At 37.6% G+C, this 144,179-nt stretch overlaps 7 protein-coding genes and 1 non-coding gene across 8 annotated transcripts; 4 read left to right on the top strand and 4 right to left on the bottom strand.

The window, feature by feature from the left end:
• Nucleotides 1–62,881: 62,881 nt before the first annotated feature.
• LOC105437053 (annexin A5-like) lies at nucleotides 62,882–88,338 on the top strand. The gene is made up of 3 exons (XM_030982949.1): nucleotides 62,882–62,901; nucleotides 63,513–63,625; nucleotides 85,912–88,338. Exons 2-3 carry the CDS (start codon nucleotides 63,521–63,523, stop codon nucleotides 86,068–86,070), a joined length of 264 nt encoding a protein of 87 aa, XP_030838809.1. The 5' UTR covers nucleotides 62,882–62,901; nucleotides 63,513–63,520; the 3' UTR covers nucleotides 86,071–88,338.
• A 2,116-nt stretch (nucleotides 88,339–90,454) lies between these two features.
• On the bottom strand, nucleotides 90,455–93,052 carry LOC115923192 (toll-like receptor 13). Its single transcript, XM_030983536.1, has 2 exons — nucleotides 92,012–93,052; nucleotides 90,455–90,973 (listed from the first exon to the last, which is right to left on the bottom strand). Exons 1-2 carry the CDS (start codon nucleotides 92,951–92,953, stop codon nucleotides 90,455–90,457), a joined length of 1,461 nt encoding a protein of 486 aa, XP_030839396.1. The 5' UTR covers nucleotides 92,954–93,052.
• A 3,570-nt stretch (nucleotides 93,053–96,622) lies between these two features.
• LOC115923191 (annexin A5-like) lies at nucleotides 96,623–107,384 on the top strand. The gene is made up of 11 exons (XM_030983535.1): nucleotides 96,623–96,719; nucleotides 97,138–97,232; nucleotides 98,960–99,073; nucleotides 99,554–99,613; nucleotides 100,564–100,597; nucleotides 101,757–101,836; nucleotides 103,024–103,092; nucleotides 103,721–103,822; nucleotides 104,952–105,030; nucleotides 105,632–105,744; nucleotides 107,195–107,384. Exons 1-11 carry the CDS (start codon nucleotides 96,623–96,625, stop codon nucleotides 107,351–107,353), a joined length of 1,002 nt encoding a protein of 333 aa, XP_030839395.1. The 3' UTR covers nucleotides 107,354–107,384.
• Nucleotides 107,385–111,634: 4,250 nt separating this feature from the next.
• Nucleotides 111,635–113,622, bottom strand: LOC115923190 (toll-like receptor 4). Its single transcript, XM_030983534.1, has one exon. The coding sequence runs from the start codon at nucleotides 113,087–113,089 to the stop codon at nucleotides 111,635–111,637; it is 1,455 nt and encodes a 484-aa protein (XP_030839394.1). The 5' UTR covers nucleotides 113,090–113,622.
• A 4,190-nt stretch (nucleotides 113,623–117,812) lies between these two features.
• Nucleotides 117,813–120,143, top strand: LOC100890834. Its single transcript, XR_004063848.1, has 3 exons — nucleotides 117,813–117,899; nucleotides 118,466–118,578; nucleotides 120,112–120,143. It is a non-coding gene; the product is annotated as an uncharacterized LOC100890834 (transcript).
• A 4,600-nt stretch (nucleotides 120,144–124,743) lies between these two features.
• Nucleotides 124,744–126,009, bottom strand: LOC115923189 (toll-like receptor 4). The gene has a single exon (XM_030983533.1). It carries the CDS (start codon nucleotides 126,007–126,009, stop codon nucleotides 124,744–124,746), a length of 1,266 nt encoding a protein of 421 aa, XP_030839393.1.
• Nucleotides 126,010–126,313: 304 nt separating this feature from the next.
• On the bottom strand, nucleotides 126,314–127,482 carry LOC115923188 (immunoglobulin superfamily containing leucine-rich repeat protein 2-like). Its single transcript, XM_030983531.1, has 2 exons — nucleotides 127,024–127,482; nucleotides 126,314–126,373 (listed from the first exon to the last, which is right to left on the bottom strand). Exons 1-2 carry the CDS (start codon nucleotides 127,480–127,482, stop codon nucleotides 126,314–126,316), a joined length of 519 nt encoding a protein of 172 aa, XP_030839391.1.
• Nucleotides 127,483–129,161: 1,679 nt separating this feature from the next.
• Nucleotides 129,162–130,677, top strand: LOC115923315 (annexin A8-like protein 1). The gene is made up of 2 exons (XM_030983762.1): nucleotides 129,162–129,268; nucleotides 130,507–130,677. Exons 1-2 carry the CDS (start codon nucleotides 129,164–129,166, stop codon nucleotides 130,660–130,662), a joined length of 261 nt encoding a protein of 86 aa, XP_030839622.1. The 5' UTR covers nucleotides 129,162–129,163; the 3' UTR covers nucleotides 130,663–130,677.
• The last annotated feature ends 13,502 nt before the right edge of the window (nucleotides 130,678–144,179 follow it).

The following is a 144,179-nucleotide window of genomic DNA, read 5'->3' as shown; positions in this document are numbered from 1 at the left end:
CACTATTAAATCCGAGAGTTGTTTGTATTTACTTACACAGTAAACAAAGTAATAAATAATTTGTCCTTAGCTTACCCAAGGATTTTGTACTGGTTACCCTTACATCCAGTGTCTTAGCCCTTGCGTATTTAACACGTTTTCACGAAACCATGATTTTTTTTAAAAGTACACCGTCATCTGAACTAGCGTTGTTTAGAGCTCTTCATCACGCACAAAGTAAGATACGGTCACAATGGTTCGTACGAACGATGCGTTCATACGAATTCCAAAGTTCGTAGAGATTCATAGATGGGGCATAGTTTCTTACGTCCTTCTTACGGAGTTCGTACGAACGCCGTTAAATTTTTCGTTTGTTTGTGTGGTAAGAATGCCTTGAGTTTTTTTAACGTCAGAATTACGACTATCGTACGAGTTTTTGTTCTCACAAGATGGTCGCACGTGTAACTTACGGCATTCTCAAGTCATTCGTAAGAACATCTTACGATGTGTGTATATATTTCGTCGGGTTGTAAAAAAAGCGCTGCATAAATTGCATGAATTGTGTACGTACACCTTATGCCTTGGTCACAAATACCCTTACGGGCTGCTACGAACGCCGTACGAACGATTTTCAGACCATTTCGTAAGATCTTCTTAAGGCGGCCGTACGAAACAAGCGCTTGTAGACCGTTCGTAGACCGTTCGTAAAAACGCAGATTGGTCGATGGTCTGGTTCAAGATTTTTTTTAACATCGTACGAAACCCTCTCTTCGTAAGGCGGCAGTACGAACGCCGTAATTACATCGTAAGAACCACGCAAGATCTTCGTACATTTCGTAGGGTCGAGGGACAATTTTAGAAGCTTTAAATTATTACGATGACCGTAAGAACGCCTCAAGTTGTTCATAGAGGGCTCTTACGGCGTTCGTAAGAACGCCTTACGAGCGGAGATTCTTGTGGTCTTCGTACGAATGACTCCTGACGTTCTTAAGATGCTCGTAAGGTGTACGTACACAATTTATGCAAATTTTGAGTTTTAACGGTTATAAAGCCTCGCTCTATTCATAGTGTTCGTTGAGGGTGCATCTCCTGTCGAAGAAATATGGGACCAAAGGGGAAGTCTGTTAGAGGAAAGAGATGAGGAGGAAGGAGAAACGGGAGGAGAGCGGCAACAGCAATATCAAGCAGAGGCGCCGGAAGTGGGGGCATTCGCCCCCCCCCCCCTCCCACCCCTATACAAAAAAGCAGTAAAGGAGTATAGATGGTTTGTATTTTTCAACTAAACTTAATTAAATTAAATTAAATTAAATTATATTCCATTCAAAGAAAAGGAAAGTTAATAGGGATTAAATTTCGTATACATTCCGCTTGCTCCTACATTTTATCAACGGATGTTTTTATAATATATGCGATTTGCGCATATCGTGGAAATATTGTAAGAGGATGGGAAAGTGTTTTTTGTTTAAATATTATAGTGGTGAGAAGACATGAGCCCCTGAACACTGGCGTACTAATGGGCGGGGGGTATTTCTAATTCGATACCAGTGATTAACAAACGTTGCTGAAATGACATGATTTTCCGGTATTTTTTCTCAATATTTTGGTAAATCATATCTTTTTATGCGTTTATTTGAAAATTACTAATTCCCAAATTAACAGCTGGGTATAAAAATATGATTATTTAGAAGCCTTCATGTTAGGGCCTGCAGAACGGCGGGGCTCGGGGCTCGACCCCCCCCCCCTCACTTTTTTAAAAAAAAAAGGAAAGGAAAGAAAGAGAGAGAACAAAATGTGTGATCTACCAATGTCACAAATGACATATCAAAATATGCTCATCTGACCGTAATAAGATGCCGGAAACCTTTGAGCTTCCAGGGGCTCTGCCCCCTGGACCCCACCAAGGGCCCTAAGACAGCCCCCTGGATGCTCATCTGACCGTAATTGAATACCTAAATCCTTTGAGCTTCCAGGGGCTCTGCCCCCTGGACCCCACCAAGGACCCTAAGGTGAGCCCCCTGGATGATCATCTGACCGTAATTGAATACCTATAACCCCTGAGCTTTCGTGGGCTCTGCTCCGTGGAATCCCCGACAATTAGTGACCTGCCACAAATAAATCTAAATATGCTTATCTGACCGCAGTTTAATACCTAAAAACCATGACCTTCCGGGGGCTTAGTCCCTTGACCCCCGCCGGTGCAAAGCCCCCGGACCCCACGCCAATTTACGCTACGCTCGCTACACTCTAATGCTAGGAGTCCACTGGGCCGGCGCCAGTTTGCGCCAGTTTGCGCCAATGCAATTTGCTGTGGCGCCTAGTGTCGCCAATAAGGTGCCTAGTGGCGTGTAGTGGCTCAAACTGCCTCCCAACTGGCTCGTGGTGGCCCGTAATGCTAGGAGTCCACTGGGCCGGCGCCAGTTGGTGCCAGTTCGCGCCAAAGATTATGTGATTGGCGCGTAGTGGCTCGCTGTGGCGCCGAATTAATGTCCGCTCGGCATGTGTCGCCAAGTGGAATAAACTGGGTGCCATATGGCGTGCGCCAAATGCCACCGGCTTGCTCCAAAATGTTGCGCCAGTTCGCGCCAGTTTGCGCCATTACACGGCTATTTGATTCCAAAATTCACCCTGTTGGCGCCATTCGCGCCAATAGACGGCTACTTTGCGCCACTTGGTGATTAGTTTGTGCCAAAGGTCGCCAAATTGGTTTGAACTTGCCGCCGCTTGGCGCTACTTGCCGACTAAATAAATACCGGCCATTGGCTACCTGGTTCAGACCCTCCTCAGCTGCTGTATGAACAACATCTCTACTAAATATTTACAATTTTGATATGTCTGAGGCTTTTGATAATGTTTGAGTGATGATGCTGCTCCATCAGAAGATGATGAGAGATTCTGAGGTGGCCACTGCCTATCAACTTATGCTGGCCAATCCTGAAGAAGAAGAGCCTCCTAAGAAGAAAAGGAAGCACAACTGGTGGTTTAGACCCATGCTCCACCCAGTTGAGGGCCGAACGTGGACAGTACCACACTTTGATGGAAGAGCTGAGTGAGAATGACAGGAGGAAGTTCAAGAACTACACCAGGGTGCCCCCAGAGATGTTTGATGACCTGTTGGTCAGGCTTACACCCTACTTGCAGAGAAAGGACACCCACATCAGGGAGGCCATTCCCCTGGTCTCAGGTTGTCCGTCTTCCTGCGCCATCTCGCCAATGGGGCCACCTATGCCGAGCTGTCTTTCAACTTCCGAATGGGCAAGGAAACCATCCAGAAGTTTGTCCCTGATGTAGCCAGAGCGGTAGTGGATGAGTATGCTGCAGAAGTCATCTCCCTCCCCACAACCAATGAAGGCTGGCTTGAGGTTGCAGGTGATTTTGAAGCCAGATGGAATCTTCCTCACTGTCTTGGAGGCTATGATGGAAAGCACATCCGTCTCCAGAAGCCCAACAAATCAGGCAGCCTTTACTTCAACTACAAGCAGTTCTTCTCGGTTGTCCTGATGGCTCTGGTAGATTCAAAGTACCAGTTCCTGTGGATCGATGTGGGTGGGGTTGGCCATCAGTCTGATGCCCAGATCTACAACAACAGTGAACTGAAGGAGTGCATTGAAGCTGGCACTTTAGGCATCCCAGATCCAGCTCCTCTTCCCCATGATGATGAAGAGCACCCTATGCCGTACTTCTTCGTGGGAGACTATGCCTTCGCCATGAGGACGTACATGATGAAGCCTTATGGCCGTCGTAACATGGACCAACAGCAGAAGATCTTCAACTACAGGCTGTCCAGGGCAAGGCGTGTGGTTGAAAATGCCTTTGGTATTCTGGCTCTGCGGTTCCAGTGCTTCCTTGGCCAGATGAGACAGGAACCAGACACAGTCCGCTTGCTCATTGAAGCTGCCGTCATGCTGCACAACCTCATCAGGAAGCACTATCAGGCATGGGACGTCCTAGAGCTTGGAGAACTGCCGCCATCACTGTGAGAAAGTCCTGCGATGCCGCCCTGCTGTTATAGGCGGCAAGTGGCGCCGAATGGCGGGCAATCAGGTGGCATTTGGCGCGAAGTAGTCACCAATCGGGTGCCGTTTGGCTCGCGTAGTGGCGCAAACAAGGTGCCCCTTGGCGCCAAGTGGCGCCATGTGGCGCGAAATCTCATTGGCGCAACTTGGCGCGCGCCATTACATTCCAGTGGATTCCAATAGGCGGATTGTTTGCGCCAAAGGGCGATATGTTCGCGCCATTTGGTGCCACTTGGCGGACACTTGGCGCTGATTGCTCGATGCAAGTGGCGCGACGAAAATTTCAAACATTTTGAAATTTTCTTGCCGCCACATTCAAATTTGGTGCCGTTACGGGCCACCACGAGCCAGTTGGGAGGCAGTTTGAGCCACTACACGCCACTAGGCACCTTATTGGCGACACTAGACGCCACAGTAAATTGCATTGGCGCAAACTGGCGCCAACTGGCGCGGCCCAGTGGACTCCTAGCATAATGGCGCCAAATTTGAATGTGGCGGCAAGAAAATTTCAAAATGTTTAACATTTTCGTCGCGCCACTTGCATCGAGCAATCAGCGCCAAGTGTCCGCCAAGTGGCACCAAATGGCGCGAACATATCGCCCTTTGGCGCAAACAATCCGCCTATTGGAATCCACTGGAATGTAATGGCGCGCGCTAAGTTGCGCCAATGAGATCTCGCGCCAAGTGGCACCATGTTTGCGCCACTACGCGCCAAAGCGCGCCAAATGTGCAGTGGCGCGAGCCAAACGGCACCCGATTGGTGACTACTTCGCGCCAAATGCCACCTGGTTGCCCGCCAGGAATTTACAAATAGTACCCCCCAAAAAGAACAAAAGGAACAAAAGGTGAAAGGTAAAAAAAGAATGAAACGCCGATAATACCAAACAACAACAACAACAAGGACTTTCTCACACAACTTTCAAGATTCGACTCGACAACACCTCCACGCACTTTTTCCTTCACAATTTCTACAAGATTCCACACAATTTTCAACGGAGATGCCCCCCAAAGGCAAGAAAGGCAGTAGCAAGGGAAGAAGGACAAGCCTGAGCAGTCCAAGAAGAAGGAACTCCAGCCCAAAAAGCACAAGCTGAGCTCCAGGGCGAGACCCCCTGCAAGCGAAGATGACGACGAGGGCCTGAATGATGAAGACCTTCGCGTGATGGCGCTGGCTCAAGCTGGTAGAGGCTCCGCTCCAAGACCTGCCACCCCTGTCCAAGATGCTGCTCCAGACCTTCCACCCCAAGCCCAAGAGCAAGACCCGCCCTCCCCAGCTTCACCTACACCCCCTTCCAGTCACCATGCCAGTGAGGCTGAAGAGGAGGTTGCACAAGCAAGTCCTGGTAAGTAATCATTTAGGTCCAGATTATCTACTGCTTCCTATAGTAACTTTATGGACTTTTGTGGACTGTAATTGTATTGTGTTAGCACTGTACAGTGTTGACACTTGTTATGTCAAAAAACTTAGTGGGAGCATAAATGGTGTCTCTTTTTGATTGGTGCATCTTGGATGAGGGGTTTGTTTAAAAAAAGTACTATTTAGAGTGGTTTTGGTAATACGTTATTACTTATTTCTTACAGCAGTGCCATATAATTTATATTTATTTTAGATATGGATATTTGTTGTCTATTTATAGCTGGACATTCCTCTCCCGAGGAGGAAGAGGAAGAACCCACCAACAGGAGGAAGAGGAAGGGGGGCGGTTCCGGAGCGAGGCGGAAGACCGTGAAGCTCAATGATGCTCAGGAGGAAGAGGCCAAAGAGTACTTGCTGGGGTGCCCGGGCCTCTACAACAAGCGGGATGCCATGTGGGCCCAACCTGACAAGAAAGATGAGGCCTGGAAGAGGTTGGCCAACCAACTGGGGATGGACGTCAAAGACGTCCACACTTGGTACAAAACGCTGCGCAAGGACCTGGGCAAGCTTCGCAAGAACTATCGGAAGTCGGGGCAGGCGGGCTGGAGCTTCCACAGTCTGCAGAGGTGGGACCGGTGGGAGTTCCTGATGCCGTTTGTTCATGAAGTGAACATCCGCTCGACCCCATCTGTAAGTATTTAATGTTATGTCCAAACTGTTATAACCCTGGCTGACAAAATTATTGATGTCATTTCCATTATGAGAACAAATAATAGCCAATATATCAAAAGTAAAGTTATATATCCCAAGTACAACATTGAATAAAATCATGTAAAATTGGATTGAACATGCGACCGATCATACTCTTCACACTTTAAAATAACTCTTTGTAAATAAACCTAAAACCGTTTAGTTTATTAGAATTTATTTGACAATTGTCAAGATAGAACATGCAATTTGACATCTAGAAATTTCTGAAAATATTTCCTCATAATAATTGGCAAATGAATCACAATATTTTCAACATACAACCTCTTAAAGTATTACTTAATATGCTTTGTCATTTACCATTGCAGCTTCAAGCACCACTGGCCGCAGCCCGCACAGCAACAGCCGCCACTGCTGAGAGCGACCTCGAGGAGGATGCTGAGGATGAAGATGGGGACCACCACAGCCCACCTCCTGCTGATGCTGGCCGTCCAGCCCCTGCTGCTGCTGCTGGATGTGCTCCCCCGCCAGCTGGGCCTCCGCCACCTGGTCCTGCTGCACCTGCTCTTGCTCCCCCTGCGCAGAGACCCACTCCGTGCCATCATCGAAAATAGCAGGGAGCAGACCAGGGACATCCTACACTACCTGGCAGGCCAGGGTCAAGCCCATGTTGAGCCCCAGGTGCAGCAGCGCATAGACTTTGGCAGGTACGTCACCTCCTCCCTCAGGATAATGCCAGATGAAATTTATCACCAAGCCTCTGGTGCCATCAATGACATTGTGCAGGCTGCTCTGAGGGACGTGGACCAGAGGCGTGGTCAGCAGCAGCAGCAAGCCCCTCTGCAAGCTCCCCAGTTAACCCCCCAGCAAGCACCCCACTTCCAGCCACAGCAGCAGCAGCCACAACATCAGACCGCACCCCAGTTCCAGCAGCAACAGTCAAGGCAGCATTTCGCTCAACCTGGGCCTTCTTCTAGACAGCCTCCTCTCTATGCCCAGGTTGATGCATCTGGCCAGATGTGGCAACCCAACCCCTGGCAGTGGCAGGCCAATCCTCCAACAAATTCAGTGTGGGGGGAGCCAGTCATGTGGCTACATGAGGGAGTACACAGCCCAGCAACTCACCGCCAGTGCACCCTCCAGAACCGGCACCACACAGGCAGAACCGTCCAGTGAGGACTCAGAACAGGAGTAGCAGTGTTTTTATTGACAGTTATGGAGCATTGTGTTTCTCACTATTTTTGACACTTAAGGAGCATTGTGTTTCTTACTATGATTGACACGTATTCAATGGCCTGATAAAAACCCGATTTAAATCGGTTTCCCGATTTTTTTTATTATTTCCGATTTTTTCCCGATCTTCCTGATTATAAAAAAAAAAAAAAAAATCCACATTGTTTTAATTTTTTTTTTATTTTTTTTTTATTTTATTTTTTTTACCAGATTTAATTTTCCTTCCCTATTTTATCCTGATTCTCCCGATTCCCCCCTAATTTTCTCTATTCTTTCCTATTTTGCCCTATTTTTTCCCAATTTTCTTATTCGAAAGGGGGGAATGTTGTAAGATGCCATTTTCCCCCGCGAATCCTTTTCTTTTTTTTTTACTCAAGGGGGTCGTGGTTGAGGGGGAAAACAAAAAACTTTTTTTTTTAGTGCTCACTATCACCATTGATTCATGGAGCTTTAATGTGTTCATGAATGTGATTGGACAGTTGGGTGACTGTTTTTTGTAAGTGTGTGATGTATGCATATTTTTATTATGTCATTAAAATACCATAACAAATGTCATTTGTGATTTATTGTTGTCTTGTTACAAAGGTGTTGTGAATAATATATTGTTCTGGGCCAATTGGTAGAATAACTTAAATGTTTAACTCTTATCCTGCCACAGGTCTAATCCCCCCACCCAGTGCCAGATTTATAACAAGGTAATCGGATTAACGCGATGGTACTAACAATAGCGCGTGCAAAACACTAGGCACAGTCTAATGGGCATGAACAATAACTGCTATTACCAATGCATGCTAGCATGCAAGAAGCAGAGTAACAATAGCGTTCATGCAGCCTCATGGCAGGCTATGAGTTAACAGTGAAATAATAAATACTGCCAAATATTAATGCATGTATTTTTTTTCTTAAATTACTATTTACTTTTGCTATTTAATAATTTATTAAACAGCAAAAGTACTTAGCAGTTTAGGAAATAAATTACAATTAGGAATATTTGGTAGACATTTTCTTATTTAACTGCTAAACATTAATAAATTTTGCATTCTACAAATAACATTTCAGTACTACACCTTTATCATTTATAGGACATATTAACACAAAGAAATAGTTGTCATGAGTGTTGGGCTTTATTACAATGTAATAAAGTTGAGGTTTTCATAACACAATTCAATATGACAAATGTTTTCATACAACAATACAATATGACAAAGAGCACTTTGTTAACCAATGCATCACACCAGTCCATAGTGAAAAACAATATCACAATCAATGTTTTATAAAACAGTCTTTACTCCTGTGCAAAAGTACTACAAATCTTGTCTAGACCATCTTATCCTGCCATGCAACCGCTCCCGCACTGTTGAAGTAATACTTGAGCGTATCCCTCTGTAGTTTAGCAATCTCAGTGTCCCTGTTTCCCCTGATGGGCCTGTTCAAATCCTCAGTGATGGCGGCAGTTCTCCAAGCTCCAGGGATGAGGTTGTGCTGGGCATCCTCCTGGTCCAACATGCGAACGTCCAGTGCCTGATAGCGCTTCCTGATGAGGTTGCGCAGCATGACGGCAGCTTCAACAAGCAGGCGGACTGTGTCTGGTTCCTGTCTCATCTGGCCAAGGAAGCACTGGAACCGCAGAGCCAGAATACCAAATGCATTTTCAACCACACGCCTTGCCCTGGACAGCCTGTAGTTGAAGATCTTCTGCTGTTGGTCCATGTTACGACGGCCATAGGGCTTCATCATGTACGTCCTCAAGGCGAAGGCATCGTCTCCCACGAAGAATTACGGCATAGGGTGCTCTTCATCATCATGGGGAAGAGGAGCTGGCTCTGGGATGCCTAAAGTGCCAGCTTCAATGCACTCCTTCAGTTCACTGTTGTTGTAGATCTGGGCATCAGACTGATGGCCAACCCCACCCACATCGATCCACAGGAACTGGTACTTTGAATCTACCAGAGCCATCAGGACAACCGAGAAGAACTGCTTGTAGTTGAAGTAAAGGCTGCCTGATTTGTTGGGCTTCTGGAGACGGATGTGCTTTCCATCATAGGCTCCCAGACAGTGAGGAAGATTCCATCTGGCTTCAAAATCACCTGCAACCTCAAGCCAGCCTTCATTGGTTGTGGGGAGGGACATGACTTCTGCAGCATACTCATCCACTATCGCTCTGGCTACATCAGGGACAAACTTCTGGATGGTTTCCTTGCCCACTCGGAAGTTGTAAGACAGCTCGGCATAGGTGGCCCCAGTGGCGAGATGGCGCAGGAAGACGGACAACTTGAGACCAGGGGGAATGGCCTTCCTGAAGTGGGTGTCCGTCTTCTGCAAGTGGGGTGTAAGCCTGACCAACAGGTCATCAAACATCTCTGGGGACACCCTGGTGTAGTTCTTGAACTTCCTCCTGTCATTCTCCCTCAGCTCTTCCATCAAAGTGTGGTACTGTCCACGTTCGGCCCTCAACTGTGGGTGGAGCATGGGTCTAAACCACCAGTTGTGCTTCCTTTTCTTCTTAGGAGGCTCTTCTTCTTCAGGATTGGCCAGCATAAGTTGATAGGCAGTGGCCACCTCAGCATCTCTCATCATCTTATGATGGAGCAGCATCATCACTCCAACATTATCAAAAGCCTCAGACATATTTTTAGTAGAGATGTTGTTCATACAGCAGCTGAGGAGGGTCTGAACCAGGTAGCCGATGGCCGGTATTTATACCAAGCGGCGGCAAGTTCAAACCAATTTGGCGACCTTTGGCACTAACTAATCACCAAGTGGCGCAAAGTAGCCGTCTATTGGCGCGAATGGCGCCAACAGGGTGAATTTTGGAATCAAATGGCCGTGTAATGGCGCGAACTGGCGCAAACTGGCGCAACATTTTGGAGCAAGCCGGGTGGCATTTGGCGTACGCCATATGGCACCCAGTTTATTCCACTTGGCGACACATGCCGAGCGGACATTAATTCGGCGCCACAGCGAGCCACTACGCGCCAATCACATAATATTTGGCGCAAACTGGCACCAACTGGCGCCGGCCCAGTGGACTCCTAGCATAACCTGATCGTTAATACTTCACTTTGAAAAATGTTCTGGGGGCCTGCATGTAACATGTAAGCCTAGGAGTGGTGGTAATGCAAATTTTCCTTCTGCCCCCCCCCCTCCTCCAAACGATTTTGCTCATTACGCCACTGCCCCTGGAAGGTGAGCCCCTGGATTTTTTGCCACCCCAATCCCAAACTGCTTTTGGCGCGCCTGATATCAAGAAATGATGGCCATATCGGAAGCGACCGGGAGGAGATGGTGGAAGATGACGGGGATAAAGATGAGGTAACGGGGAAACTGAGAAAGAAGAAGTAGTACGTCCTATGACTTTGATGCCACCACAGAGCAAAAACTTGCTGACTTCTTCGGTTAACATGACTGCTTTTATAATAAAGGAAGTAACAGATATTCTAACAGCAAGTTCAAGCAACACCTTATGGAATTGCAGGTGCAGTTGTAGTCTTCTTGGCAATACTGTCATCGTGTAATATCAAACTTTCAACAGTCATAGAATTGTCGACAGTATACGGCAGCGCTTTTTTTGGAACCCGACCAAATAGGAAAAAAAAAATTAAGCTCTTCTTACGAATGACTTGTGAATGCCGTGAGTTAAACGTACGACCACCTTACGAGAACAAAAATTCGTAAGATTGGCGTACGTCTGACGTAAGAAGAACACAAGGCGTTCTTACGAAAACGTACGAACTCTGGGGCCATTGTATAACCGAAAATCACTTCGTTTCTCAAGAAGGTCTTGAGTTGTTCTTGCGAATTAAACGGCGTTCGTAAGAACTCCGTAAGAATATATGCCCCATCTTCGAATCTCTACGAACTCTGAAATTTGTAGGAACAGGGAGATTCGTACGAACGAATCGTTCGTACGAACATTTGTGACCGTAGCATTACAAGCACCTTGCGAACGCCAGGAGTCGTACGAACGAAGGCCGTACGAATCTTCATTCGAAAGGCGTTCTTACGAACGCCGTAAGAGCCCTCTATGAACAACTTAAGGCGTTCTTATGATCATCAGAAGAATTTGAGGCTTCAAGAAATTGTCTCTCGACCCTACAAAATGTACGCGATCTTGCTTAGTTCTTACGATGTTCTTATGAAGTTCGTACGTCCACCTTACGAATATATTCTTTAGTACGAAGTTGAAAAATCTTTGACAAGACCATCGACCAGTCTGCGAACTTACGAACGGTCTACGAACGCTGTTTTCGTACGGTCTCCTTAAGAAGATCTTACGAAATGGTCTAAAAAAATGTTCGCATGGCGTTCGTAACCGTTCCTAGCCGTTCGTAATGATATTTGTGACCGAGGCATTAATTGCATAAATTCGACGAAATTTACGAAGAGCTTGCGTGGTTCTTGCGATGTTATTACGACGTTCGTACGGCCGCCTAACGAAAAAAAGGGTTTCGTCCATCGACCAGTCTGTGATCTTACGAACGGTCCACGAACGGTCTACGAACGGACTACGAAAGCTGGTTTCGTATGGCCTTCTTAAGAAGATCTTACGAAATGGTCCGACGAAAATCGTTCGTACGGTGTTCGTAGTAGTTAGTAATAGTATTTGTGACCGAGGCTTAATACACGCGTGTAGAGCTATGCCCAGTTAATAAATTTCCTTTTACTGCCCAGCCCTTAACAGCAAATTTCTATACTACACTTTTGACCAATCAGATGCCTAGAATCTTCATATGCCGGGGTTTATAAAATGAATTATATACCTCACTTAAGAAATCCAGCCATCTGATTGGTCGAAATTGCAGTCATGGTTTTAGCCATTCGCGTAAATAAATGAAATATGCCACGTCCATGTGATAGTTCGAGGGTAAAATTCAAGTTACCAGGAATAGTTGAGTCTTGCTTAAAAACTGGTTTAAGCGATCGCGGAAACCCGCGGATACCATACATTGTGTGTGCGAAGAATTGGTCGCTAGACATCAATAACACCAAAAGGGTAGGTCCTACGTTTTATTATTAGCCGTAGATCTAAGTATGGCTTGCGATAACGGTGATACAGGTATTGAAGATTGTATAATGCAAGCGTTTGAATTCATGTGGTGGATGAAAAGTTGAATTCTACGCCGTTTTGTGCATCATTGCAGCGCTGAATTTGGTGTGTTTGTCGCTAACAAACTTGATTACCATGATTGGTAAGTCGCACATGTATTCTATGGCCCTTTTCGGTATATACAAGTATTAATGACTGCTTTAAATTTTGAAACATAGTTGTTTTTTCAAAGCAGTCATTAATACTATACTATTTTATTTTGAGTTATTACCGCCCCTCGCCCCTCGGTTAAAATTAATGTATACAGTTACCAATGCCGTCACACGTGACTCCCGCATCTTGACGATGCTCACAGTTGTGAGATAGGTAACCGTTGTGTTGACAGAAGGCGATGTTTGACTCAGATCCCGTGCAATTCACATTATCCAGGATTATTTCCCCTGTCCCTTCGCCAAAGGTTGCGTTGGTAGAATAAGCAGAAGCGCGTGGATATCCCAATGTGTGACAAACGACGTGGGCGTCATCTAAATCCCAGTCATCGCCACACACTGTACCCCATGCACCTTGATAGATAACCTGAACTCTCCCTTCAAAGGATCCTCTTCCACCAAACAAAGTCGTCCGTAGAGGTTCTGTTAATATTAAACAATAGTCATTGACATTATTATGTGCATCAACTGATTATCTCTTTTAAATACCCCATTTGCACCAGACCGAAAAAAGGGACCAAACTAGAAATTGCAAAGCCTCCAATGGCCAAGAATCGATCGGTTTGATGTCGGTTTGGTATTGGTTCGGCGGTGTGACTGTATATTATCCATTAGAGTCACTTCCCAGCTTAACGTCGTAGGTCACTTACGCATTATCAGATTAATACGTCAACGGCAGTATATACTCGGAATAAATAAGAATGATATACATTCAAAGTTCATTGCATTGTGCATGAGTTGTCATGTAATTCGCTAAAAGGTATAAACCGGTTCTGGTAATGCGATTGCATCGTGAAAGAAACGTGTGGAATCGATCAGAAAAGGTTGATCATCTAGTATAATTTGTATTGGTGTGTACTGCAAGGTTCTGGAATCATCAAAATGATAGGAAATTTGGCCCAGTCTTTTTATAGTTACAAGCACTGTACACAGAAAAATGTCTATGGGACTACGCGATATCTATCCAGTTCGGATAGATATAATAATTTACCAAATATATCAATAGTAGGCGGTTTCCCAGCAAAATTTGTATCATCAATGTATTAGTAAAAACCTATTCTTTCACATGATTGGTAATAAGAGTTTCCATTTCATTTGTGTAAAGGGGAACTAGAGGGACAACTAAAATTGTGACCTTTGACATGCCATAGGTTTTGCATCGGATGCATTTTGTCCAATTTGAACAACGATTTTGGATGGGCAATTTTTATAAATGGGCAATGACGTCAAACATTTGCTAATTGACTGTTGATTGGCTAGTAACAACATGGTTTATGTATTAGATCATTCATCAAACATTTGTTTTCATTTCCTCAATCCCCTACGACATGTCCACAAGAGTCTGAAAAATGTTGGTTGTATGACCTGTGCAACTTTTAAGCTATTCAAACACAACGATGAAGTTAATCTTAGTGAAGCAGAACATTTTCAAAGGAACATCGACATCGAAGTAAGGTCATATGATACCGAGAAAAGTTAATAAAGATCCATTTTCTGTGTGAAGATCTCTGTAATGATTGTGATTTCTTTCGTCGTGGCAGTCAGTGGGCTCTATGCCTTGTCACTACGAAATTCCCCTTTTCAATCCCCTTTTATTTTGTCTGACCAAATGATATCAACTGATTGAATAAACTCTAAATTAAACCGTCGACGTTAATATGTATATCTAGAAACGATAAGAAGTTTACCTTAGATTATTATAAACAGCATGTATCCCCTGATTGTACCTTAAACTTTGATATGTATATGTACATTCGCAAAGCAGAGTTTAAGGTTTATAATAGAACCATGTTGGTAACTTGAACTTTGCTATATATAATTATGTACATTTTGATTAAATAGATACGATTGAATGATTAAGGAAAAACATTGTGGATTGGCCAGTGGCATAAACCTTCTAATGAGCAATTATGTCTTGGGTGTTTAGTCATAGTGATGCAGGTACAGATCTAGACTAGCTCTACCCCCCCCCCCTCCCGCAAAAAGGGTCTCTTCCTAGCTTCCCAATCCTACCCTCCCCCCCCCCCCCCACCCAAACCTGATTGTGTTTTTATGGTACCGTGTGTCTTGTTTGAAATATTTAGAGCAAGAAAACATATTTAGAAAAATTATGTATTCTTGCATTTTTATATTACTTTTTTCAGGACTTGCGACCCCTTGTTTTTTCTTTGTAGTTGTTGAGAATTCTAGATCCAATCCTACATATCACATATGTATTTCTTTTGAACTGTAAAGGACATACAAATACATATAAATTGATAAATTGTGCATGTATTTGATCTTAGCATGAACCTTCTAGCTTGTGGTTGTCTTTTAATAGTAGATTCTATGTTACCAAGAAACAGTTAATGACCACAGAAGTGCAACAGAGAGCACCATGACCTGATCACCAGATGTTACTGTGAAGATCTTATCAGGTACAGAACACTCGAGTTGAACTCTTGCAAGGTACCTATGATTTATAAACAATGTTATAAATAACAAACATCAACCTCTACATGGACTGCCTGTTATTGTATGGAGCAAATGTACAATAACAAAATCATTTTAATAAAAAGGATTTTAAAAGTTACTTGTAACATTTTTGGATATGAACATGAACTTACACTAGACACTTTAAAACGGGACCTATCACATAAACATAGGTCTATATTTTTAAATGAAACTAAAACGTAAAACATGAAAGGTTGGAGGTACTTTTTTTTTTTAAATTCTAATGTAGTGGAGTTAGTTTTAATCTTTCTTTCTTCTCTCTATTTTTTTAATCGCAGGTTGTCTCAGATGGTTTGTTTACCAGGTTTCATTCCGGTTATATATCGAGGATCGTAAAATTATTATTTATTTGTTGTAATGAGAAATATATTAGGGATGCTTAGCTGGATATTGAATTGAAGGGGAAAATAAAATGATGAAGGAGTCATGATAACGACAGTATCAATAATATTGCTAATAACTAAAATTATAATAATATTGAGAAGAATAATGATGATAATAGTAATAGTAACATCAACAACAACAATAGTTTCATAAATAGAAACAAATACTCATAAAACTCACAGTATACCTGTGCTTAAAGCAGTAAAGTAGCATGATGACGACAGTTGATATAATCACCTGGATTTTATTCCAAAATTCTTATTTCTTGCAAAATCTTAAACCTGAAAATTTGTTTCCAAGAGACAGCAGCCACCAAACTCCCCATTACATTGCCCTAATTTTGCTGATGTAATGTTATGTTATGTTGCATTTGATTAATGAGTTCATGAATGTTAATATAATTATTTGATACTGCTCAATTTTTTCTCTTTTCATTTTCTTATTTTGTGAAAGACATATGATGATGATGGTGATTATGATGATGCAGGCATAATATGTTTTACTCTGTAATGGCATATGAAAATTCCATGAAGACGAGGGGAGAATGATTAATCATTTGGGCACTAAAAATATAAAAATTGCACAAGTGGGCAAAATGATCTGATAATCATTGACTTAAAAGAAAGAAAGAAAATAATTAAAACAAGAAACAAACAAATAAGAGGCCCAAATGAGATTATGGTAGACGGTAAAATGTGGTCGTTATAGTCGCCGAGGACACACTACAATACAATTCTTCATGTCATTTTACCATGGTAAAAGTGAAGTTTCTAGCCGCTATGTTTTCTAATTTAAAGTTTTGTTTACCATAGTTTCAGTTCAGTTTCAGTTTCAGTTTATTTTCATATTTCACATGTTGTTTAATACATCCTTACATTTATGAGTACATTTTGTACTCATTTTATGATGCGTTTATACAAACAAAAAAGAATAATACATAAGACTAAGTTGAATAAAGGAAGAAATATGATGGAGCCTAAAGAGAAAGCAATGCTATGGGTTAGGATTAGAGTGTAGTCCCATATACATCTTTATTTGTACATTGGATGTTCCTTTTTACCAAGCCTGGGCCACATGTCTTATCATTTTGATGACTCCAGAACCTTATAGTACACACCAATATTTGTATGCTACATGATCAACTCTTTGTGATCGATTCCACACTGTTTCTTTCACAATGCAATCGCATGACCATAACTCAACTTTATCTTTAATGGTACATTGAAATTTGAAGCATTTAATGTATGTTTAAACATGTCAATGTCAATCATGTTGGTATCCGAGTATCTCATCAGTGCCGCCTCAAATACACAAAAGTCTATTATGATTCGCGTACAATAGTCAATGTGCCTCATTATTTAAATGAAAACCACTATTTGGAGAACTATTTATTTAGCTGGCTGTACTGGTATCATTTTTCAATATGAGTAAAACTGTCTATATAAAAACAAAGATGTAATGGATTGTGCATCAGGACCCCTGTTTATCAACTAGATAACGTAATGATATAGTTTGTTCGGTTTGACGTCATTCTCGGGTTAGTCTCATTTACGTCACCTAGCATTTAAACATAATGTATGGCAAAGTTTTCTAACCCATAAATCTCGGGAGGATAAAAAAAACAGTCCAGTTGAAACAGAAAACGATTACTATAAAACAAAAGTATGTTTTTTTATTTCTCTCAATAGCTATTCATTTTTCTTGTACATATTTCACTTGCTAACCGTAGTTATTGCTAATTTCGGTTCTGACTTATTTTTAAACATAACGTGTCTTTTTCCGCCCCGCCCTCCTTGATTAATTAAAATGTTTTTGACTTAAACAAAAAGTAAAAGGCTTCATCGTCTAAAACAAAAACAAGCAAAACACGTGATTCTTGAAAGAAAACATGTAAGGTAGAAGGAAACCAAAGGACTGTACTTTACACGGTGATCTGGTATCCTGGGTTTGATGGTACAAGTCATGAATAAATTACTAACGGTGTACATACACACTTAACAAGGCAAGCCGTACCATTGCTCTGTAATTCCCCATAAGAATTGTAAAATTAATAAGCTTTGTAGTTTGTGCCGGATTTTACAAACCCAAAGTAGTTGTAACTCACCAACAGCATATGCGGATGCCATCACGTGCATAAACAGAAGCAAACCAATCATTCTGAATTCATCTGGTTTCGTCATCTTGTTAGGATTAATTGAAGCCAATCCCGACATACCAGATACTCGAGTGTCTAGAATTATGTGCCGGCTATTTCCTTGTTGTTGTGATTATTCCATAAGTTGACGCGCGATTGATTAGCAATCATGCTTTGAAGCAATAAATGCATACGGGCATTTCGTCTTTTTATGGGAGATGAGCTATATAGGGGCGGAGGTGTTTATTTCGTCTGAATGCCCATGCGTAGTTGTGTGAACGACAAAAGAAAATCGAATCGCCTTGTGAAGGGATTGGGAAGGCAAACAGGAGGCAAAGTTACGCACAAATTTTGAGCCTCAAATTTCACAAAATTCCTATTTCGCATCATTTACATGAGATGATTTTTCACGAATAAGACGCATAGAAAAGTCTTTTAAAAAGACTTCTGGATGAGTCTTATTTGTGTATAGATACTAGTTATTTTGCGGGACTGGGCAAGCTCCTTCGCTTCTGTCGAGTCTACATCTACACAAAATTCAATCTAATGACAACAATGGCCCTGCAGCAGAGCTCTGCCTTGCAAAAGCTTAAGAGCACATTTTTTATTTTTTTGTCCCGAAAATTTGAAAGATTTGGCCGACCAATATTTCGTTCAGTTGAGAGGTGGGGGGGGGGGGGGTAAGGTCACCTTTGTTGTCACCCTTTAGCACAAATTGTTTTGTTTTTAATTTTTTTAATTAGAGGTTTTTTTCATCCTCCAAAACCTACATAATTATTCTCAACATTTGAGGGAGGGGGGGGGGGGGGGTTCGACCTCCCCCCCTAGTCTAGACCCTTTTAATGATTTTTTTTTATTCGCCGATTATAAGCGTTAAGCCGAGTGATGGCGGGATCACGCCGCACAGTGGGCCAGGGAGGAACCAAAGTGCGCCAAAACTCATGTTTGGGGATTTATTTTTTATAAATCCAGAGGAAATGTTTGGATTTCCAGGGATTTTCGTTTAAATTTTATTACCAACATTTTCTCTGATGTCTAAGCTTTAAGTTGATACCAGATTTGGCTGCCCGATTCTGCCCGTTATTATGTTAGAGCCGTTTTCCTTGCAACATTGCCCCGAAAAATGTGTTTATTTTGGTCCGCGGTGTCAGAACAAGTGTCACGCGCCCCCTCGCGCCGTGATTTATGACCACGAATCCTTCATGATTCAGCCGCGGACCCCCAAAACCCACATTTTTCGGGGCAATGTGGCAAGGGAAATCGGCTCTAACATAACAACGGGCAAGATCGGGCAGCCAAATTTGGTATCAACTTAAAGCTTAGACATCAGAAAAAATGGTGGTATTAAAATTTAAGCGGTACACCGCGGAGATCTAAACATTTCTTCTGGATTTATAAAAAACATGGATAATTAGTCCATTTTTCAGTGAATTACCCTATAATATATCATGAAGATTGTGTTTCCATTAATTTTAACCCATTCATTCAACGAAATGAACTATCAGGAATATGTGAGAGCAATTTCATATCAATAACTTAAAAACTTCATGTTGAATTGAAAGATTTATAAAATAAGTCACTTTTGCACTAAAACTGTGAATATGTAGGATTTTGCTGTTTGAAGTAGTAAATTTATACCCTTATTGTGCATACCAGAATTAAATATTTCACTGAGGTATTCCTCTATGTATTACCTTTCAACTGGGCAAGAAAAAAATTGGAAAATAAAAATCACCCAAACTTAGTTTTGGCGCACTTTGGTTCCTCCCTGGCCCACTGTGCGCCGTCTCTAAGGATCGCGCCATCACTCGGCTTAACGCTTATAGTCGGCGAATAAAATTTAAACAATTTAGGGTTAAGAACTAGACTCCCCCTCCCCTCCCCTCCCCCCCCCCCCTCCCCGCGTACGCGCCTGGTGGTCGGTGCTATGCAACTTATCGAAGCGATAGCAAGCTAAAGCGGGCGGCAACCAATGACTGCAACCTAAAGCAAACAGTGTACAAGCTAGACTCTCAGCGCAGCGAGCGGCAATCGCAACGGCTCTTGCTGCTGCGAGTGGTAAGCGAACAACAGCGCAACAATACACGCAATCATGCGAATGACAACGAGCTAAAGCGAGGTAAATCGTGCAGGCAACGAGGCATAATGCCTCAGTCACACCTTTGCGTATGATGCTGCGTATTGCTGCGCTGTACGGGGTATATCAATACGCAGCCGTTCCCAGCAATACGCGGCAAATTTCGGTAGCAGTCACACTATTGCGTATCTAGCTCGTAGGTAGCTCGTATGCCGCTCGTACTAAGACTGCCTACGGTTGCCTATGACCACGCTATAGCTCGCTGTTGCTCATAGCAGTACGATTCAATACGCAGTTTGCTCGCCACGTTGCGTATGTAACTGGTTCTTTGCTCGTTTGCTGCTCGCTAGCCGCTCGCACCAGTACGTCTCGTTGCGTCTCACTGCGTGTTCGCTCGATTTAGCTCGTCTGTTGTTCATATTGCAGCGTGCCAGCTCGCTCTACAGCGTACCAGCTCGCTTGGGCTGCGACGGCGTATAAATAAAAGTCATTTGCGGGCTTCTGACGAGTCTACATCTACAAGAAAAATCAATCTAATGAAAAAAAATGGCCAAGCAGCAGAGCTCTGCCTTGCAAAAGCTTAAGCTGGTTCAGCTGGAAGAAGCAGAGGCGAAAGATGTTTATTTATTAACGTTATGAAGCGCAGCGACGGTGGTTGGTGCTAGGCAACTAATCGCAGTGAGAGAGAGAGCTAAAGCGAACGGCGTACGAGCTAGACTCGCAGCGTAGCGAGCGGCAATCGGCAACGGTTCTTGCTGCTGCGAGTGGTAGGCGAGCAATAGCGCAACAAAACGCGCAATCATGCGAACGACAACGAGCTCTGGCGAGGTAAGTCGTGCAGGGAACGCAGCTATAGGCAGTGACTCGCGCTCCAAAAAAAGGAGGTGCGTATGGTTGCGTATACTTGCGTTAAGCCACTCGCTGTTGCTCGCATTCACTGGTTGCCACTCGTATCCGCTCGTAGGTGATTTGACCTTGCGTTTGCTTGCGATAGTTTAGACAATTTTAAAACTAGCGAGTGGCAAACGCAGGCCTTTGCGCTAGTCTGCGTATTGAGTACGCAGTGAGCACGTTTCGTTGCGCTTTATTGGGTATGACTGCCTATGTCTGCGTTCGGGCAATACGCAGCAATACGCAAGCCCAATACGCAAAGGTGTGAACACGCGCTCCAAAAAAGGAGGTGCGTATGGTTGCGTTATTTGACATTGCGTTTACTTGCGATAGTTTAGACAAATTTTAAACTAGCAAGTGACCAACGCAGGCCTTTGCGCTATATCCCGGTATCATCAACGCCGATGCTGCACCTACCCCAGCCCAGAGGGGCTGGAGTCATCCCATTTACCAAGTTTACACGGTATTATAGCTGTTACGTATTATGAAAAGAGTCACAGTTTTAACTGTATACCAAGTTAATATTCCCTAATCCACCTTATGAATAGCTTACATTAGTAAACCGCGTACTCTCATAATATCAAAGGCGCTACAAGCTCTGGACAAGGAGCCAATACAGAAGGTGGCCACTTTAGACAGGTAGATAGATGCCCACTAAGACTACACATGTTCAGTACTTAGAAATCTTGGTTGTATTGGATAAAAGTAGGTGAGTATTTAATATACATGTACATTTGATTGCACAGTGGTTTTAGCTCATTCCTGTTTGTAATGCTTTGAACTATTCCAATGGTATTGTAGATTATATACCTATATAACTTAAGAAATCCAGCCATCTGATTGGTAGAAATTGCAGTCGTGATTTTAGCCATTCCCGTAAATAAACGAAAAATGCCAAACCTATGTTATAGTCCTATAGTAAATCAGTAAAATCCCGGCAAAATTCCAGTTACCGTTAAAATAATAAAATCTTGCTGAAATACCCATTGGTTCACGTGTTAAAATGTGCTCAGAGCGAGCGCGGATACCATACAGTGTGTGTGTGTGTGTGTGTGCGAATCGGTCGCTTAATTTTTTAGATTTTGTTATAAGACGACCGGCGATGTCGATCGAACTACTAAATCCGGCCTAGATTCTACTTATAGTTTCTAAACAAGGCACAAATGGCTGAAGAAACTCTTCCTAGATTTCGACTTCTTGATGATGATCAATTGCAGAATTTGTAGAATTTGTAGAATTTGTAGAATTGTATTGACTCTTTGACCCACTCTTGGGGTATGAGAGTACAAACAAACATAAAAGTATAAATAACAGTGCATGACTTATGAATACAATTCACATACATTATACATAGATAATGACACAAAGATAAAAATGATAATAGGTATATAGTGTATGAAAGTACAAACATGAACAATGAACCAACTAGTAAACACAAATTATATATACATGTACATGTACATGTACAATGAATGTAGATAGTGACAAACTGACAATAATAAAAGGATAAGTATAATGCAGTCTATTTACAAGCTAAATAGTAAACAATGTAGGCTGTTTCACTATCCTACCGCTACGAGTACGTGTAGGTTCAGCTCTAATTGTACTTCTTGAAATGCTTGAACTATCTTCTTTCTCTGCTTTTGATTAAATTTCAACATAAGAAGGCGGGTAAATCTCGCTAAATTCTCCAACTGAGAAGTGCTTCTAGTATTAAAAAGTTCTGCCATGTGCATAGCACTTGGGAGCTTAGACTTACAAAACTTTTTTGATAAATATAAACATCTCTCTCTTTGAAAAAACAGACAAACAAAAATATAGTGAAATTCATCTCCTAAATCAGTGGACAGGCAGAGTGTGCACTGCATATCACAATGTGGTGTGTTCGCATCAAACCGACCTTTGTTTACAGGTAATTTATGTGATCTACACCGAAACTTACAGAGAGTAAAAGCATCAGTTTTATTTAGGGTGAGTAAATAGCTTTCAAATATATGGTTGCCTTTAAATATCCTATAATTTGTGCAAATGCGATTTGACCATACTGCATCTCTCCATTCCTGACCAAAAATATCATTTAGTCTCAGTTTTAGCAAAGAATTAATATTTAAGCCAAATCCGCTATTTTGGCCTAGCCAAATATTGGAAAGACCAGCTTGATTAAATGTATCTTCAATAAATTTTAACCATGAGGAAGTAAATTCCAAATGTTCATCTTTATGAATGGCAGAAATGAATTTTAAAAGGACATATGAATATTTGCTATCTTTACCTCTCACAATTCTTGACCAAAAACTAACCATTCTACCCTTCACATGATTCAAAATCAAACCTCGTCCAGTTTCTCCATAAACCATACAGTCTAGAGTATATGAACCTACAGATAATAACGTTCTGAGGAATTTCCTATGGAAAACTTCAATCTGCTTTATATCTTCATGTCCCCAGACTTCACTACCATACAATAATATCAAATAAATGACATTGAATATCAACTGACAACTGCAATTTCTTCGCTTTAGTCAACATACTGTATAACGCTTTTCTAGCCTGCACTATCTGCTTTGCCATTGCCTTTTTGAAAGTACCATTATAATTAAACTGTACTCCGAGATAAGCAAAATCATATACCACATCTATTTTTGCATGACCATACGTAAAATTTGGTATCTTCCTAACATTCCCTCTGGAAAAAATCATTATTTTAGTTTTACTTGCATTGACTGTTAGGTGCCATGTATTACAATATCCTTGTACTGCATTCAGCGCTACTTGTAATTCGTCAGGGCTTTCTGCCAAAATGATCGTGTCATCAGCGTACAATAAACAAGACAACTTTGAAAAAAGCTCTAATTCGTCACCCTGTAAGGTATTTTGTATTTCTTCATTTAACATTTTCAAGCCAGGATAAATTTTGGCAATATGCTCTTAAAAGTCATTTAAATAAACAGCAAACAGCAAAGGCCACAGGTTTTCTACTTGCCTAACTCCTACGTTACACGAGAAAAATTCAGACATTGCGCCGTTGACAGAAATACAGGACTTCGCACATTTGTACAAGCTTTTAACAACATTTAGTACTTTGCCATTTACACCTATTTTTAACAATTTAAACCACAAAAACTTGCTATCAATTAAATCAAACGCTTTTTTATAATCTATAAAAGCACAATATAAGCGTTTCCTTTTCTGTAGGTAAAAAATGATAATAGTCTTCAAAACAAACACATGATCAATGGTTGAATATGTTGAACGAAACCCAGCTTGTTCCTCACCTAACGTACGATTACTATCAAGAAAGCTAGAAATTCTTTTATTCAAGTCTGAGGTAAACAGTTTACCAAGGCAACTTAACAAGGTAATTCCACGATAATTATCTGGATTTGTGTTTTCACCTTAATTCTTAAAAATTGGGATAATCACTCCTATACACCATTCAGAGGGAACGATTCAACTATCTAAAACAATATTGAACAAATCAACAATAACCCTACGCATTTCTAAGGGACAACTTTTCAAAAATTCATTTCTGATCAAATCTTTACCGCAAGCTTTGGCATTTTTCAATTTATTAACCATTAATTCAACCTCTTCTAATGTGATAGGTTCATTCAAACCATCATTTTGTATCGTCACATTATCAGCATCCAAAGGCATCTTTTCCTCTAAATTATCCTCTGATTTACATACATTTCCTAGAGATTTAAAATGCTGTACAAGATCACCCAAAGAAACATTGACTGCACTTTTAGTTCGACGACCATTACTGTTTAATAAATCCCAAAAGGCTCTAGGGTTTCCTTGTTTTTTCAAGGACCGTAAAGAGGCACTTAAGTCTTTACCATACTTCCTCCTTTTGTACCTTAGCAATTTGTTATATTTCTTACTTGCCAAAAGAAAGTCACTTTGTAAAACATTAATATTTGTTACTTGAACATCTAATCTTCTACCTAGCTGAATTTTCCTGCTTAGCCTATTCCTTAAATTTAGATACTCTTTACGGGCAGCTTCACAATCGGCATCAAACCATAATTGTGATGCCGAATTCACATTATGTTGTTCTTTATGACTCCTTGCTGTCTTTGACTGTTTCCACTTACACACACCAATATCTTGTGCAGCCTTACATTTCCTGACTTACATTTCCATGAATATTTTCCATAATTCCTGACAATTGTAAGGTTAATCTGTGCAGCCTATAAGAGTATTCATTTGCATTTTCACGATCCCACTTAAAAGACAAGTACCTGGGCTTAGACGAGTCACAAATGGTATTAACATCATGAATTTCTTGGTTGTGTGTATGATTTGATTGCAAAGTCATAACAATAGGACAATGAACGTCCGATAAACACTTATCAAATAAGTCAACCTGGAAGTTTTGTATGTTATAAAACAATTCATGAGAAACAATAGCATAATCAATTGTGCTACAACCCCCATTCTTATTGAAATATGTGAAATTTCCAATACCATTATCATCACCGAGCCGTCCATTGACGATATCAAGACCTAAAGTTTTACATATGTCAATTACATGACTACCATTGTTATTTACCTTAACATCCATATTTTTACGCCTGATGGGCATATATGACTTATCCATACATGTACTAGGTGACAGACTGGAATCATAACAAAAGTTCAAACCAAGTAGGTCAGATACAGCATTATCATCAATATCTAAATAATCAGCAAGTAACCCTGTGCGAGCATTGAAATCCCAAACTAAACAAAATGGAACATTAAATTTACTTTTAATGTTAATAATATCCTGTACCAAACAATCAAAGACCTCATAGTTGTGATAAATTGAGCCTTCGCAGGGTAGATATACTGCACCCAATATAAACTCAAAACCTAAGATTTCTCTTTGAATCTTGACCCAAATAATTGAAGGGGAAATGGTATCACATAACCTTTCTGAATACGCAAATATATGTTTTTTCATTAATATACACATGCCATGAAACCCTCCTAATCTCTGTTCACTTCTTCTAGACAAACAGTAACACTCAAAATCATGTAAAAAGGAGTTAGACAGATCAATAGAATCAGTTAACGTTTCCGAGAGACAAATAATATCATAAGTTTTCAAATACACATCAATTATACCAGCATTTAGCTTACTGGTCAAACCATTAACATTTAATGCTACAACAGAAAGCAAGATAGGGCTATGTACAGAAACAGCTGTGGTAAGACATGCCAAAAGGGGGTCTTCGTTTCCCTAGCCAGAGACATCAATGAATAGACCTGAGCTTTTGAGCTTCTCCTCCCCCCATCCTAACTGTTTGAACAGGTCTTCCGGAGAGGAAAGTACATATTTCTTCTGCGGATCCTTCTTTAGAGTGCAGAAGATCTTGCAGTCTACTGTCTACACTTTCTCAGTTTCTTTATCTCGTTTAACGACATGAAGGAGCTTGGCGCGTGATGGTGCCAAATGCTCACCCAGCATAACGTCCTTGTATTCGGTATCCCGCAGCTGTCTCTTCTTCCACAATAAAGCGGTGCGGGTATCCCTTCTAACAAAGCGGGCTACGATTGGGCGGGGCTTTGATAGTTGTGGCCTGCCGACACGGTGGCTAGTGCTGATGTCGGCCTCGCTGAGAGTAACACCAGCCTTCGCTGATATTTCCATCACCACTGCAATCGTTGATTCAACATCTTTTTCAGGCACCCCTCGAAAAACTATGTTATCCCGTCTGGAATATTGTTCAACATCGTCGAGCCTGTTGTCGTGAAGCTGTAAAACAGCTTGGGTTTTTTCCTTCGATATGTGGGTGGTGGTTGCAATCTGTGTTGACAAAGAGTGGATCATAGGCAGGACGGCAGCCACAACAGCCTTCACGATATCGCCGACCAGCTCCTTGCTAGAATCACGAGTAGCAGCGGCAGTACCCCTTCCACGTGGACGATCAGGAATAAGTGCCATTGCACTAGCTACCACATCTTTGATCTTGGAGGTGATATCAACATCATCTTCCACGGGGAGAGCCTGAAACTTGTTTGCTACCTTTGCCATTGCTCTAAACAATCTTTCAATGTTCTTTCAATAATATCAAGTCAACTAACTCACCTAACACAAAAGCGGGTATGTGGGGCAGTATAAACAGGACATGTGTTCCAAGTGTGCTCGTGCTAAAGTTCACATTAAAATAGAAATAGAAACACAGCATACATGGGTGGCAGATTCATCCAAAACAGAGCCCAGGCGACACATTGAAGTGTGACTATATGTAATATTCAGCAATGGGTGTGAAAGCTTTCCGCTTCACATATCGCACGCTCTGATGCACAAATAAATATCTCTCACTGCTTCATATATTTTGTGACTTGATTAATTCTGCTGACAGCAAGAACACCAAGGGTATGTGAAATTCTCCATAAAAATATTCGAAGATTAGATCTAGATCTAGGCTACCTGCACGTTATTAACACAGACCTCGATAGCGTAAACAAACTTCCTAATTCGGAGCTGGACAACCATATTGCTCCGTTTAGTTTCATTTCACGACGCCCCCTATCGTCGGAGTCAGCAGCCTAACACGATAGCCTATGGACGTTTTTTGTTTTAATCGTTAAAAATTCATTTTTTGTTTAAACGAAAAGCACATCCCGACTTTTGAAAGGTTCACCCACCGTTATTTTTCAAAATAGGTTGCAAGCTCGCCATTGCCTATAATACACATGTGAAACAAGTCGAACTTTGGACTCAGTCTGCCAAGCGATTGTAAGATTATAGGTCAAGCACACGAAGGATAAGAAGCATGAATTATCAATTATCACTTCTGCTATATTCATTATGTCCATTTCATCCAACCCCCCCCCCCCCCCCCACCGTAATTTTTCCATTTAGTAAAAGCAAACATTTAGCCGAGGTAAGTAAAAACATGAATATTCATGACACACCATGGACTATTCGGTTATTAACAGAGGGGTGCAATCGGTCATCACTTCAAACTCCCTTAATTGCCACCAAGTATTTCATATCATTATATAGTTTGGTATGTTTCTTTTACTCACTCATGAATTATTAAATATCAATGATGGTTTAAAAATATGTAAACAAAAATTTAGTTGATATTTATTAACAAAGTAATTTATATTTAGCAAAGCAATCTCACATACAAAATTACTATCAAGTGTCGTCTGCTACGCCGATTGTCGCCTGCTTCGTTTAAGCAGGAAGCTGTAATGAATGGAGATACCGTCTCGAAAGAATTTTCCGAGGGAAAATATTCAAGATTAACTTGGCTTAACAAAAAGAAATGTAACCCTCTCCAGCCATCATTTCCATCAACAGCTGTCCATATCAATGCACAGTCCCCCTCTGGCATTCCAAATATTACAAAATGTTACGCAACGCCTTCTGCTTCCCAAAGTTCTCTATTCACTCTTTTGCAAAAATATGCAAGCATCGAGCTTTGAAGCCTTGCGTGGCACCGCAAAAATTAGGTCATGTTCAGTGAAGATGTATTTGGATATAAAATATGAAATACAGAATTCACAACATATGACCAATGCAATTTTCTATTAGTTATCAAATGCTTTTTCCGTTCTCGGATAGCTCTATTGAAGACATAGCCATTTCAACCAGCGAAATCGACCAAGGAAATCGTGAGTTAGAGCGAATGAGAGGTTTTCATCATCATGATTTTCTCATCTAATTGTTGACATTTTCCGAAAAATTCCGAAATTTGTACATAGCTAGGAAGGTAGTCCAAAGGTTTATCTCCCTAAAGAACATAATGAAATTGTGTTATATGTTTGCGCATTTGTTGATTGAGGGCTAGAAGTTGTCAAGTTATCACCACTATTCACCCCAAGTACGGACCGGCAAAGCAAAAGCCGCCGTACTCGCTGGGCTGGGCTGTGGGTGGAAAGGGAGGACTAAGTGCTACTAGGAATCTGTACGGTTTCGGAGGGGGATTAAGGGGATTACGGTAGGGGAAACAAAAGACACGCGGTGCCACGGATGGTTTCAAAGGGGCCTCTTGGACGGGATCTCCATTCATTACAGCTTCCTGGTTTAAGGCACATATTTATCGTTTGGACTGTAAGGTATACCAGGGAGATTTGTTTTTTTCCTGCGGTTCAACGTATAGCAGGAAAATGTTGTATATGCGGATCCTTTTAATGATTACGTAATGGAAGTGGCGAGACGCCACGATTCCGTATAGTTTGAATAACTTAGGCAGGTGAAAGTTATTGTATTGAGAAGGAAAGGAATGTTCACACCCGACGGCGCGGTGGCCTGTACTTATAGCGAAGAAGAAGAAGAATGTATAATTCGCGCCATTGCGCGCGAACACATCACACCAAATGGCATACACCCAGTACCCTGCAACACAGTGGAACATTCTAAGAAATTTAAAATTTATCTTCAAAATAGACCTCTTGAATCATCTGAGACGTAACTTTTCCTATTCTGATGACTTCAATGAATTTCAAAATAACAATGGCTGCGTTTCCATCCAAAAATAAAAATAGTTTGCAATTAGAAATAGTCCATTTCTCGATAATTTCACAAAATATATTTGCCGCCGCATTCAATATGACGTCATTGACACCTGATTGGCTAGTTTGGTAGTGACGTCGAACGAGCTATGTTTGTGCTGCAGTGATCCAGCGAGCGAAAATGTGACAATCGGAGGAATATGGTAGATCTAGGCCTAGACCTACTCCAAAAGTTTTACGCTGGTGCTATAGACGGTTCTTTATACACGAAGAAATCAATGTTAACTATTACATTTGGACTTCAGCGTCATTTCCTCAATTCTAACAATTTCGACATCATAAATTAAGCATGAAGATTTTTCCAATTCGACGAGAGTTTTTAAGTGTTTTTCAGCAATACTTAAACCAGAAGGAAAGGGAGTTCTGACTCGCAAACCAGCTTTCTCAGCAGAAGACATGGACAAAATCCAAGGTTTGCTTGATTTGGATGATCCAGTAGGTCTTCAGGACAAGGTATTTATTGATGTTATGACACTCATCAGCTTTGAAATTTGTGAGGAATGAGGGGGAAAATGCTACATAGATCTAGACTAGTCTAACTCTCAAAGATACACCCACAACAAAAAAACGTGCAGATAAACTAGAGAAAAGCCAAGGTGGTATCATGTCTTTTTATCAGTATATAAAAGTATTAATGACTGCTTTGATATTCGAGACATAGATGTTTTGTATACGCTCTCGGGGAGGTTACAATGATTTTATCGTGCTATCATATAGCTCCGTTTAGTCTCATTTGACAACGCCCCCTATCGTCAGAGTCAGCAGCCTAACATGTTAGCCTATGGACTTTCACCACAAAAAAAAAATCGTTAAAAATGCATTTTTTGTTTAAACGAAAAGTACATCCACCCCGACGTACGTTATTTAAGAGCTCTTTCATTTGGAACCCTCATGTCTCATTGAATTTTGAAAGTTCACCCACCGTAATTTCATCAAAATAGGTCGCAAGCTCGCCATTACCTCTATAATCATGTACAACAAGTCGAACTTTGGACTAAATTTACCACGCGATAAGTCAAGCACACGAAGAACAAGAAGCATGAATTATCATAGATCAGTTCTGATTTGTTCATTATGTCCATTTCATCCAACCCCCCACCGTAATTTGTACATTTAGTAGAGGCAAGCATTTTGCCGAGGTAAGCAAAAACATGAATATTCATGAACGGTCAGACAATACAGCCTGTTAGTACGTAACGTATAGTGGATGGGAATGGGCGATGATCCGTACAGGAGGTAGAGGTCAGTGGTTTGTGCTGGCAATGTTTCAGCGAGCGAAAATGAGACAACCGGAGCAATATGGTCTCTCAAAGCAGTCATTATTACTATAGTATTGAACGTAGGAATATATAGTAGGATGCAGCATTCCTACATTTATGAAAAGATATGAACACAAGCTACATAGAACAGGAGCTCTTTAACGTACACTTAAAGGGATAGCTCAGTTCTGTTGCAGAGGGCGCTACACAAAATAATTTGTTGTGAGATAATGAAAAACTGAGTGTCAAATTTGAAATAACATACAATTTAAATGACAAAAAAAAATTTGTTTGATCAAAATCGGTTCAGAGAGGGCTAAAAATATCCATAAATATAACGATTTATATTATTTGTGTACCACCACAAATATTCGATAATTCAAAAAGCCGTTGAAAAAACGAAATAGCGCCTTTAACGTTGTATTACAGAAAATGCCGCTGTTGGATTTTTGTGGGGGGCTTTGCCGTGTTGGTTATATCACGCAAAACCAACCGGCCCATGTATTGTGAACATTAATTAATTAATTAATTAATTAACGGTCACCGTATTTTTTGTTGTAAGTGGAGCTGAATTGGTATGATCGTATTGGGTAAATTTTACACATCTTGGGGTCTAAAATTACCTTCATAGCAATTTTAGGTCCCCAAAAGGCACTATAAATGTCATAGATAGGAATAAGAGCAATAAGCATGCACTTTGAAAGCATTTGCGGTCTGAAAACAGAACTCAACTATCTTTTTAAAGGGCATTCATTGAGATTTGGTCCTGGGCATTAACGTGATTTCTAGGATATACCTATGAGTCCATGACATCCAACATCACACATTCACTCATACAGCAACAAAAGAAAATGAAAGAAATCTGTCTAGCTTCACCACCTTTTCGATGTTTAATGACTTAATTATAGTGATTACACAAAATCAAAAAACAACAGACAAAATATAGAACATATGCAAGTGAAGATTACCATATTCATGATTATTCATATTATAATATTCATGAGAGTCGTTACATTTAAAATAGTGAGATGAAGTTTTCTAGTATTATGTTGTAGGGTACAATCGCTGCAGGGACTTCAAATCTAATATTTGTGAGGGTTTACCTTATCCACTGATGGTCAGATAGTTACATTTATGTTCTAGAAACAAAGTGATATTCTTGGCATTATTATGTTATGTAACAACATACTCCACTATCATTGTAAAATATCGTTATTAAACTTCCAATACTTAAAAATATAATTTTTTTTTGGTGCAAAAACAGGAAAAACAAATTACGTGTTCTTATTGACAAACTGATACACATGTAGCATAATCCTTTGATTTTATCAAAAATATGAACTATTACTCCTGATAAGTGACACAATGAAAAAGTACGTGCAAGTGAAGATTACCATATTCATGAATATTCATAGTATCATATTCATGAGAGTCATTACATTTGAAATAGTGAGATGAAGTTTTCTAGTGTTATATTGTATAGTATAATGGGTGAGGGGATTTAAAATCAAATTTTTGTGAGAGTTTACCTTATGTAAATGGTCAGATATTAAGAATAACAGTTGAAAAACAAAGTGGAACCGGTTGCATTAATACATTATGGTAACAACATATTTCACTATAATTGTAAAATATCGTACCTAAAACTTTACTCTTTTTTTTGCACAAACAGAAAATAAATTACGTGAAATTACTGGCAAGCTCATACAATTGCAGCATAATGAAACACAATGAAAAAGTAACCATGATAACGTTCAATCATGTTGGATGCTGTAATGAGTTTTGTCACGTTTAGCGTTCGTACCGCGGTTCATTTGTAAACTTAATGGCAAAACTGCACGTTTCGATATGATTTGTTATTAGGATTAAAATTAATAAAGAGATGTTTTTTACATTACAATGAAACTTCCCAGGGTTTTCGATACCATAAAAGGGTAACTTATTCCTATCGTATTTGTATTAAGATCTGAGTTCTTGTTAAAATGGGTTGAAGTTATTACCACTTTCCGTAACTGGTAATGCCGATCACCCTATAATGAACGTATTCTGGGAGCAGTTTAATTACCTTCCGTACCCTTTGATATCCCATAAAAATGATCAGATTACGCGTTGCGACACATTATAATGTTTGCACATTAATTTAAATCGGTGATAAACATGGCTATTTAAATTGGCTTAGGTTGATTTTTGCTCGCGAAAGTTCTTTGAGATCGTGTATTCCTTAAAATTTACCATTATCATAGTAATTCATCCATACGAAATGTATTGCTATAAATATCACACCGATCTTTATAATTGTACTATCAATGAAATCATTATTTCAATGATTACAACTTTAATAGATATCTATGTTATCCCGTCTTTTCAAGTATTTTAGATAAAGACAATATATTTCGTTACTTCAGGAGGTGAAGGGGACGCATCGTAAACTGTCATTGTAATAATAATAATAATATTCAGCTTTCATATAGCGCGAATCACAATTAAGTCTCTAAGCGCTTCCAAACTTGGATATTATTACCCCGGCTTTAGCTGTGCTGCCATTATAGCGCTCTAGCATTTCAAGGAATAAATTCCTACCAGGTACCCATTTACTTCACCTGGGTGGAGTGTGGCAAAGAATATACATAATTTTTCAGATTTTCTTTTGTTTGTTTACTTCTTGTTGCTTTTTTATTTTATGTTTTTTAAATTTGTATTGTTCATTCAATTCACAAAAAATAATAACAGAATGATAATATATACATAATTTGTCATAATACTACAAAATATTTAAGTAACATGTACATTACTTTAGCATGAATGAAATATACGATTACAAAATCTCACATTACCATTTTTACATCTCCATATCAAACTATTACAAATGCATAACAAAGCATACATACGCTTAGTTCCTAATTATTACAGAAATATAATATAATCATATACAGTTGGAAGTTATCACTCATTTATAACAATATAATATGGGGCCTGTCACCACGAAATGAGTCCAGTGTCGCAAAAATTTTATTCCTGTTTTTAAGTATTATATGAATCTACATTAAGTAAGCTTTAAATTAAGGGGTCACACATTAAAATTGATAAATTATATCCAGAAATATGAACAAAAACCTAATTGGACTTTATAACAATGGGATTACCCAGTTTTGAGATAATTAGGTGTAAAGTTAATGATGCGTAACATATTATAGTCTGGTCAACAACAACATAGCAACAACACACTTCCCATCATTCGATTTCAATGAAACTTTTAACAAACAAAGAAATAATAAGTAGATTTTAGAAAAATCTTAAATGTGGTAGGTGGGTCAAATTTCAGTACATACACACTATACATCGCTATTACTACGATTGAGCTAATGCTACACTGGACTCATTTCGTGGTGACTGGCCCCATATGTTGTGCAATGAATGAATAATATTTCAAAAAAGAGCCTCCCCCACATACACACGCACACACACGCACACGCACAAACACACACACGCACACACACAATTTTTTCTTCATACACACACACACAAACGCACAAGCACTTAACCACACGCACACACACGCGCACATACACATTTACAGACACACATACAACGTTACCTATCCACCTTCCCCCTACATTCCAAAAACTTTCCAAACTCCACAATCCCCCTCCCTTTCCGAACCCATCCACATCTACACAGTCGTTGGAATTACAGTTTCTTCCATGTCCCACTGACCAAATTATATAACATGTTTGAGTCTGAAATAGAAATATTTGCAATGTTATCGATACAAAAATGATAAAGCAAAAATAGTAATCAGATATATTGTTATAGGGTAGGAAAAGATAGTGAGATAGACGGGTGAAAACTAATGCTGTTGTTAGAACTCGCCGTACGTCTTTTTGCACTTATCTAAAGATGCACCAACATTAAGTTACATATAGCATATTTCAATAAGGAAACTGTTAAATTCGAAGATGAAACTCGAAATTCATCAATGGATAACACCTTTTGAGATTCATAACTTCAAGAAAACTTTTCAATGGTAATCAACTTTTGGCCTACACAATGGCAAACTTTCCCTATTACAGACAGATGGCAAGGAGGGTAGGATGGGGTGTCCAAAGTTCGTTTACATTTTAATCAAACGAATATTATATTCGATCCATAATTTCTCATATTATACACACAATTATTAAGATCAATTAGTGCGAATGAATGTCCAAATATTAGTCTACACATAGGTGGAATTACAAAATGTTTTGTCTAAAGAATTCCCGCGATTCCGCGATCTCAAAATTAGATATCGGATATAAATGCGCTACAACTACAGAGAAGATCATAAAAATAACGAGACCATAATTTTTCAAAACATGTGATCCATCAAAGGTAATGTAATTGCATAAATTACAAGTCGATATATCCAAAAAATCAGTTTGTATCACTTTTTACTAACAATTTTGATGACATTGTCTGTCAAAAGGAACATTTCAAGAACCTTGTCTGTAACTCTTTTTTTCCGGAAAGAACGCAAAAGACCAATTGATTTGCCGATCTTTTGTTCATAATTTCATACTTTCACACCAAATTTCATTTCTACGTAATTTTACGTTCTCTTTCCATTGGTGATATCATAATTTCGAAATCTTACCGATTTTTTGAGATATGGAACTGTCCGCGAATAAAGATCATCCGCGATCTATGGTCACATCACCATACGTATGTACAATCCAAGGGAAGGTTGACTTTTGGAAAAGATGAGAAAAAAGTTGCAAGCTCTCTCGTTTATTAACGTCATTCTGGAAGAATATCACAGTTAAAAATGTTATCCGAGAAGGGTTGCTCTTCACATACCCTCACATTCGAAATATCACCAAAAAACAGCTGAAGAGTTTGGACAATTTAACCTGCCATGCCACATCTTTTTGTAGTCCAATACACACACTTCTGTGTTCATGGTATTCATTGCTAGAGACTTTCAGCAGAACTGTTCGATTTTATTATCAATTGCATGATTTCAAAACATCATAGTATACACCACTTCTGTGGGCTACCTTGTTCAATAATGTTCAACCTTTCATAATCATGCTAATTGCGTCCGGACAGTTTACTTCACACTAAAGACTTAGGACCAAAACTCAAGCTTCTTCTTAAACGGGTATAACATTGTTCATTTGCCGGTTTGATCTCATGCTCTTCTGGACCTTTGCCCAGAAGACCTCTTGACCTTCTTCATCCTCTGTCCACAGCAGATAAGGCTTGTTCCGACTCAGCAAGAGCCTAACAAGGTACGGTAGATGGTCATCATCGATGTCTTCAAGGAAAATCAGAATGACCTTCTCCAACTTGGTGTCATTCATGTGCTCCACTGCCATACGGAGCTTGGTCATGTACCAGACATCATCCACAGACTGGTTGCTAAGCAACAATATTGTCTTGTGGCTGTTTTCGATGACGTCATAGATGGCGTTCAAGTAGAACGATCCTGGGTGAAGATCTGCATCGCCAAATATGACGCGCTCCAGATGAGGCATCCTCTGCTCCAAAAAAGGTTTCATGCAGTCATCTACCCACCATTCATCGTCTTCATGGAACATGAGGTTGAGTTGGAATTCATAGTCCTCCGGATTTCGATCTTCAGTGATCTCATGGTAACCAACGATGGCCAACTTGAGGAGATACAACTTATAGTTTATCCACCAACGGTTGAGATACACGAGTATACCGAGGGTTAAAACTAAAATCGGCGCAAAACATGCAGAAACGATGATCATGGTATTGATCCCACAATATTCATCCGGATGGAACGACCAAATTATTTGATTGACCAACACCTTTAAGGAACTGCTAGAGCAACGGATTTGATTTTCTGGAGCAAGATTTATTTTGTCTTCAACCTCGTTCAACCATTGTCTGAACCAGGCGAGTTGGCAATCGCAGGTTAAGGGATTGTATGCGATATTGAATATAATCAAACTTGACGGCATGAAAGTGTTGGAGGCTACGGTCGAAATGTGATTGTTTTGTAAGTACAACTGCTCAAGTTCATTTGTGCCTAAAAACAGCCCTTGCTGGATGAATTTAATTAAATTATTCTGCAGATGCAACACCTGTAAATTGTGCAAACCTTGAAAAGCGTCCTTGGGAATACTGGTTAAGTGATTGTCTTGCAGACTAAGCTGACGCAGGGTCGTTAAGTTTGCAAATGTTCCTGAGGCAACTTGTTGTATACAACAACTTGTTAAGTCTAGCTCAATAAGATTTCTAAGCGGGGTAAATATGCCAGGAAGAGCGTGCGTGGTATTTAAAGAGTTGTGCCGTAGTTTAAGAATCCGCAAGGAGACCAAGCCTGAGAACAACGATGTCCCTGTCTTTATATCAACTAAATCCTCAGCTTTGAGATTTGATCCCGACATGTTGAGAACCCTCAGCGCAGATGTGTTCGTAAACTGGTCACTTGATACAATTTTCAACTGGCTATATGACATGTCCAGATTAAGTAGATGTTGCATGTTTCTAAACGAACCTTTCATGGTAAATTGTTTCAAATTCGACATGTCGAGGAATTCTAAGGAACTCACTGAAATGAGGGCGTCCTCTGACATCCGAAAACGATTGGCATTGCCAGAAAAATTAAGCGCTTTCAAATTTGACAACCCAGTGAAGGTTTCATGATAAAGAGAACCGAGATTGTTTTTTGTAAGAACAAGAGTCTGAAGATTAGTTACCTCCCATGGTCTGGACGTGATGATACGGATGCTACCTTGAAATATCACCAGGCTACGGAGAAACAATGATCCGTCAAACCATTGGGGATCCAATGTCACGAGGGTATTACCTGACAAATCAATTTTCTTGAGGTTTGAGGCGCAAGCGAACGAGGCGCGGGGAAGTGACTTTATTCTATTCCAAGACAAAACAAGGTCTACCAGTGCATGTAAGCCACAAAATGAATCATTATTGATGCTAGATAGACGATTCCCTTGAAGGTTCAGAAATTGCAGTTTTTCAAAACCACGCAGAGCATACCCTGGAATGTCAATTAAGATGTTAGAATTTAAATAAAGTTCTTTAATCAGTGGCACATTTCCTTTTTGTACCAACGTTATGTTCACTGGATGAATGTACTTAATGCCTGAAGAATCAATCAGAAGTCGCTCGATTTCAACATGGCCCATGAAATACCCGACGTCGAAAGTAGCTAAGCTGATATTGTTCATGTTCAGAGTACCTAATTTGGGCAAATGTTGAAACGCCTTAGGTTGAAGAAACGTCACATTGTTATTATTTACATTGAACTTATCGACAGAGCAATTTCTTCAAGGTAAAAAGTCATCCTGATTTATAGTTGTAACTTTGTTAGAGGATAAATCTACTACCGCCATATTCCGCCATTCATACAAGTTTCCACACATTTGAGTACTCACCAATGTGCTTGAGATGTTACTGATCTTGTTGTGCGATAGATTTATTATATATATAAATGAGCATTCTTCTGAAGATAATAGATAGGTAGAAAAGTAATCAGGTTATGATTTAGTTCCAAGACCATCAATTGTTGTAGAGGTTCGAACGTTCCCCTATCAATGAAAGCAATGATGTTATGATCAGCATTCAATCTTTCAAGTTGGTTGTAATTCATAAAAGACCTGTTTCCAAGTTCGGTTAATTGGTTATGATGGATGGATAAGATGCGCAGGTCATGCGGGAGGTCTTGGGGAATCGAGGTAAGATTGAGATGAGCGCACCTAGCGTTGAGACGAGGATTGACTGGGCATGTATAGTTTGGCTGTTGTGAACTGATTGGCATGTCCATTCTAACCTTATGCACGATACCTCCCCAAAATATTACTATCAAGATAAAGAGTGTTCGCGTCATGGAATCCATCGTGAGATTAGCCATTATGATTGTTCTCAACAAGAACACTGAGCTTTTTCTTAAAATCCAATTAGCAATAACACTGATTTCCCAAGCTTGTTTCCTGGAATATAAGGTACTGCTGGTGCTAGCTTTGGCAACAGTTCCAGCTTTCGTGTTCATAAAGCAAACTGTGTTTGTATTAAGAATGAACACCTTTGTTGGCTGAAAGGCTGCATATATGATTTCAGGCAAAATGGGCATAATATTTTTGCTTCCAATAAACGACGCAGTTTCTTAAGTACCGTCTGAGGGCTCCTTATGTTTTGTTAGATTTATGTACTAGACTATTTCCTGCATGAGCTTCCCGTAAGGCGAGGCGTCAAAAATATCGTTACCAGCAGGCTGCCGCCTCCCGTATTGGCGCATCGAGGCTGCAATTACGGCCGAAGCCTGGCTGGGGCAATTATTTTTCACTTATAAGCCCAGCCGGCTTGCGCCAGCCTGGGATCCGAGGCTTTGTTTCCATTCGAAAGGCGGCAGCCGGCGCATGCTTTTGAATGCCATTTCCTACCGCCAGCGGTAGCCGGCTGAGCTAATTTAAAAAATGCAGCCAGGACGCACAAGTGCAGTTAGCTGCCGCTGGCTGGTATATTTATTTTTGACGCCTCGCCTAAGTTGATACTTGTAAGTTAACACACTCCATGATTTGGTAAGAGCACTTTATCTCATTCAGACCAGGAAATAACTTGAATCTTCTCTCTCTCTCTCTCTCTCTCCCTTCCCTCCCCTTCTTGCCCCTCCGTCCACCCCTCTCTCTCTCTCTCTCTCTCTTTATTTCTCTATTTCTCTCTCTCTTGCATTCATTATTATTTCTCTCTTTCTTGTTCTATTTATCCCTTCAATTCTGTTCTACTTTATATCTTCTTCTTTATATTTTGTGTAAGTATGTTTAATAATCGACTGAAATTGGACAAATGGTGCGAGTGGTGGAGATTATGAAAAAATATAATCTACCAGATTTTGGACTAGGTGTGCGCACGCATGTGCCTGTGTGCGTGTGATGATGTGTGCGTTCTGACATATTTAGATACTGATCACCTCTTGATTTCGTCACAATCTTCAATCTTTATTCTTTATTTCTGTAAGTTCTTTGTCTTCAGATTTGTTATTTTAAGAAATAAGATCCAATCACCATCAATTTGCATTCTGACATATTTATGTACTGATCACCTCTTGATTACGTCAGAATCTTCATTCTTTGTTCTTTATTTATTGTTTCTTTCTTTCTGTACGTTTTTTGTCTTGAGATTTTTTATTAAAAAAAAAAGATCCAATCACCATCAATTTCCCTTGGTCAGAAATAGAAAACTTATAATAATAAATAATAAATATTGTTATTATTGTTTTTATTTTTATGATGGAACATATTTATAAAGCGCAGATCACAAATATGTTTCATAATATAATTAAGCGCTGTAAGGGAGAAAAGGAAAATAAGTCATCATATAACATTGGAAATTGTTTCTGACGGGATACTGACAGTGAAAGTATTGGCGCCGGAACAAGTGTAGTTCAACCGATCGAACTACTTATTTAAAGATTTAGAAATTATTATATGGATAACTGATTGCTTTGTTTGCAGCAATTTCAGGCCAACAATCTGAGTTTAGAGAAAGTTGTGCAGGACAGCAAAATGGATGATCGTCAAAAAGCTGCCTTCACGGTTATTTGTGAGTTCTAAATTTAGTCGTCGTCTTCTTCTTCTGCTTCTTCTTCTTTTTTTTCTTCTTCTTCTTCTTCTTCTTCTTCTTCTTCTTCTTCTTCTTATTTTCTTTCTCCTTCCTCACCTTCTAATTTTGTTAGCCTCCTCCTTTAACTGCTTTCGTACCGTTTTCGACTCGTCTAAATGAAGTTTTCCCCTTCCGCGCGAAGCGCGGAATTTTTGGCGTTTCATCACAATATAGAGAAAGGAAGACGATTCCTCGTACCGTTTTCGAATCTTATTAAGCCCTATTCATCTGAATTCAGTTTCTCCCTCTCGCGCGAAGCGCAAAAGCTTTGACGTTTCCTCAAATTATTAGAGAAAGAAGACGATTCGTCGTACCGTTTTCGACTCTTAATATTAAAGCCCTATTCATCTGAATTCAGTTTCCCCCTCTCGCGAAGCGCGAAAGCTTTGACGTTTACTCATATTATTAGAGAAAGAACACGATTCGTTGTAACGTTTTCGACTTTAAATAAGCCCTATTAATTTTGTCTGAATTCAGTTTCCCCCCTCTCGCGCGAAGCGCGGAAGCTCTGACGTTTCCTTAAATTATTAGAGAAAGAAGACGATTTGTCGTACCGTTTTCGACTCGTCTAAATGAAGTTTTCCCCTACCGCGCGAATCGCGGTCTTTTTTGGCGTCTCATCACAGTATAGAGAAAGGAAGACGATTCCTCGTACCGTTTTCGAATCTTATTAAGCCCTATTCATCTGAATTCAGTTTCCCCCTCTCGTGCGAAGAGCGAAAGCTTTGACGTTTCCTCACATTATTAGAGAAAGAACACGATTCGTTGTACCGTTTTCGACTTTTAATAAGCCCTATTTGTCTGAATTCAGTTTCCCACTCTCGTGCGAAGCGCGAAAGCTTTGACGTTTCCTCACATTATTAGAGAAAGAACACGATTCGTTGTACCGTTTTCGACTTTTAATAAGCCCTATTTGTCTGAATTCAGTTTCCCACTCTCGTGCGAAGCGCGAAAGCTTTGACGTTTCCTCACATTATTAGAGAAAGAACACGATTCGTTGTACCGTTTTCGACTCGTCTAAATAAAGTTTCTCCTTCCGCGCGAAGCGCGAAATTTCGGGCGTTTTATCAAGAAAGGAAGACGATTCGTCGTACCGTTGTTGACTCTTAAACCTTGTTTGAATTTAGTTTCCCCGAAAATGTTAAACCTCTGATTTCTTTAGCTGATATTATAGGAAAGTGAAACTTCGAGAAAATACAAGTATTGTAGTAGTAGTCACTCTCGAAGTTGTCGCAGCGGATAAGAAATCACAGTTGGTAGGGAAAAAAAACTTGTCGGCCGACCGACAATATACATCTCACCGACTTCAAACTTCTGCATATAGTACACGAGGATCGAGCAAGAATACCGACACAGCTGACCCGACACAGCAACATATTCACCCGTGTCTTTCTTGCTCCCTCGACGAGACGACTCCACCCAACAACTCTCATACTCTTACCTCCCCTCTCTCTCTCCTCTCATTCATCCCCCGTTTCTTTTGTTTCCCTTCTACTCTTTTTTCTTCTTTTTTCCTTTTCTTTCTTTTCTTTCTTTTCCTTTCTTTTCTCTCCTCCCTCTTTTTCTCTTTCTTTCTTCTCTTTTCTTTCCTTTCTTTTCCTTTCTTTCCTTTCTTTTCCGTTCTTTCTTTTCTTTTCCTTTTTTCTTTTCTTTCCCTTTCCCTCTCTTTTTTCCCTCTCTTTTTTTCCCTCTCTTTTTTTCTGTCTCTTTTTTCCCCTCTCTTTTTTTCCCTCTCTTTTTCCCCCTACCCCTTTTATCTTTTTCCCGACGGCAGCATAATTTTACCGACAATATCCTGACAGGTGGGGGGATGTCGCACCCCCCACACCCCCCTTTGGCGACGCCCCTGCCTTGATGCCATATCATCCACATATGAGGTTATGAGAATACACGGTTTACTACTGTGAGCTATTTATAAGCTGGTGTAGGGATTATGATCTAGGGAAAGCTAGAATTGTGACTTTTTCCTTATGCGGTACAGTCTAATACCGTCTGACATTGGTAAAACGGGTGCTGGAGTACAATCGCATCAAGCGATATTATATAGCGGGGCATGTGCACATAAATGTTACGTATAAAGCTTATTATATTATAAATTCACTATGCTTAATACAGTCTTAGATTCCTCTCTTTTATTATATATATATATTTACTACTACTATAGTGACACTAGCAATTCCTATAATCATAATGATACTTAGCATATATGTGTTTAAAACTATTACATAAAAGTATACAATTAAAGAACGTGTACAGTACATAGCAATTTTAGGTTTTTGGGGATAAAAGTAGGTGAGTATTTAATATAGATGTAAATTAGAATGCACTGTGATTTGATCTCATTCCTGTTTGTAATATTTTGAATTATTCCGATGGTGTTGTAGAGTATTGACCTTTGGAATGTTGTGTAGGATTAATCAATCATACATCCATGACAATAATATGAACACAAGCTACATCGAAGCTCTATAACGTACAATTAAGGCCCATTCATTAAGATATGGTCCAGGGCATCTACGTGATTTCAAGGATATATAACATCGCACACATTCACTCCCACAGCAACAAAAGAAAATGAAAGAAATTTGTCTAGCTTCACTACCTTTTCGGTGTTTAATTACTCAATTACAGTGATTATACAACATCTAAAGCGACGGACAAAATGCAAGTGGCATATGCAAGTGAAGATTCTCATATTCATAAATATTTATATCATAATATTCATTACTATACATTTGAAATAGTGAGATGAAGTTTTTTAGTATTATATTGTACAGTACAATTGGTGCAGGGATTTCAAATCTAGTTTCTGTGAGAATTTATCTAATCTAATGGTCAGATATTAAGATTTACATTCTAGAAACAGCATTATTATATTATGGTAACAACATTCTTCATTATAATGGTAATATATCGTAAACTACGTTAGAATACTTAGAACTACACTTTTTTTTTGGTTGCACAAACAGAAAACAAAACAACGTTAAATTACTGACAAGCTCAAACATTTGAAGCATAATCCTATGGTTTGTATTAAACTACGTGTGATTTATCAGAAATAAAAACCTTCTGATAAGTGACACAATGACAAAGTAACCATGGTAACATTCAATCATTGTAGATGCTGTTATGAGTTTTGTCAAGCTAAACGTTTGTACCGCGGTTCATGTGTAAACTTAATGGCAATACTGCACGTTTCGATATGACTTGTTATTAGGAGTACAATTAATGAAAAGATGTTTTGCCCATTACAAGGAAACTTCCTAGAGTTTTCGATACCATAACAGTGTAACTTATTCCTTTCGTATTTGAATTAAAATCTCAGTTCTTGATAAAATTGGTTGAAGTTATTACCATTTTCCGTAACTGGTAATGCTGATCACCCTATAATGAACGTATTCTGGGAGCAGGTTCTTTACCTTCAGTACCCTTTGATATCCCAAAGAAATAATCGGAATACGTGTGGTAGCACTGCATAATTCTTGCATAAAAATGTAAATCGGTGATAAACACGGCTATTCAAATCGGCTTAGGTTGATTTTTGTTCTCGAAAGTTCTTTGAGATCGTGCTTTCCTTAAATTTTACCATTATCATAGTAATTTATCCATACGAAATGTATTGCTATACATTTCACACTGATCTTGATAATTGGACTATCAATGAAATCATTATTTCAATGCTTTTACCTGATATATCTATTTTATTCCGTCTTTGCAAGTATTTCAGATTAAGACGATATTTCGTCACTTCAATAGGTGAAGGGGACGAATCGAAAATTTTCATTGCATTAAAGTAAGAACATAGTTAATTGTTGTGATATCCTTTCGTTTGTTTGTTTATTGTTACTTGTTTTTATAGTTTAACAAAAAAGATATTTCATTGTTCATTCAATTTACAAAAATTAATAACAGAATGATAATATGTTTATAATTTTACATAAAACTACAAGAAATTGAAGTAAAATATATGATTACGACATCGCACATCTCCTTATCACACTATTACAAATGCATAACGAAGCATATCATATGCCGTTAGTTACTAATTATCCCAGAAATATAACATAATCATACACAGTTGGAAGTTATTACTCATTTATAACCATATAATATGTTGTGCAATCAATGAATAATATTTCAAAAAGAGCCTCCCCCACACACACACACGCACACACCCATACACACTTTCTTCATTTTTTTTTTTTTTTTTTAACAATTTTGTTTTATTTCTCCAGATGTGTAATACAAACCATGACATACAATTGAATAAAATAAACGTGTTCAATATTGATGCTTTTACATAAACATAATTAAACATAAACTTATTTGCAGTATAATATAACTTAACAACAAAGTAAACGTATAAGTACCTAAACATAATATGTCAATTGTAAATGTTATTTACTTATATATTACAAACAAAAAACAAATCTGGAGATAATTTTACTGAAACAATCCTGCCCCCTCCCTGCCCCCTACATCACACAGACATACTCACCCTCTATCACACAAACATACTCACCCACTCACACACATACTCACCCACCCACCCACCCACCCCCCCCCCCCACACACACACACACAGTACTCACTCAGTGGATGTCTGCCAACATTCTCAACTTAAGAAAAATATACTAAATAAGTTATCCAGGCCGCAAAATCGAGTTACGCTTTTAACAAGCTCACGGTGGAGAAGAAAGCAAATCTTAATTAATCTTAAGCTGCTCCCACTTTAAAAAATGTGATCCTAGCTTTCCCATTTTAATTGCTATTTTCTTTTCCTCATCCCTATACTTAAAAATGCTTTTTTTCATCTTTTCTAAAGTTAGTACTCGCCCCCCCCCCGATCTTGACATAAATGTAACATACTTCACCATGAAAATGATAGTATTACACATTTTTATTCTATATGAACTACCTACCAACCCAACAAATATATCTCGCCATTCTAAATCTTTAATTTCATCTAACTCAAAAAGTTGTATTAAAGCCTGCCATAACCTTTGAACGCTCCCACAAGATAAAAATAAATGTTTGTATGTTTCTATTTCCTGCTTACAAAACGAACATAAATTATCACCAACAAAACCAAATCTATGAAGATGCTCATTAGTGTATATGGCTCCATGCAATAATTTAAATTGAAATTCACGTTGTTTTCTAATGAGTATAGTAATTCTTGGTCTCACAAATATTTCTTTTAATTCTTTATCTATAAAATCATAATCATTTTGCCCATCCCTTACCTGCAAATCATACGTTCGCTGCAGTGCTTTGATGAAATAATCATAGATTGTTCTTGAACCCACATCCACAAACTGTATTTTTTTACTAGAAATATGGAAATAAGTATTAAAGCTTATCAAATCAACCTCGAGGAATTCTATTAACCCTGAATCATCCTTCCATAACCTGGGTATCGCATCATAAATATCAATAATCATAAGCAAATTATTACCTTTCATACCGAGGTTCATAAAATATTTAACAGGCTTAACATGACCTTTCTCAACCAAATGATTCAGTTAAACAATCCCTCTTTCAAACAAGTATCTATTAAATATACTTTTTCCATTTATACATATATTCTGATTATTAAAAATAATTGGATTAATATAACCCTCCAAATATCTTAAATTACTTGTCTCTTGCCATGCTTGCAACATTTCCATATAGTATGGTGGAATATCTAAAACGAGTTTAATCTTGTTTAAATCATAATCACATAAAAAAATAAATCTACCACCCACAAACTGTAAGCAATGATCAAAAAACAATTTCCATCCCAAACTTTTCTCTCCATATAAAAGACGTTTTATCCACATTATGCGCTGTATTTTAACGGACATTTCAAAATTAATCATTCTTAATCCTCCAAAGTCATAATCCTGATACATTATTGCCCGTTTAATTCTATCTTTCCCCCTCCATATGAATTCAAATGAAATTTTTGCAACTTCTTTATATACCCAATGAGGGACAATAACGAGAGATGAAATATAATTTAATTTTGAAAGCGCATAAGTTTTTAGCAAATGTATTTTACCCATAATAGTTAAATCACTTTGTTTCCACCATACAAGCAATTTTTTTATTTTACTTAGAATTTCTTTATAATTTAAATCATCTTTTAAACTTCGATCTAATGAATAACTAACTCCTAAAATATGTATTTCCTTAACCAAATTTCCAAATAAAGGCCCATCAGGTTTGTTCTCATCCTCACCCATCCACATAAAATGTGTCTTTGTTTTATTCACTTTAAGACCACTAATTTTTTCAAATGATTCAAAAATATATTGCAACCTTCTAACCGAATCAATATCCTTCAAAAATATTGTCATATCATCTGCATATAACACTTGCCTAATTTCAGATTTTCCAAATGTAATCCCTTTAATACCGTTGTCCCTCCTTACTGCATGCGCCAAAATTTCGATGGCAACCAAAAACAAATATGGCGATAATGGATCCCCTTGCCTTACTCCCCTTTCTATTTCAAAATACCCCGTGGAGTGACCACCGTTCATAACACAACTACTTATCCCTTTATACAATAATTTTACCCAAGAGCAAAATGAATCTCCGAACAATTTCAATATTTGAAATAAATATCTATGAGATACAGAGTCGAAAGCTTTCTCAAAATCCACTGCACACAAAAACCCTTTCCCTTGTTCCCCATAATGCATAGAATAAAATAACATGTCATCTATCAATCGTACAGCTTCCCCAATATTTCTATCTTTTATATATCCAACTTGATCATGATGAATTATTTCATTTAAAACCTCTTTCATTCTTTTTGCTAGAACTTTAGATACAATTTTATAATCTACATTCAAGAGCGTGATGGGTCGATAATTTTTTATATGGAGAGTATCTTTCGCTTCCTTCTCAATTAAGGTAATTACCCCTTGTTTTTGAGATGCCGTTAATTCCCCCCTTTCGTATGTTTCATTCAATACTTCTACTAACAAATCACCCAAAGCTGGCCAAAAAGTATAATAAAATTCAACTGTTAACCCATCATTTCCCGGGGTTTTATTCAATTTCATTTCTTTTAAAACTTTCAAGCATTCATCTTTAGTTAATTTACCTTAACAGATTTCCTTATTGTCTTCATTTAACTTTGAAATATCATTGAAAAAGAAAGGGTCGTTTTGATTTATATCAGCCCTTAAAGAATATAAATCTTTATAAAATAGTTTAATTTCCTTTAAAATTTCCTCCTTATCTCTAGTAGTTTCCCCATTTTCTTTGTACACCTCCCTAATTACACTTTTCCTTTTATTCGATTTTAACAACTGTTCAAAATATTGCGTATTGTTTTCTCCATCTTCAAACCAAGGTGCTCTTGATCTTATTTTAATGCCCTGTCGAGAAAAATCATACAATTTATTTAGTTTATCCCTTTTCTCCTCAATACAATCAACAATATATTTAGTGGGTCCCACTACCAGTTCGCCTTCTAAATCCTTGATTTGTTTCTCTAACAGTTCTATTTCAACCCTCCTTGCTTTTGCCTTTTTCCGCGAGTATGTTATAATAAATTCTCTCATTTTCATCTTTAAAAAATCCCAAAATACTAATTTATTCAAAATCTGTAATGACCATTCAGCTTTTAATTCCTGTATTTCCTTATTCATCTCTTCAACAAAATCTTTATCCATACATAAACTACTGTTAAATTTCCAATATGATTTCCCCAAAACAAACTTATCAACAAGATCATTAAATTCTAGCCTAACGCCAGAATGATCTGGCGTAATAGATGTCAAAATCTCACACGTACCCACCAATTTTTCAACACTACAAGGTATAAACCAATAATCTAAACGGCTTTGCACCACCGGCCAATTTTGTCGAAAAGTAAATTGCTTTACATTCGGATTTTTTTTCCTCCATATATCTTCTAAATCGTATTTATTTAAAAATTCCTTAATCAAATCAATAACCCGAGATTTCACCGGTGTTTTTGACCCCACATAATCTAATTTTCCATCCAATATACTATTGAAATCACCTCCTAATAAAACTAAATAGTCCCGATCACACTGATCAAAAATACTTTCATCTAACTTCTTCAAAAATTCAATTTGTAAAGTTTCTTTATCTCTCGTTGGAAAATAAACATTAACCAATAGCATTTTAACCCTTTGTATTTCACCTTTAAAAATAATGTATCTCCCCTCTTCATCTACTTTAATTTTTTTTTCTTCAAAATCTAAATGATTAGAAAATAAAATAAGAACCCCTCTACTATGGTTTGACCCATGACTAAAAAACATTGGCCCTCCCCAATCTTGTTTCCACCGCTCTTCTATCTCTACTGTACTATATGTTTCTTGTAAGAAAATTATACTATTCTTTTTAGTTTTGCACCATTCAAAAATATTCACTCTTTTTAACCTATCTCTTATTCCTCTAACATTTAATGTCATGAAAGATAATTTCACTGCCATGTTATTTTATGTGTAATTGTATCCAAAACCTTACATCGATAAACTCCAAAGAAACTTCCACACAATCTATTTCCACCGTGAGCAAATGTATAGAAAAAACTATCTGCAGCCAAACATATATGCATACTTATCGTCGAATTATATAAAAAAATGCAAGCAGAATCCACCCCGTACCACACAACCCAACGCATTCATACACACAAGCATATTCACTACACACACAACACCCCCACACAAAACAACTAAAATCTGCTCTTCGGTGTACGTAAACATCCGAGAGCAAGAGCCTCCCCCTTTCCCTGTCAATTTAACTAGACCAATGACAGAATAAACCAATGAACATTTCTTCTTGCACAAGTCGATGAGAAATACGTTGTATTGTTATATAACCGTAATCTAATTAAACAAAACAAAATACAAAGAGCTTTTATCCCTGAACAAATGCCTTGAATTGTATTACGGAACCCGCTCGTCATAACTAAGTTAAATGATTTTCCTAAAATGCATTACAGTGAATTGACCGGCCCGCGTACCTAATTACAATACGCACCTTCTAATTAAAAATAAAAACACGATCCCAATAAACCATGTTCCCCCAAACGACACCAGTTCGGCAACCTAATAAACTGTTCGTGCAAACCGAACCCATCATGCTATCATTTACCAAGTTCTATAATTTGCATAATAAGCCTCACCCATGAATGAATAGGCTCACACACCTGATCGTTTTGTATGCACTCCGTAAAAAAAACTCCTAAAGGGCGTTCCCGACAACTCGAAAGAACACCAAACGTCAGCCCGACATAATGATAGGCAAGCATGCATACCGGATCCCAACACGTTCCTCCCTCTCAAAACATCACACCACCACCTGGCTTTAAAACAAAATAGTTTTGGCTGGGTGAACAGATCGGACCATTATCCAGATACTCGAATTGTTTTCACTTTACAGAAAAAGTTTTAAATATGTATCAGTCATTTACTAAGATATGTGAATTTACATAGAATGCGTTATCGAAATAAAGCTCATTGTAATATTAAAAAAAGCCGTCGTTACCCAGATACTATGGCATTGTATAAAGGCGTTGCAATATACATCGTGAAAGAAAGCGGACGTTCAAAAGAGTTTATGGAAAGTACCTTGCAATAAAGCTCATTGTAATACCAAGAGCCGTGTTACCCAGATATTATGTTTTGCATAAATAGGCGTTACCACAAAGTACTTGAATATCGTGAAAGAGAACAAATCCCCAACAGACCAGCAAGGTTTATGGAAAGTACCTTGCAATAAAGCTCATTATAATACCAAGAGCCGTGTTACCCAAATATTACGTTTTACATATATAGGCGTTACAACAAAGTACTTAAATATTGTGAAAGAGAACAGATCCCCAACAGACCAGCAAGGTTTATGGAAAGTACCTTGCAATAAAGCTCATTGTAATACCAAGAGCCGTACACATACACACACACACACACACACACAAACACGCAGGCACACGCAAACACACGCACACACACATACACACACGCGCACACACACACACGGACAGACACACATACAATGTTACCATCCACCCTACCCCTACATACCAACAACTTTCCAACCCCCCCTCCCTTTCCGAACCCAGCCACATCTACACAATCGTTGGAAATCAAGTCTCTTCCTTGTTTGAGATGTTTGAGTCTGAGATAAATATATTTGCAATGTTACCGATACAAAAATGATAAAGCAAAAATAGTAATCAGATATATGGTAACAGGGTAGGAAAAGACAATGGATAGACGGATCAAAACTACATGTAAAGCTATGGTCACAACTCGCCGTACGTCTTTTGTGCACGTATCTTATGATGCACTAAATTTAGTTACAAGCGCATATTTCATGCAGGAAACTGTTAAATTAGAAGATGAAACTCGAAATTCATAAATGAACTACACCTTTTGGAAATCATAACTTCAAGAAGACTTTTCAATGGTAATCAACATTTGGCCTACACAAACTTTCCCTATCACAGGCACATGGTAAGGGAGGTAGGATGGGGTGTCCAAAGTTCGTTTACATTTTAATCAAACGAATACTATATTCGATCCACAATTTCTCATAATATACACAAATTTATAAGAATTAATTAGTAAAACGAACGTTCAAATATTAGACTAAAAATAGGTGCAATTATAAATATATCGTCCAAAGAATCCGGCGATTTCGCGATCTCTAAATTAGATGCCGTATTGGAATGCGCTACAACAGAAGAAAAAGTCATCAAAAAAGACCTTAATTCGCGCACGAGATAACGGCAAGTGATTTATCAAAAGGCGATCCATCAAAGGTAAGGTTTTGCATAAATAGCAAGTCAGTTTATCATACAATCAGTTGGTATCGCATTTTACTAAAATTGTTGATGACATCGTTTCTCAAATTGAAGATTTCGTAACCCTTTTCTGTAAGTTCCTTTTTTTCAGAACAAACGCAAAAGACTCCATAATTCTTTTGTCAATATTTTCATACTTTCATACCCAATTTCGTCACTGTTTAATTTCATGTTCCTCTTTCCATTTGTGAAATCAGAATTTCGAAATCTTACCGATTTTTTTGAGATATGGAATTGTTCGCGAATGAAGTTCACGTGTGAACTATGGTCACACCACCATACGTTTGGAAAAGAAGGATGAGTTTTGGCAAGGATGAGAAAATAATTACAAGCTCCCCTGTTGTTTAAAGTCAGTTTTGGAAGAATATCATTTTAGAATTATCCTCCGAGAAGAGTTGCTCTTCAAATGTCCTCCCATTCGTAACATCACATTAGATAGCTGAAATGCTTGAACAATTTAACAGGTCATGCCACATATTTTTGTAGTCCCACACACACATTTCTGTGTACATGGCATTCAGTGCTGAGACTTTCAACACAAAATCTGTATGCTACCTCGAATAATGATCACCGTTTTGTAATCATGCTTGCTCCTGGACAGTTCAATTCACAATGTAATTTTAGGACCAGAACTCAAGCTTATTCTTAAACGGGTATAACATTGTTCATTTGCCGGTTTGATCTCATGCTCTTCTGGACCTTCGCCCAGAAGACCTCCTGACCTTCTTCATCCTCTGTCCACAGCAAATAAGGCTTGTTCCGACTCAGCAAGAGTCTAACAAGGTACGGTAGATGGTCATCATCGATGTCTTCAAGGAAAATCAGGATGACCTTCTCCAACTTGGTGTCATTCATGTGCTCCACTGCCATACGGAGCTTGGTCATGTACCAGGTATCATCTACAGACTGGTTGCTAAGCAACAATATTGTCTTGTGGCTGTTTTCGATGACGTCATAGATGGCGTTCAAGTAGAACGATCCTGGGTGAAGATCGGCATCGCCAAATATGACGCGCTCCAGATGAGGCATCCTCTGCTCAAGAAAAGGTTTCATGCAGTCATCTACCCACCATTCATCGCCGTCATGGAACATGAGGTTGAGTTGGAATTCATAGTCATTCGGAGTTCGATCTTCAGTGATCTCATGGTAACCAACGATGGCCAACTTGAGGAGATACAACTTATAGTTTATCCACCATCGGTTCAGATACACGAGTATACCGAGGGTTAAAACTAAAATCGGCGCAAAACATGCGGAAACGATAATCATTGTATTGATCCCGCAATATTCATTCGGATGGAACGACCAAATTATTTGATTGACCAACACCTTTAAGGAGCTGCTAGAACAACGGATTTGATTTTTGGGAGCAAGATCTATATTTCCTTCGGCCTCGTTCAACCATTGTCTAAACCAGGCAAGTTGGCAATCGCAGGTCAAGGGATTGTATGCAATGTTGAATCTAATCAAACTTGACGGCATGAAAGTGTTGGAGGCTACGGTCGAAATGTGATTGTTTTGTAAGTACAACTGTACAAGTTCATTTGTGCTCATAAACAGCCCTTGCTCGATGAATGCAATTGAATTGTATTGCAGCTGCAACACCCGTAAATTGTGCAAACCTTGAAAAGCATCCTTGGGAATACTGGTTAAGTCATTGTCTTGCAGACTAAGCTGAAGCAGGGTCGTTAAGTTTGCAAATGTTCCTGAGGCAACTTGTTTTATATAACAACTTGTTAAGTCTAGCTCAATAAGATTTATAAGCGGGCTAAATATGCCAGGAAGAGCGTGTGTGGTATTTAAAGAGTTTTGCCGTAGTTTAAGAATCCGCAAGGAGACCAAGCCTGAGAACAACGATGTCCCTGTCTGTTTATCAACTAAATCCTTAACTTTAAGATGTGTTCCCGACATATTGAGAACCCTCAGCGCAGATGTGTTTGTAAATTGGTCAATTGATGAAATTTTCAACGGGCTATATGAAATATCCAGATTAAGTAGATGTTGCATATTTCTAAACGAACCTTTCATGGTAAATTTTCCCAAATCCGTCATGATGAGGAGTTCTAAGGAACCGACTGAAGTGAGGGCGTCTTCTGACAGCTTTAAAGAATTGGCATTGCCAGAAACATCAAGTGTTTTCAATTTTGCCAAGCCAGTGAAGGTGTAATGATGAAGGAAACCGAGATTGTTTTTATTGAGAACAAGAGTCTGAAGATTGGTTGCGTTCCATGGTCCGACCGTGATGCGACTGATGCCACATTTATATAAGATCAGGTTACGGAGATACCGGGATCCGTCAAACCATTGGGGATCCAATGCCGCGAGTTTATTACGTGACAAATCAATTTTCTGGAGATTCGAGGCGCAAGCGAACAAGGCGCGGGAAATTGAATTTAATTCATTATCATACAATTTGAGGTCTAACAGCGAATGTAGGCCACAAAATGATTCATTATTGATGTTAGATATACGATTTTCCCCAAGGCTCAGGACTTGCAGTTTTTCCAGACCACGCAGAGCAAACCCTGGAATATTTGTTAAGATGTTCAAATCTAAATAAAGTTCTTTAATCAGTGGCACATTTAGTTTTTGCATCGACGATATGTTCACTGGACGAATGTACTTTATGCCTAAAGAACCAATTAGAAGTCTTTCGATTTCAACGTGGCCCATGAAATACCCGACGTCGAAAGTAGCTAAGTTGATTTCGTTCATGTTCAGAATACCTAATTTGGGCAAATGTCGAAACGCCTTAGGTTGAAGAAACGTCACATTGTTATTATTTACGTTGAACTTATCGATACAGCAATTTCTCCAAGGTAAAAGGTCGTCCTCATTTAAAGAAGTAAGTCTGTTGAAGGATAGATTAACTTCGGACATATTCCGCCATCCATAACAGTTTTCACACTTCTGAGTACTGACCAAAGTACTAGATATGTTACTTATCTTGTTGTGTGATAGACTTATTATATATAAAAGAGCATTCTTCTGAAGAAAATAAATGGGTAGAAAAGTAATCAGGTTATAATCTAGTCTCACGACCTGCAATTGTGGTAGAGTTTCGAATGTTCCACTATCAATGAAAGCAATGAAGTTGTGACCAGCATACAATTCTTCAAGTTGGTTGTAATTCATGAAAGACATGTTTATAAGTTCTGTTAATTGGTTTTGACGGATGGATAAGACCAGCAGGCCGTGCGGTAGGTCTTGGGGAATTGAGGTAAGATTGAGATGAGCACACTTAGCGATTTGAAGATCCCGGACTGGGCATGTATAGTTTGGCTGTTGTGAACTGATTGGCATGCCCACTCTTACCTTCTGCACGATACATCCCAGAACGATTGCCATCGAGATCAAGAGTGTTCGCGTCAAGGAATCCATCGTGATTTGAGCCATTATGATAGTTCTCCACAAGTACACTGAGCTGTTCGTAAAATCAAATTAGCGATGACACTGATTTCAATGCTTGGTTTCTGAAATAGAAGGTAGTACAGCTGGCAACATCCTCGCAGGCACGGAAATCATATCGGAAATAATAATTCAGCCAGTAAAATACTGTATATATGTACATCAAATTCAATCAATTACACCACAAGTTCAATTCCAACTTTCGTATTCATAAAGCAAGTAAGGTTTATATAACGTTGCTGGCTTAAAGGCAGTATATATGGTTTCAGGGGAAATGGGCGTCAGATTATTGTTACAAATAAACAATGCATTTTTTCAAGAACCCTCTGTAGGCTTCTTATGACTTTATTGCACAGTCTTATTTAGACCAGGATATAGCTTGTTTCACACACTTGAATTTAATTGATTAGTATAATAAGCTAGTCATTAGTTGGTTTACAATCGAAAAAAGAGTGATATGGGAATAATTATTACCATTAATCAAGTGAAGTCCTTGAACTTTCTTATTATGTTCTCCTTTTCTTTGTATGATTTTTTTCTTAATTTCTCTGTTCCTTTATTGCTGAAGTATCAATAAAGTGATGTATGGTAGAAAGTGTATTCATTCACAACGCTTGTTGAAATATACAAGAGGCATGGATTGAACTTCACAAGCACTTTTTAAGACCTGATGAGAATAAATCGAAAGTGCTTGTGAAGTTTAATCCATACCTTTTGTATATACATGTATAACCCATCAAGCGCTGTGAATTGAATTGTTTTTACTATTTTCACTTTGCATCTCGTTGGAAATAGTTTCTCTTAGCATTTCCGACACAACACACACGCACACCCGCACACTTTTTTTTAAGCAATTTTGTTTTATTTCTCCAAATGTGTAATACAATCAATAACATACAATTGAATAAAATAAACGTTTTCAATATGGAGTGCTTATATATAAACATAATTAAACAAAGACTTATTTGCAGTATATATATATAACTTAGCAACAAATTAAACGTATAAATACCTAAACATAATTATGTCAATTGTAAATGTTATTCACTTATATAAAACAAAATTATGGAGGTAATTTTATTGGAACAATGCCTGCTTCTCCCTGCCCCCCTCCCTGCCCCCTCCCTCACACAAACACCTCCATCCATCGCACACACACACGCACACCCACACACACACACACACACACATACATATATATATATATATATACATCATTAACAATAAGGTAATGCAAAAGCTTATCAAGTCATAATAATAACACGCTGTCTTTATTACATTGTATAAACTTGCCCCATGAATGACCAGCAGCAACAATATAGTTGTAGCTGAAAATTGGCTAACAGCAGAATTTTTTTTTCTCTGTATGATTACTTTGTATGTATTTTATCTGATTTTATTATACGGAAATAAAAACAGCAATAAACAACAAAAGGGATGCAGAGAGTTAATGCTACTCTATATCATGTCTATTAAATAATTTACATTTACTCTAAATAATACGAATCTTGATTCAAATCTGATGATAGAAAAGGGATAAACAGAAGAAAACAGAATAATCATCTGAACATATTTTGACCTACAGCTCAGTGATATCCATCTATTCATTTAGTCAAGACTTGCACTAATTACGAAAACAATAACAGAATGTTGATACTACTAATATAATTTACATAAACATAATGGAGGCTTCTTAATTACAGGATACACTTACAAAATCAATAGCTGACGGCGAAATAATTGAGAAGCGCTGTAGCATAAACGTACCCATTAACACATGGGTGAAGAGTGGCAACTGTGGATAAAAGTCTTGCTAAATGGCGTTAGAACTGGGCTGGGATTCGAAACCTTAACCCTTGAATTGAGAGTCAAGTGAATGAACCACTATACCATGACACTTCCACATGTTTCCACACCTTGAACCCTTAAAAATCTTACCAATTTGGCATGATTTCCATGATAACTTCTAAACACGAGGACGCCCTGAGTGGATATGATGTGTATACGAAATTTCTGCAACGTCATTATCTGACATTAAATGCTGTGAATCAGTGGCTTGCAATGTAGCAGTAGTTGAAGCAGTGGTAGTTGAAGTACATGTAGTAGCAGTAGCAGCAGCAGCAGTAGTAATAGTAGTAGTAGTAGCAGTAGAAGTAGAAGTAGTAGCAGTAGCATAGCAGTAGTAGTAGTAGTAGTAGTAGTAGTAGTAGTAGTAGTAGTAGTAGTAGTAGTAGTAATGGTTCTTTAAATATTCATTTGTAGCCAACTGACGGAATTGCAGAATTTCGTACAAAGTAGGAACATAGTAAACAATCATTAAACATGAACAAATTGTACAGTAAAAATAATGCTTCAAATTAGATATGAAATGTATTGAAATTAAATTGAATCCTGTAGATTTAAATAAACAAACATACAAGTGAATTACACATCGATGAAAAACATAAGGAACGATGAACATAATCTCAGAATTACATAATATTTTCAGAAAATAGAAAGATAACTAGAGGACAGAGAAAAATCGGTAGAACTTGAAAAAGGTAGAAGGGTAGAGAGAGTGGTAGAGTGTGTAAGAGTAGAGAGATGGAGAGGGAAGAGAAAACGTGAGGAAAAAAGAGCAATGGTAGATTTATCATTAAAATGTTCCCCCTTCTTCTTAGATCTTCATTTTGTCGTAAACATCTTCATTGTCGCCGGGCCGTGGCGCTTTGAATACTTCACCCCGATTACGTGAAGATCCTTCTGGTAGCTTATGAGGGACAGCGTTAAGCTCCATGTAACCTTCCTCATCATTTTGTGGTCCGTTGTAACAGTTCTTATTGACGGTCTGAGGATACTTCCCTTGCTGCTTACTACTAGCTTCATTTGCTGATTTCCTGTAGATGTAGAGACTCAATTACACATGGCAGAAAAATATACCATATTTCTTCACAGCATTTAACAGGGACAACAAGATGAGAGTGAAAGAGAGTTAGCATTTTCTTAAGTTACCTGAATTTACATTTTAAAATACATGTATAAAATTACTGACATTGACATTGTGGAAGAAACTGTCTGGAGGCAATTGAAATAAGGTTGATTGTGTAATAGAAGGGAATCGGTGTATAATACAGGTTTTGAAATCACCATTTAGAAGTAAATTGACTTGGTCAGTCTCGTTGAAATTAAGTCAGTTGTGCATTGCACGCGGAAATGCACAGGGTTGTTTTGAACTGCACACATTATAATGCATATTATATCTCGAAAGTGAGGTCCAGGGCCTGTATTCATTACATTTTTTAATCATGACAATTGTTTAGCTATTATGTTCAATATGTTATAAGATATCAAAATATGTTCATCTGACCGTAATTAAATGCCTAAAATCCGGGGCTCCACCCCTCGACCCCACCAGGGTCCCTAGGGCGGGACCCTGCATGCTTGTCTGACCGTTGTAAAATGCCTAAACCCCTGAGCTTCAGGGGGCTCCGCCCCCTGCACCCCACGCCATTTAGTGACCTGCCAGTGTCACAAATAAGGTATAATTATGCTCATCTGACGCTCTCTGATTGGCTGGAAGTTTCTGCAGGGGCTCCACAAGGGACTAGACTCGGTCCTATTAACTTCCTAGCTATCATCAACGAGGCATGCCGGAGGTCACCGTCGTTTTACTGGAAATATGTGGATAGCAATGCTAGAATGTGGGAAATCCCCATCGCCACCGAATACCCAGTCAAGCGTGAGCAACCTACAGGAATGGACTATAGACAAAAAAATGAAACTGAACCACAAAAATTGTTCTGTGATAACAGTAACTTTTATGCGTGAACCACCCCCACCGCCTGTCATCCAAACTGATGGACATGACATTAGTCGAGTAATTGTGTCAAATCACTAGGGGTTTTCATCAAAAAAGATCTAAAATGGACTTCTCATGTCAATGAAATTTTGAAGAAGGCAAACATGAGGCTGCATATGCTGAGACTTCTCACTAAATTTCGATTGCCCTTAGATGATCTAGTGCTCATTTACTGTTCATACATAAGGCCAGTGTTGGAATATTGTGCCCCCGTTTGGAACTCCGGCTTGTCTGCCAAACAAAATGAACAAATAGAGAGAATTCAAAAGCTAGCGTGCTGCCTCATGTTAGGGCCACGCTCTTCAACTGTGTAAAGTGTCCTCTTTGAGTGACCGCAGAGAATGTCTGTGCCTCCAATTTGCAAAGAAGCTGCTCAAGCCTGGGTCAAAGTTTATTCATTGGCTGCCCCAAACACGTGGGGACTCCCACTCTCGAAATTTGAGAAATACAAGCAAGTTCACTGAAATGTCGTGCAAAACGACACGGTATAGAAACAGTCCGTTGCCATATCTAGTCAGATTGTTAAACGCTCATCATAGTACTGAATAATTACCAGTTTCACCTTCGACGAACACATCGTTCCCACTACTTTCACTCTCTCAATACCCCTATTTTCTCCTCTCTTTCAGTGCTGTGCTGCGGAGCGGGGAGACCCTCTTCGTGGCTTTCTTGTTCTCCAGCTCTCTGTCTTGTACCCTCACTCTTGTCTCCCCTCTCTCTCTCTCTCTCTCTCTCTCCCTCTTTCTCTCTCTCTCTCTCTCTCCTCTCTCTCTCTCTATCTCTCTTTCTCTCCTTATCTCTGTCCCACCCTCCCCCTCCTATCCCTTTTCTCACTCTCATTCTCTCTCTCTCTCTCTCTCTCTCTCCCTCTCTCTCTCTCTCTCTATTTCTCTGATATAACTTCCTAAATAAAAGGATGACACGTGAATGCATTATCGAATAATGTTACTATAGAATTTTACTTTTGTTTAAACTAAATCAAATTTAACTAGACTTTAATTCGTCACCTTGACGAATAAGGTGATACGTAATTATGCTCATGTGTAGCATAATGAAGAACGCATTTTCACGATTTCATCTTTCGTTATAAAATACTTCTCCCATTTATGGTCTATCCATGAGTCAAGTTTCAACTGTGTAGGGCATGCAGAGGGAGACAGAGCAATAGAATAAGAGGGAGGCAAGGCAAAAGAGAGAGAGAGAGAGAGGCGGAGGGTGAAAGAGTAGAGAGAGAGAGAGTGGGGAGAGGGTGAAAGAGTAGAGAGAGAGATATAGATAGATGCAGAGACAGACCCCCAAAAAGGGGAGAGGGGCAGACCATGAAACCAAGTAACACATCAATCCATTGCATATTAAGAAACTGAAACATCTTTAAATTGTTTACTACCTTATTCCATATTATGGACCCTTCAGAACATTCAAAGAAGATAGGACGATAGGTTTCTACCTCTTTCTACAAAAGGAACATACATTTGACTGTGTTAATCCAAAAAGATACAGTTTATCATTACAAAATATGATGTTATGTAAAAGTTTATACTGAAATTCCCTGGTGACCATGATTAAGAGTGGTATAGCGCCCCCTTCAGGTATTTGATAGAGATTTGTAGAATCAGGATTTCAGAAAAAGTCGCCTAACACGCAAACTAAGAAAATTCTGACATCTCGCCTTTAATTGAATTTTTCACTATGATGTTGTCATCAAAATGATAAATGATGTATTTCATTCTTGTAGATAATTGTCTTAGCTACACCGTATTATAATTTGGGAGAACATAAAGCACAAATAAGCTAGATAGTGCTCAAAGATCAATGTCATGTAGATTCATGATGTGAACGAAATTCACCTTACATAGGCATAACACGCAAATTGAGAAAATTCTGACATGTGGCCTTTAATTGAATTTTGTACTATGATGACATCAATGAAATAAAAAGCAGTGTGTATTTATCTTGTAGGCAATTGCCTCAGCTACAACATACCGAAATTTGGAAGAAAATCAGTCAATATTATGAGAAATACACTAAATTGTCCATAAATATAATGACGTCATAATATGCAATTTTGTATTTTGACTTCCAAGGCGATTATGATGACGTCAAGTTGCATTTAATGGCCAAATGAGATATGAAATCATATGTCCGACTCATACTCTATCTAAATAGGAAAAAAACTTGGCAGCCCTTATTCATCCCAATGGACTTTTTATAGGCATGTTTTTGTCCATATATGCCACGTAATACAAGAGTTAGCGCGCACGGATTTTTATCTTGAACGGACGCTCATTCCGTGTTTAATAGTGATAAAGAGATGAACATGGTGTCAAAATGTTTGGAAAAATGTGTCAAACATGATGACAGAGAAAATCTGGCGATTATATGTTGCAAAATGACAGAACCCGCAAAAAACACGTGCGCATGCGCGTTTGAGTGATTTTTCGTCAAATGCTCCATATGGCTTGAAACGTATGCAAAAAAAAAAATGGGATGATTTAGAGCATTTTTAATTTTTGCGCGCACGTAAACGCGCGGACGAACGCGTACGCGCGCATTTGCGCAAGTTTTTTTACCTGAAATTGACCGGACGGATATTGATCTTATTCATGATAAATATGAATGAAAAATTACTATCCGTTTTGAAGATATGATCATAAGTTGATTTTCACAAAATGGCGCCTGGATGACGTCACGATGACTTTGAGTCTTTGAAAAGTCACGCAGTTCTAAGTTAGACTAAGATCTATCATCATTGAATGTTTCATGACAATGGCTCTATTCAGTCTTGAGATATCCTGCGAACAAAATCGAGGAAGAATAATAGGAAGAAGAAGAATAAAGAAAAATCTTGACGAAATCAATAGGTGATACGTAGACTTCGTTACGTATCACCTAATTATACAAAATCCTGTTTGACTTTTTAACAATTCCCAAGATGATACACATTATATCGAATATTACAATGGCAACCTTTTACCCATGTTTTTATGCGAAATTTATCTTATTTTTATGCAATATTCTACATGTACCTTTTACTAAATTGGCCCAAATACAAAATGTTCTGCATTTTACCTACAATGTATAATTTGTTTAAATCATTGTAGCATCTATTTGATTTTATAATTCCTGGAGTTGGTTTCTGTTGTTGTCTCTGTTTCTGTTATTGAATAAAACACCATAACCATACCATACTCATCTGGCTATGCATTTTCCAACCAAAACATTTAATTATTTTGAATATCATAAATGTATTACTATTCATATATTGTAAAAGTTCAATATATAATTTTAATTGCAAATATGGTAATACAATTCAGATTTCTGTATATGTACCAAGCAATTTCCCAAGGTCGTTGAAGCACAATTATATATGATATGTACAAAAGAATTCCAATTGTACCACCATAATGCTACCATGCATAATGTTTTATGTGTAATTTTACTTTGTCACTGCATACTTTGTAAAGGAAACTGCAATTCGGCTCTCGGGCTGCGAATGTTTTTTTAATTAAATAAACCATTTTAAATAAAAAAATAAATAAATAAATTATGTGCCTAACATATAGCTCCGTTTAGTCTAATTTGACGACGCCCCCTATTGTCGGAGTCAGCAGCCTTACATGGACTTTTACCCCCAAAATCGTTAAAAATTCTTTTTTTTTTTTTTTTAAACGAAAAGCACATCCACCCCGACGCACATTCTCACTAGCTCTTTCATTGGAACCCTCATGTCTCATTGACTTTTAAAAGTTCACCCACCGTATTGCATCAAAATAGGTCGCAAGCTCGCCATTGCCTATGTAACACATGTACAACAAGTCGAACTTTGGACTCAATAAACCACGCGATAGTAAGGTTATAAGTCAAGCACACGAAGGATAAATAGCATGAATTATCATAGATCAGTTCTGATTTATTCATTTTGTCCATTTCATCCAACCCCCCACCGTAATTTTTCCATTTAGTAAAGGCAAGCATTTTGCCGAGGTAAGCAAAAACATGAATATTCATGAACGGTCAGACAATACAGCCTTTTAGTACGTAACATATAGTGAATGGGAATGGGCGAAGATCCGTCCAGGAGGTAGAGGTCAGTGGTTTGTGCTGGGAATGTTCCAGCGAGCGGAAATGAGACAACCAGAGCAATATGACCCCTGAGCTTCCGGGGCTCTGCCCCCGAACCCAACCACTGGATGCTCATCTGACCGTAATCTATTGCCTAACACCCCTGAGCCTCCGCCTCCTGGACCCCACGCCAATTCGTGACCTGCCAGTGTCACAAATAAGGTATAAAATTATGCTCATCTGACGATAATTTGATGTATACACCCCTGAGCTTCTAACGGCTCCGCCCCTTGACCCAACACCAATTTGTGTCCTGCCAGTGTCACAAATAGGGTATACAAATATGCTCATCTGACCGTAATTTATTGCCCAAAACCCCTGAGGTTCTGGGGGCTCTACCTCCTAGACCCATTGCCAATTCATGACCTGCCAGTGTCACAAATAAGGTATGAAATATGCTCATCTGACAGTAATTAAAAGGGCTTCGCCCCTGGACCCCACGCCATTCCATGACCTGCTAGTGTCACAAATAAGGTATAAAATTATACTCATCTGACGATATTTTGATGTATAAAACCCCTGAGCTTCTGAGGGCTCTGCCCCCTGGACCCAACACCAATTTGTGTCCTGCCAGTGTCACAAATAAGGTTTAAAAATATGCTCAATTAAGCGCTATAAGGGAGAAAAGGAAAACAAAAGTCATCATATAACATTGGAAATTGTTTCTGACAGGATACTGACAGCGAAAGTAATGTCGCCGGAACAAGTGTAGTACAACCGATCGAACTACTTTTCAAAAAGCTGCCTTCACTGTTATTTGTGAGTTCTAAATTTAGTCGTCGTCTTCTTCTTCTGCTTCCTCTTCTTCTTCTTCTTCTTCTTCTTTTTCTTCTTCTTCTTCTCCTTCTTCTTCCCTTTCTTCTTCTCCTTCTTCTTTTTCTTCTTCTCCTTCTCCTCCCTCACCTTCTAATTTTATTAGCCTCCTCCTTCTGCTGCTCCTCCCCTTTCTCCTCTCTTCCTTCTTCTTCTTCTCCTTTGTATCTTCTTTCTTTCTTTCTTTAATTTTTTTTATTCCGTTATCTCTTCATGAAAATTGGAAAAAGTCAATTGTTTAATTGAAATTGTGATGTTAATTAATCCTAATCTCATGAAAATTGGTATCAAAATGTAAATAATAATGATTTCTTTAATATTATGATCTCAAACTCATGGTGGTCGAAGGCTTTCTATATTTCTAAATTATTCTGGCAAGTTATGCCATAAAACAGTGTCCGCATATGTATAATGAATATGACATTTCCCCTTAACATTTTGTCACAGTTTAAAGGGACACAAACTAAAGACTTTGTAATGTAATGTAATGATAATGTAAATTGAATGTAATGTAACCGTGACTGAGCTGATCTCATCCCATCTGATCACATTCACAGTCAAGAGCATGTGCCAACCTCTTGCGTTCTACGTTGACTCGCTGTACTGGGCCATGAAGGGACTAGGTACCGACGATGACAAACTCATTCGCATCGTCGTAGGCAGATCAGAGGTAAGATGGTCAGACATGAGGGATGAACATTTAAATCAGAAAAAAGTTAACATTTTGTGACTCCCATTTCTTTATCTCTCTCCCTCGCTATCTCTCTCTCTCTCTCTCTCTCTCTCTCTATCTTCCTCTCCCTCCCTATCGCTCTTTATCTTTCTCACCTTCTCTCTCTCTCTCTTTCATTTCTTTTCCCCCTCTATTTCTTGCTCTATTTTTAAGTTCAACCTTTTGTTTTCTTTGTAATTTCTTCGTCATGTGTGTTGGTCAAGTTGTTTGAATATTCGACTGCAACAAATGTGGAAGTCGTAGGTTGGACCCCGTAAAGGGCTTGCAATTACAAAATCACAACATCTCATTTTCCCTAAATTGCTTCTCTTCATCTTGGTCTATAAAGAGGGTATTCGCGATTCCTTTTTTTTGTGAGGAGGGGGGGGGGGGGCTGGAGGGACATAATAAAAAGGCCCCAATGGCGGTAACAATATACGACTACTACGCCATCTACGAGGGAGGCTAGTGACTGAGCGAAGAGGTTCATTTTTTGAGGTTTCACCATCTTCAAATTAAATTAGGCCTAAATGTATTTCTTAAATATGGTCTAAATATAATTTATTGGGGCGTGGGACATCGTGCAATTGTTTCCTTCCCACCCTTGGTTATCACAATTGTTGTTACTTTTTTAATAATTTATATACCGCCTTTTTCACTCAGATAATATATTTCACCTTATTTCAACCCACTGCCTACTGGAACCGAGTGGTCCATGTATTAAGCCTATAGTGGTGAGAGAATTCGGTGATAATCGGTCAATAAGAAACTTGATCAGTGACCACCTCGCTTATGATACAGGACATTTTATTTCTTCCCTTAAATTTATTTTGTTTTCCTTTTGAATGTATCAATGGCATTCTCCCTCTCTGGTGTAGATCGACCTGGCTTCCATCAAAACCATGTGCAAGGAGAAATACACCACCACCACCCTGGCTGCTATGGTCGAAGATGATACCAGTGGAGACTACAAGAATGTTCTCATTGCCATTGGTATCATCAACGCCGATGCTGCACCTACCCCAGCCCCATCCACCACCTAAAGACCGGCTGGAGTCATTCCATTCACCAATTTAACACAGTATTATAGCTGCTACGTATTATGAACAAAAAACTTTACCAACATTATAATTACTAAGTCACCTTATAAATAGCTGGCATTAGTCAACCGTGTACTCTCATAACATCACAGGCGCTACAAGCTCTGGACAAGGAGCCAATAATAAGGGTGACAACCTTAGACAGGTAGATAGATGACCACTAAGACTACACATGTAAGGGACATGCATATGACAAAACTCACTGTCTGATGCAGTGGCGATGTATCAGTTTACATCTACCTTGATGCCATATCATCCACAAATAAAGTTACGAGAGTACACGGTTTACTACTGTGAGTTATTTATAAGCTGGTTAAGGGATTGTAATCTAGGTACAGATAAAAATGGACATTGTCATCACACGGGACAGTTTGACACCGTCTGAAATTGCTGAAACGGGTGCTGGAGTACAATCGCATCAAGCGATATTATATAGTGGGGCATGTGCACATAAATGTTACGTATAAAGCTTATTATATTATAAATTCACTGTGCTCAATACAGTCTTAGATACCTCTCTTTTATTATATATATATTTACTACTACTATACTAACACTAGCACTCCTATAATCATAAATAATCATAGCATATATTGTGTTCAAAACTATTACAAAATAGTATACTATTGAAGAACTTGTACAGTACATAGAAATCTTTGGTTTTATTGGATAAAAGTAGGTGAGTATTTAATATAGATGTAAATTAGAATGCACTGTGCTTTGATCTCATTCCTGTTTGTAATATTTTGAAATATTCCGAGGGTGTTGTAGAGTCTTGACCTTTGGAATGTTGTGTAGGATTAGGCACTCATATTCTATGACAATAATATGAATACAAGCTTTATAGAACAGAACCTCTAACACTTTCAATTAAGGCCCATTTATTGAGATACATGTATGGTCCAGGGCATCTACGTGATTTCAAGGATAAATAACATAGCACACATTCAATCCGACAGCAACAAAAGAAAATGAAAGAAATTGGCTAGCTTCACCACCTTTTCGGTGTTTAATTACTCAATTACAGTGATTATGCAACATCTAAAGCGACGGAGAAAATAGAGAACATATGCAAGTGAAGATTTCCATATTTATCAGTTTTCATATCATAATATTCATTACTATATACATTTGAAATAGTGAGATGAAGTTTTTTAGTATTATATTGTACAGTGCAATGGGTGCAGAGATTCCAAATCTTGTTTCTGTGAGAGTTTATCTTATCTAAATGGTCGGATATTAAAAATTACATATTAGAAACAGAGTGGAACTGGTTGTATTAATATATTATGATAACAACATACTTGACTATAATTGTAAAATATATCGTACCTAAAACTCTAACAAAAAAAATTTGCACAAACAACAAATAAATTACGTGAAATTACTGGCAAGCTCATACAATTGCAGCATAATCCTATGGTTTTGATCAAACTACGTGTGATTTATCAAAGATATAAACTAAACCTTCTGATAAGTGACACAATAAAAAAGTAACCATGGTGACGTTCAATCATTTTAGATGCTGTTATGAGTTTTGTCACGCTTAGCGTTTGTACCGCAGTTCATTTTTGGCAATACTGCACGTTTCGATATAATTCGTTATTAGGATTACAATTAATGAAGAGATTTTTTTGACATTACAAGAAAACTGCCTAGGGTTTTCGATACCATACAAGTATAACCTTTTCCTTTCGTATTTGTATTAAAATCTGAGTACTTGTTAAAATGGGTTAAAGTTATTAACATTTTCCGTAACTGGTAATGCTAATCACCCTATAATGAACGTATTCTGGGAGCAGTTTAATTACCTTCCGTACCCTTTGATATCCCATAGAAATGATCCGATTACGTGATGCGGCAAGGTATAATGTTTGCACAATAATTTAAATCGGTGATAAACGTGGCTATCAAAATTGGCTTAGCATTTTTTTTCTTCTAAAGTTCTTTGAGATCGTGTTTTCCTTAAAATTTACCATTATCATAGTAATTTATCCATACGAAATATATTGCTATAAATTTCACACTGATCTTGATAATTGAACTATCAATGAAATTTCAATGCTTACAACTTATTTATCTAATTCATTCCGTCTTTTTAAGTATTTTAGATAAAGACAATATATTTCGTTACTTCAGGAGGTGAAGGGGACGAATCGTAAATTGTTATTGCATTAAAGTAAGAACATAAATAATTGTTCTGATTTTCTTTTGTTTGTTTATTTATTGTTGCTTTTTTTGGATTAAAAAAAGAAGATATTTTATCGTCATTCAAATCACAAAAATAACAACAGAATAAAAATATATACATAATTAATCATAATACTACATGATATTGAAGTTACATTACTTTAGCATGAATGAAATATATGATTACAAAATCGCACACTTTCATTTTTACATCTCCATATCAAACTATTACAAATGCATAACAAAGCCTATATACGCTTGGTTCCTAATTATTACAAAAATATAATATAATCATATACAGTTGGAAGTTATTACTCATGTATAACAAAATAACATGTTGTGCAATGAATGAATATTATTTAAAACAGAGCCTCCCGCAAACACACATACACGCGCGCGCACAGACAGGCAGATAAATATAAAATGTGACCCTTCCTCTACATACCCAAAACTGTCCAAACTCCACAACCCCCCCCCCCCCCTCCCTTTCCGAACCCAGCCACATCTACACAGGCGTTGGAAATCCAGTCTCTTCCATGTCCCACTGTCCAAATTATATAACATGTTTGAGTCTGAGATAGAAATATTTGCAATGTTACCGATACAAAAATGATAAAGCAAAAATAATAATCAGATATATGGTAACAGGGTAGGAAAAGATAGTGAGATAGACGGATTAAAACTAATGCTGTTGTCACAACTCGCCGTACGTCTCTTTGCATCTTATGATGCACCAAATTTAGTTATAAGCGCATATTTCATGCAGGAATATGTTAAATTAGAAGATGAAACTCGAAATTCATAAATTAATAACACCTGTTGGAAGTCATAACTTCAAGAAGACTTTTCAATGGTAATCAACAGTTGGTCTACACAAACTTTCTGTATCATAGGCACATGACAAGGGAGGTAGGATAGGGTGTCTTAGGTTCGAGGACATGTTAAAGCAAACTAATACTATATTCGATCAATACTTTTATCATATTCTACACAAATTAATTTAGATCAATTATTGCAAATGAATGTCCAAATATTAGACTACAAATAGGAGGGATTAGAAAATGTTTTGTCTAAAGAATTGCCGCGATTTCGCGATCTCAAAATTAGATATCGGATATAAATGCGCTACAACTACATAGAAGATCATACAAAAAACGAGACCTTAATTTTTCAAAACATGCGATCCATCAAAGGTAAGGTAATTGCATAAATTGCAAGTCAATATGTCCAAAAATAAATTTGTATCACTTTTTACTAACAATTTTGATGACATCGTCTCTCAAATTATAGATTTCGTTACCCTTTTGTGTAAGTTCCTTTTTTCAAAACGAACGCAAAAGACTTCATAATTCTTTTGTCAATATTTTCATACTTTTATACCCAATTCCGTCACTGTTTAATTTCATGTTCCTCTTTCCATTTGTGATATCAGAATTTCGAAATCTTACTGATTTGTTTATAGATATGGAACTGTCGGTGTATTAAGGTCACGCACGAACTATGGTCACACCACCATACGTTTGCAAGAGAAGATTGATTTTGGGCAAGGATAAGACAATAATTACAAGCTCCGCCGTTTTTTAAAGTCATTTTTGGAAGAATATCATTGTAGAATTATCCTCCGAGAGGAGTTGCTCTTCAAATGCCCTCCCATTCGAAACATCACATTAGATAGCTGAAATGCTTGAACAATTTAACAGGCCATGCCATAAATTTTTGTACATGGTATTCAGTGCTAGAGACTTTCAGCTTAAATTCTGTGTGCTACCTCGAATATGATCACCGTTTTGTAATCATGCTTGCTCCCGGACAGTTTAATTCACAATGTAATCTTAGGACCAGAACTCAACCTTCTTCTTAAACGGGTATAACATTGTTCATTTGCCGGTTTGATCTCATGCTCTTCTGGAGCTTTGCCCAGAAGACCCCCTGACCTTCTTCATCCTCTGTCCACAACAAATAAGGCTTGTTCCGACTCAGCAAGAGTCTAACAAGATACGGTAGATGGTCATCATCGATGTCTTCAAGGAAAATCAAGATGACCTTCTCCAACTTGGTGTCATTCATGTGCTCCACTGCCATACGGAGCTTGGTCATGTACCAGGTATCATCTACAGACTGGTTGCTAAGCAACAATATTGTCTTGTGGCTGTTTTCGATGACGTCATAGATGGCATTCAAGTAGAACGATCCTGGGTGAAGATCGGCATCGCCAAATATGACGCGCTCCAGATGAGGCATCCTCTGCTCCAGAAAATGTTTCATACAGTCATTTACCCACCATTCATCGTCTTCATGGAACATGAGGTTGAGTTGGTATTCATAGTCCTCCGGAGTTCGATCTTCAGTGATCTCATGGTAACCAACGATGGCCAACTTGAGGAGATACAACTTATAGTTTATCCACCATCGGTTCAGATACACGAGTATACCGAGGGTTAAAACTAAAATCGGCGCAAAACATACGGAAACGATAATCATGGTTTTGATCCCGCAATATTCATCCGGATGGAACGACCAAATTATTTGATTGATCAACACCTATAAGGAGCTGCTAGAACAACGAGTTTGATTTTTTGGAGCAAGATCTATTTTTCCTTCAACCTCTTCCAACCATTGTCTGAACCAGGCGAGTTGGCAATCGCATGTTAAGGGATTGTATGCGATATTGAATGTAATCAAACTTGACGGCATTAAAGTGTTGGAGGCTATGGTCGAAATGTGATTGTTTTGTAAGTACAACTGTTCATTTGTGCCCATGAACAGCCCTTGCTCAATGAATGCAATTGCAATGTTCTGCAGCTGCAACACCCGCAAATTGTGCAAACCTCGAAACGCGTCCTTTGAAATGCCAGTTAAGTGATTGTTAGGCAGATGAAGCAGAAGCAGGGTCGTTAAATTTGCAAATGTTCCTGAGGCAACTTGTTGTATACGACAACTTGTTAAGTCGAGTTCCACAAGACTTCCAAGCGGTGTGAATATGACAGGAAGAGCGTGCAGGTTATCTAAATAGTTTTTCCGTAGTTTAAGGGTCCGCAAGGAGATCAAGCCTGAGAACAATGATGTCCCTGCCTGTTTATCAACTAAATCCTCAGCTGTGAGATATGATCCCGTCATATTGAGAACCCTCAGCGCAGATGTGTTCGTAAACTGGTCACTTGATGAAATGTTCAACTGGCTATATGACATGTCCAGATTAAGTAGATTTTGCATATTTCTAAACGAACCTTTCATGGTAAATTGTTTCGAATTCGACATGTCGAGGAATTCTAAGGAACTTACTGAAATGAGGGCGTCCTCTGATATCCGAAAAGGATTGGCATTGCCAGAAAAATTAAGTGCTTTCAAATTTGACAACCCAGTGAAGGTTTTATGATAAAGGGAACCGAGATTGTTTTGTGTAAGAACAAGAGTCTGAAGATTAGTTACCTCCCATTGTCTGAATGTGATGATACGGATGCCACTTTGATCTATCACCAAGCTACGGAGAAACAATGATCCGTCAAACCATTGGGGATCCAATGTCACGAGGTTATTACGTGACAAATCAATTTCCTTGAGGTTTGAGGCGCAAGCGAACGAAGCGCGGGGAAGTGACTGTATGCTATTCAAATACAAACTTAGGTTTACCAGTGCATGTAGGCCACAAAATGATTCATTATTGATGTTAGATATACGATTTCCTCCAAGGCTCAGGACTTGCAGTTTTTCCAGACCACGCAGAGCAAACCCTGGAATATATTTTAAGATGTTAAAATTTAAATAAAGTTCTTTAATCAGTGGCACATTTCCTTTTCGCATCGACGATATGTTCGCTGGATGAATGTACTTAATGCCTGAAGATTCAATCAAAAGTCGCTCGATTTCAACATGGCCCATGGAATACCCGACGTCGAAGGTAGCTAACTTGATATTGTTCATGTTCAGAGTACCTAATTTGGGCAAATTTCCAAACGCCTTAGGTTCAAGAAACATCACATTGTTATCATTTACATTGAACTTATCGACAGAGCAATTTCTCCAAGGTAAAAAGTCGTCCTCATTTATAGAAGTAAGTTTGTTGGAGGATAGATTAACTTCCGACATATTCCGCCATCCATAACATTTTCCACACTTCAGAGTACTGACCAAAGTACTAGAGATGTTACTTATCTTGTTGTGTGATAGACTTATTATATATAAAAGAGCATTCTTCCGAAGAAAATACACAGGCGGAACAGTAATCAGGTTATAATCTAGTCTCACGACCTGCAATTGTGGTAGAGTTTCGAATGGTCCACTATCAATGAAGGCAATTATGTTGTGACCAGCATACAATTCTTTAAGTTGGTTGTAATTCATGAACGACGTGTTTAAAAGTTCTGTTAATTGGTTGTCACGGATGGATAATACCAGCAGTTCATGCGGAAGGTCTTGGGGAACTAATGTAAGATTGAGATGAGCGCACTTAGCGATGTAACGATCCTGGACTGGGCATGTATAGTTAGGCTGTTGTGAAGTGATTGGCATGTCCACTCTAACCTTCTGCACGATACCTCCCAAAAAGATTACCATCGAGATCAAGAGTGTTTGCGTCAAGGAATCCATAGTGAGTTGAGCCGTTATGATCGTTCTCCACAAGTACACTGAGCTGTTTGTTAAAATCAAATTAGCGATAAAACTGATTTCCCATGCTTGGTTTCTGGTATAGAAGCTGTGCTATTTTGGCGACATCCTCTCAGGCACGTAAGTCATATCGGAACTAACGAGTCAGCAAGTAAAATATTGTATATATGTATCAAAGTCAATCAAATATACAACAAGCGTAGTTCAAGCTTTTGTATTCATGGGGCAAATATTTTATTTATTTATTACGAATACATAACATTGCTGGCTTAACGACAGTTTCTATAGCTCATTAAGACCAGTAAATAACTCGTATCGTTCACGCACTCAAATTTAAGTGATAAGTTATAATCAGCCAGTCATTAATTGGTTTTGCAACGGAAAGATAAAAAGTTATAGGACAAATATGACCACTATTCAGGTCTAGTCCTTGGATCGTCTTATTATGTTCTCCTTTTCTTTGTATGGCTTTCCCAAATTTCTCTGTTCCTTTATTGCTGAAATATCAATAGAGTGATGTATAGTAAAAAATATAAAAAATGTATCTTTTCACAACGCTAATTAGAAAATACAAGAAGCATGGATTAAACTTCACAAGCACTTTCTTTGACCTGATGAGAATATATCGAAAGCGCTTGTGAAGTTCAATACATGCCTCTTGTATATTCCAAGTAGCGTTTGTGAATTGAATTTGTTTATACATAGTTCCTTTTAGCATTTCCACACACACACACACACACACACACACACAAACACACACACAAACATACATAATTAAGAAAAATGGGGGGGGGGGTGGTAGTGAGCAATAATTTCTTTTTCTTTTTTCCCCACAAATTTGAAAATCGCGCTAATCGATATTTCGCTCAGTGTGTGTGGGTGGGGGGGGGGGGTAGTGAGAGCATTTGTTTTAATTAGTGTAACAAAACAAATTTGAGGGGGGTTAACCCCCTAAACACCCCCCCCCCCCCTGCGTACGCGCCTGGTAGTAGTAGTAGTAGTAGTAGTAGTACTATAGTACCAGTAGTAGTACTATAGTAACAGTAGTAGTAATGGTTCTTTAAATATTCATTTGGAGCCGACTGGCGAAATTGAAGAATTTCGTATAAAGTAAAAAGAAAAGAGTAAACAACCATTTAACAAAAACAAATTGAACAAATACAATCAGATATAAAATGCATGAATCTGTGAGTTTGAATAAACAAACTTACAAGTGACTGAAATACACATCGATGGAAAATATAAGGAACGATTAACATGTTCAAAAAATTTCATTGTTCTTCAGAAATTACAATTATTTTCAGAAGAGAGAAAGATAGCTAGAAAATAGAGAAACGGCATACGGGTAGAGAGATGGGAAGGGTGGGTAAGAGTAGGAAGATGGAGAGAGGAGGAAAAGAGTGAGGAAAGAAGAGCAATGGTAGATCCAATTCCTCCCCCCCCCCCCCTTCTTAGATCTTCATATTTTCGTAAGCATCTTCATTGTCGTCGGGTCGTGGCGTTTTGAATACCTCACCCCGATTACGTGAAGATCCTTCTGGTAGCTTGTTGGGGACGGCGTTAAGTTCCATGTAACCTTCCTCATCCTGTTGTGGTCCGTTGTAACAGTTCTGATTGACTGTCTGAGGATACTTCCCTTGCTGCTTGCTACTAGCTTCATCTGCCGATCTCCTGTAGATGTAGAGACCAAATTACACATGACAGATATATAGACCATAATATGTACTCACAACATCAAACAGGGACAACAAGAAGCGAGATAGTCCATGGTCAAGGCCAGATATGAGCTACTGAGGATTCCTCCAACTTCTTGCATCTGATTGGTTAAAGGTTCCAGAGCCATCATATGAAACTTCATTGCAGCCAAACTTTGCCTGTTTTGACAGCTTGGAGAGTTCATTTATGTATACAAGGTCGATTATGTAGTAGAAGGTAATCGGTGTATGATACAGGTTTTGAAATCACCATTTAGAAGTAAATTTACTTGGTCTGTCCTGTTGAATTTAAGTCAGCTGTTTACTGCAGGCGGAAATGCCCAGGGCTATATTAAACTGCACACATTATAATGCATATTATATCTCGAAAGTGAGATCCAGGGTCTGTATTCATTAAATTTTTAAATCATGACAATTTTTAACTCTTTTAAATCTCTTTATGTTTTTGCATAGAGAAAGGTCTTTGCATTGGTAAAAGCATTGGGGCTAAGAATTGTCTTTGATGTTTATTGAATACGCGGCCGAGACTTTTAAGCTCTACTTGTATTGTTTAAAAAATAAGAGTATTAAGCGAAGAGTCATCTCTTTTAGGTGACATATAGTAGTGTGCCAACTTAACTTAACATAAACGAGCAAAGCTCACAAATAAATGTTTATCAATACCAGCACTCAACTTTTACTTTTAGTCTACAAAATAATATCAGGCTTAATTAATGTTCAATGTAACATGCTTTGCTGTGATACATACCTGTACTTCCACATCATTACTGCCACGATGATATTCCACACAAAAATACCAATAACTGCAACAGATAGGAACGCTATCAAACCTGGGAAAGAAATGATATTGGCATTTTTTAAATAAAAAAAATCAACCGCCAACATAAAATTAAAGAGCACACCAATGTGTATCGTATAAAGTTAGGAATGTTTAGGAACCGTACGAAACCCAAATTCTGACAGACCTGTAACAATGTGAACATTATACATGTATGCATTAATGTTATTCGGATCGTTATGTAACATTTACACCACCTCTTACATGTACATTGTGTATATATTTGAAATGTCCTTTTTATCAATCTTCATGTAAACATTCACTATTTTTGTCACTGACCGGAGTGAATAACATACTGGACAAGATAGGAGAATCTATCATGAAATCACCTCCAGGAGAATTTCAATACCTCGTTGTAATATTCAATTAAAAAGTCATATTCAGACTGCGTAATACGTGATTGTCATGCACCACACTCATCAATAAGTAACGCACAAGGCTATTGAAAGTTGCCTTTGGGTGATTCATCGGGAGTATTCGTGATCGTGTTACTGACTTATAATTAAATCCGTCCAAGACACAATGAAAATAATTATATTACAATTAGAAGAATTTAACCCATTGCTTACGGGAACGTGGTGGTCTCTGTGTTAAGCCTATGGGAACAAGATAATTCAGTAGTCAACGGGTTATTATAATCATTTATGCAAGGTAAACATTTTGAAGGCTAATAGTAACTTGAAACTAAACTGACCATATGTGGCAGGCTGGGATAGACCCATTTCACCGCCATTCGTTGTTGCCATGGTTGTAGAGGATTCCTGGCTCACTTCTGTTAATTCAATGAATGAAGATAAATCAGGTCTTTAGTTACATGCATATCGTCAATTAATTATTATACAAGTCACTCCAATATCCTATTCAAATGTTTGGTGAAACGCGGTGACGTGTGATTCATTTACTTAAACTATCCAAGGTTTTTTCTCATAAAAAAGCGTGCAATAGTTTCCAGTATTATATATTATTATTATTATATAGAAGCTAAGATGTTTATGCCCAGTCCCTCAAAATGACTAGAATTTATACATATGCAGCAGCCCCAGCGAGCTGGTATGCTGTAGCGCGAGCTGGCACGCATTAGTACGAACAACGGTTGAGCTAAGGCGAGCGAACACCAACTAGTGCGAGCGGCTAGCGAGCAGCAAACGAGCAAAGAACGAGCTACATACGCAACATGGCGAGCAAACAGCGCATTGAATCGTACTGCTATGAGCAACAGCGAGCTATAGCGTGGTCATAGACAACCGTAGGCAGTCTTTGTACGAGCGGCATATGAGCTACCTACGAGCTAGATACGCAATAGTGTGACTGCTACCTTCAAATTTGCTGCGTATTGCTGGGCACGGCTGCGTATTGATATACCCCGCAGAGCGCATGCAGCAACACGCAGCAACGTACGGGCGAACAGCGTACGATCCAGACTCTCAGCGTAGCAAGCGGCAATCGCAACGGTTATTGCTGCTGCGAGCGGTAGGGGAGCAACAGCGCAACAATACACGCAATCATGCGAACAACAATAAGCTAAAGCGAGGTGAATCGTGCAGGGAACGCAGCTATTGGCAGTGACACGCGCTTCAAAAAAAAATATGTGCGTATGGTAGCGTATACCTGCGCTACGCCACTCGCTGTTGCTCGCACTCACTGGCTGCCACTCGTATCCGCTCGTAGGCAATTTGACTCTGCGTTTACTTAATGGAACTAGCGAGCGACCAACGCAGGCCTATGCGCTAGTCGGCTTATCGAGTACGTAGTGAGCACGTTTCATTTCGCTCGGACAATACGCAAGCCAAATACGCAGAGGTGTGACCGAGGCATTACATGCACTTTCCATCCTGATGACACTGAATTTTCTTGCCCCAAGTTAACCCTTAACAGTCGTGGAAATGAATTATTATCACTCATTATCACTTACCATTGGATGATGTATTATCTTTTTCTCTTACTGTGTCAAAGGATGTGTTGCTTGGTGTTACAGAAGGGTAAACTGGGGTGCAAAAAGGAAAACATTTTGAATCATAGTAATCACGGTTTATTGATTGATTATGATAACTATCGAATTAAAACAAAATACATTCAAAATGATTACGTAACTTACATCGTAATCTAACAATTCTGCAATGCATTTTAATAGTCTTGTTCAGACGGAGGCATGTTACCCTAGAGTAACGGTCGTGTTAAGAGCTTGTCGGGGTAAATATGGCGAGGTAGGTGTAAAGATAAAAGTAGTGACCGTCTGAACGATAATTGTGTTAGCTACACCTAGGTGTAGCTATCTTTACCCCGACCTATTTACTCCTAGAAAAATCCAAGAGTAACTCGCTAACATGACTAGAGGGTAGGGTAAGTTTAACGTGTGGATGCTCTCAACTCACACCTGGGAGTATCTGTCTCTGCGTAAGTTACGCTGGTCGGTGGAAGGTCGTGTTAACTTACTCGTTGCAAGTTGGTTTGACTAAGAGCGTGTGGACAACTATTGGTGTAAGTAAAATATACATGGGGTATTTACTGCTGCCGGGATTAACTTACACCGACTACCAAAAGCCTGTGTGAACAAGACAAGCGTCACATGGCTGTAACCATATTGGTATTTGTTGCAAGATCAACGTCTCTTCAAATCCTTAAATCAATTTACTTTAAACTGTGAAAGAATATAGGCCGAACCGACATTCTTAGACTCGCTTTACTATGCTAAAGAGTTTACTTTCATATTTAATAGGAAAGTATAGACATGAGTGAAAGTGTAAGGGACATTGTTATCTTGTATCAAATACTTGTTGCAGTGATACATTTTGTTCCATGATGGAATTCTGTAAATTGAAAGACAGGATCCGAATATAGGAATGATATTCATCTCTGAGAAATGATGTATCATCTCTTAAAGGGGCACGTTCCCGCCAGTGTATTTACCGGAACATGCCATCTGCGTGAGAGCCGTAATCTGTTGGTGTCAATAGGCAGCTATAGCACCGTCCGCCAGCGCGTACGTATTTTTAACGCCCTCTGGAATACGGGGAACATGCCTCTTTAAAAGTTGTATACAACCACGCATATGATTGCTCAGATTCGTTTTCAGCAAATACATTGATTAGGGGAGATAGGGGGTTCTGCTTTGAATTAATAATAATTTATATTTACATTTTATGATATGCGTTTATCTTGCACACGTGATGTTTAACTAATAATCCGAATAGTAATGGGAATTATTGGATACACCGATGATAAGAAGAAAACGTATAGGACCAGGATGCCTTACCGGTATACACACTCACTGCAATATAAATGCCACAAAATCTTGCCGAGTCCCCTCGGCAGGGCAAGCCACAGCTCTCGTCACCCAGCTGCTTGTTCATACAGGTCAGTTCACAGGAGCAAGAACATTTAGAGCGATTGTAAACACCTGCTACTGTAAATCCATTTTGTTTACATGTTGCTGTGCAGGAGTCGAGTGTGTGGGACTCTGAAATATCGACGACGTAATCGAAGTGTAAGCATCCTTGAGGAAAGCAACCGATGTAATCACCATCTTTAAAAAAATAAGAAAATAAAATCTTCACCTCTCTACATTTATCTCTCTAAAACGAGTAACACAATTATTTGATTCCTACTTCATTACTTCATAATATGATACTCTCTATGTCGTGATATAATCATTTGTAAGTAGAGTTTCATAGTAAGCATTCATGCACAATTACATATGGATGTGGATATTTTTGTCGCCGTGGAATCCCCAAATTCAAGACCGAAAGCTGGCGCTATACAAATACTGCAGTAGTGTAATGCACTAACTGCGGCTCAGCGTAAATTGCACAGCGTGAGCGCCGTGACACCGCGAGAGTTGCCCGCTGGAGGCATTTGAAATCCCGTTCCCTCGATGAATGCATGCACAGTAGTGACTCGGAAGAAAAAATCTATCACGTCATCCATGGTATAGTGCACTATAACATGGAGGCCGTCAAGTTGTCGCACATTTTTCTTATCGGTAACATCATAGCAATATTATGTTTGGTCACATGACGCTATGTTGACCAATCACTGAACAGGATTTCATTAAACAACAATATAATTACAATTATATTTACAAAACATGATTCGTGACATTTATTTCTTTATCGTTCCTATTGTATTGTTAACATTTCTGCAATGCAGGTTCAGAACAAATGGCTTCCTTGAGTAGCCTGAGAAATGTTTTATTTTTTTTGTTAATATAATTTTGTTTAAATCTTCATTTTTCTCTGATCCTATGTAGCCTAGAATCGTTATTGTTCACTAATACATCAAATGTTGTTTAACGATTAAACGCTAAAGATATGATGAAAGTAAACTATGAAATACATTTTATCAACATCAAATCATGTTTTATTTTTAGTAAGCATAGTACAATATAATCCACTTAAGTAGAGTGTCATGCCGTTTCAACATCTGAAATGTAGGTAGCTGGAATTGACTTTAGCAATATGTTTCTTACCTTTAGCATATCTCTGATCTATTTCTTTTGCAGTAAATGTGGCGTTTTCATCCCCTACAATACTAATAACACTTAGACTTAGGGCAAATATGAAAAGAAGAAATCCAAACATTCTGGCACGTTAGCTCCGTAATACTTTTTCTTTGATGAGGTGGATGCACTTTCAACACTAGATACAATATTTAAAAAGTCATTCGAATTGTTTATGCTGATAAATCCTTTGTTAAAGTATTGTTTTGAACTGTGATTTATACCGTGAGGCAATACAAGAAGGAACAGTGGAAGGTGTTATTCCAGAGGCGGACTTGGGTTGTCACTAAAATAGCTTCAGTGCCTATGTGATGAATATAATTGTTTCATTTACCACAATCGTCGTGAAATATTAAGTACTGTCTAATTGATACGAAACAAAAATAAATAAATATAGACATCAAGTGCACTTTCGCTCACTTAAGGTATTGTTATAACATAATTTAAAACTAGTGAAGCAGCTCCCACCCCCCCCCCCTACACACACGCGCGCATACACACTGCGATGTCAATATATTCATTTTGAAAATAATAAATTACATATAAAACACATACTAACATGCATGAACGAACGAATGAATAATAACAAAAATCACAACTCTCTCAAAAGACTGCCTTGGTCAATTTTACATTTAATAGCGCACCCTCTCTTTTTAAGGATCCTCTATAATAATAATAATATTTAATTTGTATATAGCGCTTAATACAAATGTCTCTAAGCGCTTTACAAATATACTAGTATTATATCATTATGGGTGCGTTGTCTATCTCACGTACTAAATTTGTAATGATAATTCCTTTCGTTATGGAATAATGAATAAACTGGTATTTTAAAGACAAAACAGAAAATGCCTGAAAAGCACATCACGAGCTCAATCAAACCATAACCTTGTAGCAATTGTTGGCACACGTAGAATGCACACGCGACAAAGTACTTTATTGTCCCAAGTGCCATGTGAAAGGATACAGCAGTAGCCTGATGACATAAATATCTGATGATATGCAATCAGAAACTGAAAGTTCTGTGGCTGAATAGCTCTTGTATTCAGAGAAAACTAGAAACCTGATGTTTTTATTATCTTTCCTCCTTATAGACCAATCTGAGTTGGCAACATATTTTTGTGTCTTCATTTATACCTGTCATGCCTGTTGCAGAATAATATAGACGAATATAATGTTTAATATGTCTACTTTTTTTAAACTGAAAATTAATAACTTCTCAAACGTAAAAAAATCAAACTCTGTTCAGTAATAGTCGATTAGCTTTTCTACAGGGCGGCTTAAACATAATTTCTAAGTATAATGTTACCAAAATTTACTTATTCTAAAGGTATTTCTTATTTTAAGACATCCATTTTGCCGTAAATATTTACAAAGAGTCTTCAGAACAAAAATTAAATCATTCAAAAACCATGGGAAAACAGTACGGTTTGTATAAGTGGCATACGTATATACTTCTTAACGTGCGTGACAAATTAGACTTAAATTGTTTTTATTTGTATTTATACAGTGCGTCCCAGAAAGGAGGAAACCGAGAATTATCGATGTTTTATCGTAACTTAATCACAATTATAATTAATAAATTACATATATTTGTAAAGCTTAGATCCTCCCCTTTCATTTGGAAGTTGTGTATATTTACAATAAAAAGGATAGTTGAGTTCTGTTGCAGAGGGCGCTACACATTTTTTTTTTTGGTGAGATAATGAAAAACTGAGTGTCAAATTTTAAAAAATTTACAATTTAAATGACAAAATCATCTTTGTTTGATCAAAATCGGTTCAGAGACGGCTGAAATACCCATAAATATAACAATTTCTAATATTTGTGTACCACCACAATTATTAGATAATTTGAAAAAGCCGTTGAAAAGGCCGTTAAAAACGAAATAGCGCCTTTTAAGTCGTATTTCAGCCAATGCCGATGTTGGCTTTTTTTGTTGGCATTTTCGTGTTGGATTTATTACGCACAAACAGCCGGCCCATGTATCGTTATTTTTAATTAAATAATAAATTAACGGTCACCATATTTTTTTTGAAAGTGGAGCTGAATTGGTATGATTCAGTTGGCTAAATTTCAAACATTTTGGGGTCTAAAATTAACTTCATAGCAATTTTAGGTTCTAACAGGGCACTAGAAATTTTATAGATAAGAATTAGAGCGCTAACCATGCACTTTGAAGGCATTTGTCGTCTGAAAACAGAACTCAACTGACCCATAAAGCTTGCATTTCCATAATTCGATTAAACGAAATCGTTTTCACTGGCTGCTTATCGTAGCAACAAATAGAGTTACCCAAAAACTTTACTCCGTTTCGTTGACCATCAGCCATGCACAAAGAAGACTTGATGCATGGCTTAACGTAAACAAAAACGGAGTTAAGTAATATGTCAACTCTGTTTGTTGCTACGGCAGGCAGCCAGTGTAAAACGATTTTAAGACTCGGTCACAAATTTCATTAAGAACTGCTAAGAACGCCGTACGAACGATTTTCAGACCATTTCGGAAGATCTTCTTGAGAAGGCCGTACGAAACCGGCGTTCGTAGACGTTAGTTCGTAGATTAATCAATGGTCTTGTCCAAGTTTGTTTTCAACCTCGTACGAACCCCTCTCTTCGTAAGGTAGCCGTACGAACGTCGTAATAACATCGTAAGAACCACACAAGATATTGGTACATTTCTTACGGTTGAGACACATCCCTAGAAGCCTCAAATTTCTTACGATGATCGTAAGAACGCTCTTACATAGATGGCTCCTACGGCGTTCGTTAGAAAGCCTTACGAACCGAGATTCGCATGTAGTCAGGTGGCTTAGCGTCAAATTTGTCGATTATCGTTACTTGCCGGATAAAAGCACCATTTTTGGTACAGGGCTCCCTTAGGACCTACTAAACGATATTAGGATAGGAGCCCCCGGCAAAAATTTCAATTTAAGGGTGTGGGGGCGGGGGCGTTTTTTGGAGCCCCCAAATAATTTTATAACATTGATTTGTAGATGTACAAATGCCATTTTTGGTACAGGGCTTCCCTAGGACCCACTGAACGATATTAGGGTGGGAGCCCCCAGCAAAAATATAATATAATGATGTGGGGCGGGGGCGTAGCCTCGTAGCCCCCAAATAATTTAGAAGGTAATATAACATTTATTTGTTGTTGTACAAATGCCATTTTTGGTACAGAGCTTCCTTAGGACATACTAAACGATATAAGGGTAGGAGCCCCCGGCAAGAATATCATATATGGGTGTGGGGCGGGGGCATCGCTTCGTAACCCCCAAATAATTTAGAAGGTAATATAACATTTATTTGTTGTTGTACAAATGCCATTTTTGGTACAGGGCTTCCCTAGGACCTACTGAACGATATTAGGGTGGGAGCCCCCAGCAAAAATATCATATAAGGGTGTGGGTCGGGGGCGTGGCCTCGTAGCCCCCAAATAATTTAGAAGGTAATATAACATTGATTTGTTGTTGTACAAACGCCATGGGCCCCCAATCACCCGTATATAAATATGTATGCCGGGGGCTCCTACCTTACCATCATTCAGCAGGTCCGAATGAAGCCCTGTACCAAAAATGGCGTTTGTATAACAACATATAAATTTTATATTACCTTCTAAATTATTTGGGGGCTACGAGGCAACACCCCCGCCCCACGCCGTTATATGATATTTTTGTCGGGGGCTCCTACCCTAATATCGTTCAGTAGGTCCTAAGGATGCCCTGTACCAAAAATGGCATTTGTACAATAACAAATCGATGTTATATAATTATTTGGGGGCTCAAAAAAACGCCCCCGCCCCCACACCCTTAAATTGAAATTTTTGCCGGGGGCTCCTATCCTAATATCGTTTAGTAGGTCCTAAGGGAACCCTGTACCAAAAATGGTGCTTTTATCCGGCAAGTAACGATAATTTCACTAAGCCACCTGACTAATGGTCCTCGTACGAACGACTCCTGGCCTTCGCAAGGCGTTCGAAAGGTGCTCGTAAGGTGTACGTACACAATTTATGCAGCGCTTGTTTTGCAACCAGACAAAATATACAACGAAATCTTAATGGCTTGAGATTTCCGTCAGATACACGTACGATAATAATAATAATAATAATAGTGGCTACTTGTATAGCGCGCAGGTCCACCTTTCGGTGCTCATGGCGCTTAGAGAAAAGGACATGTAACAGACATAAGAAAGAAAAACATCAATAAACCGAAAAACAAAATTCGAAATTTTCCTAGATATGGTAAATTAAAATATTACAATATTTACAACGAAATAAACAAATAAATTTTCAGTTGTAATTTGAATGTTTCTGTTGACGACAGTGGGCGTATTTGTAGAGGGAGCTCATTCCACGAGACGAAAAACTCATAAGATGCCCGTAAGGCAGACGTAAGAAGAATCCAAGGCATTCTTAAAGTTGAAATTCAACTAAATTAACCAAACAGAATAAGCATCTATATATAATGGGTGACTTCAATTTAGACCTCCTGAAGTCCTCTAGTGATACAAGGATTAATACTTTTTTGAACAACGTATATGCTAATGGTTTAACCCCTATGATCTACAAACGCACCAGACTTACAACAACTACTGCATCACTTATAGACAATATTTTTATTAATTCTTATACTTCAAATGTAAATGCTGGTATCATATACTCTGATGTATCAGACCACTTTCCAGTTTTTGTAGTACTAAATACTGCTCAAACATGTTATGAGTATTATAAGGGAAAGAAAATAAGACAAATCAAGGATAACACAAAGAAGTCATTTTTCTGCAAGTTATCTTCTGAAGAATGGACATATGTTTATAGAAGTAAAGATCCCAATGTTGCTTATGAATTTTTTTTCTCCAACTTTCGAAGGCATTATAATGAATCTTTCACTTTTGTTAGGAGTAATAAGAAAAATAAAAACAAAAAGTTATGGGTATCATTAACTTGTTGAAAAAATAAGATTGAAGAACAAACTTTATAAAAGGTTTTGTTGTAATCCTACATATGAAAATAAAGAAAAATTTGAGAAGATTAGAAACAAAGTGTCATCTGAATTGAGAAAGGCAAACAAAAATGTATTTTTATCAAAGGTTTAATGATTGTAGAACTGACCTCAAGAAAACATGGCGATTGATTAATAGAATATTTAAAAAACGAAAACCCATCTTACCACAATACTTTATACACGAAGGAAGAACACTAAATGGTCCGCAATTGATATCCAGTGTTTTAACAATTATTTTAACAATATTGGACCAAAACTAGCTTCTTCCATTGATGCAACTACTTGTAAAGATTTAAATTTCTCCTCTTTTATGATACCTCCGATAAAGGAAAGTTTATTTCTGAAACCTATTAATGGAGACGAAATTTTGAAAATAATGTACTCATTTAAAAATGGAAAGTCGTGTGGATGAGATGATATTAGTCCAGATATTGTTAAGTATGTCAGATATGTTATTACAAAACCTTTAGCTTATGTGTTTAATCTCTCTCGTCAAATGGCAATAGTACCATCACAACTAAAATTATCCAAAATTATCCCAATCTTTAAAAAGGGCGATAAGCACACTATTGGTAATTATCGTCCTATATCACTTTGTCACGCTTCTCAAAAATCATGGAGAGATTAGTCTATGATCGTATATATAATTTTGTATCTAAACACCATATATTACATGATGATCAATTTGGATTTCGAACCCATTATTCTACTGACCATGCTTTAATATCTGTTTATGATATCATTGTTAATGCCTTGTATTCAAAACAGTTTATATGTGGTGTCTTTATGGACCTGAGTAAGGCGTTTGATAACGTTAATATTTCTATTCTCTTTAAGAAATTAGTTAATTATGGTGCTAGAGGTATTGCGTTAAATTGGATTGAGAGTTATTTTTCACAAAGGTACCAATTTACTGAATATAATGGATACAGTTCTACCAAATAACTGATTAAATCTGGAATTCCTCAAGGGTCAAATGGCCCCTATTTTTCCTTTTATATATAAACGACATATGCAACTCTTCTCGATCCTTAAAATTTGTACAGTTTGCTGATGACACTTCTTTGTTCTTAAGCCATACTAACTTATACTCACTGATAGACCAGTTTAATGAACGCATGAAGAATGTATCTCTGTGGTTAAAGGTAAATAAACTATCGCTTAATTTAGACAAAACCAAATGTATTCTTTTTAGAACAGCTCAGTGCAACAAAAGAGAATTGAAAAATCAAGTTCCACCATTATATATTGATCAAACAATTATTGAAAAAGTCTCAAATATTCAATTTTTAGGTATTCTCATAGATAAAACATTGTCATGGAAATCCCATATTGCCATGGTCTCTACAAAGTAAAACTAAAGGATTATTGTCAAAGCTGAAGTATTATTTACCAGGAAATGTATTTTTAATGATTTATAATTCACTCATTTTCTCTTTTTTGTCATATGGTAACATCGTGTGGGCAAATACAAGTCCTTCTAACTTGAAACCCTTAGTTTTACTTAAGAAGCGTTGTCTACGATATTGAACCCCACTTAACTTTTTTATGTATGTGTTTTGGAGACCCCCCCCCCCCCCACTTTTTTGTTTTTAATAAAAGAATTAATAATTGTGGTAATGGGTGACCTAAAAAGTTCACCTCCCCCCCCCCCCCAACGAAACGAAATATTGATCGGCCTAATTCTCAAATTTTAAGACACACACACACAAGGCCGCCATCGATTTCAAGCTTACCGCTTATGATGGCAGTCTCCTGCATTTTCTGTAAATTATCTTTTTTTCATTAAAATTATATTTGTGTTTGTATGCATCTTATTCAATTTGCTTAAAAATGTATAATTATGTAAAATGAAGAAATATTTTTTACTTTATGTATATGATTATTTTTCATTTTGAAAATGCAGAAATAAGAACAAACAAAAAACAAAATGTGCTCTTACCCCCTCCCCCCCCCCCCCTAATCCCCTCCCCCTGCTTATTCAGCGACCGGCTGAGTCGTTGCGAAATTTTTGGGACAAAAAAACCAACAAAAATATGTCCTCTTACCTCCCCCCCCCCCCCCACCCCCGCTTATTCAGCGGACGGCCGAGTGGTTGCGAATTTTTCGAAAAGTTTTAACCCCCCCCCCTCGAAAAAAATCCTGCGTACGCGCCTGAATCGGTTCAATAAGAATCTAGATTAGGAACCAGCAATACATCGTTTATGATATAAAAAGGACACTTTATTTTCTTCCCTTGAATTTATTTTGTTTTCCTTTTGAATATATCTTTGGCGTTCTCTCTCTCTCTCTGGCCTAGATCGACCTGGCTTCCATCAAGAAAATGTTCAAAGAGAAATACCCCACCACCACCCTGGCCGCCATGGTCGAAGACGATACCAGTAAAGACTACAAGAATGTTCTCATTGGTATCATCAACGCCGATGCTGCACCTACCCCAGCCCCCACCACCACCTAAAGACCGGCTGGAGTCATTCCATTCACCAAGTTAACACAGTATTATAGCTGTACCGTATTATGAAGAAGAAGAACAAATTCTTAACGTTACCAAGATCATAATTACTAAGCCACCTTATGAATAGCCAAGGCTAGTAACTTTTGTACTCTCATAACATCACAGGCGCTACAAGCTCTAGGGAAGGAGCCAATAATAAAGGTGGCCACTTTAGACAGGTAGATAAATGACCACTATTGTAGGTACATGCATATGACAACACTCACTGCCTGATGAAGTGGCGGTGTTTCCGTTTACATCTACCTTGATGCCATATCATTCCCATGTGAGGGTTTGGGAGTACATGGTTTACTACTGTGAGCTTTTCATAAGCTGGCTTGGGGATTATAATCTAGGTACCGATATGACTTGTTTATAATACCGTACAGTATAATATCGTCTGAGATTTGTGAAGCGGGTGCTGGAGTACAATCGCATCAAGCGATATTATATATCTATATTGGGGCATGTGCAAATAAATGTTACGTATATAGCTTATTAGATACGATGGTTAAACATCATGAAATCCGTTTCTTTTACTATACATATATATTTATATATATGTACTACTACAATACAAACCCTAGCAATTCGTATTATTATATTCATACACTGCATATATGTGTACAAAACTATAAAAAAAAATAGTATACTATTGAAGAACTTGCACAGTACATATAAATCTTTGGTTTTAATGGATAAAAGTAGATGAGTATTTAATATAGATGTAAATTAGAATGCACTGTGGTTTGATCTCATTCCTGTTTGTAATATTTTGAAATATTCAGAGGGTGTTGTAGAGTATTGACCTTTGGAATGTTGTGTAGGATTAGGCAATCACACATCCATGACAATAATATGAACACAAGCTTCATAGAACAGAACCTCTACAACTTTCAATTAAGACCCATTTATTGAGATATATGTATGGTCCAGGGCATCTACGTGATTTCAAGGATATATAATATAGCACACATTCAATCCGTCAACAACAAAATAAAATGAAAGAAATTTGTCTAGCTTTACCACTTTTTCGGTGTTTGATTACTTAATTAGAGTGATGATACAACATCTAAAGCGACGGACAAAACAGAGAACATATGCAAGTGAAGATTACCATATTCATGAGTTTTCATATCATAATATTCATTACTATACATTTGAAATAGAGAGATGAAGTTTTTAGTATTATATTGTACAGTACAATGTGTGCAGGGATTTCAAATCTAGTTTCTGTGAGAATTTATTTAATCTAATGGTCAGATATTAAGATTTACATTCTAGAAACAGCATTATTATATTATGGTAACAACATTCTTCATTATAATGGTAATATATCGTAAACTACATTAGAATACTTAGAACTACACTTTTTTTGGTTGCACAAACAGAAAACAAAAAACGTGAAATTACTGACAAGCTCAAATATTTGCAGCATAATCCTATGGTTTGTATTAAACTACGTGTGATTTATCAGAAATAAAAACCTTCTGATAAGTGACACAATGACAAAGTAACCATGGTAACATTCAATCATTGTAGATGCTGTTATGAGTTTTGTCACGCTTAACGTTTGTACCGCGGTTCATTTGTAAACTTAATGGCAATACTGCACGTTTCGATATGACTTGTTATTCGGATTACAATTAATGAAGAGATGTTTTAAACATTACAAGGAAACCTCCTAGAGTTTTCGATACCATAACAGTGTAACTTATTCCTTTCGTATTTGAATTAAAATCTCAGTTCTTGATTAAATTGGTTGAAGTTATTACCATTTTCTATAACTGGTAATGCTGATCACCCTATTATGAACGTATTCTGGGAGCAGGTTGATTACCTTGAGTATCATTTGATATACCATAGAAATGATCGGATTAGGTGTTGCGGCACTGTATAATGTTTGCACATTCATTTAAATCGGTAATAAACATGGCTATTAAAATTGGCTTAGGTTGATTTCTGTTCTCGAAAGTTCTTTGAGATCGTATTTTCCTTGAACTTTACCATTGTCATAGTAATTTATCCATACGAAATGTTTTGCTATAAATTTCACACTGATCTTGACAATTGTACTATCAATGAAATCATTATTTCAATGCTTACACCTTATATATCTAATTCATTCAGTCTTTTTAAGTATTTTAGATAAAGACAATATATTTCGTTACTTCAGGAGGTGAAGGGGACGAATCGTAAATTGTCATTGCATTAAAGTAAGAACATAAATCATTTTTCTGATTTCTTTTTGTTTGTTTGCTTTTTGTTGCTTTTTAATTTTTTTTTTCTTCACTATTCATTCAATTCACAAAAAATAACAACAGAATGATAATATACATAATTTGTCATAATACTACAAGATATTTAATTTACATGTACATTACTTTAGCATGAATGAAATATACGATAAAAAAATCGCACATTCCCATTTTTACATCTCCATATACAAAAAACACGCTTAGTTCCTACTTAGTACAGAAATATAATAGAATCATATACAGTTGGAAGTTATTACTCATTTATAACAATATAATATGTTGTGCAATGAATGAATAATATTTCAAAAAAGAGCCTCCCTACATACACATGAACACACACACACACACACACACACTCAAACGGACAGACACACATACAATGTTACCCATCCACCCTCCATTACACATTACACAACCGTTGGAAATCCAGTCTCTTCCATGTCCCACTGCCCAAATTATATAAAATGTTTTAGTCTGAGATCGAAATATTTGCAATGTTACCGATACAAAAATCATAAAGCAACATAGGAAAAGATAGTAAGATAGACGGACTAAATTTAGTTACAAGCGCATATTTCATGCAGGAAACTGTTAAATTAGAAGATGAAACTCGAAATTCATAAATGAATAACACCTTTTGGAAGTCGAAACTTCAAGAAGACATTTCAATATTAATCAGCAGTTGGCCTACACAAACTTTCCCTATCACAGGCACATGGCAAGGGAAGTAGGATGGGGTGTACACAGTTAGTTTACATTTTAATCAAACGAATACTATATTCGATCCACAATTTCTCATATTATACACAAAATTAGGATCAATTAGTAAAAACGAACGTTCAAATATTAAACTACAAATAGGTGCGATTAGAAAATTTATCGTCCAAAGAATTCCTGCGATTTCGCGATCTCAAAATTAGATATCGAATATGAATGCGCTACAACTAAAGAAAAGATCATAAAAACAAAGAGACCTTAATTAGCACACGAGAGTATACTCAAGTGCTTTGACAAAACAAGCGATTAATCAAAGGAAATTGCATAAATTGCAAATCAACATTCCATGCAATCAGTGGGTATTACTGTTTACTAACAATTTTGATGACATCGTCTCTCAAAATGAAGATTTCCAGACCCTTGTCTGTAAGTTCCTTTTTTCGGAACGGACACAAAAGACTGCAAAATTTGAGGATTTTTCGTCAGTATCTATATTTTTTAAACCCAATTTCGTTATAAGGTATTAAGTATATATTCTTCATTTCATTGGTGATATCAGCATTTTGAGATCTTACCGAATATTTTGAGATATGGAACTGTCCACGAATAAAGTTCACGCGCGAACTATGGTCACACCACCATGCGTTTGCAACAGAAGGTTGAGTTTTGGGCAAAGATGAGAAATTGCAACCTGTTCAGTTTTTCAAAGTTATTTTGGAAGAAAATCTCTGTAGAATTGTATCCCGAGAAGGGTTGCTCTTCAATTCAATGCAATTCTTTGTATTTCAACCATAAAAATACATATACAATAATTAATGGAAATATAAAAACATGGAGCCCCAAAATAAGTTTAATACAAACTTGTTATTGGGGGCACCAACCATGACATATATATCGAGAAATTAGAAAAATTTACAAAAACAACATTAACGGGAAAACAAATATATTCAAGAAAAAGATTATAAACACCTGTATGTGAGTATACAACATTTACAACAAAGCACCAGCCATGAGCGCACAAAGAACACTGCGTCAAGCGACACTGTGTCCCTATTCGCACCTAACCCTAACCCAAATGCCCTCACATTCGAAATATCACAATAAACAGCTGAAGGGTTTGGACAATTTAACCTGCCATGCCACATATTTGTGTAATCCCATACACACAATTCCCTGACATGGTATTCAGTGCTAGAGGCTTTCAGCACCTCTGTTCGAATTTCTTATCAGTTGCATGATTTCAAAACCTCACAGTTTACACCAATTGTGTGTGTTACCTCGTATAATTATGATCAAGCTTTTTAAATCATGCTAATTGCTTCCGGAAAGTTTAATTCACAATGTAATCTTAGGACCAGAACTCAAGCTTCTTCTTAAACGGGTATAACATTGTTCATTTGCCGGTTTGATCTCATGCTCTTCTGGACCTTTGCCCAGAAGATCTCTTGACCTTCTTCATCCTCTGTCCACAACAAATAAGGCTTGTTTCGACTCAGCAAGAGCCTAACAAGGTACGGTAGATGGTCATTATCGATGTCTTCAAGGAAAATCAAGATGACCTTCTCCAACTTGGTGTCATTCATGTGCTCCACTGCCATACGGAGCTTGGTCATGTACCAGGCATCGTCCACAGACTGGTTGCTAAGCAACAATATTGTCTTGTGGCTGTTTTCGATGACGTCGTAGATGGCGTTCAAGTAGAACAATCCTGGGTGAAGATCGGCATCGCCAAATATGACGCGCTCCAGATGAGGCATCCTCTGCTCCAGAAAAGGTTTCATGCAGTCATTTACCCACCATTCATCGTCTTCATGGAACATGAGGTTGAGTTGGTATTCATAGTCCTCCGGAGTTCGATCTTCGGTGATCTCATGGTAACCAACGATGGCCAACTTGAGGAGATACAACTTATAGTTTATCCACCATCGGTTCAGATACACGAGTATACCGAGTGTTAAAACTAAAATCGGCGCAAAACATGCTGAAACGATTATCATGGCATTGATCCTACAATATTCAAACGGATGGAACGACCAAATTATTTGATTGGCCAACGGTTTTAAGGAACTGCTAGAGCATAGGGTTTCATTTTCTGGATCGAAATTTATTTTTCCTTCAACCTCGTTCAACCATTGTCTGAACCAGGTAAGTTCGCAATGGCATGATAAGGGATTTTTTGCAATATTTAATCTAATCAAACTTGACGGCATGAAAGTGTTGGAGGCTACGGTCGAAATATGATTGTTCTGTAAGTACAACTGTACAAGTTCATTTGTGCCCCCAAATAGCTCTTGGTCGATGAATGTAATTGAATTATACTGCAGCTGCAACACCTGTAAATTGTGCAATCCATGAAAAGCGTCCTTGGAAATGCTGGTTAATTGATTTTGAGGCAGACGAAGCACTAGCAGGGTCGTTAAGTTTGCAAATGTTCCTGCCGCAACTTGTAGTATACGACAACTTGTTAAGTCTAGCTCAACAAGACTACCAAGCGGGGTGAATATGCCAGGAATATTGTGTAGGTTATCTAAAGAGTTTTTCCGTAGTTTAAGGATATGCAATGAGACCAAGCCTGAAAACAACGATGTCCCTGTCTGTATATCAACTAAATCCTCAGCTTTGAGATGTGATCCCGACATATTGAGAACCCTCAGCGCAGATGTATTCGTGAACTGGTCAATTGATGACATTTTCAACAGGCTATATGACATATCCAGATAAAGTAGATTTTGCATATTTCTAAACGAACCTTTCATGGTTAATTCATTCGAATGCGACATGTCGAATAATTCTAAGGAACCGAGTGAAGTGAGGGCGTCCCCTAATATCCGCAAACGATTGGCATTGCCAGAAAGATTAAGTGCTTTCAATTTTTCCTACCCAGTGAAGGTTTCATGATAAAGGGTTTTTATAAAGTTTTTTGTAAGAACAAGAGTCTGAAGATTAGTTACCTCCCATGGTCTGAACGTGATGCTACGGATGCCACTTTGATCAATCACCAGGTTACGGAGAAAAAATGATCCGTCAAACCATTGGGGATCCAATGTCACGAGGTTATTACGTGACAAATCAATTTTCTTGAGGTTTGAGGCGCAAGCGAACGAGGCGCGTGGAAGTGACTGTATTCTATTCCCATACAAACTTATGTTTACCAGTGCATGTAAGCCACAAAATGATTCATTATTGATGTTAGATATACGATTTCCTCCAAGGCTCAGGACTTGCAGTTTTTCCAGACCACGCAGAGCAAACCCTGGAATATGTTTTAAGATGTTTAAATCTAAATTAAGGTCTTTAATCAGTGGCACATTTTCTTTTCGCATCGACGATATGTTCGCTGGATGAATGTACTTAATGCCTGAAGAATCAATCAGAAGTCGCTCGATTTCAACATGGCCCATGAAATACCGGACGTCGAAAGTAGCTAACTTGATATTGTTCATGTTCAGAGTACCTAATTTGGGCAAATATCCAAACGCCTTAGGTTGAATAAACGTCACATTGTTATCATTTACATTGAACTTATGGACAAAGCAATTTCTCCAAGGTAAAAGGTCATCCTCATTTATAGTAGTAATTGTGTTGAAGGATAGATTAACTATCAACATATTTCGCCATCCATAAGCATTTCCACCCTTCGGAGTACTCACCGAAGTGCCAGAGATGGTACTGATCTTGTTGTGTGATAGATTTATTATATATAAAAGAGCATTCTTCTGAAGAAAATACATGGGTAGAAAAGTAATCAGGTTATAATCTAGTCTCACGACCCGCAATTGTGGTAGAGTTTCGAATGTTCCACTATCAATGAAGGCAATGAAGTTGTGACCAGCATACAATTCTTCAAGTTGGTTGTAATTCATGAAAGACATGTTTACAAGTTCTGTTAATAGGTTTTGACGGATGGATAAGACCAACAGGCCATGCGGAAGGTCTTGGGGAACTGAGGTAAGATTGAGATGAGCACACTTAGCGATTTGAATATCCTGGACCGGGCATGTATAGTTTGGCTGTTGTGAACTGATTGGCATGTCCACTCTAACCTTCTGCACGATACCTCCAAAAAATATTACTATCAAGATCAAGAGTGTTCGCGTCATGGAATCCATCGTGAGATTAGCCATATTGATCGTTCTCCACAAGTACACTGAGCTGTTTGTTACAATAAAAGCTTTGGCAACAGTTCCAGCTTTCGTATTCATAAAGCAAATTGTGTATGTATTAAGAATGAACACCTTTGCTGGCTTCCAAAAAAACAACGCAGTTTCTTAAGTACCGTCTGAGGACTTCGTACGTTTTATTAGATTTATGTACTAGACTATTTCCTGCATTAGCTTCCCGTAACTTGATACCTGTAAGTTAACAAACTCCGTGATTTGGTAAGAGCACTTTATCTCATTCAGACCAGGAAATAACTTGTATCTTACCTCCCTTTCTCTCTTTCTCCCTCTTTCTCTGTCTCTCTCACTCTCACACACACACACACTCTCTCTCTCTCTCTCTCTCTCCCTCTCTCTCCCCTCTCCCTCCCCTTCCATTCGTGCCCCTCCGGCCACCTCTCTCTCTTGCATTTATTATCATTTCTCTCGTTCTTGTTCTATTAATCCATTCAATCGTTTGTTACTTTGTATATTCTTCTTCATAGTTCGTGGTCAAGTTGTTTAAATATTCGACTGACAATGTAAAGGTCGTGGGTTAGACCCGTGCATTACACTTGACTTTGAAGTTCCATGCTCCGAGCCGCGCTTCTACTGCTAGGAGTTTCGGAGGCCAGGCACCAGTTTCACATTTATTACAAAATATTAAATTACCAGCAAAATTTCAGTGAAAATTATAAACTTTAAATGGGGATTGTATTGGGAATAGTGAATCAAACAATTTTTCAAATTTAGTACTCCGCCCTTCCTACAATTTGTGTGCCAGAGTTGGTAACAGAAAAATTAGATCCTGACAAAAACTCAATATTTCAGGATAATGCGCTAATTTGTGCATGTTTTAATGTCCCGTTATTTAATCCATGATTCCCAATCTTCGATAACTTTAAGTTTGCTATGCGTGTTTTCGTATCTTTTTTGAATTTTTGCAGTTGGAAAAAAGGATGAAAATACGCAAGTTTGTGTTCGCTTGTTCTACTCATTACACATTGAACAATGGATGAGAAATCATTGAGAGGGACAGCGAACAGTTGCTGAAATACCATTTTCTGATGTAGAAATTTTAAATCTTTTAATGTCATGCGCTGTTTTATTTCACCACCTGTTCAAGCGACTTGATCACACTCCTTTCTTTCAACTCCCTGGTAAGACATAGAGGCTTATATCTCTAAAGGCATTGACCAATCACCGGTGAGCGAACTCCTCCTCTAAATCTTATTTCAGGATTACCATTAGTAGCAATAACCTCCGCTCCCTCCCTCCCCCACCCTCTTCCTCCTTACGTCATTATATGAGCACATAATAATACCCATGTATTATGTATAATACCTATGTAATTATGAAAAATAACCGGAACCTTCATCATCATTTAGAAATCGATGATTTTTTTCTTCACATTTACAATGTAGACAGTTACACCATGTCATAATTGGCATGATTAGTGTTTTACACGCACCCCCACCCCGTCTCTCTCTCTCTCTCTCTCTCTCTCTCTCTCTCTCTCTCTCTCTCTCTCTCTCTCTCTCCATCTCTCTCTCTCTCTCCCGTAATTTATGCTCGTGAAGTTTCTCTTTTATTTATCAATGTTCTGAGCTATAACGTATTGTTTTACTTTTTATGGGACATTTACCAGGTATTATCTTTCTTAAAGCAAGATGATATAATGATGCCTTGTATATGAATATTATGCGAGGTCATTGCAATATTATTTTACCTCAATCATCGTTTATTGAATGATACAAAATAACTTTCTTAGGTATATGCCCTTCCTGTCTTCCTCCTCAGCTATTTCCTCTGTTTATTCCCCCAACATTTATTTTTCTTTTAGCAAAAACTTAATTTTCACGATATTTCTTTCTATCGCCACTATCTTTCTCTCTCGCTCTCTCTCTCTCTCTCTCTATCTCTCACCCTCTCTTTCACTTTTTGTCTTTCTTTCTCTCTCCTCTTTCTCTCTTGCTTTGTTTAGCTTTCCCCCTCTCCAATCTATTGTACTTCACATCCTTTCATTTAAAACTAAAAAGAAGAATAAGAAGACTTCCCTCCTTCCCCTCCATTGTACTGCATAAGAACATTTTTACACAAATATTTAGTCATATAATGAAAACTATACATCAATAAATCTAAAACCCGACCGTAGCGGATATTCTTTGTAACAATTTATTTCGATATTATGCCAATTCAAATGTTAATAACTGGCTAGACAGTGCATGGCCTTCATCACCGATCTCAAAGATTATAATAAAACATGTAAAATCAGAATGTGCAAGTATAATTGTACTCTTTTTATCATCACAAATTGTTGTCCTTCATTCTTTTATTGGTATATGGGCGTAACAAGGACAGATAACCTTCATCTTTTAATAATAGTAATTAAAACGATATAAACTCCTGGAAGGAAACAGAGATTGACCGGTAAAATTGGGCTGTACTAGTCATTTCTTCATGACGTTTTTTCGAAGTAGGACATACTTTTTTTTAACAAGAATTGCTAAGATGACGACTATTTCGGTAAGATACATCATGGTTTCGATAGAGCTGAATTAAGTTTGATAAGCGTATATGGTTTTATTTTCCTTGTTTATGTTCTCTTTTATTTAAACGATTATTGTTACAAAGTACATGTATCACAGAGATGTATTTATATATTGTTATATATTCATTGCATTCTCCGCAGTCCTAAATTCTTTCTATCTGTCTTACTTTCATTTTCTCCCTCTTGTTTGATTTTATCTTTGAGGGGGCTATTTTATTTACCATGTAAACTTCTCTCTATCACTTCTACGTTTATGGTTTTTATTACTATTTCATTATGTTTATTTTATGTCATTTAATGACTCCCAAACTTTCATTTAACCCCCTCTCCCTCTTTCTCTCGTTATCTTATTTTTCTCTCTCCCACTTCTTTCCCACCTACTCCCATTTCTGCTCTCATATGTCTCCTTTTTTAAATATATTTGTTTACATTTATCAGTCATATTTCTTTCTTTCTTTCTTTTTTGTTGGTAGGGGGGGGGGGAGGCTCCAACACATGCTTCGCTGAAAAACGGAGAAATCGTCAGTGTTGCATCTACCTTAGATTTAGCTTTAGGGCGCTATACCGTATAGGTCAGCTGAAATGTTTAGTTAAAGGTTGAAACTAAGAATTCGGCAAGGGTAAGATTATATATTATTATTTTCCTCTTGCTTTTCAGCACTTTCAGTTTTTTTTTCATAAAGGGACTATCTCGACATACCGCCTTGGTCTTTTATAGTAACCTTTGTTATATGTATAATGATTTGCATCTGTGCTTTAAAAAAAAAATTACATGAGCATATGCTTTTATTAGAATGGAATAAAATTGAACTAAAACTTGACCGCAGGGATATTTTCACCGAGCTTGTATCATGCAACCTTTTTTTCTCCAGGGAACTGTAAAACCAGCTGTCCCTTTCGATAAGGATGCTGACGCTACGGCACTCTATGAAGCTATGGCCGGTTTCGGTAAGACATTCTCATTTTATCTTCTTCAATATGTGATATGTTTGGCGATGTCCTAAGCGGTGTCACAGGGTCATTTTGTGAAAAGGGGTGTCGGGAAAAGGATTATGGAGTTACAAGTTGTAGAAAAGAGAAAGAAGATGGAAGATCGGAAGATTCCAAATTTAACATTCTGTGGGATAAAAACCAATCATATTGTTTTTTGTTTCGTTTTGGAGACAGAGGTTTCATTTTTTCTTCTTCAAACAGACGAACGGGACCGACAATTTTGCCAACAAAGATATATAATAGGCTAAATGAAATAAAAGGCCAAATATAAGGACATGAAATAAATATCACTCCCTGCCCCTTTTGTAATAGTACCCCTGGTTAATTTCTGCAAAATTTGAAATTGTGTTTATCCACTTTTTCATGACCGAAGGTACGGATGAGGACGCCATCAATGCTATTCTCACCAAGAGATCAAACAATCAGCGACAAGAGATTAAGGAAGCCTTCAAGACCAAATACACGCAGGTTTGTAATATATTTTAATATTTCATATTCATATGTCTCATACCTTTATAGTCGCACCGCCAAACCAACTCCAAAACCGACAAGCTCTTGCCCATTCGGGGTAATGATTTATTTATTTATTTATTTATTTGTATTTGTATTTTTTGGGGTATTTTTTTGTTATTTTTTGTTTGTTATTTTTGTTTGTTATTTTTTGTTTGTTTGTTTGTTTGTTGTTGTTGTGTTTTTTTTTGGGGGGGGGTGGTCTGGTGTCGGTTTCGTTGGTTTGACTAAGGCATTATAAAGGAGCTACAAAGGAGATCTGCGATAAATCCCTGGGGGTGTTTCACAAAGATCCTAACTTGAACTTATCTCTTAGTTGGACTTAACAATTATGGAAAGCTCTTAGCATCTTTGAAAATATTTTATAAAAGTTATTTTAAGAGGCATAAAATGTTGATTTGAATCATTCATATATTCTATTTTTAAGGACATTTCATGTTTTAATAAAAAGTCTAAAATACTTGAATTTTTGCTTTTGAACATATTTTATTTTAAGGCTACAAATGGCTCTCCATAATATTTAAGTGCAACTTAGGATCTTTGTGAAACACCCCCTGGTTTATTGAATTTATTGGCAACTGCAGTATCATCTGGATGCTCACGTTTTCCAAAGTAATAAGAACCTAGGGAAAGGTAGACAATTTTAGTTTCTTGGAATAAAAGGAAACATTTTGCGATATATTTGCGATTTCAAGTAATTTAAAATACTCAATAGAAATTAAGTTCATGTAGGTTAAACAATGAGAAATGCAACAATTTTTGTACATCCACTAAATACCTTACCTTCTCCGAAACGTCCCAAATGGTCATGAGGGTCACCATATATACATGTAAGGGTAAAACTGTGGCCATTTGACTCGTGAGCCAGCGGTCTTGAACTATCTTTCGTATTTAGACTTAAAGGTAAAGACCAGTATTGGTAACGCCCCAATTTCAAAAAAATGAAATGGAAGCTCTCATTACCAATCATGTGAAAGAATATGTTTTGACTAATACATGATGATAAAAAAATTGCCGGGAAACCGCCTACTAATTGATATATTTGGTAAATTTGTTTCTCTCATGGTCCTGTGAGAGATATAGGGTAGTCCCATATACATCTTTCTGTGTATAGTGCTTGTAACTTTACGAAGAATGGGCCAAATTTCTTATCATTTTGATGATTCCAGAACCTTGCAGATGCTAGATGCTAGATGATCAACCTTTTCTGATCGATTCCACAACGTTTCTTTCACAATTCAATCGCATGACCATAACTGGTCTTTACCTTTAATTCATTATATTTTTTAAAGAACTTATACTTTCATGTAAAATATATTTTACATGATGCAGAACCAAATACTATAAAAAATCTGTAGAAGTGTCTTTGTCTAGTCGTTTAAGCACTTGACTTGAAATTCAAAGGTCGTGGTTCGGTCCCCGATACGGCACGAATTGTCCTTTGGCAAGGTATTAATCTTCATTTGCCACACTCGACCCAGGTGCGGTAAATGGGTACCTGGCAGGAATTTATTCCTTGAAATGTTGGAGCGCTGTAAAGGCAGCTAGACTAAAGCCGGGGTATTAATTAATGCGCCTTGGAATAAAATTTCTAGATAGACGGCGTTATAGAAATGCCTATAATTTGTAATCATTATCATTATCTCTTTTCCTCATGTTCCGTTCTTCTTACTTGTGTCACGAAGGACCTTGTCGATAGCCTGAAGGATGAACTGAGCGGAGACTACCGCAAGACTGTCAAAGCTCTAATGGATGAACCTGCAGTCATGATTGCTCGATGCCTCAACAACCTGTGCCAAGTGAGTTACATCACTTCACCGATACCCCTGTACTAATGGAGACACCAGTCAGTACCGCAAAGTGGGGACAAGTGGCTTTAGACATAACAGAAATAGCAATGAAGGAACAAAAAACAAATTCAAATACTAAGTATTCAAATACTTCTTTAAGATATTAACAATCTATGATAATTTAGTTTTTTGTAATGAAGAAAGTTAAATTGAATGAATTAATATAAATAAATATAAACATAAGCACAATTTTGTTCAAAGAGTACTGCAACAAAATTCAAGTGTTTCTCATAAATTTTGTTCCTTTCACGGTATTTTTTGTTGAGATAAAAAAAATAGTACTCATACATGGTTGAATTAACTTGAGATAAACATTTTGCCATGGAATCATAAAAGTTGTTATTCTTCAGCAACTTGTTAAAGTGCAAATCCATAATTAATGCTGGATACGTTTTTTTTTTTTTTAATATTCTTCTTTGATTTCCATAGTGTGGTGGTGATAAGATGGAAATCGGTCTACTCGAGATCATCTACCCACTCTCTGCAACGGTAAGTGTAAACCTCCTGTGTTAAATGGATCAAGGTATATCAAATGTCATTCTGTGTTTGATGATTGATGGCTGTTTCCCCCCTGACTGCTAGGAAAGTACGTGCATGCTTGTAAGTATGCATCCAGGGGACTAATGGATTTAAATGCTCTCCGAGGGGCTCGGTAATGAGATATAATGCCTTTATTCGAAAGGACATCAGTACATCTACTTGATTTGGAATCCCGGAGCTCTCGGTAATGAGACTACTGCCCTACCGTAGGCAGCCAAATTTAGGGGCAAATTTTGTTATTGTGTAATGAAGGTGTGCTAGTGAGGTGCAGTGGCTCAGTGGTAGAGCAGGAGTCTCGTAACCGAGAACTTCCGGGTTCCAAACCGAGCCGATGACCTGTTGCCCTAGTGCCCATTACCAACTCTCTCGGAGAGGATTTATAGCCATACATTACCAAGTATTTGGAAGTTCTGAAATTAAACTGACAACAAATTTCACTTTATCTGGGCCCTCTTTCAATACAAAATTGTTATCAATAACAACTGTTTTATTCTTATGACAACATTTCTCTCAGCCAATAAAATGCCACGATTTCAATAGCTTATTACAGTTATGTAACTTTGTTATTGATATACCGTTTTATGAAACAGGGCCCAGATTTAAGCTCTAGTAGAGCTAAATACATGATACACTTAGTACATCATGAAGAGAACATGTACAGTACATTAGTTGTAAGTACAAATTAATAATTTCAAGAGTAATACAGGGAATGAAAAGAGTATAATTTATTGTCAAATCTCCAACAAAGGGTACAGGATCTCAAAAAAATACATGTACAGTACATTTCTCAGATGTTTACAATAATTATCAGTCTGAAATGGTCATTACCGATGTTAACCTGTGTTATCATAATATATTTTAGCAATTTTAGACCATCTTCATATGTTATATTTCCCTAGGACGTTCTTGGAATTGCAGCTATATACAAAGAGAGTAAGTTTCATATTGTTTCTTTCGTAATTGAATTAAATTGCCATTCATTGTCCCTTTCGGAATTTTTTTTTCTTCTGTTATTTCCTGCTCAATGTTTCAGTGGTAAAAGTGACCGATCCACTTCAGTATTTTAGTTCTCATCTACGTCAGAATTCATCAACCGTTCATTAATTTGATGTCATTTGTTTACATGATTCTATGCCATCGACACACTAAGGTGTATCTCCCGGTGTTTCTAAGGTGTTCCTCAACTGTTATCACCTGCTTTCTATCACATGAGAGTTAACTTGTAAGTTTTAAGCTCAAGTTCAACAATACAAAAATAGAATTAATATTGAGATTTGCAGGCACGTGGATGAAATTAACACAACATTTTGTAAAGCGCAAGATTAAAGAATGATAATATTTGGGCTCAAAATTGTTAAGAGGAATTCATCAACGTAAACAATTGGAAGCAAATAATTTACTAAAGTTTGATGAAATACGATACTTTGACAATTTATCTTTTCTTATTTTACCGTAATTTTGGTATTTATATTTGCTTACTTATGATACATTGTCAGTAATTACTTTCTAATATTTTTTGTTTGAAACGTTACCGAAAATTGTTTATGTTTATAAAAATGCAGAAGAAAATCAAATAACACCATATTATAACGAATCAAAATGCTCTTCAAAGATTATACTTTTATGTGAAAACACCTTTTACAACAAACTATGATTTATACAAATCACAATTTGGTTTGGTGTTGAGTATTTAATATACTTGTATCAAATTGATTTGGAGGTGGACGCCATGTTGTTATTACATGCATGTAGTTAATCACTGCTCTCACGGATTCGAACAATAGCAAACACATTTTATAGAAAACGTTAGTCACCTGTGTAGGCCAGGTGACACAACCACCGTGACGTGAGCGATTGGGGTTAATAATATCTAGTCATTGGTCCCGTTGTGCCCATATTTATATCAGCTGTTGTATATGTTTGCCAGGTTTTCATACATTTTCTTCTTGTCTCAGACTTAGGCTAACTCCTTATCGATCCCTGAATACTTTTGCTATAGATTTTTTATAAAACGACAAGAGGTTTCAATACAAAATACCATACTATGTTTGGACAAGCAAATGAATGCAGCTATTTCTTCCTTTTCTTTAAGCTTTCTCCACGGTCCTCCATGAAGATGTAAGCAAGTCCGATACGGGACCATTCAAGGACGTCATCTTAAACATCTTAGTGGTATGTTCCATTAGTGTATCAGGGCGACCACCTTCGGATTATCTCCGGAAAAAATCTCCCCGGACAGTAGACGCAGCTACCCTTAAAATGATAATAGTCCCCCCGGACAGTTTCCTCTATTAACAATTTCTCGAAAATCGCTGTTCTGAGAAAAATGACTTTCAAGTTTAGAGGTTAGAGCTTTTTTAGGAGATGGGTATAATCCATTTTTAGCGATGGGACAAGAAGAAGCATATTAAACACTGATGACTGAAGAATTTTGTGCTTATTTTGGGTTTTAATTATAAAATAAATGAGATTTTTGTGCAGGTAGACTGTTTAACCACAGCACATGAATACACTCCCACTACACATCATAAAATGGTAAAATGGTCTATCCATAAACATTATTGCCATACTATGGTAAAATTGTCTATCTTCTAATTAGACCATCAACACTATTGCCATACTATGAAAAAGATAGCTCGGTTTACCTCCAAAAGATATTACCGACAATGGGCTAACTCAAAGATAGACCGTTTTACCATCAAATCTGAAGGAAAAATACAAAAAAGTACCAAGAAAGCGGAAATTATTTCTAAAAGAAGACATGATGGGATTTATCGATAGCACTAGTGGAAAAAGCGCCCTCACATTACCCGAAAAGTGAATTTACCTCAAGAAGTCAAATTTTCGATTTTACAATCACGGGGGGGGGGGGGGGGGGGGGGGGGTTAATGACGTAAGTGTTATTTATGCTTCACTTTTCCTATGATATAACAATAAGCTTAGCGAATTCGAGCAGGAACTTTGTTGCCCGCAGTTGCCATTTATTTACATGTTAAAGATTAAAAAAGTAGTGTAATTTTTGAGGCGGTTTACTACCGCGTCGTATCTAAACGAGCCACAAGCAAGTTAAGCGGGTAGTTGGGGAGGGGGGGGGGGGTGTTACCTAGGGTAGGTGTCCTAACGGGTATTTCTTCTTTGTCAGGGGATAGGATTCTGGAGGCAATTTTTTTTTTTTTTTTTGGGGGGGGGGGGGGAGGTTTCAAACAAGACCGCAAATACTTTCATGAAATTAACTCAAGTGCAATTTCAATATCCTGTATTCAATTATGGATTATAGAAATCACTTTCGCATTACGTCATTTGTCATTCTCTTCTTAATAACAGATGTTTTCATGTCTACCTTTTTCTTATACTTTCAGGGAGAGCGTTCGTCTTCAATCCGCGTAGACACTGCTGCCGCAAATGATGATGCCGATTTCTTTTTCAAAGTAAGCTCTTATTTTAATACAAAGTTTTGTTTAAATTATCATTATACTACTCGTACTAACTTTATTTCAATATGTTACACACCTCAAATTAGCACGGCTTTCTTTTGAATTAAAAAAAGTGATTTATTACTTTTGTTATTTATTATTTTTTCAATTAAAACAAGTGATTTATTACTTTTCAGATGGAGAAGAGCTTTTTGTAGACCCCCTAAAATATTCTTTGATGACGACGGTTCAGTAAACAACGTTCGTTAAAAATGTAATAGATTAAAGTAAGGTTCGCATTGAATTAACTGATATGACTAATTGTCTGTTTTTATTTAACGGTAGAGACATTGTATTGTTCGTTATACGTAAACGTCCAATGTTACGAGAAGGCAATAGTTTTAAACTGTTGTAGTTTAAACCTACATACTCTAATCTGCTGAGTATATAAACACTATGGAAAATGTTTGTCTCGTAATTGCATCAAAGCAATAAGATATTTCTTACATTTACATCAATGTTAAAACTTTCTTTCTAGCTTTTGTATTCAATCTGTTGTGCATAAGCTATATGAGTCATGCTGTAGCAGTAGCCTTATATATGCATAATTATTATATCGTGATTTTGTTTGTCAAATGTTCAGACGAAGCCCGAGGATTGGCAACTGCCCAATGAGCGTGTCGAAACACTGTTTGGGAGGGCGAGTATTTCCCAGCTGCGACAAACGTTCACACAAGCTGACGCGGTATGTAGAATAAAACTTTGTTTTGATAATCTAATGTTTTACGAGGGTTTGGCTACATGGACGTGTGTTTAGTCCAGAATCTGGACGGTTTTATTTAATTTCGCGATGGTGATCTCTCCCATCCCCTACCTGCTGCAAGCCGAAGATGGCGTGATCAACGAATCCGTATGCATAAATGGTACGCCCAGCTCAATTTCGACTGGCGTAGAAATTCGGGGATCACGTGTATGGTGCGCCATTTGGCCTTTAATTCGGTTAAGCATTGTTTATCGCTAATAAACAGTTTTTTTTCGAAATTATTGGGCAAATGGCGAGCGATAAACTATGTTTATCAACTGATAAACAGTGTTTATTGAGACAAACTTAGTTTATCGAGAAAACTCCAATGATTCAGATTAACATAACAGATTATCTGAATTATTTGACAAATGGTGCGCCATACACGTCATCTTCGGCCTGCAGCAAGTTTGGAGGATATCATGAAAAAGTAAAATTGGTCAGATTCTGGACTAGGTGTGCGCACGCATGTGCCTGTGTGCGTGTGATGATGCGTGCGTTCTGACATATTTAGGTACTGATCACCTCTTGTTTTCGTCAGAATCTTTATTCTTAATTATTTATTCTTTATTTATTATTTCTTTCTTTCTGTACGTTTTTTGTCTTTAGATTTTTTATTTAATAACAAAAATCCAATCACCATCAATTTGCGTTCTGACATATTTAGGCACTGATTACTTCTTGTTTTCTTCAGAATCTTCATCCTTTATTCTTTATTTTCCATTTATTATTTCTTTCTTTCTGTACGTTTTTTGCCGTCATATTTTTTTATATTGAAAAAAAAAGATCCAATCACCTTCAATTTCCCTTGGTCAGGGATAAAAATCTTTTTTTTTAAAAACTTTTATAATCCAACATATTTATATAGCACATATCACAATTATGTTTCGTGAAAATTAAGCGATGTACAGAAATAACGTTGGAAATTGTTTATGACACAATACTGACTGCGGAGCTATTATGTGCCGTTAAAGGTGTAGTATTACCGTTGGGACTTCCCATATAAAGATGTAAACATTATAATATGGATATCTGATTGCTTTCTAATGGATTTTGTTTGCAGCAATTTCAGGCCAACAATCTGAGTTTGGAGAAAGTTATGCAGGATAGCAAAATGGATGAAACTCAGAAAGCTGCCTTCACTGTTATTTGTAAGTTCTAAATTTAGTCGTCGTCGTCGTCGTCTTCTTCTTCTTCTTTTTATTCTTTTCCTCCTCCTCCTCCTCCTCCTCCTCCTTCCTCACCTTCTCCTTTGTTAGCCGCCTCCTTCTGCTCCGCTACCCCTTCTCCTCCGTTCCCCCTTCTTCTTCTCCTTCTTCTTTTTCTGCTTCTTTTCCTTCTTCTTCTCCTCCTCCTTCCTCATTTTTTAGCCTTCTCCTTCTCCACCTTCTCCTCTGTTCCTCTTTCTTTTTCTTCTTATTCTTTGTGTCTTTCTCTCTCTGTATCTTCTTTCTATCTTTCTTGTTTTACATTATTCCTTTATCCCTTTATGAAAATCACAAAAAACAATATTTTACGAAATTGTGATGTTAATTAATCCTAATCTCATGGGAATTTGATATCAAAACGTAGATAATTAATTGAGGTATTCCGGCATGTTTTGCAACTAAACCGGGGGCTGCATACGAATAATTAATGGCATTTCCTCTATGTACTTTACTTTGTACTTAGTACTGTAAGTAATTAAACTGGAAATTGAATGTAACGTAACCGTGACTAATTTCATCTCCTCCCATATGATCATATTCACAGTCAAGAGCATGTGCCAACCTCTTGGGTTCTACGTTGACTCGCTGTACTGGGCCATGAAGGGACTAGGTACCGACGATGACAAACTCATTCGCATCGTCGTAGGCAGATCAGAGGTAAGTTGGTCATACAGGAGGGACAAATATTTAAATCAGAAAAAAAAAAAAAATTCGTCCTTACCCTTTCTTTATCTCTCTCTCTCTCTCTCTCTCTCTCTATTATATATATATATATATATATATATATATATATATATATATATATATATATATATCTCTCTCTCCTATCTCTATCTCCCTTCCCTCTCCCTCCCCATCTCTCTCTCTCTCTCTCTCTTTAGCATTCTCTACTTCTCTCTCTTTCTATCTCCCTCTTGCATTCATTTTTTAAATTGGTCTAAATAAATTTATTAGGGCAAGTGGGACATCGGACAATTTGTTCCTTCCCGTCCTTGGCTTCGCCACAATAAAATTTAAAATACAAGCAGAGCATATATTTCACCTTATTTCAAACCACTGCGCACTGCAACCGAGTGGTCCATGTCTTAAGCCTATAGTGGGAGAGAATTCAGTGATAATCGGGTCAGGCGCGTACGGGGGGGGGGGGGGGGGGGTGGGGGCTGGGGGTCGAACCCCCTTAACTTTTTATGTATGTGTTTTGGAGACCCCCCCCCCCACTGTTTTGTTTTTAACAAAAAAAATAATAATTGTGGTACTAGGTGACCTAAAAAGTTGACCTTACCCCCCCCCCCCCCTTAACAAAACGAAATATTGATCGGCCTAATTCTCAGATTTTAAGACACACACACACAAGGCCGCCATCGATTTCAAGCTTACCGCTCATGATGGCGGTCGCCTGCATTTTCTGTAATCTATCTTTTTTTCATTGAAATTATATTTGTGTTTGTATGCATCTCATTCAATTTACTTAAAAATGTTATTATGTAAAATGAAGAAATATTTGTTACTTTATGTATATGATTATTTTTCATTTTGAAAATGCAGAAATAAAAAACCGCTCATGATGGCGGTCTCCTGCTTTTTCTGTAATTTATCTTTTTTTCATTGAAATTATATTTGTGTTTGTATGCATCTTATTCAATTTACTTACAAATGTATAATTATGTAAAATGAAGAAATATTTGTTACTTTATGTATATGATTATTTTTCATTTTGAAAATGCAGAAATAAAAAAATGTGATCTTACCCCCCCCCCCCCCCCCCTAATCCCCCTCTCCCCTGCTTATTCAGCGACCGGCTGAGTCGTTGCGAAATTTTTGGGACCAAAAAACCAACAAAAATATGTCCTCTTACCCCTCCCCCCCCCCACCCCCGCTTTTTCAGCGGACGGCCGAGTGGTTGCGAATTTTTTCAAGTTTTAACCCCCCCCCCCCCCTCGAAAAAATCCTGCGTACGCGCCTGAATCGGTTCAATAAGAATCTAGATTAGGAACCACCAATACCTCGTTTATGATATAAAAAGGACACTTTATTTTCTTCCCTTGAATTTATTTTGTTTTCCTTTTGAATATATCTTTGGCGTTCTCTCTCTCTCTCTCTGGCCTAGATCGACCTGGCTTCCATCAAGAAAATGTTCAAAGAGAAATACCCCACCACCACCCTGGCCGCCATGGTCGAAGACGATACCAGTGGAGACTACAAGAATGTTCTCATTGGTATCATCAACGCCGATGCTGCACCTACCCCAGCCCCCACCACCACCTAAAGACCGGCTGGAGTCATTCCATTCACCAAGTTAACACAGTATTATAGCTGTACCGTATTATGAAGAAGAAGAACAAATTTTTAACGTTACCAAGATCATAATTACTAAGCCACCTTTAATATGAATAGCCCAGACTAGTAACTTTTGTACTCTCATAACATCACAGGCGCTACAAGCTCTAGAGAAGGAGCCAATAATAAAGGTGGCCACTTTAGACAGGTAGATAAATGACCACTATTGTAGGTACATGCATATCACAACACTCACTGCCTGATGAAGTGGCGGTGTTTCCGTTTACATCTACCTTGATGCCATATCATTCCCATGTGAGGGTTTGGGAGTACATGGTTTACTACTGTGAGCTATTCATAAGCTGGCTTGGGGATTATAATTTAGGTACCGATATGACTTGTTTATAATGCCGGACAGTATAATATCGTCTAAGATTTGTGAAGCGGGTGCTGGAGTACAATCGCATCAAGCGATATTATATATCTATATTGGGGCATGTGCAAATAAATGTTACGTATATAGCTTATCAGATACGATGGTTAAACATCATAAAATCCGTTTCTTTTACTATACATATATATGTATATATTAAACATATATAAGTATATATATGTACTACTACTATACAAACCCTAGCAATTCGTATTATTATAATCATACACAGCATATATGTGTACAAAACTATTAAAAAAAAATAGTATATTATTGAAGAACTTGCACAGTACATAGAAATATTTGGTTTTAGTGGATAAAAGTAGATGAGTATTTAATATAGATGTAAATTAGAATGCACTGTGGTTTGATCTCATTCCTGTTTGTAATATTTGAAATATTCCGAGGGTGTTGTAGAGTATTGACCTTTGGAATGTTGTGTAGGATTAGGCAATCACACATCCATGACAATAATATGAACACAAGCTTCATAGAACAGAACCTCTACAACTTTCAATTAAGACCCATTTATTGAGATATATGTATGGTCCAGGGCATCTACGTGATTTCAAGGATAAATGATATAGCACACATTCAATCCGTCAACAACAAAAGAAAATTAAAGAAATTTGTCTAGCTTTACCACCTTTTCGGTGTTTAATTACTCAATTAGAGTGATGATACAACATCTAAAGCGACGGACAAAATAGAGAACATATGCAAGTGAAGATTACCATATTCATGAGTTTTCATATCATAATATTCATTACTATACATTTGAAATAGAGAGGAGAGATGAAGTTTTTTAGTATTATATTGTACAGTACAATGTGTGCAGGGATTTCAAATCTAGTTTCTGTGAGAATTTATCTAATCTAATGGTCAGATATTAAGATTTACATTCTAGAAACAGCATTATTATATTATGGTAACAACATTCTTCATTATAATGGTAATATATCGTAAACTACGTTAGAATACTTAGAACTACACTTTTTTTTGGTTGCACAAACAGAAAACAAAAAACGTGAAATTACTGACAAGCTCAAACATTTGAAGCATAATCCTATGGTTTGTATTAAACTACGTGTGATTTATCAGAAATAAAAACCTTCTGATAAGTGACACAATGACAAAGTAACCATGGTAACATTCAATCATTGTAGATGCTGTTATGAGTTTTGTCAAGCTAAACGTTTGTACCGCGGTTCATGTGTAAACTTAATGGCAATACTGCACGTTTCGATATGACTTGTTATTAGGAGTACAATTAATGAAGAGATGTTTTGAACATTACAAGGAAACTTCCTAGAGTTTTCGATACCATAACAGTGTAACTTATTCCTTTCGTATTTGAATTAAAATCTCAGTTCTTGATAAAATTGGTTGAACTTATTACCATTTTCTATAACTGATAATGCTGATCACCCTATTATGAACGTATTCTGGGAGCAGGTTAATTACCTTGAGTATCATTTGATATCCCATAGAAATGATCGGATTAGGTGTTGCGGCACTGTATAATGTGTGCACATTAATTTAAATCGGTGAAAAACATAGCTATTAAAATTGGCTTAGGTTGATTTTTGTTCTCGAAAGTTCTTTGAGATCGTGTTTTCCTTGAACTTTATCATTGTCATAGTAATTTATCCATACGAAATGTTTTGCTATAAATTTCACACTGATCTTGACAATTGTACTATCAATGAAATCATTATTTCAATGCTTACACCTTATACATCTAATTCATTCAGTCTTTTTAAGTATTTTAGATAAAGACAATATATTTCGTTACTTCAGGAGGTAAAGGGGACGAATCGTAAATTGTCATTGCATTAAAGTAAGAACATAAATCATTTTTCTGATTTCTTTTTGTTTGTTTGCTTTTTGTTGCTTTTTAAAATTATTTTATTTACTTTTTTTCACTGTTCATTCAATTAAAAAAAAATAACAACAGAAAGATAATATATACATAATTTTTCATAATACTACCAGATATTTAAGTTACATGTACATTACTTTAGCATGAATGAAATATACGATAACAAAATCGCACATTCCCATTTTTACATCTCCATATCATATTATTACAAAAAACACGCTTAGTTCCTAATTAGTACAGAAATATAATAATGTACAGTTGGAAGTTATTACTCATTTATAACAATATAATATGTTGTGCAATGAATGAATAATATTTCAAAAAGAGCCTCCCTACATACACACGCACACACACACACAAACGCACACGCACACACACACACACACACACACATTCAAATGGACAGACACACATACAATGTTACCCATCCACCCTCCCTCTACATACCAACAACTTCCCAAACTCCACAATCTCCCTTTCCGAACCCAGCCACATTACACAACCGTTGGAAATCCAGTCTCTTCCATGTCCCACTGTCCAAATTATATAAAATGTTTTAGTCTGAGATAGAAATATTTCCAATGTTACCGATACAAAAATCATAAAGCAACATAGGAAAAGATAGTAAGATAGACGGACTAAATTTAGTTACAAGCGCATATTTCATGCAGGAAACTGTTAAATTAGAAGATGAAACTCGAAATTCATAAGTGAATAACACCTTTTGGAAGTCAAAACTTCAAGAAGACATTTCAATGTTAATCAGCAGTTGGCCTACACAAACTTTCCCTATCACAGGCACATGGCAAGGGAAGTAGGATGGGGTGTCCAAAGTTAGTTTACATTTTAATCAAACGAATACTATATTCGATCCACAATTTCTCATATTACACACAAAATTATTAGGATCAATTAGTAAAAACGAACGTTCAAATATTAAACTACAAATAGGTGCGATTAGAAAATTTATCGTCCAAAGAATTCCTGCGATTTCGCGATCTCAAAATTAGATATCGAATATGAATGCGCTACAACTAAAGAAAAGATCATAAAAACAAAGAGACCTTAATTAGCACACGAGAGTGTACTCAAGTGCTTTGACAAAACAAGCGATTAATCAAAGATAAGGTAATTGCATAAATTGCAAATCAACATATCATGCAATCAGTGGGTATTACTGTTTACTAACAATTTTGATGACATCGTCTCTCAAAATGAAGATTTCCAGACCCTTGTCTGTAAGTTCCTTTTTTTCGGAACGGACACAAAAGACTGCAACATTTGAGGATTTTTCGTCAGTATCTATATTTTTTAAACCCAATTTCATTATAAGGTAAGTATATGTTTTTCATTTCATTGGTGATATCAGAATTTTGAGATCTTACCGAATATTTTGAGATATGGAACTGTCCACGAATAAAGTTCACGCGCGAACTATGGTCACACCACCATGCGTTTGCAAGAGAAGGTTGAGTTTTGGGCAAAGATGAGAAAAAATTGCAACCTGTTCAGTTTTTCAAAGTTATTTTGGAAGAAAATCTCCGTAGAATTGTACCCCGAGAAGGGTTGCTCTTCAATTCAATGCAATTCTTTGTATTTCAACCATAAAAATACATATACAATAATTAATGGAAATATAAAAACATGGGGTTAGAACTAGAAGCCCCAAAATAAGTTTAATACAAACTTGTTATTGGGGGCACCAACCATGAAATATATATCGAGAAATTAGAAAAATTTACAAAAACAACATTAACGGGAAAACAAATATATTCAAGAAAAAGATTATAAACACCTGTATGTGAGTGTACAACATTTACAACAAAGCACCAGCCATGAGCGCACAAAGTGTGTGTTACCTCGTATAATTATGATCAACCTTTTTAAATCATGCTAATTGCTTCCAGAAAGTTTAATTCACAATGTAATCTAAGGACCAGAACTCAACCTTCTTCTTAAACGGGTATAACATTGTTCATTTGCCGGTTTGATCTCATGCTCTTCTGGACCTTTGCCCAGAAGACCTCTTGACCTTCTTCATCCTCTGACCACAGCAAATAAGGCTTGTTCCGACTCAGCAAGAGCCTAACAAGGTACGGTAGATGGTCATCATCGATGTCTTCAAGGAAAATCAGGATGACCTTCTCCAACTTGGTGTCATTCATGTGTTCCACTGCCATACGGAGCTTGGTCATGTACCAGGCATCATCTACAGACTGGTTGCTAAGCAACAATATTGTCTTGTGGCTGTTTTCGATGACGTCATAGATGGCGTTCAAGTAGAACAATCCTGGGTGAAGATCGGCATCGCCAAATATGACGCGCTCCAGATGAGGCATCCTCTGCTCCAGAAAAGGTTTCATACAGTCATTTACCCACCATTCATCGTCATCATGGAACATGATGTTGAGTTGGTATTCATAGTCCTCCGGATTTCGATCTTCAGTGATCTCATGGTAACCAACGATAGCCAACTTGAGGAGATACAACTTATAGTTTATCCACCATCGGTTCAGATACACGAGTATACCGAGGGTTAAAACTAAAATCGGCGCAAAACATGCGGAAACGATTATCATGGCATTGATCCTACAATATTCAAACGGATGGAACGACCAAATTATTTGATTGACCAACGGTTTTAAGGAACTGCTAGAGCATAGGGTTTCATTTTCTGGATCGAAATTTATTTTTCCTTCAACCTCGTTTAACCATTGTCTGAACCAGGTGAGTTCGCAATCGCATGATAAGGGATTTTTTGCAATATTTAATCTAATCAAACTTGACGGCATGAAAGTGTTGGAGGCTACGGTCGAAATATGATTGTTCTGTAAGTACAACTGTACAAGTTCATTTGTGCCCCAAAATAGCTCTTGGTCGATGAATGTAATTGAATTATACTGCAGCTGCAACACCTGTAAATTGGACAATCCATGAAAAGCGTCCTTGGAAATGCTGGTTAATTGATTTTGAGGCAGACGAAGCACTAGCAGGGTCGTTAAGTTTGCAAATGTTCCTGACGCAACTTGTAGTATACGACAACTTGTTAAGTCTAGCTCAACAAGACTACCAAGCGGGGTGAATATGCCAGGAATATTGTGTAGGTTATCTAAAGAATTTTTCCGTAGTTTAAGGATATGCAATGAGACCAAGCCTGAAAACAACGATGTCCCTGTCTGTATATCAACTAAATACTCAGCTTTGAGATGTGATCCCGACATATTGAGAACCCTTAGCGCAGATGTATTCGTGAACTGGTCAATTGATGACATTTTCAACAGGCTATATGACATATCCAGATAAAGTAGTTGTTGCATATTTCTAAACGAACCTTTCATAGTAAATTGTCTCAAATCCGTCATGACGAGGGATTCTAAGGAACCAACTGATGTGAGGGCGTCCTCTGACATTTGAAAAAGATTGAAATTGCCTGAAACAATAAGTGTTTTCAAATTTGCCAAGCCATTGAAGGTGTCATGAGAAAGAGAATGGAGATCGTTGTTTGTAAGAACAAGAGTCTGGAGATTAGTTGCCTTCCATGGTCCGACCGCGATGCGACGGATGCCACTTTGATCTACCACCAGGCTGCGGAGAAACCAGGATCTGTCAAACCATTGGGGATCCAATGTCGCGAGGTTATTACGTGACAAATCAATGTTCGTGAGATTCGAGGCGCAAGCGAACGAGGCGCGGGGAAGTGAATTTATTTTATTATAAAACAAACTGAGGGCTACCAGTGCATGTAAGCCACAAAAAGATTCATTATTGATGCTCGATATACGATTCCCTTGAAGGTTTAGGACTTGCAGTTTTTCAAAACCACGAAGAGCATACCTAGGAATGTTACTTAAGATGTTAAAACTTAATGTAAGTTCTTTAATCAGTGGCACATTTCCTTTTTGTACCAACGTTGTGTTCACTGGATGAATGTACTTTATGCCTGAAGAATCCATCAGAAGTCTATCGATTTCAACAGGGCCCATGAACAACCCGACGTCGAAGGTAGCTAACTTGATATTGTTCATGTTCAGAGTACCTATTACTGTGGGCAGATTCCCAAACGCCTTAGGTTCAAGAAACGTCACATTGTTATCATTTACATTGAACTTACGTACAGAGCAATTTCTCCAAGGTAAAAAGTCGCCCTCCTTTATAGATGTAAGTTTGTTGAAGGATAGATCTACTACCGCCATATTCCGCCATCCATAAAAGTTTCCACCATTCTGAGTACTCACCAAAGAGCCAGAGATGTTACTTATCTTGTTGTGCGATAGATTTATTATATATAAAAGAGCATTCTTCTGAAGATAATAGATGGGTAGAAAAGTAATCAGGTTATGATCTAAATCCAAGACCTGCAATTGTGGTAGAGGTTTGAATGTGTCACCGTCAATGAAAGCAATGATGTTATGCCCAGCGTTCAATTTTTTGAGTTGGTTGTAACTCATGAAAGACCAGTTTCCAAGTTCTGTTAAATGGTTATGATAGATAGATAAGACATCTAGGTCATGTGGAAGGTCCTGGGGAACTGAGGTAAGATTGAGATAACCGCACTTAGCGATGTGACGATCCTGGACTGGGCATCTATAGTCTGGCTGTGGTGAAATAAGAGGCACGTCCACTCTTACCTTCTGCACGATACCTCCCACAAAGATTACCATCAAGATCAAGAGTGTTTGCGTCAAGGAATCCATCGTGAGAGGAGCCGTTATGATCGTATTCCACAAGTACACTGAGCTGTTTGTTAAAACCAAATTAGCGATAAAACTGATTTCCAATGCTTGGTTTCTGAATTGAATGTATACATGTGCTAGTTTTGACAATATTCTCGCAGGCACTTAAGTCATAATGGATCAGCAAGTGAAATATTGTATAATATGTATATCAAAATCAATCAAATATACCAGAAGGTCAGTTCCAGCTTTCGTATTTATGAAGCAAGTAGGGTTTTTATACCATTGCTGGCCTCACGGCTGTATCTATGGTTTCAGGAAAAATGGGCATAATATTATTGATTGCAATAAACAATGCAGTTTCTTAAGAACCGTAAGAGGCTTCTTATGACTTTATTGCAAAGTCTCATTCCGACCAGGAAATAACTTGTTTCACACACTTAAATTTAAGTGATTATCTATAATCAGCTATAGTCATTAATTGCTTTGCAATGGAAAGAGAAAGACTTTTATCACAATAATCATGAACATTAATCAGGTGAAGTCCTTGGATTTTCTTATTATGTTCTCATTTTCTTTGTATGACTTTTTCATAATGTCTCTGTTCCGTTATTGCTGAAGTATGAATAAAGTGATGTACCAACAATATCTCTCTCTCTAAATATATATTTCAAAATATACCCTTTCACAACGCAATTTTAAAACGGTTGACGCATTTGTATGTGCTTGTATTCAAACAATTCAACCAGTTGTTTCTGAAAATAGTGTTTGTGAACTGTGGCAGAAGCGTGTCTATAAACGCTTACTTATATTGACCTATTTCACAACGGATAAACCATTCAATAACTAACAGTAAGATTCAAAAATGTTTGGTAGCAAGTGGATTAACTGATTGTTTAACAACAAGTGCTAATTAACCCGCGTTTTAAGTGTTTGTATACTAACACCTAAACATATAATGTTAGTGCATGTGTTTGGATTTCGGGGACAAAAACATGTTAGTAAACAAACGCTTGCAATTTTTTCAGTGTAGTTGGAATATACAATTGACATTAATTGAACTTTACAAGCTCTTTCTATGACCTGATGATAATCTAACTCAGCCTACTCAGATATGACGGGGTTGTGTTTTTCTTTTGGGTCGGGGGGGGGGGGGATAATGACGTAAGTGTACTATATGCTTCACTTTTCCTTTGCTATATAACAAAGAGCTAAGTAAATTCGAGTAGGAATTTGTTGCCCGCAGTTGCCATTTATTTACATGTTAAAGACAAAAAAACGCAATGGTATTTTTTGAGGCGGTTTACCGCCACGTCGTTTCTGAACAAGCCTTAAGCAAGTTAAAGAGGGGGGGGGGGGGGGGGGAGCAATCTAGGGTTGGTGTCCTAATGGGTTTTTCTTCTTTGTCAGGGGAAAGAATTCTGGAGGGCAATTTTGGGGGGAGGTAAATTTTTGTATTCGTTCCAAACAAGACCGCAAATACTTTCAAGGGTTCAACTCAAATGCAATTATCCTGTAACTATGGATTATAGAAATTATTTTAACATTACGAAATGTGTCATTCTCCTCTTGACGAAAGTTGTTTTCATGTCTATCTTTTTCTTATTCTTTCAAGGAGAGCGTTCGGCTTCAATCCGCCCAAACAGCGCTACAGGAAATGATTATGCTTCATACTTTTTCAAGGTAAGCTCATATTTAAAATTTTTTTTTCAATATGTTATCAACTTCGTTAAAAATTAGCACGACTTTCCTTTAAAGTTAAACAAAAATATGATTTATTACTTTTCCGATAGAAAAGAGACATTTTTTTAGACCCCCCCCCTAAATGTTCTTTGATGACGACGCACAGTGGGCCAGGGAGAAACCAATTTTTTCGTTTTTTCTTGCCCAGTTGAAAGATAATACTTTGAAGAATACCTCAGTACAATATCTAATTCCGGTATGCACAATAAGGGTATAAATTTACTCATTCAAACAACAAAATCCTACATATATTCACAGTTTTAGTGCAACAGTGACTTATCTTTATAAATCTTTCAATTTAACATGAATTGTTTATTAAAGTCATTGATATGATATTGCTCTCACATATTCCTGATAGTTCATTTTACTACATGAATGGGTTAAAATTGGATACAAACACGATCTTCATAATATATTATAGGGTAATTCACTGAACAATTTTTTTTATAAATCCAGAGGATATGTTTAGATTTCCAGGGATTTCCGCTTTAATAGTATTACCACCATTTTCTCTCATGATGTCTAAGCTTTTAGTTGTTACCAAATCTAGCTGCCATCTTCTGCCTATTAGTACGTTAGAGCCGATTTTCCTTGCCACATTGCCCCGGAAAATCGGCTCTATGCCATGACACCTCGGCGCGCCCCGGGGTCATAGCAGGATGTAACGTCCCCTTGAGCTCATATAAATAGTTATGTCAATATATCTATATCATTATAATGTGATTTTTTTTTCTTCTTCAAATATTCAGACGAAGCCCGAGGATTGGCAACTGCCCAATGAGCGCGTCGGAGAACTGTTTGGGAGGGCGAGTATTATCCAGCTGCGAGAAACGTTCACACTGGCTGACGCGCTATGTAGAATAAAATTTTGTTTTAATAATTTAAATTTTACGAAGGTTCGGCTACCTGGGCGTGTGCTTTAATCCATAATCTGGACGGCTTTATTCTATTTCGCAATGGCGAACTCTCCCATCCCCTACCTGCTGCAAGCCGGAGATGGCGTGATCCATGAATCTGTATGCATAGATGGTACGCCCAGCTCAATTTCGTCGGGCGTAGCAATCTTCGGCTTGCAGCAAGTTTGGAGGATATCTCAGTGCCCGTGGTGGAGATTATGACAAATTTAATCTGCCAGATTCTGGACTAGGTGTGCGCACGCATGTGCCTGTGTGCGTGTGAAGAGCTGTGCGTCTTGACATATTTAGGTACTGATTACCTCTATATTTCGTCAGAATCTTCATTCTTTGTTCTTTATTTATTATTTCTTTCTTTCTGTACGTTTTTTGCCTTTAGATTTGTTATAAAAAGTACGATTTAATCCCCGTCAATTTGTCACAACCAACTCCCTTGGCCAGGAATAGAAAACTTATGATAATAAAATAAATAATGGTAATAATAATAATAATCATAATAATATTCATAATAATAATAATAATAATAATAATAATAATAGTAATGATAATAATGATGATAATAATAACAATAATACTATTTATATAGCACATATCATAAATATGTCCCGAAGCGATGTAGTTGAGAGAAGGAAAGAAAAGGAATAGGCTAGTCATCAGATAACGTTGGAATTTGTTTCTGAAAGGATATTGACCGCGAAGCTACTGTCATCGGAACATGTGTAGTACAACCATTGGGACTACCCATAAAGATGTTAACATTATATAAGATATCTCATTGTTTTCTTATCGATTTTGTTTGCAGCAATTTCAGGCCAACAATCTGAGTTTGGAGAAAGTTATGCAGGATAGCAAAATGGATGAAACTCAGAAAGCTGCCTTCACTGTTATTTGTGAGTTCTAAATTTAGTCGTCGTCTTGTTCTTCTTCTTCTCCTCCTCCTCCTCCTCCTCCTTCCTCACCTTCTCCTTTTTTTAGCCTCCTCCTTCTGTTCCTTCCTGTCTTCTCCTCTCTCCCTTCTCCTTATTCTTCCTCTTTGTGTCTTTCTGTTATCCTTTCTATCTCTCTGTATCTTCTTTCTTTCTTTCTTTCTTGTTTATATTATTCTTTTATCCAGTTATGAAAATCACAAAAATCAATTGTTCTCTGAAAATTGTGATGTTAATTGATCCTAGTCTCATGGAAATTGGTATCAAATGTAGATAATTACTTTTCTGTCATGTCATGACCTTAAACTCATGGTGCTTCAAGGGTTTCTATATTTCTAAGGTATTCCGGCAAGTTATATCTTAAAACAGTGTCCGCTTATGAATTTTGAATATGACATTTCCCCTTAAGATTTTCTCACAGTTTGAGGGACACAACATAAATACTTTTTACTGTAATGTAATGATAATGTAAATTGAATGTAATGAAACCGTAACTGAGCTGATCTCATCCCATCTGATCATATTCACAGTCAAGAGCATGTGTCAACCTCTTGCGTTCTACGTTGACTCGCTGTACTGGGCCATGAAGGGACTAGGTACCGACGATGACAAACTCATTCGCATCGTCGTAGGCAGATCAGAGGTAATTGGTCATACAGGAGGAATGAATTTTTAAATCAGAAAATATGTAACATTTTGTCACCCCCTTTCTTTATCTCTCTCTCTCTCTCTCTCTCTCTCCCTCCCTATCTCTCTCTCCCCTCCCCTCCCTCCCTATCTCTCTTTATCTTTCTCTCCTTCCCTCTCTCTCTCTTGCATTTATTTTTCCCCCTCTCTTTCTTGTTCTATTTGTAAGTCAATCCTATCTCTCTCTATCTCTCTCTCTCTCTCTCTCTCCCTCCCCTCTCACTCCCTATCTCTCTCTCTTTATCTTTCTCTCCTTCTCTCTCTCTCTCTCTTGCATTTCTTTTCCCCCTCTCTTTCCTGTTCTATATATTAATTCAATCCTTTGTTCCTTTGTATCTTGTTCTTAATGTTTGGTGGTCAAGTTGTTTGAATATTCGACTGCAAAAATTGCGGAAGTCGTAGGTTAGACCCCGTAAAGGGCTTGCAATTACACACTCACATAATCTTATTTACCTATATTGCTTCTCTTCATCAGAATACTCGCGATTCCCTAGCAATTATTTATCTACGATCGGCATATTTTGTATTTATGTATTCATTTATTATTTATTCTATTTAATTATTATTACTATTATTTTATATTTATTTATTTATTCAGTTATTTTTTATTTTTTTTAAAATATTATTATTATTATTATTATTATTTTTTTTTTTTATTTTTTTTTATATTTTATTTATTTTTTTTTTTGGGGGGGGGGGGGTGGGGGTCTGAAGGGGCATATAAAAAGGCCAAAATAGCGATAACAATCTACGAATATTACACCATCTACGAGGGAGCCTCGCGACGGAACGAAAGGGGTTCATTTATAATCTCGCTGACGGATTAAATTAAATGTATTTCTTCAGTAAATTGGTCTAAATAAATTTATTAGGGCAAGTGGGATATCGGACAATTCGTCCTTGTTTTCACGAAGTGACGGTAGTGAGGAAAATCGTAACGCAAAGTGAATGCAATTTTTTTTCACTACCGTCACTTCGTGAAAACAGCGACGAATTGTTTCCTTCCCGCCCTTGGCTACGCCACAATTAAAAAAATTGTTCTACCGCCTTTTTTAATCAGAGCATATCATTTCACCTCATTTTAACCCATTGTCTACTAGAACCGAGTGGTCCATGTATTAAGCCTATAGTGGTGAGAGAATTCAGTGATAATCGGGCTCTTGAGAAGCTTGATTAGGAACCACCGATACCTCGTTTATGATATAGAAAGACATTTTATTTTCTTCCCTTAGAGCCCCCACCGGACTAATAGTAGCTAGTTGCTCCCTCTATATAGAAAATAATGCCTAATCGGTGACCATTGGTCTCACATGATCCTCTTGTTCTTATGTTAATTAAGACCTGAGTTGATTAGATAGCCACCTGTCAGTGATCACCCTGGGTGGTCTAATCCTTCCTGACCAAAACAGACGGGCTTTACATTTATTTGTTTTCCTTTTGAATGTATCTTTGACACCCTCTCTCTCTCTCTCTCTCTGTGCGGGTCTAGATCGACCTGGCTTCCATCAAGACCATGTTCAAGGAGAAATACACCACCACCACCCTGGCCGCCATGGTCGAAGACGATACCAGTGTAGACTACAAGAATGTTCTCATTGGTATCATCAACGCCGATGCTGCACCTACCCCAGCCCCCACCACCACCTAAAGACCGGCTGGAGTCATTCCATTTACCAAGTTAACACGGTATTATAGCTGTACCGTATTATGAAGAAGAACAAAACAAGTTTTAACTTAACCAAGTTCATAATCTCTAAGCTACCTTGTGAATAGCTCACACTAGTAAACCGTGTACTCTCATAACATCACATGCGCTGCAAGCTCTGGACAAGGAGCCAATAATGAAGGTGGCCACTTAAGACAGGTATATACATGTAGATGACCACTAAGACTACACATGTTGGGTACATGCATATAACAAAACTCACTACCAGATGAAGTGGTGGTGTTTCAGTTTACATTTACCTTGATGCCATATTATCCACATGTGAGGTTATGAGAGTACACGGTTAACTACTGTGAGCTATTTATAAGCTGGTTAAGGGATTTAATCTAGTACAGTTAAAAATATGATATTGTCATCACACGGGACAGTATGACACCGTCTGAAATTGCTGAAACGGGTGGTGGAGTACAATCGCATCAAGCGATATTATATAGCGGGGCATGTGCACATAAATGTTACGTATAAAGCTTATTATATTATAAATTCACTGTGCTCAATACAGTCTTAGATACCTCTCTATTATTATACATATACTTACTACTACTAAAGTGACACTAGCAATCCTTATAATCATAATAATACTTAGCATATGTTTTGTTCAAAACAATTACATAATAATATACTATTAAAGAACGTGTACAGTACATAGCAATTTTAGGTTTTATTGGATAAAATTAGATGAGTATTTTAATGATATAGATGTAAATTAGAATGCACTGTGGTTTGATCTCATTTCTGTTTGTAATATTTTGAAATATTCCGAGGGTGTTGTAGAGTTTTGGTCTTTGGAATGTTGTGTAGGATTGAGCAATCATACATCCATGACAATAATATGAACACAAGCTTCATAGAACAGAAGCTCTATAACTTACAGTTAATGCCCATTTATTGAAATACATGTATGGTCCATGGCATCTACTTGATTTCAAGGATACATAACATAGCACACATTCACACCGACAGCAACAAAAGAAAAACAATGAAAGAAATTTGTCTAGCTTTACCACCTTTTCGGTGTTTAATTACTCAATTACAGTGATTATACAACATCTAAAGCGGCGGACAAAATAGAGAACATATGCAAGTGAAGATTTCCATATTCATAAGTATTCGTATCATACTATTCATTACTGTACCTTTGAAACAGTGAGATGAAGTTTTTTTAGTATTATATTGTACAGTCCAATGTGTGTAGGGATTTCAAATCTAGTTTTTAGTGTGAGAGTTTATCTTTTCTAAATGGTCAGATATTAAGAATTACAATTGAGAAACAAGGTGGAACTGGTTGCATAAATATATTATGGTAACAACATACTTCACTATAATTGTAAAATATCGTACCTAAAACTATACATATTCTGTTTGCACAAACTAAGTTACGTTAAATTACTGACAAGCTTATACAATTGCAGCATAATCCTATGTTTTTGATCAAACTACGTGTGATTTATCAGAAATATGAACTAAACCTTCTGATAAGTGACACAATGAAAAAGTAACCATGATAAAGTTCAATCATGTTAGATGCTGTTATGAGTTTTGTCACGCTTAGTGTTTGTACCGCGGTTTATTTGTAAACTTTGTAAACTCGATATGATAAGGATTACAATTAATGTAGATATGTCTTTGACATTACGAGGAAACCTACTAGGGTTTTCGATACCATCAAAGTGTAACTTCTTCCTTTCGTATTTGTATTAAAATCTGAGTTCTTGTTAAAATGGGTTAAAGTTATTACCATTTTCCATAACTGGTAATGCTGATCGACCTATAATGAACGTATTCAGGAAGCAGGTTAATTACCTTCATTTCCCTTTGATATCCCAAATGAATGATCGGAATACGTGTTGTGGCACTGCATAATGTTTGCACAATAATCTAAATCGGTGATAAACGTGGCTATCAAAATTGGCTTAGAATTTTTTTTTTAAAGTTCTTTGAGATCGTGTTTTCCTTAAGATTTACCATTATCATAGTAATTTATCCATACGAAATATTTTGCTATAAATTTCACACTGATCTTGATAATTGAACTATCAATGAAATTTCAATGCTTACAACTTATATATCTAATTCATTCCGTCTTTTTAAGTATTTTAGATAAAGACAATATATTTTGTTACTTCAGGAGGTGAAGGGGACGAATCGTAAATTGTTTTTGCATTAAAGTAAGAACATAAATAATTGTTCTGATTTTCTTTTGTTTGTTTATTTATTGTTGCTTTTTTTGGATTAAAAAAAGAAGATATTTTATCGTCATTTAAATCACAAAAAATAACAACAGAATAATAATATATACATAATTTGTCATAATACTACAAAATATTGAAGTTACATTATAGTGAAATAATTTTGTACATCTCCATAAAAATCAAGCTATTACAAATGCATACAAAACCCTATATACGCTTAGTTACTAATTATCACAGAAATATAATAGAATCATATACAGTTGGAAGTTATTACTTATTCATAACAATGTAATATTTTGTGCAATGAATGAGTAATATTACAAAAAGAGCCTTCCGCACACACACATACACATACACACACACACACACGCACACACGCACACAGACAGACACACATACAATGTGACCTATCCACCATCCCTCTAAATACCCAAAACTTTCCAAACTCCACAAATCCCCCCCCCTTCCCTTTCCGAACCCGGCAACATCTACACAGTCGTTGGAAATCCTGTGTCTTCCATGTCCCACTGACCAAATTATATAAAAATGTTTGAGTCTGAGATAGAAATATTTGCAATGTTATCGATACAAAAATCATAAAGCAACATAGGAAAAGATAGTAAGATAGACGGACTAAATTTAGTTACAAGCGCATGTTACATGCAGGAAACTTTAAATTTGAAGATGAAACTCGAAATCCATAAATGAATATTAAACACATTTTGGAAGTCAAAACTTCAAGAAGACATTTCAATGTTAATCAGCAGTTGGCCTACACAAACTTTCCCTATCACAGGCACATGGCAAGGGAAGTAGGATGGGGTGTCCAAAGTTATGTTTACACTTTAATCAAATGAATACTATATTCGATCCACAATTTCTCATATTATACACACAATTATTAGGATCAATTAGTAAAAACGAACGTTAAAATATTAAACTACAAATAGGTGCGATTAGAAAATTTACCGTCCAAAGAATTCCTGCGACTTCGCGATCTCAAAATTAGATATCGAATATGAATGCGCTACAACTAAAGAAAAGATCATACAAACAAAGATACCTTTAATAATTAGCACACGAGAGTGTACTCAAGTGCTTTGACAAAACAAGCGATAATCAAAGGTAAGGTAATTGCATGAATTGCAAATCAACATATCATGCAATCAGTGGGTATCACTGTTTACTAACAATTTTGATGACATCGTCTCTCAAAATGAAGATTTCCAGACCCTTGTCTGTAAGTTCCCTTTTTTCGGAACGGACACAGAGACTGCAAAATTTGCCAACTTTTCGTCAGTATCTATATTTTTTACACCCAATTTCGTTATAAGGTAAGTACATGTTCTTCATTTCATTGGTGAAATCAGAAGTTTGAGATCTTACCGAATATTTTGAGATATGGAACTGTCCACGAATAAAGTTCACGCGCGAACTATGGTCACACCACAATGCGTTTGCAAGAGAAGGTCGAGTTTTGGGCATGAGAAAAAAAGATGAGAACAAATTGCAACCTGTTCAGTTTTTCAAAGTTATTTTGGAAGAAAATCTCCGTAGAATTGTACCCCGAGAAGGGTTGCTCTTCAATTCAATGCAATTCTTTGTATTTCAACCATAAAAATACATATACAATAATTAATGGAAATATAAAAACATGGGGTTAGAAGCCCCAAAATAAGTTTAATACAAACTTGTTATTGGGGGCACCATCCATGACATATATATCGAGAAATTAGAAAAATTTACAAAAACAACATTAACGGGAAAACAAATATATTCAAGAAAAAGATTATAAACACCTGTATGTGAGTATACAACATTTACAACAAAGCACCAGCCATGAGCGCACAAAGAACACTGCGTCAAGCGACACCGTGTCCCTATTCGCACCTAACCCTAACCCAAATGCCCTCACATTCGAAATATCACAATAAACAGCTGAAGGGTTTGGACAATTTAACCTGCCATGCCACATATTTGTGTAATCCCATACACACGATTCCTTGACATGGTATTCAGTGCTAGAGGCTTTCAGCACCTCTGTTCGAATTTCTTATCAGTTGTATGATTTCAAAACCTCACAGTTTACACCAATTGTGTGTGTTACCTCGTATAATTATGATCAACCTTTTTAAATCATGCTAATTGCTTCCGGAAAGTTTAATTCACAATGTAATCTTAGGACCAGAACTCAAGCTTCTTCTTAAGCGGGTATAACATTGTTCATTTGCCGGTTTGATCTCATGCTCTTCTGGACCTTTGCCCAAAAGACCTCCTGGCCTTCTTCATCCTCTGTCCACAACAAATAAGGCTTGTTCCGACTCAGCAAGAGTCTAACAAGGTACGGTAGATGGTCATCATCGATGTCTTCAAGGAAAATCAGGATGACCTTCTCCAACTTGGTGTCATTCATGTGCTCCACTGCCATACGGAGCTTGGTCATGTACCAGGTATCATCTACAGACTGGTTGCTAAGCAACAACATTGTCTTGTGGCTGTTTTCGATGACGTCATAGATGGCGTTCAAGTAGAACAATCCTGGGTGAAGATCGGCATCACCAAATATGACGCGCTCCAGATGAGGCATCCTCTGCTCCAGAAAAGGTTTCATACAGTCATTTACCCACCATTCATCGTCTTCATGGAACATGAGGTTGAGTTGGAATTCATAGTCCTCCGGATTTCGATCTTCAGTGATCTCATGGTAACCAACGATGGCCAACTTCAGGAGATACAACTTATAGTTTATCCACCAACGGTTGAGATACACGAGTATACCGAGGGTTAAAACTAAAATCGGCGCAAAACATGCGGAAACGATAATCATGGTATTGATCCCACAATATTCATCCGGATCGAACGACCAAATTATTTGATTGACCAACACCTTTAAGGAGCTGCTAGAACAACGGGTTTGATTTTTGGGAGCAAGATCTATTTTTCCTTCGACCTCGTTCAACCATTGTCTAAACCAGGCAAGTTGGCAATCGCAGGTCAAGGGATTGCGTGCAATATTGAATCTAATCAAACTTGACGGCATGAAAGTGTTGGAGGCTACGGTCGAAATGTGATTATTTTGTAAGTACAACTGTTCAAGTTCATTTGTGCCCATAAACAGCCCTTGCTGGATGAATTTAATTAAATTATTCTGCAGCTGCAACACCCTTAAATTGTACAAACCTTGAAAAGCGTCCTTGGGAATACTGGTTAAGTCATTGTCTTGCAGACTAAGCTGACGCAGGGTCGTTAAGTTTGCAAATGTTCCTGAGGCAACTTGTTTTATACAACAACTTGTTAAGTCTAGCTCAATAAGATTTGTAAGCGGGGTAAATATGCCAGGAAGAGCGTGCGTGGTATTTAAAGAGTTTTGCCGTAGTTTAAGAATCCGCAAGGAGACCAAGCCTGAGAACAACGATGTCCCTGTCTCTTTATCAACTAAATCCTTAACTTTGAGATTTGACCGCGACATATTGAGAACCCTTAGCGCATGTGCGTTCGTAAACTGGTCACTTGATAAAATTTTCAACGGGCTATATGACATGTCCAGATTAAGTAGATGTTGCATATTTCTGAACGAACCTGTCATGGTAAATTGTTTCGAATTTGACATGTCGAGGAGTTCTAAGGAACTTACTGAAATGAGGGCGTCCTCTGACATCCGAAAAGGATTTGCATTGCCAGAAAAATTAAGTGCTTTCAAATTCGACAACCCAGTGAAGGTTTCATGATAAAGGAAGCCGAAATTGTTTTTTGTAAGAACAAGACTCTGAAGATTAGTTACCTCCCATGGTCTGAACGTGATGATACGGATGCCACTTTGATCTATCACCAGGCTACGAAGAAACAATGATCCGTCAAACCATTGAGGATCCAATGTCACGAGGTTATTACGTGACAAATCAATTTCCTTGAGGTTTGAGGCGCAAGCGAACGAAGCGCGGGGAAGTGACTGTATGCTATTCAAATACAAACTTAGGTTTTCCAGTGCATGTAGGCCACAAAATGATTCATTATTGATGTAAGATATACGATTTCCTCCAAGGCTCAGGACTTGCAGTTTTTCCAGACCACGCAGAGCAAACCCTGGAATATTTTTTAAGATGTTAAAATCTAAAGAAAGTTCTTTAATCAGTGGCTCATTTTCTTTTCGCATCGATGATATGTTCGCTGGATGAATGTACTTTATAATGCCTGAAGATTCAATCAGAAGTCGCTCGATTTCAATATTGCCCATGAAATACTCGACGTCGAAAGTAGGTAAGCTGATATTGTTCATGTTTAGAGTACCTAATTTGGGCAAATGTCTAAGCGCCTGAGGTTGAAGAAACGTCACATTGTTATTATCTACATTGAACTTATCGACAGAGCAATTTCTCCAAGGTAAAAAGTCATCCTCATTTATAGTTGTAAGTTTGTTGAAGGATAGATCTACTACCGCCATATTCCGCCATTCATACAAGTTTCCACACATTTGAGTACTCACCAATGTGCTGGAGATGTTACTGATCTTGTTGTGCGATAGATTTATTATGTATAGAAGAGCATTCTTCTGAAGATAATAGATGGGTAGAAAGGTAATCAGGTTATGATCTAGTTCCAATACTTGCAACTGTGGTAGAGTTTCGAATGTTCCACTATCAATGAAAGCAATTACGTTGTGACGAGCATACAGTTTTTCAAGTTGGTTGTAATTCATGAACGACGTGTTTAAAAGTTCTGTTACTTGGTTGTCACGGATGAATAATACCAGCAGTTCATGCGGAAGGTCTTGGGGAATCGAGGTAAGATTGAGATGAGCACACTTAGCGATGTAACGATCCTTGACTGGGCATGTATAGTTTGGCTGTTGTGAATTGATTGGCATGTCCACTATAACCTTCTGCACGATACCTCCCAAAAAGATTACCATCGAGATCAAGAGTGTTTGCGTCAAGGAATCCATCGTGAGATGAGCCTTTATGATCGTTCTCCACAAGTACACTGAGCTTTTTTTAAAAATCAAATTATCGATAACACTGATTTCCCATACTTGGTTTCTGGAAGAGAAGGTATACTGCTTCAGGTGCTAGCTTAGACAACAGTTCCAGCATTCGTATTCATAAAGCAAATTGTGTTTGTATTAAGAATGAACACCTTTGTTGGCTTAAAGGCTGCATATATGATTTCAGGCAAAATGGGCATAATATGTTTGCTTGCAATGAACAACGCAGTTTCTTAAGTACCGTCTGAGGGCTTCTTATGTTTTGTTAGATTTATGTACTAGACTATTTCCTGCATGAGCTTCCCGTAAGTTGATAGTTGTAAGTTAACACACTCCGTGATTTGGTAAGAGCACTTTATCTCATTCAGATCAGGAAATAACTTGTATCTTACCTCTCTCTCTCTCTCTCTCTCTCTCCCTTCCCTCCCCATCTTGCCCCTCCGTCCACCCCCTCTCTCTCTCTCTCTCTCTTTATTTATCTCTTTCTCTCTCTCTTGCATTCATTATTATTTCTCTCTTTCTTGTTCTATTTATCCCTTCAATTATTTTCTACGTTATTATTATCTTCTTCTTTATATTTTGTGGTCAAGTTGGTTGAATAATCGACTGAAATTGGACAAATGGTGCGAGTGGTGTAGATTTAAAATTTAATCTACCAGATTCTGGACTAGGTGTGCGCACGCATGTGCCTGTGTGCGTGTGATGATGTGTGCGTTCTGACATATTTAGATACTGATCACCTCATGATTTAGTCAGAATCTTCAATCTTTATTCTTTATTTCTGTACGTTTTTTGTCTTCAGATTTGTTATTTTAAGAAAAGTGATCCAATCACAATCAATTTGTATTCTGACATATTTAGGTATTGATCACCTTATGATTTCGTCATAATCTTCATTCTTTGTTCTTTATTGCTTTCTAATCGATTTTGTTTGCAGCAATTTCAGGCCAACAATTTGAGAAAATTGTACAGGACAGCAAAATGGATAATCTTCAAAAAGCTGCCTTCACGGTTATTTGTGAGTTCTCAATTTACTCGTCGTCTTCTTCTGCTTCTTTTTTTTCTTCTTCTTCTTCTTCTTCTTCTTCTTCTGCTTCTTCTTCTTCTTCTGCTTCTTCTTTTTTATTTTTTTCTTCTTCTTCTTCTTCTTCTTTTCTTCTTCTTTTCTTTCTTCTTCTTCTTCTTCTTCTTCTTCTTCTTCTCCTTCTTCTTCTTCTTCTTCTTCTCCTTATTCTTCGTGTCTTTCCTTTTTCCTTTCTTTCTCTTTGTATCTTCTTTCTTTCTTTTTTTTTTTTTTTATTCCGTTATCCCTTTATGAAAATCGCAAAAGTCAATTGTTTATTTAAAGTTGTGATGTTAATTAATCCTAATCTCATGAAAATTGGTATCAAAATGTAAATAATAATAATTTCTTTCATATTATGACCTCAAACTCATGGTGGTTTAAGATTTTCTATATTTCTAAAGTATTCTGACAAGTTATTCCATAAAACAGTGTCCGCATATGAATAATTAATATGACAATACCCTATAAGATTTTGTCACAGTTTAAGGGACACAAAGTAAAGACATTTTACTGTAATGTACCGTGTCCGTGACTGAGCTGATCTCATCCTATATGATCATATTTACAGTCAAGAGCATGTGTCAACCTCTTGCGTTCTACGTTGACTCGCTGTACTGGGCCATGAAGGGACTAGGTACCGACGATGACAAACTCATTCGCATCGTCGTAGGCAGATCAGAGGTAAGTTGGTCATACAGGAGGGATGAATATTTAAATCAGAAAATAATTAATATTTTTCTTCCCCTTTCTTTATCTCTCTCTCTCTCTCTCTCTCTCTCTCTCTCTCTCTCTCTCAATATATATATCTCTCTCGCTCTATCTTTCTCTCCATCCCCCTCTCCCTCCCTATCTCTCTTTATCTTTCTCTCCTTCTCTCTCTCTCTTGCATTTTTTTCCCATTCTCTTTCTTGTTCTATTTTTAAGTCAATCTCCTCTCTCTCTATCTCCCTCTCTCTCTCCCCCTCTCCCTCCCTATGTCTCTGTGTCTTTCTCTCCTTCTCTCTCTCTCTCTCTTGCATTTCTTTCTCCCTCTCTTTCTTGTTCTATTTGTTAAGTCAATCCTTTGTTCCGTTGTAATTTCTTCGTTATGTTTCGTGGTCAAGTTGTTTGAATATTCGACTGCAAGAAATGTGGAAGTAGTAGTAGGTTAGACCCCGTAAAGGGTTTGCAATTACACAATCACAAAATCTCATTTACCTTCATTGCTTCTCTCCATCAGGATACTCGTGATTCCCTAGCAAATATTTATTGTACGATCGGCATATTTTTTATTTATCTATTTATTTATTTATTTTTGTTTGTATTTATTTATTCATTCTATTATTATTATTATTTTATTTTTATTCATTTATTCAGTTAGTTGTTTTTTTTGTGTTTTGTTTTTGTTGTTGTTATTTTTTTTTTTTTTGGGGGGGGGGGGGGGGGGGGGGGGATGGGTGGTCTGAAGAGGCATAATAAAAAGCACAAATGGCGATAAAAATATACGACTATTACGCCATCTACGAGGGAGCATCGCGACGGAGCGAAAGGGTTTCATTTTTAAGTTTCACAATCTCGCTGACGGATTAAATTAAATATATTTCTTCAGTAGATTGGTCTAAATAAATTTATTAGGGCAAGTGGGACATCGGACAATCGTTTCCTTCCGGCCCTTGGCTACGCCACAATTTAAAAAATTGTTTTACCACCTTTTTCAATCAGAGCAAATATTTCACCTTATTTCAACCCACTGCCTACTGGAACCGAGTGGTCCATTTGTTAAGCCTATAGTGGTGAGAGAATTCGGTGATAATCGGGTCAATAAAAAGCTTGATCAGTGACCACCTCGCGTATGATATAGAAAATTTTATTTCTTCCCTTGAATATATTTTGTTTTCCTTTTGAATATATCTTTGGCGTTCTCTCTCTCTCTGGCCTAGATCGACCTGGCTTCCATCAAGACAATGTTCAAGGAGAAATACACCACCACCCTGGCCGCCATGGTCGAAGACGATACCAGTGGAGACTACAAAAATGTTCTCATTGGTCTCATCAACGCCGATGCTGCACCTACCCCAGCCCCCACCACCACCTAAAGACCGGATGGAGTCATTCCTTACGTATTATGAAGAAAATAACTTTACCACGATTATAATTACTAAGCCACCTTATAAATAGCTGACATTAATAAACCGTGTACTCTCATAACATCACAGGCGCTAAAAGCTCTGGGCAAGGAGTTAATAATAAGGGTGGCTAATTTGGACAGGTAGATAGGTGACCACTAAGACTACAAATGTTAGCTACATGCATCTGACAAAACTCAATGTCTGATGAAGTGGCGATGTTTCCATTTATATCTACCTTGATGCCATATCATTCCCATGTGAGGTTATGAGAGTACACGGTTAATTACTAGGAGCAATTCATAAGCTGGTTTAGGGTTTATAATCTAGTACAGTTAGAATTGTGACTATTTCACAATGCGGTACAGTCTAATACCGTCTGGAAGTGGTGAAAAGGGTGCTGGAGTACACTAAAACCAAGGGATATTAGATATTAAGTATATCGGGGCATGTGCAAATAAATGTTACGTACATGTATATAGCCCATTATATCATAAATTAACTGTGCTTAAAACAGTCTGAGATCCCTTTCTATTGTTATATATGACGCTAGCGTTTCGTATAATTATAATCAAAACTCTTGACATAATAGTATACTATTGAAGAACTTGTACAGTACATAGAAATCTTTGGTTTTATTGGATAAAAGTAGGTGAGTATTTAATATAGATGTAAATTAGAATGCACTGTGGTTTGATCTCATTTCTGTTCGTAATATATTGAAATATTCCGAGGGTGTTGTAGAGTCTTGACCTTTGGAATGTTGTGTAGGATTAAGCAATCATACATCCATGGCAATAATATGAACACAAGCTTTATAGAACAGAAGCTCTAAACATTTCAATTAAGGCCCATTCATTGAGATACATATATGGTCCAGGGCATTTACGTGATTTTAAGGATAAATAACACATTTAATCCAACAGCAACAAAAGAAATGAAAGAAATTTGTCTAGCTTCACCACCTTTTCGGTGTTTAATTACTCAATTACAGTGATTATACAACAGCTAAAGCGGCGGACAAAATAGAGAACATATGCAAGTGAAGATTTCCATATTCATAAGTATTCATATCTTACTATTCATTACTGTACCTTTGAAACAGTGAGATGAAGTTTTTTAGTATTATATTGTACAGTCCAATGTGTGTAGGGATTTCAAATCTAGTTTTTAGTGTGAGAGTTTATCTTTTCTAAATGGTCACATATTAAGAATTATAATTGAGAAACAAGGTGGAACTGGTTGCATAAATATATTATGGTAACAACATTCTTCACTATAATTGTAAAATATCGTACCTAAAACTATACATATTCTGTTTGCACAAACTAAATTACGTTAAATTACTGACAAGCTTATACAATTGCAGCATAATCCTATGTTTTTTTTTATTAAACTACGTGTGATTTATCAGAAATATGAACTAAACCTTCTGATAAGTGACACAATGAAAAAGTAACCATGATAAAGTTCAATCATGTTAGATGCTGTTATGAGTTTTGTCACGCTTAGCGTTTGTACCGCGGTTCATTTTTAAACTTTGTAAACTCGATATGATAAGGATTACAATTAATGCAGATATGTTTTTGACATTACGAGGAAACCTACTAGGGTTTTCGATACCATCAAAGTGTAACTTCTTCCTTTCGTATTTGTATTAAAATCTGAGTTCTTGTTAAAATGGGTTAAAGTTATTACCATTTTCCATAACTGGTAATGCTGATCGACCTATAATGAACGTATTCAGGAAGCAGGTTAATTACCTTCATTTCCCTTTGATATCCCAAATAAATGATCGGAATACGTGTTGTGGCACTGCATAATGTTTGCACAATAATTTAAATCGGTGATAAACGTGGCTATCAAAATTGGCTTAGAATTTTTTGTTTAAGTTCTTTGAGATCGTGTTTTTCTTAAAATTTACCATTATCATAGTAATTTATCCATACGAAATATATTGCTATAAATTCCACACTGATCTTGATAATTGAACTATCAATGAAATTTCAATGCTTACAACTTATATATCTAATTCATTCCGTCTTTTTAAGTATTTTAGATAAAGGCAATATATTTCGTTACTTCAGGAGGTGAAGGGGACGAATCGTAAATTGTTATTGCATTAAAGAAAGAACATAAATAATTGTTCTGATTTTCTTTTGTTTGTTCATTTATTGTTGCTTTTTTTTATTAACAAAAGAAGATATTTTATAGTCATTTAAATCACAAAAAATAACAACAGAATGATAATATATACATAATTAATCATAATACTACATGACATTGAAGTTACATTACTTTAGCATGAATGAAATATATGATTACAAAATCGCACATTTTCATTTGTACATCTCCATATCAAACTATTACAAATGCATAACAAAGCCTATATACGCTTGGTTCCTAATTATTACAGAAATATAATAGAATCATATACAGTTGGAAGTTATTACTCATGTATAACAAAATAACATGTTGTGCAATGAATGAATATTATTTAAAAAAGAGCCTCCCACAAACACACATACACGCGCGCGCACAGACGGACAGATAAACATAAAATGTGACCCTCCCTCTACATACCCAAAACTGTCCAAACTCCACAAACCCCCCCCCCCCCCCCTCCCTTTCTGAACCCAGCCACATCTACACAGGCGTTGGAAATCCAGTCTCTTCCATGTCTCACTGTCCAAATTATATAAAATGTTTGAGTCTGAGATAGAAATATTTGCAATGTTACCGATGCAAAAATGATAAAGCAACATAAGAAAAGATAGTAAGATAGACGGACTAAATTTAGTTACAAGCGCATATTTCATGCAGGAAACTGTGAAATCAAAAGATGAAACTCGAAATTCATCAATGGATAAAACATTTTTGGAAGTCATAACTTCAAGAAGACTTTTCAATGGTAATCAACATTTGGCCTACACAAACTTTCCTCATCACCGGCACATGGCAAGGAAGGTAGGATGGAGTGTCCAAAGTTCGTTTACATTTTCATCAAACGAATACTATATTCGATCCACAATTTCTCATATTATACACACGTTTATTAAAATCAATTAGTAAAAACGAACGTTCAAATATTAAACTACAAATAGGTGCAATTAGACAAATTATCGTCCCTAAAATCCGGCGATTTCGCGATCTAAAGAAAAGGTCATCAAAACAGACCCTAATTTGCGCACGAAAGTTAAGGCAAGTGATCTATCAAAAGGCGATCCATCAAAAGTAAGGTAATTGCGTAAATAGCAAGTCAGTATATCATACAATCAGTTGGTATCACTTTTTACTAAAAATTTTGATGACATCGTTTCTCAAATTAAAGATTTCGTAACCCTTTTCTGTAAGTTCCTTTTTTCAGAACGAAGGCAAAAGTCTCCATAATTCTTTTGTAAATATTTTCATACTTTCATACCCAATTTCGTCACTGTTTAATTAAATGTTTCTCTTTCCATTTGTGATATCAAAATTTCGAAATCTTACCGATTGTTTTGAGATATGGAACTGTTTGCGAATGAAGGTCACGCGCGAACTATGGTCACACCACCATACGTTTGCAAGAGAAGGTTGAGTTTCGGCAAGGATGAGAAAATAATGACAAGCTCCACCGTTTTTTAAAGTCATTTTTGAAAGAATATCATTGTAGAATTATCCTCCGAGAAGAGTTGCTCTTCAAATGCCCTCCCATTCGTAACATCACATTAGATAGCTGAAATGCTTGAACAATTTAACAGGCCATACCACATATTTGTTGTAGTCCCACACACACATTTCTGTGTACATGGTATTCAGTGCTAGACACTTTCAGCACAAATTATGTATGCTACCTCGAACATGATCACCGTTATGTAATCATGCTTGCTCCTGGACAGTTTAATTCACAGTGAAGTCTTAGGACCAGAACTCAACCTTCTTCTTAAACGGGTATAACATTGTTCATTTGCCGGTTTGATCTCATGCTCTTCTGGACCTTTGCCCAGAAGACCTCTTGACCTTCTTCATCCTCTGTCCACAACAAATAAGGCTTGTTCCGACTCAGCAAGAGCCTAACAAGGTACGGTAGATGGTCATCATCGATGTCTTCAAGGAAAATCAAGATGACCTTCTCCAACTTGGTGTCATTCATGTGCTCCACTGACATACGGAGCTTGGTCATGTACCAGGTATCATCTACAGACCGGTTGCTAAGCAACAACATTGTCTTGTGGCTGTTTTCGATGACGTCATAGATGGCGTTCAAGTAGAACAATCCTGGGTGAAGATCGGCATCGCCAAATATGACGCGCTCCAGATGAGGCATCCTCTGCTCCAGAAAAGGTTTCATGCAGTCATTTACCCACCATTCATCGTCTTCGTGGAACATGAGGTTGAGTTGGAATTCATAGTCCTCCGGATTTCGATCTTCAGTGATCTCATGGTAACCAACGATGGCCAAATTGAGGAGATACAACTTATAGTTTATCCACCATCGGTTCAGATACACGAGTATACCGAGGGTTAAAACTAAAATCGGCACAAAACATGCAGAAACGATAATCATGGTATTGATCCCGCAATATTCATCCGGATGGAAAGACCAAATTATTTGATTGACCAACACCTTTAAGGAGCTGCTAGAACAACGGGTTTGATTTTCTGGATCAAGATCTATTTGTCCTTCAACCTCGTTCAACCATTGTCTGAACCAGGCGAGTTGGCAATCGCAGGTTAAGGGATTGTATGCAATATTGAATCTAATCAAACTTGAAGGCATTAAAGTGTTGGAGGCTACGGTCGAAATGTGATTATTTTGTAAGTACAACTGTTCAAGTTCATTTGTGCTAATAAAAAGCCCTTGCTCGATGAATGCAATTGAATTGTATTGCAGCTGCAACACCCGTAAATTGTGCAAACCTTGAAAAGCGTCCTTGGAAATGCTGGTTATTTTATTTTCAGGCAGACAGAGCTGAAGCAGGGCTGTTAAGTTTGCAAATGTTCCTGACGCAACTTGTCGTATACGACAACTTGTTAAGTCTAGCTCAACAAGACTTCCAAGCGGGGTGAATATGCCAGAAAGAGCATGCAGAGTATCTAAAAAGTTGTATCGTAGTATAAGGGTCTGCAAGGAGACCAAACCTGAAAACAACGATGTCCCTGTCTGTATATCAACTAAATCTTCAGCTTTGAGATGTGTTCCCGACATATTGAGAACCCTCAGCGCAGATGTGTTTGTAAACTGGTCAATTGATGAAATTTTCAACAGGCTATATGATATATCCAGATTAAGTAGATTTTGCGTATTTCTAAAAGAACCTTTAATAGTAAATTTTACCAAATCCGTCATGGCGAGGAATTCTAAGGAACCGACTGAAGTAAGGGCATCCTCTGACATCCGAAAACGATTTGTATTGCCAGAAACATCAAGTGTTTTCAAATTTGCCAAGCCATTGAAGGTTTTACTATTCAGGAAACCGAGATTGTTTTTTTTTAGAACAAGAGTCTGAAGATTAGTTGCCTTCCATGGTCTGATCTTGATGCGACCGATGTTACTTTGATATATGATCAGGCTACTGAGAGACAAGGATCCGTCAAACCATTGGGGATCCAATGTCGCGAGGTTATTATGTGACAAATTGATTGTCTGGAGATTCGCGGCGCAAGCGAACGAGGCGCGGTGAAGTGACTTTATTATATTCCAAGACAAACGGAGGTCTAACAGTGCATGTAAGCCACAAAATGATTCATTATTGATGCTAGATATAAAATTTCCTTCAAGGTTCAGGACTTGCAGTTTTTCAAAACCACGCAAAGCATACCCTGGAATCTCTCTTAAGATGTTAAAATCTAAATAAATTTCTTTAATCAGTGGCACATTTCCTTTTTGTACCAACGTTATGTTCACTGGATAAATCTACTTTATGCCTGAAGAATCCATCAAAAGTCTGTTGATTTCGAGATGGCCCATGAAACACCCGACGTCGAAAGTAGCTAAAATGATATTGTTCATGTTGAGAAAACCTAATTTGGGCAAATGTCGAAACGCCTTAGGTTGAAGAAACGTCACATTGTTATCATTTAAATAAAACTTATGGACAGAGCAATTTCTCCAAGGTAAAAAGTCATCCTCATTTATAGTAGTAATTGTGTTGAAGGATAGATTAACTATCAACATATTTCGCCATCCATAAGCATTTCCACCCTTCGGAGTACTCACCGAAGTGCCAGAGATGGTACTGATCTTGTTGTGTGATAGATTTATTATATATAAAAGAGCATTCTTCTGAAGAAAATACATAGGCGGAACAGTAATCAGGTTATAATCTAGTCTCACGACCCGCAATTGTGGTAGAGTTTCGAATGTTCCACTATCAATGAAGGCAATTACGTTGTGACCAGCATACAATTCTTTGAGTTGGTTGTAATTCATGAACGACGTGTTTAAAAGTTCTGTTAATTGGTTGTCACGGATGGATAATAACAGCAGTTCATGCGGAAGGTATTGGGGAACTAATGAGATGAGCGCACTTAGCGATGTAACGATCATGGACTGGGCATGTATAGTTAGGCTGTTGTGAAGTGATTGGCATGTCCACTCTAACCTTCTGCACGATACCTCCCAAAAAGATTACCATCGAGATCAAGAGTGTTTGCGTCAAGGAATCCATAGTGAGTTGAGCCGTTATGATCGTTCTCCACAAGTACACTGAGCTGTTTGTTAAAATCAAGTTAGCGACAAAACTGATTTCCCATGCTTGGTTTCTCGTATAGAAGCTGGGCTATTTTGGCGACATCCTCTCAGGCACGTAAGTCATATCGGAACTAACGAGTCAGCAAGTAAAATACTATATATACATGTATGTATCAAAGTCAATCAAATATACAACAAGCGCAGTTCAAGCTTTTGTATTCATGGGGCAAATAGGTTTTTTTTATTTATTACGAATACATAACATTGCTGGCTTAACGACAGTATCTATAGCCGATTAAGACCAGTAAATAACTCGTATCATTCACACACTCAAATTTAAGTGATAAGTTATAATCAGCCAGTCATTAATTGGTTTTGCAACGGAAAGATAAAAAGTTATAGGACAATTATGACCACTATTTAGGTCTAGTCCTTGGATCGTCTTATTATGTTCTCCTTTTCTTTGTATGGCTTTCTCAAATTTCTCTGTTCCTTTATTGCTGAAATATCAATAGAGTGATGTATAGTAAAAAATATAAAAAATGTATCTTTTCACAACGCTAATTAGAAAATACAAGAAGCATGGATTAAACTTCACAAGCACTTTCTATGACCTGATGAGAATATATCGAAAGCGCTTGTGAAGTTCAATACATGCCTCTTGTATATTCCAAGTAGCGTTTGTGAATTGAATTTGTTTATACATAGTTCCTTTTAGCATTTCCAACACACACACACACACACACACCCATACATAATTAAGAAAAATGGGGGGGGGGGGTGGTAGTGAGCAATAATTTCTTTTTCTTTTTTTCCCCACAAATCATAATCAAATATAATCGATATTTCGCTCAGTGTGTGTGGGTGGGGGGGGGGGGGTAGTGAGAGCATTTTTTTTTATTAGTATAACAAAACAAATTTGAGGGGGGTTAACCCCCTAAACACCCCCCCCCCCTGCGTACGCGCCTGGTAGTAGTAGTAGTAGTAGTACTATAGTACCAGTAGTAGTACTATAGTAACAGTAGTAGTAATGGTTCTTTAAATATTCATTTGGAGCCGACTGGCGAAATTGAAGAATTTCGTATAAAGTAAAAAGAAAAGAGTAAACAACCATTTAACAAAAACAAATTGAACAAATACAATCAGATATAAAATGCATGAATCTGTGAGTTTGAATAAACAAACTTACAAGTGACTGAAATACACATCGATGGAAAATATAAGGAACGATTAACATGTTCAAAAAATTTCATTGTTCTTCAGAAATTACAATTATTTTCAGAAGAGAGAAAGATAGCTAGAAGATAGAGAAACGGCATACGGGTAGAGAGATAGGAAGGGTGGGTAAGAGTAGGAAGATGGAGAGAGGAGGAAAAGAGTGAGGAAAGAAGAGCAATGGTAGATCCAATTCCTCCCCCCCCCCTTCTTAGATCTTCATATTTTCGTAAGCATCTTCATTGTCGTCGGGTCGTGGCGTTTTGAATACCTCACCCCGATTACGTGAAGATCCTTCTGGTAGCTTGTTGGGGACTGCGTTAAGTTCCATGTAACCTTCCTCATCCTGTTGTGGTCCGTTGTAACAGTTCTGATTGACTGTCTGAGGATACTTCCCTTGCTGCTTGCTACTAGCTTCATCTGCCGATCTCCTGTAGATGTAGAGACCAAATTACACATAACAGATATATAGACCATAATATGTACTCACAACATCAAACAGGGACAACATGAAGCAAGATAGTCCATGGTCAAGGCCAGATATGAGCTACTGAGGATTCCTCCAACTTCTTGCATCTGATTGGTTAAAGGTTCCAGAGCCATCATATGAAACTTCATTGCAGCCAAACTTTGCCTGTTTTGACAGCTTGGAGAGTTCATTTATGTATACAAGGTCGATTATGTAGTAGAAGGTAATCGGTGTATGATACAGGTTTTGAAATCACCATTTAGAAGTAAATTTACTTGGTCTGTCCTGTTGAATTTAAGTCAGCTGTTTACTGCAGGCGGAAATGCCCAGGGCTATATTAAACTGCACACATTATAATGCATATTATATCTCGAAAGTGAGATCCAGGGTCTGTATTCATTACATTTTTAAATCCAATTTTTAACTCTTTTAAATCTCTTTATGTTTTTGCATAGAGAAAGGTCTTTGCATTGGTAAAAGCATTGATGTTTATTGAATACGCGGCCGAGACTTTTAAGCTCTACTTGTATTGTTTAAAAAATAAGAGTATTATTAAAGCGAAGAGTCATCTCTTTTAGGTGACATATAGTAGTGTGCCAACTTAACTTAACATAAACGAGCAAAGCTCACAAATAAATGTTTATCAATACCAGCACTCAACTTTTACTTTTAGTCTACAAAATAATAGCAGGCTTAATTAATGTTCAATGTAACATGCTTTGCTGTGATACATACCTGTACTTCCACATCATTACTGCCACGATGATATTCCACAAAAAAATACCAATAACTGCAACAGATAGGAACGCTATCAAACCTGGGAAAGAAATGATATTGGCATTTTTTAAATTAAAAAAAATCAACCGCCAACATAAAATTAAAGAGCACATCAATGTGTATCGTATAAAGTTAGGAATGTTTAGGAACCGTACGAAACCCAAATTCTGACAGACCTGTAACAATGTGAACATTATACATGTATGCATTAATGTTATTCGGATCGTTATGTAACATTTACACCACCTCTTACATGTACATTGTGTATATATTTGAAATGTCCTTTTTATCAATCTTCATGTAAACATTCACTATTTTTGTCACTGACCGGAGTGAATAATATACTGGACAAGATAGGAGAATCTATCATGAAATCACCTCCAGGAGAATTTCAATACCTCGTTGTAATATTCAATTAAAAAGTCATATTCAGACTGCGTAATACGTGATTGTCATGCACCACACTCATCAATAAGTAACGCACAAGGCTATTGAAAGTTGCCTTTGGGTGATTCATCGGGAGTACTCGTGATCGTGTTACTGACTTATAATTAAATCCATCCAAGACACAATGAAAATATATTACACTTAGAAGAATTTAATCCATTGCTTACGGGAACGTGGTGGTCTCTGTGTTTAGCCTATGGAAACAAGATAATTCAGTAGTCAACGGGTTAATAGAAATTAATCATTTATGCAAGGTAAACATTCTGAAGGCTAATAGTAACTTGAAACTAAACTGACCATATGTGGCAGGCTGGGATAGACCCATTTCACCGCCATTCGTTGTTGTCATGGTTGCAGAGGATTCCTGGCCCACTTCTGTCAATTCAATGAATGAATATAAATCAGGTCTTTAGTAATACATGCATATCGTCAATTAATTATTATACAAGTCACTCCAATATCCTATTCAAATGTTTGGTGAAACGCGGTGACGTGTGATTCATTTACTTAAACTATCCAAGGTTTTTTCTCATAAAAAAGCGTGCAATAGTTTCCAGTACTATATATTATTTCCCTTATCGTAAGATTGCTGCATTATATGAGTGTATACAACAATAACAAGAATAGTTTTACTAGAAAATATGTTTCCTGCCGAATAGTTCATTTTGTATTGCTGACGTTACGAATAGTTCACCTTTTCTCGGGAAAAAGTGAACTATTCGCCCCCCCCCCCGCCCCCCAACAAAAAAAGAAAACTGGCAAATTCCAGCGAGCATACGAAATTTAAAATGCCTCCACACGGGCAAATCCACTGGTGCCACGGCGCTCACGTTGTGCAATTTACGCGTGCGGTAACTGCGATACACTACTGCAGTACCTGTATAGCGCCAGCTATACACGTACAAAGTGACCCATAAGAGCGGCACGCCCCCGTATGTATTAATATGTGAGTAGTAGCAGTTCAACATAACTGACCTGACTTGCAATGTAGGAGTTTTGTAGGTTCGCATGGTGAAACAGACAGAAGAATATACAAGTTTACGGAAGTATATTGCATATAGTACTTAAAGTGACTCGGTAACATTGTTGATAGGTTGATAAAAAACGGTGTAAAATGATATTTGTATGAAATGTTACTTATTATATTCTTTCTACAGAACTGTACTTACCCTCTAACAGTCAAAAATTCCTGAGAACATTCTCAAACCACAAAGATATACATGGTTTTCTTTGAAGGCGACACTGTGCAACACCCTCCAGTGATTAACAGTAAATTTTCCCAAACATTTATGAATTTTCCCAACCGTTTTTTCCCTTGAAAATAAAACATAAGACAGGATTTTAAAAGTCTTTCAACACCAAAATGTCTGGATTGGTATAAAGAGTCAATTAATTGCTTTGTGGCGATTTACATTCACCTGAAATGTAAGTAAATCGTAATAATATAGTTGGGAGAATTAAGGAATCAATCAGATCAGTTTTTCCCAATAGTTATCATTAATAATGGTACGTTTTCACTCACAATTTCCGATTATCTTTAAGTGTACATCTAGCAATGAAGTCACTACCTTAGCACCATTTTCTCACATATAAACAATGTTACCAAGTCCCTTTAAAAGGACTGGTGTGGACTGAAAGAAGAGTCATAACGTTTCAATAACCATTCTCTGTTGGGAGCATTAAGAATATTCTTTACTAAGGAATTCTTTTCAGAACTTTTGCCGAAAGATCCACACGAATTATGTTAAGGATTATGTACACGGTGATTTTAATGCAATGCAGAATTGTCTTGAAGAATTCCTTAGAATAAAGACAACTGATATAATTTCTTCGGAAATTCAACTTTTTATTAAAAAAAAAATTATTGGGTTATTAGATGTGCTAATCACAATTTACATGGCTAATCATGTTGCTAATTGTATCTAATTGCTTGCATGTCAAATAAAGTGTTCATATTAATGCCAAATTGCGTCCCGAGAGGTTCCATGGTACATGTAGATAAGAGACAAATTATGGACAATATCCTCCCCCCCCCCTCCCCCACTGAGCGAAATATCGGGCGGCGCGATTTTCAAATTCGCAAACACCCCCCTTGAAAAAATTCTGCGTACGCCTGACCATGAGACATCCTTTCGAAATTCTTGACTTTTCAATATGGTGTAATTCTTACCCATTTTTAAGCATGAAACTCCGAGATCGGTTGTATGTCCACACCCAGTGTAACCCAGATTACGACTTAGATCACACTCAAGAAGACTCGATTCTTTTCCAGAGCATCTCGGCTGACGTAGTATCACTTCCCCTGTCCCACATCCGTATAATGGCGGGTAGGTTGTATGTGCAATAGCCCCGATGAATCCTAACATTCTGCAGACCACTTCCGAGTCCGATGAGGTCCAGCCGTGATAGCAAACAGTACCCCATGACCCGAAGTAGAACAACTCAACACGACCTTGGCTCTCATCCGGACCGTCTACAAGGCGAACCTTGAGATTAGCTGCAAGTAGAAATTACAAAATGAACTAGATGGAATTCATTAACAATTTTTAAACAATCATTAAAAAATAGAGAGAAAAAACAAAACCAAGCAATGTTACAGACATGGCTTTAGACAATAATTTGTCAAATTTATTTTTATAGAGGTGGCATTTCGTATGCATGAACTGTGCAGTCTCTGCAATCAGCGCACCTATTTTTAAAAAATCACATAACAACCTAGCTGCACTCTATAAAATCCGTATCAAACTAGGTGTTTATTGTATAATTGGTGCAACTGCCCAAACATTATATTTATCTCTCCCCAAAACTCAACCTATATCTAATCGCCGCCTTTAATCCGTGGAAGATCTCGAAAGGCAGGTCTTTCCTCTACTTTTTTTGTAGTGATAGTCACATTTTAGGAAATTGTAACTTTACCTTCTCCACTGCATACAATACCAACGTCTCCAGAATGCTCACAGTTATGGATCTTATATCCGCTATGGCTCCAATGTGCGATGTGCGTTTTTGACCCGTCACATCCGACGTTGTCGAGGATGATATCCCCGTTGATATCCTCGTACGCCGTTCGCTTTAGCTCGCAGTCGTCGATGGTTGCAGCTCGCTTTAGCTCGCTATCACTGCAATTAGTCGCCTATGCGCTGCATATCGGGATTAAAAGGCGGGGCGCCTCACGGGTTGGAATATTACCGCAGTCAACATTTGAAGAAGATACAACTACTAAACAAGAATATGCCGAAAGCCAAAGCGAATAGGGGAGTGACGACGAGGACGAAGCCAGCCATTGGCCCCGTTATTGCAACAGTCTTTTTGTTTAACTCTTTTGAATAATAACATGTAGTTTTTAGCTTTTACCAACCTTAAATTTGTTATGCAAATTTCCCAAGCTAAGTGATCAGTCTGGGTCACACGTTTGCTTCGCTCAGATTGATCACTTAGCTTGAGAAAGTCCACAGGAGTGGACGAAAGCTTGCATAACAAATTTAAGGTTGGTAGAAGCTAAACAGTACATGTTATCATTATCCCCCAACTAATGAAAGTTTGTGTATCTTATGAATAATGCTTTCACTGAGATTTACATTCTTCGCGATAAATTAAACAGTTAGGAAACGGTTGCTGAAGGTCAGCTAAGGAGCTAAGGAGTGACAATGGCGTCAATGCCAAGGGATTGGGCTGGTGATATCCATAACATCTGGCCTGCATAACTCCAAAATTTAAATTTTTGACTCCTGCCAGGGAAAAGGACCAGCAGGGATGTTGTAGTAGGCCTTGATATAGTTTCTTTGGGCCTGAGCTGCCTGAGTAGCCGAGCGACCTCTAGCCGGCTGCCTAAGTTCAGCTAGGGTCTGCACCTTGTTATGCTCGGCGTCCTCCCTGTCCTATGCTGAATTCTGGATGCAAGGGTAG

Source organism: Strongylocentrotus purpuratus, unplaced genomic scaffold (assembly GCF_000002235.5).
Source record: "Strongylocentrotus purpuratus isolate Spur 01 unplaced genomic scaffold, Spur_5.0 spur5_scaffold_13, whole genome shotgun sequence".
Lineage (NCBI taxonomy): Eukaryota > Metazoa > Echinodermata > Echinoidea > Camarodonta > Strongylocentrotidae > Strongylocentrotus > Strongylocentrotus purpuratus.
The sequence above is the reverse complement of the archived record's forward strand: the minus strand, read 5'-3'. Positions and strand labels throughout refer to the sequence as shown.

Coding starts and splice junctions, on each gene's coding strand:
- LOC105437053 (XM_030982949.1), top strand. CDS start 63,521: ATGTGCCAACCTCTTGCGTTCTACGTTGACTCGCTGTACTGGGCCATG. Junction 63,626..85,911: donor TCGTCGTAGGCAGATCAGAG/GTAAGATGGTCA, acceptor TCTCTGGCCTAG/ATCGACCTGGCTTCCATCAA.
- LOC115923192 (XM_030983536.1), bottom strand. CDS start 92,953: ATGTCTTTCATGAATTACAACCAACTTGAAGAATTGTATGCTGGTCAC. Junction 90,974..92,011: donor TAACTAATCTTCAGACTCTT/GTTCTTACAAAA, acceptor TATCTCCTCAAG/TTGGCCATCGTTGGTTACCA.
- LOC115923191 (XM_030983535.1), top strand. CDS start 96,623: ATGCAACCTTTTTTTCTCCAGGGAACTGTAAAACCAGCTGTCCCTTTC. Junction 97,233..98,959: donor TCAAGACCAAATACACGCAG/GTTTGTAATATA, acceptor TGTGTCACGAAG/GACCTTGTCGATAGCCTGAA. Junction 101,837..103,023: donor TCATCTTAAACATCTTAGTG/GTATGTTCCATT, acceptor TTATACTTTCAG/GGAGAGCGTTCGTCTTCAAT.
- LOC115923190 (XM_030983534.1), bottom strand. CDS start 113,089: ATGTCAGAGGACGCCCTCACATCAGTTGGTTCCTTAGAATCCCTCGTC.
- LOC115923189 (XM_030983533.1), bottom strand. CDS start 126,009: ATGTCGCGGTCAAATCTCAAAGTTAAGGATTTAGTTGATAAAGAGACA.
- LOC115923188 (XM_030983531.1), bottom strand. CDS start 127,482: ATGGATTCCTTGACGCAAACACTCTTGATCTCGATGGTAATCTTTTTG. Junction 126,374..127,023: donor GTAACATCTCCAGCACATTG/GTGAGTACTCAA, acceptor GTTTCTTCGTAG/CCTGGTGATAGATCAAAGTG.
- LOC115923315 (XM_030983762.1), top strand. CDS start 129,164: ATGTGTCAACCTCTTGCGTTCTACGTTGACTCGCTGTACTGGGCCATG. Junction 129,269..130,506: donor TCGTCGTAGGCAGATCAGAG/GTAAGTTGGTCA, acceptor TCTCTGGCCTAG/ATCGACCTGGCTTCCATCAA.